At 43.4% G+C, this 144,179-nt stretch overlaps 5 protein-coding genes across 5 annotated transcripts; 3 read left to right on the top strand and 2 right to left on the bottom strand.

Annotated features, from left to right (window-relative positions):
- Positions 1-38,688: 38,688 nt before the first annotated feature.
- Positions 38,689-89,111, top strand: LOC137903507 (retinoic acid receptor beta-like). Its single transcript, XM_068747656.1, has 8 exons — positions 38,689-38,872; positions 52,691-52,839; positions 68,678-68,819; positions 74,919-75,079; positions 83,679-83,855; positions 84,551-84,755; positions 86,425-86,583; positions 88,861-89,111. The coding sequence occupies exons 1-8, from the start codon at positions 38,689-38,691 to the stop codon at positions 89,109-89,111; spliced, it is 1,428 nt and encodes a 475-aa protein (XP_068603757.1).
- A 7,450-nt stretch (positions 89,112-96,561) lies between these two features.
- top2b (DNA topoisomerase II beta) lies at positions 96,562-121,416 on the bottom strand. Its single transcript, XM_068747053.1, has 37 exons — positions 121,387-121,416; positions 121,240-121,302; positions 120,029-120,193; positions 118,740-118,830; positions 117,466-117,529; positions 116,807-116,952; positions 116,609-116,706; positions 115,788-116,000; positions 115,036-115,209; positions 114,833-114,934; positions 113,658-113,795; positions 113,435-113,573; positions 113,006-113,163; positions 112,488-112,613; positions 112,295-112,405; positions 111,770-111,875; positions 111,561-111,670; positions 109,974-110,066; positions 109,154-109,268; positions 106,216-106,337; positions 105,797-105,945; positions 105,476-105,707; positions 103,919-104,053; positions 103,225-103,425; positions 102,951-103,146; positions 102,770-102,861; positions 102,339-102,494; positions 102,091-102,174; positions 101,698-101,892; positions 101,509-101,635; positions 101,175-101,333; positions 99,762-99,963; positions 99,526-99,608; positions 98,791-98,886; positions 97,323-97,454; positions 97,145-97,230; positions 96,562-96,989 (listed from the first exon to the last, which is right to left on the bottom strand). The coding sequence occupies exons 1-37, from the start codon at positions 121,399-121,401 to the stop codon at positions 96,840-96,842; spliced, it is 4,824 nt and encodes a 1,607-aa protein (XP_068603154.1). The 5' UTR covers positions 121,402-121,416; the 3' UTR covers positions 96,562-96,839.
- Positions 121,417-121,929: 513 nt separating this feature from the next.
- ngly1 (N-glycanase 1) lies at positions 121,930-131,585 on the bottom strand. The gene is made up of 12 exons (XM_068747340.1): positions 131,485-131,585; positions 131,008-131,122; positions 130,720-130,932; positions 129,455-129,617; positions 129,154-129,373; positions 127,447-127,568; positions 126,360-126,505; positions 125,070-125,180; positions 124,798-124,983; positions 123,273-123,458; positions 122,600-122,777; positions 121,930-122,514 (listed from the first exon to the last, which is right to left on the bottom strand). The coding sequence occupies exons 1-12, from the start codon at positions 131,583-131,585 to the stop codon at positions 122,339-122,341; spliced, it is 1,917 nt and encodes a 638-aa protein (XP_068603441.1). The 3' UTR covers positions 121,930-122,338.
- Positions 131,586-131,951: 366 nt separating this feature from the next.
- On the top strand, positions 131,952-133,691 carry oxsm (3-oxoacyl-ACP synthase, mitochondrial). The gene is made up of 2 exons (XM_068747631.1): positions 131,952-132,922; positions 133,282-133,691. The coding sequence occupies exons 1-2, from the start codon at positions 131,952-131,954 to the stop codon at positions 133,682-133,684; spliced, it is 1,374 nt and encodes a 457-aa protein (XP_068603732.1). The 3' UTR covers positions 133,685-133,691.
- Positions 133,692-140,155: 6,464 nt separating this feature from the next.
- lrrc3b (leucine rich repeat containing 3B) lies at positions 140,156-140,938 on the top strand. Its single transcript, XM_068747425.1, has one exon. It carries the CDS (start codon positions 140,156-140,158, stop codon positions 140,936-140,938), a length of 783 nt encoding a protein of 260 aa, XP_068603526.1.
- Positions 140,939-144,179: the final 3,241 nt, after the last annotated feature.

The raw sequence follows: 144,179 nt of genomic DNA, 5'->3' as shown, positions 1-144,179 counted from the left end.
ATGTGATGGGATAGAGCAAAAAGACCTTCTCATACATTGGTAGAATAACTTGGTCAGCATGTCAAGATCCATCATCTGATATAAAAAGATACAAGTTTCTATTTTTTCCAACAATTATAAACCTGAAAATATTTTTACCTGGACCAACAGCTGGCGGTATGAAAAGAAATGCATATATTAGTGATCAGTGAGTGCTACCAGAGGACGCGTCATAGAATGCAACAATGTATCTGGTTCAAGAGTAAAATTCATATAAATGTTGCCCATAGACTTTCAGAAAAATCTAATTAAAAGTTTGATGAAAGCTGGTCAAAAGCTGTATGGTAATTCTATAGTACAAATATATTCCTAAAAAAAAAGCATTTTACTTCTGGAACCAAAGGTAGATAAAGAGATACAAGAAGACACAAGAAGAAAGTGAGCAGGATACATGCAAATAAATCCATTAGAGAAATATCCATTATTAGATTTTTTTTTCAAAAGTATCCATCAGGTTATCTCACTGGGAAAATTACTACTACAATGTCTTGTGGTGGTTCAACTGAACACTAAACAAAAGGTAAAGATCCTGACACCAATAACAATATATAAAACATGCATGTGGCTCCATAAGAAGAATGGAGGGGAAATGAATGAATTGTTTTAATTTGCATGTGGATGACTGTAAACCCTAATTGTAACATAACATGCCTCTACAAAGCCACAACAGTCTTTGATTTGCTGTTGTTTCAGAGGCTTTAGTATCCGCCACTCGCCCCCCCCCCCCCCCCCCCCCACGAGTAAATTCATTCAACCAGGAGCTGGGCGAGCTTGGATCACATCCTGGATATCCTTCCAATTCTCTCCAGCTGATATGAAATGACATCAGAATCTGATTCGATTAAAAAATAAATCAAATGTAGTTGGTAAGAATCGGAATGTATTCAATCAGTGTCGATGTTATAGTGGATTAACCACAGCTATAAATGTTAACACACATTTATTAGTAGAACTCAAATATTAGCTGATTAATGTCGTAAAACTAATCTTTTAATACGTCTAATTACTTACATTTAAAATGTATTATTCCTATAGATCAGTGTGTCTGACATTTCTATTCATTCAGTAGCTTCAAACGTGTCCACCATCCTCCTGCCTCTTAATTCAGTCTTGCTTATATCAGCAAATAGTTATCTAAATTTAGTTCACTGCCATCATCACCCTACTTGAAGAACTCACTCATTCACCGATTCTGCGAATGCAGAGAGAGTTGTCAGTTGGATACAGTGGAGCCTATAAGCCTTGCAGAAATCTGTGCGCTGCGTCAGTATGAAATGTTAATGATGGCGGGTGGTTGGGCATGATTGCTAAAATGTCTGTATTAGGAGCTGCAGCTCTTGGCAGGCTGAAAGTCCCCGGAGAGACAGATGAGGAGCTCATCCAGGAGAGCAGAGCTTTGATCAGCTCCTCTTATTTCCATATCGCAAAAAGCCAACTGCTCTTCCCGCTAAATGAAAGATGACATGATTATGAGTTACTAGGAGCAAGCAGTAGAACTGTATGCGCTTGTTTCCTGAGAATCATGATCCATTCGTCCGTGTAGTTCATCCTGTTCCATTGCAGCTTTATTTCTGCAGCATTGTCACGCTTCACCTTCCCTGTGCTGTGCATCCATTGGACACTTAGAGTTTACCTACGTATTTGTGCCTGGAGGTAGCAGTTTATAATCTTATTAAAATGAAATTGGACATCTGTGTTGTCTAATGTGATCACATAATCTAATCTCTACATTAAAAGAGGTAGGAATATGTTTTCGGAAGAAATCCGACATTCATTTGTGACTTTTCATTTGTTTCTGAGACTTTTAAAATCAAATTTAGGCTATAAAAAACAAAAATACAGTATCACACTTTGGAAGCACCAGGAAAATGTTTAATACCAACCAGGTGATGACGGTTCATCCATCCATCCATCTTCATCCGCTTTATCCGGGGCCGGGTCGCGGGGGCAGCAGCTTAAGCAGGGAAGCCCAGACTTCCCTCTGCCCTCTTCTTCCAGCTCATCCGGGGGGATCCCGAGTAGTTCCCAGGCCAGCCTGTCCTGGGTCTTCCCCGTGGTCTCCTCCCAGTGGGACATGCCCTGAACACCTCACCAGGGAGGCATCCTGAATAGGTGCCCGAGCCACCTCATCTGGCTCCTCTCAACGCGGAGGAGCAGCGGCTCTACTCCGAGCTCCTCCCGGATGACTGAGCTTCTCACCCGATCTCTAAGTGAGAGCCCAACCCCCCCACGGAGGAAGCTCATTTCAGCCGCATGTACCCGCGACCTTGTTCTTTCGGTCACTACCCAAAGCTCGTGACCATAGGTGAGGGTAGGAACGAAGATTGACCGGTAAATCGAGAGCTTCTCCTTTCGGCTCAGCTCTCTCTTCACCATGACGGATCTGTGCAGAGTCCGCATCACTGCAGACGCTGCACCGATCCGTCTGTCAATCTCCCGCTCCATCCTTCCCTCACTCGTGAACAAGACCCCGAGGTACTTGAACTCCTCCACTTGGGGCAGGATCTCTTCCCCGAACTGGAGGGTGCACTCCACCCTTTTCCGGGTGAGAACCATGGCCTCGGATTTAGAAGTTATGAACAGAATCGGTGACAAAGGGCAGCTCTGGCGGAGTCCAACCCGCACTGGAAATAGGTCCGACTTATTGCCGGCAATGCGGACCAAGCTCTGGCACCGGGAATATAGGGAACGGACGGCCCATATCAGGAGTCCGACACCCCGTACTCCCGGAGAACTCCCCACAGGACTCCCAGAGGGACACGGTCGAATGCCTTCTCCAAGTCCACAAAACACATGTGGACTGGTTGGGCAAACTCACGTGCACCTTCAAGGACCCTGGGTTTAGAGCTGGTCCACAGTTCCACAGTACGGCCAGGAAGAAAGGCACTTCCCCCAATGTCCATGCGATGTTGCAGAGTCGTGTGAACCACGACAGCCCTACAACATCCTGGGGGCTTGCCACCAAGGAGCTTTTTAACTACCTCGGCAACCTCAGACCCAGAGATGGAAGAGCAGACTCCAGAGCTCCCAGGTCTGCTTCCTCACTGGAAGGCATGTTTGTGGGATTGAGGAGGTCTTTGAAGTAGTTCCTCAACCCATCTACGACGTCTCGAGTCGAGGTCAGCAGCGCACCACCCCAACCATATACAGTGTTGACCGTGCACTGCTTCCCCCTCCTGAGATGCCGGATGGTGGTCCAGAACCTCTTTAATGAAGGTTGTACCCATCAATATAATTTAGCAGGACAATTTATGATTATCACTCCAATTTTAAACAGAGACTTTCTGAAATTAACTAATTCAGTACCAGCCGTTGTTAGCTCAGCCACATCCTTGGTTCCGGCGGTTTTCGCACATGTTGCCCTATATTTCAAGACCCACAGAATATTATATACAGTGGTATGCCAAAGTTTGGGCACCCCATAGGAAAATCAATGTATCAGTTTGTAATTTGCTGAGCTTTTGAAGCAGCAACTGCATTTTAATATATGTTATACCTTATGAAAACAAACACATTTAAGTCATGAAATAATTTTAGTTGGTCCAACAGAAACATTTTCTTGTGCATTTAAACTGAAATAGCCATGTGCATAAATTTGGGCACCCCAAATAAATAATGACATTAATATTTCGTAGAGCCTTCTTTTGTCGTAAGAGCACTTTGGTGTTTAAATTGTATGCAGTGTCCTCCTGCCTGTACAGTGTGCTGAGCTCGTCTCCTTCTGGAGTGTGTGTTTGATGAATGGAGTTCCGTTCGCTCTGCTGTGTTGTATGCTAATCTCCTTCCGACTGCCTGGTTTGTTGTTTTGTTGTCTTTTCTCTTTGGCACTGAGCCGCTGCGTTATTCCTCTGAGCTCCAGCATGCATTATGTGCTTCTGGCATTGCAGGTTTGGGGAGAATAAACACACATAAAAGACAGAGAGCGGTGGGAGGCAGCGGGAGCCGTGAGTTAAGTGGAGGCGTTTCCAAGCAGTTCATTCGTTCTGCTTTGATCATTGTTATCGTTCCTACATGTGCAACGTTAATCTGCATCACCTCTTATTATTTATTTATTATTAGTATTTTTTCTCCAAATAGAATCAGATGGGATTGAGTTGCCTTCCTTTCTAATTTGTCCATGCTCTGACACATTTCAAGGATCTCTTGAATAAAGAGATCTTAGAATAAAGCATCCGATCGACGAGAATGGTGATTTGCTGTGGCGACCCCTGACGGGGTAAGACAAAAGTAGTAGATGAAAAAAACAGCATATCATGATGACTTGCTGATGACAATAGTTTGTGATCGACAAAAATATAAACAAATAAAATGAACAACTGGAGAAAAGCTAATGTTCCTCTTAAATCCTCAGATTAGCTTCTGCTGTCACCCAAACCGACACGCTTCACTTGCATAATCGCTGTCTGTATCACTGAGTGAGCTCTTGGTCTAAATTAGTAACTGGTAAAGGTCATTTAGTCCTTATATGTATGAGAACTGCTTAAAAATGCATCATATTGCAGACAAGTTCCAAGGAGCTCAGCAAAGAATAGAATAACAGTGTGAATTGGTGACATATTTGCATGGAAGTACTGAAGAATGACAACAAACTCCTAAAGAAGAAAAAGCAAAAGGACAAAGAAGCCAAAAAGACACAGATGCTATCCCAAAGGCAGGAAAATAAAATAAATATACAGTAGTCCCTCATTTTCCGCGGGGGTTACGTTCCAAAAACAACCCGCAATAAGTGAAACCCGCAATGTAGTAATTTTTTTTTTTTTTTACAATTATTATACATGTACATATATGTTTTAAGGCTGTAAAACCCCTCACCACACACTTTATACACGTTTAACAGTCAGGCATTAATCTAAATAGATTGTTTCAGTATTATAGAATGAAACCAAAGATCAAAACCTTTTCAGAACTAAACATTTGCTTAAGGAATAAAAATATATAGTACGTATATGGCATGCCGTTCAGGAACTTATTATATATATATATCAAAAGTGCTGGAATATATATATGAAAAGTCTGAGAATATGGACCGAACTATGAAAAGTCTGAGAATATGGACCGAACTCTGGAATATATATATGAAAAGTCTGAGAATATGGACCGAACTATGAAAAGTCTGAGAATATGGACCGAACTCTGGAATATATATACGAAAAGTCTGAGAATATGGACCGAACTATGAAAAGTCTGAGAATATGGACCGAACTCTGGAATATATATTTTGATATATATATTCGGATATTTTCAAATATATATTCAGACATTTTCATATATATATTCAGACTTTTTCATATATATATTCAGACATTTTCATATATATATTCAGACTTTTTTCGGTGCACGGGAATATATTTATGAAAGCCGCGGTGTAGTGGTTAGGGTTCCGCGCTCACACCCCAGTTGCGCCCGTTCGGTTCCCGGTCGGGGCGCCAGATCGATCTTGTGTCATAAATGGAGTCAGCTTGAAATCTAGTGCCGGATATCCTCAATGCGGAGATGATGAACGCCCTGAAACGAATCCGCAAGGGCTTTTTTTGAAACGCTCCTCTTAGACAGGATGTTTGACTGTATTTGTGATGTAATGCATGCTGTGGGTGTCCGTCTGACGCGCGACAAGTCACGTGATGGCTGGCGTTCCGACAGCTGTTCGCCACGCCCCCTCGCTGGCCAAACTGTTCTGGCCTGACACGCACTTGACAGGTCACGTGACGGGGTCGAAGCTGCCTGCCCCGGAACATGCATAGCGCCGTTCTGGCTTTATACGGCACTTGACAGGTCACGTGACGGGGTTGAAGCTGCCTGCCCTGGCTTTATACGGAGAATTGCATGTTCCGGGGCAGGCAGCCCCGACCCCATCACGTGACTTGTCAAGTGCCGTATCAGGCCAGAACGGCCTGATACGGCACATATGAAAATGTCTGAATATATATATGAAAAAGTCTGAATATATATATGAAAATGTCTGAATATATATATGAAAATGTCTGAATATATATATGAAAATATCCGAATATATATATATCAAAATATATATTCCAGAGTTCAGTCCATATTCTCAGACTTTTCATATATATATTCCAGACTTCGGTCCATATTCTCAGACTTCGGTCCATATTCTCAGACTTTGGTCCATATTCTCAGACTTCGGTCCATATTCTCAGACTTCGGTCCATATTCTCAGACTTTTCATATATATATTCCAGAGTTCGGTCCATATTCTCAGACTTTTCATAGTTCGGTCCATATATTCCAGCACTTTTGATATATATATATAATAAGTTCCTGAACGGCATGCCATAGTCTGACAACCAACTAAAGTTCAACGAAATGTAATGAAATGAAACATTTTAAACAAAAGCTGAAATATAACCCACTCTGGAAATGAACTCAAACTAATTGAGCACGAGATTCACAACTGCCTTCAGTCCAACAAGGCATCGGGCTTGTTTCACTGCTACTCTGTGACCGTGGATGGGAGGGACTTTAAAGGCAACATATTTTGCTTGGCTTCTTCCCTTATTCTCCTGCTGCTGGTGTCTGACTGTCTAAGATCCTTAATGAGCATCATTATGTCACGAACAATGATCCGGCTGAGTTGAAGGATCTAAACTACCTCGCTGACTGTCAAAAACTCGTTCACGTCAAGCGGCAGTTTGTGTTATTAGAGCCGTTTTTCACAAGGTCCAGAGAGATGAATAATGACACGCACATATAAATAGAAATGTAGCACAGAGGATTTGCAGTTGTGCCGCTTTATAGCTGTCATAAACAGCCATCAAACTATTCGTCAGATAAATTCAATAAACATTTTGCTCAGCGTTATGATTGACGAGTGTCTCTATTTTGACTTACTGTCATAAATGTTTTAGCCTGAAAAAACTGTTCAAAGTTAATAGCTTTTCGTTTCTTCGACCTCGTCTCGAACCCGGGACCTTCTTGCTGTGAGGCAGCAGTGCTAGCCAATGCACCACCATGTTGCCATTTATCACATTTCCTAAAATTGGATTTAAAAAATGCTATTCCATAAAACATTTACTGTTAAATTCATTACAATTTACATGAATAATTTTTGCATCTGAATGTTACTGCTGTTCACCAACATCGGGGACATGTCTGAGTCAGACAGACAGAAATCATCCAAAAGAATAATGCAGAAGAAAAGTGAACACAAAGATGGAATAAACAAGGATGTTTGTGGATTTATGTGTAGAACCTGCGGGGGATGAATAGCAGAAACAAATGATAGCTCAGGTTTGTGAAAGGGGAAGATGAAAATATTTAATGATCATTACTAAAATCGTTGTTACTAAAATGGAAATACACCTGTTTGCCCTTTGCCCACATTCATTAATGCTGTCCTTGCTATTCCTGCTTGTTATACTTCAGTATATTTTCATTTTAGGTAGTTGGTGTGAGGGAGAGAATGACCCGCAAATCCCTCACATTGATCTACAGCAGGGGTGGGCAAACTTTTTGACTCACGGGCCACAATGGGTTCTAAAATGGCGCCTGGCCAGGAACAGATGGATGGAGTGTTTGTGTGAACTAATATAAATGACATGTAAAAGCCATTACATGAAAGGATTTGGCCTTTTACAGGTAGCATTACAGAGAAAAGAGAAAAGGAATGAGGTTTAATTATAACAACATTTACTTTAATTATATAATTTGGACAAGTTCGGCGGGCCGGATCAAAAAGCCCAAAGGGCCGTATATGGCCCCCGGGCCAGAGTTTGCCCATGCCTGTGAATCTAGTTGGTCACTATCTTTAAATCCTACATTTCCCACGGGCCAAAAGGTCTAAAACACCTCAAGGTAATTCGTGACTCTGTGTTAGAGACCTATGATCCATTTTAATACGTCAGGTGGATCAATGCCTTTCTGGTCACCGCCATGCTGTAGTTTTGAGTTGTGTGAACTATATTGCTGAGCAACCTGGATCTGAGCAATAAAGAATATTTGAAACAAAACCACTGCTGTTTCAATTAATTCAAATGTAATGTTTCTTCATGTATTTCATCTTCTCAGAAATAAATTAGCCGCATATTCATTCATTCATTCATTTTCCAACCGCTTTGTCCGTTATCGGGTTGCGGGCCAAGCTGGAGCCTATCTCAGCAGTCAATGGGCGAGAGGCGGGGTACACCCTGGACAAGCCGCCAGTTCATCACAGGGCAACACAGAGACAGACAATCAGCACACACACTCACACCTATGGACAATTTAGTGTCACCAATCCACCTAAGCTGCATGTTTTTGGTGGTGGGAGGAAGCCGGAGAACCCGGAGAGAACCCACGCAGACACGGGGAGAACATGCAAACTCCTCACAAGCCAAAGTCAGATTCAAACACGATCTCCTTGCTGTGATGCAACAGTGCTTACCACTGCGCCACCGGGCCACCTCTAGCCACATATTATTGTTTGATATTGTTGGTGTACGCTTTCACGAAGGTTATGTAATCGCCGGTATCTGCCTGTCTGTCTGTCCATCCATTAGCAAGATAACTCAAAAGGTTCTGGAGGGATCATGATGACATCATACCAGGAACAGATTATTAAATTTCTGTCCTGATCCAGAAGAGATCCTGGATTCTGGAGCAGTTGCATTCTAACATTGAAAACCCCATTTACGGATTCAAAGATCTGTTAAAAATTACACAAACTCCGAGTCACTTTTACTTCAATGGTTGGTGTATAAAGACACCAAGAACAATTTTTAACCTTTTGGTGACTAATTATAAGGAATGAGCTGATCGGCAGTATGCGCTCTCTGAGCACGATCACATAACCCCCACCTCTCAGTGGAAGTAAATATCTGCAAGGCAAATATCACTCATAAACCTAACACTGTGACTTCAAAGCAATTTAAAGATCAAACACATGTGTAATGACATTTGTAATGGGAATTCAAAGTGGATACAAATGTCTGATCTTGAAATTGTTTTGAACATCAAAGGATTTTAACATCAAAACAATTAAGATGAGAAAACATAAATATGAAGAAATCAAAGCCGACGATGACGATGAACTTGTCAACACAAAGGAAACCTTCCGTACAGGAACTGTTGGACAACATTCCAACAACATTCAGGAAAAGAAATGTAATGAGACAGAAACAAATTAAGGCTTGGATTGCCGCCCAAGTGCCACCAAACCCTAAAGAGCAGACACCAAAGGGGGTGTTGTCACCTGAGGAAGTAGCGAGGTTTGATGCCAAGACAATGAAAAAACTATTACAAAATCCAGATGCAAGGGAAATCAACCAGATGCTTTTGGGTCGGCACATACGCCGCGTGAATGAGAAACTACAGGAGGCAAAGCAAAGGACCATGGATGAAGAATGTATCCAGCACCTTCCTTCATGAGTTTTAAAACTCCAGCTTGAGACAACATTGAATTTTAATTCAGTGTGAGTTCAAGCTCCAGCAATGGTCCTAAAATAAGCTGGCGACTCATCCGTGGTGTACCACACGCCCATAAACTGCTGGAGTAGGCTCCAACAGACCCAGTAGTCGACTGGGTTGAGAAGGAGAGAGAGAGGGAGGGGGGGGCAGAGAGGGAGAGAGAGGGAGGGATGAAGAGGGGGGGGCGGGAGGGAGAGTGAGAGGGAGGGGGTTGGAGGGCGAGCGAGCAGGAGCAGACAAAAACAAAATTGTAGGGTATTTCCATATTAGATGTGATTCCACAACGTGATTACGCCAACATCACAACAGGGAGGGCATCACATTTTGTTTGGTGTTGTTATGACTGATTTCTAATGAACGTCTCACAGCACAGATAAACATGGGCTTAGATTGGCTGGGGCAAAGTCCGGCCTTCAGGGGGGAAGGCCGGACACGAAGCGCGGGCACGAGAGCTATGTTGGAATCCAGCGCTGATAAATCCGAACTAACTGATCTGTTAATGATATAAATGTCTGAATCTAAACCCACATTCTCCTCATCGACACGCACCCACTAAGGAGAACAAAGAACCGGAAGAGGGTTTGGTGAAACCCTACAGAAACGTAACATAGAGGCTGCTGAACAAGATACTGCGAAAGAGCTGCTGTATAAAACTACAAATGCTAATGCTAGCGATGTGGACATCAGTGTTGAGGGCCACAGGTCCAGGTTCTGCATCACCGCGGACAGAAGGACCTGCAGACAGAGAGACAGAAAGAGGGACAGACAGACTATCAGTGTAATCCTCGTACGAGCGTGAGACAACATTGATACTGGTGCTGGTGAGGAGGATTACACTGATAGTCTGTCTGTCCCTCTTTCTGTCTCTCTGTCTGCAGGTCCTTCTCGCTGGACCTGTGGCCCTCAACACTGATGCCCACATCGCTAGCATTAGCATTTGTAGTTTTATACAGCAGCTCTTTAGCAGTATCTTGTTCAGCAGCCTCTATGTTACGTTTCTGTAGGGTTTCACCAAACCCTCTTCTGGTTCTTTGTTCTCCTTAGTGAGGAGAATGTGGGTTTAGATTAAGACATTTATATCATTAACAGATCAGTTAGTTTAGATATCAGATATCTGATATGGACATCACACTGATGTCCATATCAGTGTTGAGGGTCACAGGTCCAGGTTCTGCATCACCACGGACAGAACCTGGACCCTCAACACTGATGTCCACATCGCTAGCATTAGCATTTGTAGTTTTATATAGCAGTCAGTGTTACATTTTGTTTTTGTCTGCTCCTGTTCTCGCTCGCTCTCTCTCTCTCTCTCTCTCAATCAAGCCGGTCCAGACAGATGGCCGTCCACCACGAGTCTTAGGTCCGAGGTTTCTGCCTGTTAAAGGGAAGTTTTTCCTTGCCTCCGTTGCCAAACTGCTTGCTCTCTTGTGGGTCAAGTTGGGTTCTGTCTTCCAGCATTTTGTGTTCTAAAATTTAATATGAAATAGCTAAATTGTAAAAGCAAATCCTGATGCAGAATAAATATATTTTTAAGTATAAATTGATTATCAGCCCATTTTTTTGTCCATGTTGGCTACTGTTTGTTATTTACAGCCATTTATGACTACGTGTTTGTATATTCAGTCCAGTCTTTTTGTAATGCACCCCCGTGTTCCGCAAGTATAGTGTCCCAGAAACAGTTTTTTAGACCTGAGAACATTTTGCCAGCGCTCAGGAGCGACCAGAGCTAATTGGACAACGCTCTATTGAGGACAAGGCTTCTCCAAGCAAAGCAGACAACAAGATGCTGAGAGGAACCAGGAAACAAAAGGCAGAGCCTGGCGACCGTTACCAGCACAGCGCAAACACAAACAAGGTGATGAGGAGAAATGGTTGAGTGCCTCAGGACGTGGATGTGGTTCTCTAACTTGAACTCAATGATGAGAGAAAACAGGCCAAGCCCAACATGGATGATGTGAATTCATTTTGGGGTTTTTAGTTGGGTCTGCAAAATGTTGAGATGAAGAGCTGAGTTTGTAGAAATGTGAGGCAGGAGGAGAAAAGGCCTTCCTCCTCTGGAGCATCGGTGAGAAAAGAAACAACATTGTGCCTGGCTCGGCTCCAGGCTCAGCGAGACGTCTTGGGGTGGCTGTGAGTTTACGAATAACCGTGATGGCTGGTCTTTAAGTGTTTCTCTTCAACTATAAAAGGGGGCTTATGTCCCTCAGTGAGGGTGTTAACATGCTGCAGCCCCCCTCTTCGGTGCCATCTTATCGGGCACTGTGCTTCTCTGAGCCTGTCTTTATACCAAACTCCATTAATTACAGCATTATGTAAGGATCCTCTCCTTTGGCCCTGATGAAATGAGAATTATAATTCTCAGCATATTGGATGTCAGAGTTGGATGGAACCACGATTTGTCTGTCAGCTGCTTCATGCTTTAGAGAATTAGCGTATTTTTCTAGTTCAGTTGACACTGAAGTTAAAATTACATTGGACATGTTTTCTTTTGCGCTAAAGTTTGAAAATATATGTCATAATTAGCAATTGGATTTGCATATTCTTGATTACTGATTTTAATGCCTCAAAACCGAGCAGTGATAAAGGCTGACAAGCTGCATGGAAGAAGAATGCCAAAAACTGAGATCCGAATTTGATGCCCTGAATTCATTGAAGTTTGGACTGAACTCTTGTTTCTTCGGATGTGATCCGAGTTGATTGATGTAACTGAGAGACTTGCAGGCAGAATAAATAGGCTACTTCACGTGTAAAAAGTCAACTTCATCTTATAAAGGTTAAATGAAAAACTTACTTTTCCCATGTTTCTACACTATTATGGTGGTTTTGGATCATTACCAACCCAGAAACAGCAAAATAAACCATCAAGTGAATCCTGCGTAGTTCTGTAATCACCTACTGAAACGCGTCTGGCAGAAATCTCTCCCCTTGTGATGTCACAGAGGGGGGACGTGCACATGCATTGCGTGCACGCAATGAACTTGCTTTTCTGACAGCTGTTTGAGACAGAAATGAGGGACGCTGTCCTGCAGCATCTGTTTGAGACAGGAATGAGGGACGCTGTCCTGCAGCATCTGTTTGAGACAGAAAAGAGGGACGCTGTCCTGCAGCAGCTGTTTGAGACAGAAATGAGGGACGCTGTCCTGCTGCATCTGTTTGAGACAGAAATGAGGGACGCTGTCCTGCAGCATCTGTTTGAGACAGAAATGAGGGACGCTGTCCTGCAGCATCTGTTTGAGACAGGAATGAGGGACGCTGTCCTGCAGCATCTGTTTGAGACAGAAATGAGGGACGTTGTCCTGCAGCATCTGTTTGAGACAGAAATGAGGGACGCTGTTCTGCAGCATCTGTTTGAGACAGGAATGAGGGACGCTGTCCTGCAGCATCTGTTTGAGACAGAAATGAGGGACGTTGTCCTGCAGCATCTGTTTGAGACAGAAATGAGGGACGCTGTCCTGCTGCATCTGTTTGAGACAGAAATGAGGGACGCTGTCCTGCAGCATCTGTTTGAGACAGAAATGAGGGACGCTGTCCTGCTGCATCTGTTTGCTATTTTTACCAAAGACTGGCTCAGATATTTCAGATAAGTGCCTGAGAACTGCGTTAACTTGTGGACAAATGGTAGAATATGTGACCTTTAGAACTATTGCAGCAGTTCAAAAACTTGGTCAGATGTAAAGTTTTCAATGAAATGTTGTGCTAATCAGAACCAGAACCAGAATTTTGCCTGCGTTTATTTATCTGCCTTTTTATTAGCAAGATGACTGAAAAAGTTACAGATGGATGCTCATGAAATTTGGGATATGTTGAGAATGTTACCAGGAACAGTTGATTATATTTTGGTGATGATCACCTTTCAGGGGGACAGAAACTCCCCCCTCCCCCCTTTTTTTTGTCCACCTACGTTGTACATATTATGTGTCTTTTTAATTTATTGTTATTTTGCATCAATTGAGTAATTTAATATTTGTTTAATTGGTATTGTTAAATGTCGATGATTTATGTACTCAGGACTTTCAACGGAAACAAGACCGCAAGGGCTTTTTTGAAATGCTCCTCTTAGACAGGATGTTTGACTGTATTTGTACTGTAATACATGCTACTGTGTAACTGTACCTGTACTGTAACATTCTATCTAATAAATATATTCATCATCATCATCATCATGGGCCACAAGAGTCCCTGGATTCTGGTTTGAAATTTTTGTTAACATTGGCATCAATGAAGCTTAAAAATGTGTTCCTCAATATCTCGGTTGATTAATTACCAATGTTTATGGAATTTGACCCAGTTATGTAGGGTTTTTATCTCACCATTGAATTTGATCCAGATTGGATCCAGAATGGAGTCAGTTCATCCAGAATGAATTATGTACGAAGGACTTTCAAAGGAAACAAGACCGCAAGGGCTCTTATGAAATCTTCTTTGACAGGATGTTTGACTGTACTTGTACTGTAATACATGCTACTGTTTGACTGTACTTGTACTGCAATACATGATATTGTTTAACCTTGAAAATTCCATTTATGGATTCAAAAATCAGTTAAAAATACACATCAACTCCGATTCACTTTTTCTTTTCATGGTGTATAAAGATACCAAGAACAATCTAGAACCTTTTTGGTGCTGATCCAGATCACCATGTGCGAAAATTGCACATGAAGAAATGGGAATTTATTTCAATACCCAAGTTTCCGAGATGAGATAACCTTTGACCTTTCAAAATGGTGGCGAGCGTACAAGGAGTTGTGAAGGGTAAGAAATTATAAAAAAAATTAAAAACGATTTCTGGTCCATTTGCCTGTGGTTTTGAGGCATGCATAAGTGTACACGGTTGGAACAATAACAATGCTAATTTATTGATAATTGTAACAAAAACTTTTTATTTGCATTTTGATGCATCCTCTTCTTGTTGTAGCAGATGAAGTAATAACTCTTAAAAAAGTTTTACCCACGCAACAGACCGAAATGAAGTCCGTGTCTGCCATGTTCTTTTTTACGACGACAACAAAGGCACATGAAAAGGATCGTCTTTCCCCGAGAACCTGAAGGCAGCATAACATCACAAATTCTCCGTGGTAATGTCTTGCTGCTTGGTCATCGTATGCCAGGAGTCATCATCCCTTCAATGACCCCAACATCATCTGCAAATAACTTCAGCTGTGTTTTGTCTGCATGCATAAAACATTGCACACACAAAAAGCCATTGTGCTTCTTCGGCCTCCTCCTTAATGTAATTTGCAACAATCACAGAATCCATGTCTGGCAGCGTTTGTGGTTTAAAGCATGCTGCTAATCAGCGGCCTGCTGGAGTCGATACGTCCACATCACGCCAGTCGCAGAAGACGGAGTGGCTGCTTGTAACGCTGCACACTTCTCACGTTATCGCCGCAGCCGTGCGTCTGTGTCCCTGGGAAACCGCGGCCGAGGATGGTTCGTCACGCGTAACGTGATTATGAGCAGCTTTCACACATTTTTCCTGTGTGTCGATAATAACGCCCAGAGGAAACACCCGTCAGAATCTGTCAATTTGTGGGTGTGAATTCATTGCGAGTTCAACACTTAAAGGGCCGTGCCAAATATTGCTATCGGCTATCTATAGCTACGTCTCACTTGCGTGTCGTTACTCCAGAGCCTGCGATGCCGATCCGTCCTCTGCTTCAAGGATCCTTCTCCTTTCATCCCTTTTCGGCCTTTGTTTATTATTAATGGTGATCCTCCTTTCCTTGTTTTGGCTGAGTATTTTGGTTGATTATTATTATTAAAGAACTGCAGACTGATTCTTCACGCCTCCGTCTCACCCAAGTTCAGTAGTAATAAGTTCCTTTCTCTCTCAGTGTTTATAGAGCGTTTTACTAACCTGCTTGTTTCTGTAAAAGCACATTAACAGATAATGAGTATGTTCAAAATATTTTCTGCAGTACGTATGCAGTAGTGTGTGTGTGAACGGTTTCAATAGCACAGCGTCTTTGTGCTTCTGAGACTGTGGGTACATGTGTATTAATGAATCGAGCTGCATTGTCTTCATCACAACCGACTCTCCCAGTGGGTTTCCCAAGACTCCCAGCAGGTACAGCTTCATGTCCAACATGAAACACCCAGCTCCCCCCACAGCTGGGTGTTTCAGCTCCCCCAACATGTCTAGCATACTGAAAAAGGCCCCTTCGTAGGGAATAATGAATAATGCACATGGAGTAAGGATGCAAAAAAGCCTTCATGGTTCCTGTATGTATAATGAAGGTAAAATGTTAGTGCAGTCTGTCTGATTAGTTGAGAGCCTGCTACATATCTTGTACTTTCACGGTACAGAGGCTGATCACTTTGATTTCCCTGCGCCTGAAAATGATGCAGAAATGATTTTGCTATTGATTCAGGAGTCACTGATCTACAGTCAATTGTTGTCATGCCATTGTTGCGCCCTTCCACCTTCTGATTGACGGTGTTATTATTAATCTCAGATCCACGTTCGCACCGCTTGGCCCGGTAATTATGGCTGTGATCCAGATGCATCAGGGGAACCTTCATGGAACACTGTGAGAGCTGTGACCTGAGTGGGCAGAGAGATGCAAGAGGACGGTGCAGATACATTTTAGCGGGCGCTCTCGGTGATGCTAACGCATGCAGCTAATTTTCAGTAGTGAAAAAATGAATGCAGTTCTCCTCACAGACTTTCTTTCCTTGAATACAATAAAAACGTTTGAATAATATCAAACATTCAACGTCTCAGAGATCTGGTCTGTAGACTGGTAGATTGAATTTCACATCCATTTCTATATTGTTTACATTAAACTGGGTGGAAGAGCAGTGCATAGCTCATAAAATAAAAGAAAAAACATTATTTGAATTTCTTATTTCTTATTTCTTTTTGGATGATTGGAAGATCATCTGAACCCCCAACTACCGGTATAACTTCCTGTTTATGCTGCTGGCGACGCAGCCAGGCCTTCGGGTTACTGAAAACTAGATGAAATGAATGCTATGCAAACCTGTCACGGCACAGCCGTCAATCTCAACCATCTCTCTTCATCCTCTTCTCACCTATGAAGAAGTGGCCTGTCTATGTGTGTGTGTGTGTGTGTGTGTGAGACGGGGGTATGTGTGTTTAACAGGATTGCTCCAAAAAGTTCTGAATACATTTTGATGAAATTCTGGTGGTGGAGCGAAACGTTTGCTTCAGCCTACTTGGACACTGCATACAATAGTAAAAAAATAAAAAATACATTCAAGCACCATACACCGTCTTTTCTCACCCGAAAAGAGTAAGTCACACAATCTTTTTATGCACGATAACCAGACACAAGCCTCGCAATTCCACCACTGTGGCACTCCTGATTCTCTCTCTCTCCACCCTCTTTAACGGTGATCAGCTGATTAGCTGAGAGGGAACAGGGGGATCAGGGGAGGGGCGATCACCTAGAGGAGGAGGGTAGGGAGAAAGGCACACAGACACAACAAGCGGCCCTTGGGCCGTAACAATGCATTACAAATCATAAGATCAGAACTTGACTCAAGGCGTATTCCGAATGTGGTGATGCTTCTGGTATGTTTACATTTACAGATCTCATAGTGGGATTACAGATATTGCGGTTACAGACTTAAGCTAAGATGAACCTAAAGCTGAGCTTTGTAAGGTATAAATATATGATTCCAAATGCAAGGAAAAGGTTTGCATTGTCAAGGTGGCAATATGGCACAGGACAAATCAATGCATAAAGCAAGTCATAACTTGTGGGTTGGTGGAGCTTTGTGCAGTTTTTAGGTAAAAAATAATATGAATTTACTGTTAGAGCCATTTGGTGATTTCCTAAGAAGCACTCTTTTATTGTACTTAATACTAAATCCTGATAGAAGCATGAGGGGCCAAAACAATTCAATAGTTTACAAGAAATAAAAATCATACCTTCAATTTTGCATACCTTCAATTTTGTTTTAATTGAACTTTGGAGTCTTTGATCATTTTGTGATCCATTAGTGGCCCTATTCAAGTTTCTAGGTTTGAAGTTTTTATTCACGCCTTTCATTCAGGTTCAGTTGATTTGTCATTTTGAAAGATCATTACTTTATATTATATTGCAAGTAAACCTCTAGTCAAACAACATAACAAATTGTGTGATGTTTAAGAATCTCCCTCAGTGTAAGGGAAGAAGTCAGTATATTACTGATGTTGCTTTTCTGACTGGGGCAGGACATGAACATGAAATATGAACTGCCATGCATATAAAACCTAAAAGCAACAACACAAAGTCAATACGGGAACAGATTCTGTCTTCTCTGTGATCATTCGTTCAGACTCAAGCAGACATTTCAGACAAAAGAATGCCTGTGATATCCAGAGATGCATATATGAACCTTTGATGAAAGATGAAACAGACGAAACAAACAGTAAAGGTAATGAGAGCTGATTCCACAACGATCCGGTCCACGGCAGCATCTCTAAGGGAAACTCAAACGCTCACTGCTGTTGGGTCAGCAGTCCGGGTCGCCTTGTCTGCTGCCTCCTGCTGTCGCCGGGGGATTCCCAAAGGAAACTGAGCTCTATTGCAAACAACATCCTCCTCCTGGGAATGCAAGTGAGCCAGTCGACATCACTAAGGCATCCGAATGTGAGGATGTATCAGTATGAGAGAGAGAGAAACTAAACAGATAAAATTATAATATATTAACACAATATTCATTCTGAATTTTGTATTCTCATTAAATCTATTTACATCCATCCTTTCAGGCAACAATTCAACCACTTTTCTGTGGGATTGCGTTACATTATACATATAAAAGGCTTCAAACAACAACAAATTTAAAGTGTTATTTTCCTTAACTTTTAGCAAAAACCAACAACATGCTGATTACATGTTAATATGCATCCAAATTATTTTATTTATTACACACAATCTTTCCCTATGAACATTTTAGGGTGTCCGCTTTTATATTTAAGTACTATTAAAGTGTGATCTTCATTTACGAGACAGACACCATGTCTATCTTCAAGAGGAGACTAAAGACTTTCCTTTTTAACAAAGCTTATAGTTAATCAATACAATAATCAATATGCTGTCATAGCATGGCATAACCTTCTATGACACACTGAGCTCCTCCCTCTCTATCTGGTTATTCGTGTTATAAATATATGTGAGTAATCTCTCTCTCGTCCCCGTAGTCTTGTGCTCTCTCTCCCTCTGTTTGTCCCTCTTTCTGTCTCTCTCTTTCAGGTCCTTCTGTCCGTGGTGCTGCAGAACCTCGACCTGTGGCTGTCCAATCACATACCCTTATTGCTAGCATTAGCATTTATAACTTTATATAGCAGCTCTTTAGTCAGTATCTTGTTCAGCAGCCTTGCAGCCTCTATGTTATATTATGTTCTCTCTCTCTCTCTCTCTTCCCCCCCCCAGCCGATCAGACAGATGGCCGTCCACCATAAGCCTTAGGTTCTGTTCAAGGTTTCTGCCTGTTAAAGGGAAGTTTTTCCTTGCCTCCGTTGCCAGAGTGCTTGCTCTTGTGGGTCAAGTTGGGTTCTGTGTTTCCCTGCTAATCCTCTAAAGTGCCTTGAGATAACTTTCTGTTGTGATCTGGTGCTACAGAAATAGAAATAAAAATGAATTGAATTGAATCTAACCTTCCACTGCAAAGGCAAAACTTTGTAATTCACAGTTCATTGATTCTGCACAACCAGATTATTTTCCAATTCGCTTCTCTCCACTCCATGGAGAACAGTGACTTGGGTTCACTTCTGTGGTGGCTTGTTCCAGCCCCACAGCAGAAAGAGTCAGAGTGATGGGCGGAGGCCGTGGTTAACAGCATGGACTCAACCATCCGCACATCGGACCCGGGGGGGGTGGACAACACGTTTGGACAATACGCGCTTCCTAGGGGCACTCTGATGTGCCCATATGTTTGTCGCTGTGACTGTCTCCGAGCTATGTTTGTTTTCCTGTGAGCACGTCAAGTGCTGGGTTCTCAAGGCTGATTTACTTTGGGAATGTTGATTGGGTCATGCCCCCTGCTTATCACGTGGGTTACTCCACCCCTACTTAAGGAGTTGTTTGGGTTTCACAGGGCTCTTGTGACTCTGACCTCATTAAAGGAGAACAATCACACCTTTTCAAACACCCTCGTCCTTGCCTTCCTGTAAGGGTCCACGACAATTTCCATTTCCATATTTCCATTTCTGATCTATTCAGAAATAGTAGCAGCTGGAGAGCATAGATCAAGTCCTTTTGGATAGAATGATACATACCAGAAAACACAGCTGGTGACTGTAAATGTTTAGCTAATGCTTCTGTAAATGCCCTGTAAGAACCCTTGCCGGATGATTAACTTCTCCCATCATGCCCTCAAATAGCTCCTGCCGGCCAAGAAGGGAAGTCACCGTTTCATTATGTTTTACCACACCATGTTTTAATGCGACAGTAATTTAGGAGCAGTTATCAAATTCAAGTCGGCTGACGTGTGATAAGTAGCTGATTCTGAACAAACTCATCTGAGAGATGAGCATGTTCAAATGAATTTATAATCAATGGTAGATAATTAATCATTTATTTTTTGACAGTTTATTTATTGCCTCTGCAATAAATCTTCTGTTGTCATTCAACACACTTTACCCGGTTACTCTGTCCATTCTGTTCTCTAAAGTACAGACATCGAAACAAAACACTTCCTGCACGAAAGACCTCCAGCTGCTTAAAGTCAAACTAATCCCTCTCTTTTCTGGTGGGCTCTTAATGTGAAACGTCAGCAGGACGTGTTGCTTTTCATTGGCAAATTTAAACTGAATGAATAATCAGAAAATGTATAAAATAAATTCAGGACTAAACGTAGAATTTCTGGTAAAAGGTGAAACTTTTAAAGCATTGTGCTTTAACATATGATCCCATTTAATTTCCCCATGCAGCATTTCAGATCCACTTTACACAGCATTTATGCCTCCCTTCTTTATCCTTCACATTACATCATAATGTTTTTTAAATGTGTTTACTATGCTTTAGTAATGTCTGCTGTCATTGTGGATATCACGCTGTAAATAAGAATAAATAATGACTAATCACTGTCTCTGACTGACTGCAGATGGTTCTTCATTGGGTCTTATTTAGCACAGTGTTTGGGGTCTTTATTCTAGATGGCCATATCCTAGTACGCTTTACAATGAACAACCAATCAGACTGATTGGTCTCTCACAGACATGCCTCTAATGTTAACACAACCAAAGTACCTAAAGCTACATCTTTATGTCATACAGTCTAATGCAAAAATTAAACATTAGATTTAATTAATAGTAAATTAAAGTATTTATAATGCAATAAATAAAAAATAAATATAACATAAGAGTAGAAATATATTCTAAAAATTACTATAACAAACACCTTTACAGCAGCAGACATGCATGAGCTGAGGGAGATTCTGCAAGAATATTGAAGATACATTGGTGCAAGATGTCTGCAGCATGTCTGCATAGCAACTAAACTTCAAAGAGACTCGGCTGTAAGTTTTCTCTCAGACTATGCACACACACAACTCTCTACTTACATTTTAGTCCATTTTTTGAATTGGCTAGTTTTCTATTGTTTCTTAGCATAAATCCTCATTTTTGCACCGAGGATCTTAGAGAAAAGGCATTTCAACCCTCTGTATGTCCAGTATATGCCACAGAATTGACCATAAATGAAACGCTGACATTCACGTCCACACACCTGCACATTCATCCTCCTCCTGTCGCTAGATTCTTCTGCCTGCCTCATCCATTATGAGTCTGTCTGGCTGTCTGGCAGTGGTTCGCTGTTATTTTAGAATCCATCACAGGGTATTTAGGTTGCCTGTGGTTTCCAGGGCAAAGTATAAATAAAGCAAACTTCTCTCATTACATCATGTGTTAACCCTCTGGATTGAAAATCAATGTGCTCTCAAGTGGTTGACTAATGAATGGCGCTAGCTGACCAGCCTCTTCACCAAGAGAAATAAAGAGAGTGAGGGCGATACCTCATCATGGACCTGAAAGGTAGAGAATAGAATAGAACAGAATAGAATAAAATAAAATATAATATATTAGAACAGGAATACTTCTTTTTATCCCAGACCTGGGAAATGATTTAAGTTTAGCGACATCTCACATTTTTCGACCAACAACGTTGAATATTTTTACAAAATATGTTTCATTTACAGTAAAAATATTCAACATTGTTGAATATTATAATAATTTTTTTGAATATTTTTTTTTACAATATATGTTTCAAGACAGGGGGCGGAGCTAGAAGTGGAGGAGATGAAGATGCTGAGGTTCTCCTTGGGAGTGACCAGGTTGGACAGGATTAGAAATGAGACAATAAGAGGGACAGTGAAGGTTAGACGTTTTGGAGACAAGGTCAGAGAGACCAGATGGTTTGGACATGTCCAGAGGAGAGACAGGGACTATATCGGTAGAAGGATGCTGAGGATGGAACTGCCAGGGAACAGGACTAGAGGACAACCCAGGAGAAGATACATGGACGTAGTGAGGGAGGACATGAGAGTGGCTGGTGTTGGGGAGGACGATGCAAAGGACAGGGTGAAGTGGAGAACGTTGATTTACTGTGGTGACGCCTCATGAGACAAGCCGAAAGTGCAGTAGGTAGATGTTTCATCTACTCCACCTTGAACTGCCACCTTGTCGTGGTGGGGGAGACCCAAAAGATTCCAGGGGCAATGTTGTCGGGAACTTATGCTCCTGGTAGGGTGTCCCATGACAGACAGGTCCTGGGTGACGGGTCAGACCGTCCACCACCTCAGGAGGGGAAAGGGTTGTGCCGCCAACACAGTTTACAGTGAAGGTGACAAACTACTAACCTTGACTGGGGATATTGATGGGCAGTGGAAATAATACTTCAATGATCTCCTCAATCCCGCTACCAGGTGGTTGGTGGGCTGTCCTATGATCGAGAGGTACACGTGTACACTGTTGTCGTACCCTTGGGCATGACACTTCACCCACACTTCCTGTGTGAATGTAGTGAGCGAGTGAATGTCGGTGCTGGTCAGGAGGTCCGATGGTGCAAATCAGCAGCCTCGCTTCTGTCAGTCTGCCCCAGGGCAGCTGTATCTGCCCTGTGCATCTTAAGTCTCTGGATGTGAAGGGACTGTCTTTGTTGACACATCTCTAACATTGCATGGCAGTCGGGGACAGTACCTCTGGACTGGTAGACCGGGGCGGTGGTTCCTATTTTTTAGAAGGGGGCCGGGAGGATGTGCTGGAACTACAGGAGCTCACGCTCCTTAGCCTCCTGGGGAAAGTCTATTCCAAGGTGCTGGAGAGGAGGATCAGACTGATAGTCGAACCTCGGATGCAGGAAGAGCAATGTGGTTTTCGTCCCGGCTGTAGAACACAACCAACACTACACCCTCCATCGGGTGTTCGAGGGTTTGTGGGAGTTTGCCCAAACAGTTCACATGGGTTTTGAGGATGTGGAGAAGGCGTTTGACTGCATCCCTTGGAGTATTTTTGGGGGGCTGCTACGGGAGTATGGGGTTCGGGGCCATTTGCTGAAGGCTGTCCGGTCCCTGTGTGATCGAAGTCAGAGCATGGTTCCCATTGCTGGCAATAAGTTAAACCTGTTTCAGGTGCATGTTGGACTCCGGCAGGGCTGCTTTTCATCCCCAGGCCTGTTAACTCATTCAGTACCAGACGTTGCGGCTCACTCGGTGAATCCTTTGCATACCTGCTGCTGAACATTTCAGACGCTGTTTAAACATGATCAACTGTTTAGAAAGGTGCCTGAACAGCTGCAAGTAACTCTGGTTATTCTCCATAATCATACTGGACATGGGGTTTTAATAGCAAGGGATTTTTACATGAGAGAAACCCAGATCTGGCGATGGTAATGAAAGACTTCCTCAAGTCCATCATCAAGCCACTTCATTCTCAGGTTGTCAAAAGACTTCAAACCTCATTGACTTTTTGTCAAGAGTCAACCAATGTGTATACATAAATGTTAATAGTCTGCAATCAACTATGAGAGAAACATTTAAAAACGCAGCAAAACTAAGGGAAGGAAAATTGGAAATACATATTTTGGTGTTCACTCTCCAAAACAATAAACAGCCTGTTATCACAGCGGTTTTGATTACAGAGCATAGAGTATTTTATTGATGTGATTTTATTGCACCTGTAGGCTGGTTTTAGTGTTTATCTACTCTGAGACATGAGAATCTGCATGATAACAGAAAGAAATGGTTTCTGGGATAAAATCCAAGCGAGTTCTCTCTTGGGAAATAAATTGGCTCCTTAGTCAGACAACAAACAGGTACCATTAATGGCAGAGCTGGTGCATATCTTAACATGGAGTCTCCTCTCCATGTGCTCATAGTGCATTCACCATTGTAGCTGTCCATAATTAAAGAACATGGCTCCTTTTATACGTTCATTAATAGGCACAGCATGCAACTATTCCTTGAATGGACTTCAATTAAAAGCTGGCCTTTTTAACGGCATCATTCTTATTCTTGCCCTGTAGCAGCTTGTCTAGCTGTCCAGGCTCTTATTTATTACCCTTAGACGATGAGGCAATGGAAAAGCAGTTCTGAGAGCTCTGTTTTCATCGAGAGGTCCGCAGCACAAAGCAGCCAGAGAGCATCTCAATGTTTGACAGGGCCAGCAGAGATGCGGCTCGCTTCAGAGATTGCTTCTTTTTTTGGTGGAGGTGGGTGGTGAGAGAGTGGAGGAGGGGTTCTAAAATGAGCCATGAGGGGTAGATTTCATCACAGTAAGGGATGTGCAGGGGGCAGGGATAATGAGCTGGAGCTCAAGATCTGGAAGGCAAACACAGGCCAACATGAACTTTCCAGTGCTAAATTTGGCTCCCATCTATAGGACGCTTTGCTGTACTCAGGTTTGTGCCCTGCAGATGATGCAAACTCTTTGAAATATAGTCAAGGCCTGAGATAAAGATGACTAATCACAGGAAATATATCTTGCTGTTATTCCTGAGGTTTTTCTAAGCGTCTTAAGTGGCAACGCAAATAGTGCCTGGTAGTTGCAGCAAAGCACAGAGCAAGGGTTCAGTTTTTACACTGATATTCTCTCTCTCTCTGTGTCGCCCCTTCTCAACCCAGCCGGTCCAGACAGATGGCTGTCCACGATGAGCCTTAGGTTCTGTCCAAGGTTCCTGCCTGTTAAAGGGAAGTTGTTCCTTGTCTCCGTTGCCATTGTGGATCAACGGCAAAATGTGGATCAAGTTGGGTTCTGTCTTTCCCTGCTACTCCGGTAAAGTGCCTTGAAATAACTTTCTGTTGTGATCTGGCGCTATAGAAATACAATTGAATTGAATTGAATAACACCACAAGATTTATCAAACAAATTTGTTCCAATATATTTGTCTTACTTTATTCCATCATTGTGAAGTGTCGATAATATAGAATACACTTTTCTATCTCAAAATACTCTAAATGGCTAAAATAATCGACTTTTCCTTGATTGGCGGCAAACAGGTCTGCACCCACCCTCATCACGGAACTATGAAGCATGAAGAAATGCACATGATGCAGCTTTCAGGTTAAAGACGATCGATCTGGCTACTGAAGAAGGAAGCAGCTGCTGATTGTCAGCTTGTCATCATTGAATCGATGGTGAGACATTGGAGACGACAGCGTGAAAAACTGAAAAGTGACATGAAGAGTGACAAAAGAGAGATTGAGTTCTTGTGAACTAATTTTGAGGCTGTTCAGTTCCGACACTGAAGAAGACGTGTTTATTGGATTTAGTGCACAGCAGGAAGATGAAGATAGCGATCAATGACTTCTGGTAGGCTGCTGTATTTGTCGTTTTACAGGCACTATTTGGAAAAAAAGCTTTTATTTCATTAAAAGTAAAAATCTTTGTAAAAATATCTCATGTTACAATGTGAAAACATCTGGCTTATAGATGGGTGCGGCCTATATGAGTACAAAATCGTTTTTTCTTCTTTCATTTAGTGGGCACGCTTAATAGTACGGAAAATACGGGAGCTACCACCACCAAGAATGGTGTGAATGAAAGATGCAAAATTAAACGTATTTGAGTGTCCAGAAAAGTACTACATAAAACCAATGCATTATTATTACTTAAGGACTAGGGATACTCCACATCGTGCAGACTAACTTCAAAATGCACACAGAGATGAAAATCATGGCATTATCATGGAAAGGTACAGGGAAATACATTACTTCTTAGTTGTTTGCTAAAATCCTAAAGATTAATGAGTTTGTCAATGTTGTTGTACTCGATTTACTTTACCCAGTTTTTCTGCAGACAAGTTGAGTCGAGACTCTCAGCCTGACTAAGGAAGCTGGTCTGTAGCCAGTTCGTACAGAGACCTCGGTACCATACAGCAGGGAGGCCAAGTCATGTCATGAGTCTCTAAGCTAGAGCTCAAGTCAAGGCTCCACATAGGAACTTTCTGGTGTTTAGTTCTAGAGCTGATGATCAACAAAAAGATCAAGAGACTGCCTGAACCAAACATTAACCCTGCACTGTTCATCATCCACTCAAAGCTCCAGAGCCCTCTGATAGCACTCTGCAAAAGTGCATCTCTAAACATAAACACACAGAGGGAGAGAGACAGTCGATAATACAGTAGTCTTGAGCATAGAAGAGATTACCTATTTGGGCTGTGTTCTTGACAAATACCTTTCTGGTGATACTATGGCAACTAGGGTGATCAACAAAGTCAATCAGAGAACAAGATGTTTGAGCAGAATGTCTACTTTTGTTAACAAAAGTGCTCTCCGGACGCTTGCTGGAGCCCTCGTTCAGCCCCTCTTTGACTATGCTTGCACCTCCTGGTATTCAAACATCAACATGTCCCTGAAAACCAGGCTCCAAACTTCCCAAAACAAACTGATTTGGCTACTCCTCAATCTGGGGCCCATGACCCACCTTCTTCCTGGACATTTTGCTGGCCTAAAATGGCTCAGGGTCGAAGACAGGGTTAAACAGCTCAAAATGGGATTGACATTTAAAATACTCGACGCTGCTCTGCCCTCAGTCCCCTCAATCCCTGCATACCTGAATAAACACCTCCACAGATTTAGTGACACCCACAGCCACAACACTAGAGGGAGCTCAAACAACAACCTGATTACCCCCTCCTACAGGACTAACATGGGTAAATCATCTTTTTACAATACTGCCCCCCAATGGTGGAACTGTTTGATTCCTGCCCTCAAAACATGCACCTCTTTGGCCTCCTTCAAAACGGCCCTAAAAATACACCTTTCAGGGGGACAGAAACGGAGATAGTCATCACGACTCTCTCCGGATCAACTCCCTACCCCCTTTTTGTCCACCTACGTTGTACATATTATGTGTATTTCTATTTTATTGTTATTTTGCATCTGTGGAGTAATTTATTTTAATTTTATTTGTATTGTTAAATGTCGATGATTTATGTACGAAGGACTTTCAAGGGGAACAAGACCGCAAGGGCTTTTTAGAAATGCTCCTCTTAGACAGGATGTTTGACTGTACTTGTACTGTAATACATGCTACTGTGTGACTGTACTTGTACTCTAACATTCTATCTAATAAATATATTCATCATCATCAGAGAGAGAGTGAGTGGAGAGAGGGGAAGAGGGAGGGAGGGAGCAGGGGGCAGCAAGCACGAAGAAGGTGAACACTGAACAGACTCGGTCCGGCTGCATGCTTTGGGTTCGATTGGACCGTGTTGTGTCTCAGCCAAGTATGAGATTTACATCAGTGAAGAAGAGTGTTGGTGAGTTTTCTGTACTGTGGAGATTCCAGATAAGCATCAATGCATCAAGCACAAACCTGTCAGAGGAGTATATAAAAATACTTCTCAGCGTAACTTGAAGAAAATATATGCAGTAACATTTGATGAAGACCTGCTGGGACCCCTAGCCCTGCTAAATGCCCTCTATGGGGCTTTTATGTTGGCCTGTGCATCCTGCTGCACATTCTCTTGTCCTTGCCAGTGACTGTAGCAGGAGGAGAGCGTCCCTTCAGGAAAATGAAAATCATCTAAGACTGCCTGCGGTCCACCATGTCACAGGGCAGGCTAACAGTTTAGCCATGCTGACCATTGAGAGGGAGCTCGCTCAAAGACTCGATTTCATTGTTGGTGTATAAAGACACAAAGAACAATTTAGAACCTTTTGATGATGATCCAGATCGCTATGTGCACAGTGTAAATCCAATTTGGAGGCAAATGAGCTGATTGGCAGAGGTCTGCGCTCTCTGAGTGCTTTTCTACTTAATTATTTGAAGATGATCAAAAATTAACAAGGCAACCATTGATGCAGTACATTGTTACTGGTGGGAAACCCTGACATCTTTATCTGACTACCTGTGCAACAGAGGAGTGTATTGTGATATTGGGAGTTCTTTTCTCCATACTCACAGGGACAAAAGAGCAAAAAAGGAGTATGGCTGAAGAGTATTGATCTTCTGGTGTTGCCCTGCTTAGATTAAGAAATGCCTATATGAGGATTCCACTCTTACTCTGGTTCATGTTGAGTTCACTTGTCATTTTCTATAATTCTGACAAAATCAAGATGCTTAACGGTGATGTAGTTAGCCATGCCGAGCCGCCCTAGGGCATTCTGATTGAATTAGTCGTCAATGTTCTGCTATTTGGTACCAGCCTTCAGTATTCCCAGTGGTTAATGAGGGCGGCAGTTATTTACTGCATTACTGTGTGAAGTATTGAGCGAGTGAATGTCGGTGGTGGTCAGGAGGAGTGATGGCACAAATTGGCAGCCTCGCCCCTGTCATATTACCAAGTATGGAGTGAATGAATAATGCACATACAATGTAAAGCGTCTTTGAGTATCTAGAATAGCACAAAATAAAATCAATGCATTATTATTATTCAAAGAGGGGATTTGGAAATATTAATAAATAATGCTAAATTTTAAACAGCCAATGTAACTGTTTTGGCTGCCTATACCAGTGTATCCCAACCGGTGTGCCGTGATAAATTTTCTAATATCACCGAATTTTCTTTTTTCTTTTTTAAATATCACCTAATTAACCCTTGTCGGGTGTCCGTGCTGTAATAAAGTGTGTGTGCCGCCCGTAGATCGCTCTTCAGACCTGAGCACGGTGTCGCTGCGTTCCTCTCTGCCGCTAACTCGAGTACAGCAACTTCTCCTTGCACTTCAAAATAAGAGCGCACACTTCAAAATAAATGTCACTCAACTGCGCTGCATTTAGAGTGTGAAAATAAATAAAAAAGCATTTATTAAAAAACAGAAAAGAAATATTTCCCAAAAAAACTGGTCTTCGTGCTTTGGCTTTTGCCTACTACACACTTTGTGAGTGCTTCGGTTCCCCTTAAAGGAGGGTCATCCTTGTCGTGACACGTGACAGTTTGGGATCACAGCAAGACGAGTAGTGACAGTGATGGAGAGGTTTTTGAGAAGAGAAAATGCAAATGCCGAACAGGGCCTTGGACAAAATTCAGACCCAGATGAAGGCCTAGTATGAGTGGTCGACAAAAGAAAAAAGAAAAGACGGTGAGCTCGAGGCAATACAGCGAAAGCTATCTTTCATTTGGATTTACTTTCACCGGGGATGCAACGGCACCGACTCCGCTGGGCTTGGTGTGTGGTGAGAAGCTATCCAATAACTCCATGGTGCCAATCAAGCTCAAACGCCGTCTCCAAACGGAACACCCTTCCGTTCAAAACAAGCCGATGGACTATTTTGTACGCTTACGTACAAACAATGACAAACAGGCAACTCTTTTTAGAAAAACCACAAAGGTAAACGAGAGAGCCCTCAAAGCTAGCTACCGTGTTGCTGAACTTGTAGCTCAATCAAAAAAGTCCCACACTGTGGCAGAAACATTAATACTGCCAGCTTGTAAAGGTAAACAAGATGCTCGGCCCTGATGCCGCCAAAGAGATAGCTAAAGTGGGAGCGGAGCATAAAGTGTTATTGTTCCACACGCAGGTCCGGTGGCTGTCGCGGTGCAAAGTGCTGGTCCGTGTGTACGAGCTTGTTTTTCTGACAAACGAGAGGTCTGATTACTCAAAGCTGCTTGCAAGTGATGAGTGCTGTGCAAAGCTGGCGTACCTGCCTGATATATTTCATCATCTGAATGAACTGAACACACGGATGCAAGGCCGAAATGAAAACCTGCTTCCAAGCACTGATAAAATGAACGGATTCCGTTTAAAGGTGCAGCTCTGGCAGCAACATATGCAGCGAGAAACTGCGTGATGGCAACACTGATGCAATGTGCGAGGTGATTTGCACACGTTTGAAAACTCTTGAGGAGAAGTTCATTTTATTTCTATTCAGCCTCCACAGAATGCCTTGCCTGCGTTACGAACCCACACAGCTCAGCATCCGGTGCTGGGAAGGACCTGACTTTAAAGGAGCAAGAGGAACTCACTGATCTGAAACAAGATCGGGGTTTAAAGCTCAACTTTGCTGATCTCCCTTTAGACAGTTTTTGGTTATCTGTTGCCAAGGAGTTCCACATTCTCGCCAACAAAACCATTTTCAACCTCATATCTGTGTGAGCTGAGCTTCTCAAGCTCGACTGCGATAAAAACTAAAAACAGAGAGAGACTGAGAGCTGATGAGGAAGAGCTTCGTGTGTGTCTTTATACCATTACTGCCAGGATATCCATTTTGTATTCATCAAATCAGCCCCAGGTTTCCCAGTAAGTATAAATACATTAAAAACTATATTATTAACTATATGTATTATAATAAAGGTCATCTAATCGAATATGTACTGATAGAGTGTCATTTTGTGTCATTTTGGTTGGTGGTGTGCCGCAGGATTTTGTAAATGTAAAAAATGTGCCGCGGCTCAAAAAAGGTTGGGAAACACTGGCCTATACACATTGACCTCTACACACCTGCATTTAGATTGCTCAAAACTTTCCTTACTATTTCAGACAGACAGACAGTCGGGCGGACAAACAAACAGACAGACAGATACAGGAAATTACTCTTCAGTGAGCTGTTGCTGCCTCTGGCAATGGATAGGACCAATACCCTCATCCGAAGTAACTCAAGTCAATAGCTTAATGGTAAATGGGCTTTTATTGGGACTGTATGTAACCCATTTTAGCCTGACTGACCACTAAAAAGTGCTTCACGAAGCAAACCAGCTTCCACATTCCCACAGTGATGGCAGAGATGGCCTTTCAAGGTGCCACCTGCTCATCAGGATCCATAACCACTGACAGTATTTTGCTGAAGGATATGTTCACATGGAGACTCACATTGGCTTGGTATCAAACCACTGAACTTCTGATTAGTCATCAACTGCGCTACCAATGAGCCACAGCAAAGATCTTCACGAATTCGGACATCAAAACTGATTAAAAAGCTTTTATCACACTGACTCTAGAATAGATAAACCATCTTGAATCTCAAAGAAGTGCAAACCGCCATATTAACACATGACAGGGCATCACAAAATCCATGATCTCATGAAGGGTCTTGTGCCAGAGGGAGCAACGAAAGCACAATTTAGCATGATCTCTTGAGAAGCAACGCGACCACATAAAGCCTGGTGAAGTCAATGCTGTGGTGATTTTGTCTAATTCATTTACCGGTAATATTTTGAGGGAAACCCGCCCACCAACTAATTTTGAAGCTCCTTTGACTGCAATGTTACAGAAAAATTCAAAGTGATCCATAATATCAGCAAATAGATTTAATCACATATTCCTGCTAGGATATCCAACATTCCCTGCATATTTCATAAAGATCTGTCTGTAACATTTTGAGTTATGTTGCTAACAGACAGACAGTCAGACGAACACGCAAACCAACACCAGCAAAAACATAACCTAGTGCATTTTGGACTTCTGATTAAAAGCTCCAATGTGTTCTCTGTAGCTTCACTGGCTCTTTTACAGCTCTTTTCATTCTACCTACAGAGGAGGAAAAACAATTCCAAAAGAGATTAAAGTAGCACTTTATGTTCTTTTTGAATATTTTTTCCTCACCTGATATTACAAAACCTCCATGCATTGTTTAAGAATGTTTCTATTGTATCAGGATTTTGCTGGAAGCCACTGAGGTCTGGTTCATCATACAGCTTTAAATCTGACCTTGTAGCTGTTGATCTTACTCCTTACACCTAATATTCATTTTTAAACAGTTATCCATGTGCAACTCGCCTTTTATAAGATTAAAAATGTCTTAAATAAGAGCGTGTTTATATGCATACCCCTTTACACTTTGAATATAAATAATTTATGCTAATGATGCAGATTAAAATTAATCCGTAGCTTCAGTGTCACACTGCGTATCACGTTGCTTCACAAAGGCATAATTCTGATGAAGCTTTCAGCAACAAGAATGGAAAATATATTTGCTTCTGCCATGCAGCTTCAATTAAATTTCCAATAGACTTAGTACAAGAGTAACTAAATATAGCTGCTTAAACGTGCTTTGACCCATGGATGAATTGTGAGCATTAAAATTCATAGCTCCTCATGAATATGATATAAAATATGGGTTTCGTTTGGAGAACAAATGGGAATTAAAAGGGTACTTTTAAGGAACACATTAAGAGGATAAGTTATCCACTTACTGGTAGTATATAGAGTGAATATAGCAGCCGCTGCCTGCGTGTCGTTGTCAAAGATGTTAGGCTTTGCCCGGCCTTATTAAATGATCAGCTACTCTGTGTATTGTCACAGTCTACTGAGTTTTGGCAATGGTGGCCAAGAGCTGCTGAGCATTGATGCCAAAAAGTGGCTTATCTTGATGGATTGGCTCATTATCACCTTCTAATTACAGGTGGATTTTCAGGTGTATTCATTACGTGCTCTGACCGGGCTGTGTGTGTGTGGGAGAGTCCCGGGGTTACTGTTACACAGGCTGAACTGCAGGGGGTCAGCTGGTGTGTGTCAAGGGGGACCAGGGTTTCCCGTTACAGCTGTAGGCTGGCTGTAATATTCATGAACTCTTTCGGGGGGGGGGGGGGGGGGGGGGGGGGGTGTTGTGGAACTTTCAGCCTGCCTCTCTTTCTCAAACTGCCTTTGCTCTATCGAATACTATCACAGTGTGCTTCTGGAGTTCAGCATGCTAAGAGTGTTGTGTTTACCTTATGATACTATAACTCTATCATCATTTATCAATGTTTTTCATTACATTACATTTTTGGGTGGGATGTCATGTCATATTTGAAGCTTAGGACGATATTTCTCGGCTGAAGCTTTCAGTATTGGGACCCTTCAGTCAGTCCTGATTCACTTTTAAAACCCTCAACAGCCAGGCCCCTCCTTACCTCACAGAGCTGATTGTGCCATGTTGCCCCACTAGAACCCTGCGGTCCCAAAATGCTGGGCTGCTGTTGGTTCCAAAAATTTCCTTAAGCAGACTGGGGGGCGGAACTTTCATTTATCAAGCTCCTTTATTGTGGAATCAGCTCCCTGATTGGTTCGTGAGACAGACACCATCTCTATGTTCAAGAGTAGACTAAAGCGTTTCCTTTTTAACAAAGCTTACAGTTAATCAATACAATAATCAATCTGCTGTCATAGGCCAGCACTGGTGGCTTAACATCATGACACACTGAGCTCTTCCCTCTTTATCTGATTATTCGTGTTATAAATACCGTATTTTCCGGATTATAAGTCGCGGTTTTTTTCATAGTTTGGTCGGGGGTGCGACTTATAAATCGGAGCGACTTATATATGCTTTTTTTTACAAAATCTGTGAGCGCAGAGACAGTAGCCTACACATTTCTATAACAGGTGTTACAGGGAACTCTGTGACCCGTCAGAATCTGTCGCGGTTTCTGGAGGTTCAGAGTTATCTGTCACACCTGTTATCTAAAAACACAAATTAGAAGGGCTGAATGAAAATGGCGCCGAAAAGAAAGTCATATTCCGCGGCTTACAAGCTTCAGATAGTGAAATATGGAGCCGAAAACGGCAATCGAGCAGCAGAAAGAAAGTTTGGAGTGAGCGAAAAACTTGTAAGGGACTGGCGAAAAGCGGAGGTTACGCTTACTGAAATGAAGAAAACAAAGAAAGCTAATCGCGGGCGACAAGCTAGGTGGCCGCAGTTGGAGGAACGAGTTCACGCATGGGTGCTTGAACAACGTGCTTCTGGGAGAGGTTTGTCAACGGTGCAGTTGCGTCTCCACGCCCAAGTGGTTGCCAAGGAGGTGAATATAAACGGCTTTGCGGGAGGACCTTCTTGGTGTTACCGCTTCATGCAGCGCAAACGCCTCTCTATCAGAGCAAGGACGACACTGTCCCAAAAACTGCCAGCGGGCTTCCAAGCCAAGGTTGACAGTTTCCGCGCGTTCATTGAAAAGCATGTAAGTGATCGCAACGTGACACCGGATCATATTATTAACATGGACGAGGTCCCCCTCACTTTTGACATCCCCATGGGCCGAAGTGTTGCAGAGAAAGGGCAAAAAAGTGTGAATATCGTTACAACTGGTCATGAGAGATCACACTTCACAGTGGTGCTGGCATGTTGTGGAGACGGATCAAAACTGCCACCGATGGTCATTTTCAAACGAAAAACCATGCCAAAAATCCAATCCTCCTCAGTTGCAGTCGCCGTGAACGAGAAAGGGTGGATTGATCAAGAAATGATGAACTTGTGGCTTACAAAGTGCTACAATAAGCGACCGGATGGCTTCTTTAGAGCACGTAAAGCTCTGCTTGTGATGGATAGCATGAGAGCGCACATCACACCACAGTTGAAAAATAAATTAAAAGTTTTAAACTCCATACCTGCCATCATCCCTGGAGGCTTAACCAAAATACTCCAGCCACTTGATATCTCCGTGAATAGGAGCTTTAAGGCAGTTTTGCGTAACCTGTGGGAGCAGTGGATGACGGATGGAGAGCACAGCTTCACGGCAACCGGTAGAATGCACCATGCAACTTTCCTGGAAGTCATTGAATGGATCGACAAAGCATGGGCTTCAGTGACAACCGCAACCATCCTGTCGGGATTCAGAAAGGCTGGAATAATTGGAACTGCAACTGACGACGAGTCTGATGTAAGCGACGTAGAAGAGGAAGCGGCGTCTTGTCTACCTGCCGAGTTGGGGGAGTTGTTCAAAAGTGACACCGAGGATGAAGATTTCCTTGGATTTCGTGATTCGGAATAAAACCTGATATTTTGGTAAACGTGTTAGCATGTTCTTTGTGCTATATGTTGTTTGGTGTTGGATTTTATCAAATAAATTTTCCTCCAGTGCGACCTATATATGGTTTTTTCTGCATTTTTTGGCTGGTGCGACCTACAATCCGGAGCGACGTATAATCCAAAAAATACGGTATATGTGAGTCATCTCTCTCTCTCTTCCCGTAGTCTTGTGCTCTCTCTCTCTCTGTTTGTCCCTCTTTCTCTTTCAGGTCCTTCTGTCCGTGGTGCTGCAGAACCTGGACCTGTGGCCCTCAGCACTGATGCCCATATCGCTAGCATTAGCATTTACAGCTTTATACATTTTGTTTTTGACTTCCCTATTCATCTCCTTGTTTTTGACTCTCCTCCTACCTGTCATTCATTCTCTCTCTCTCTCTCTCTCTCAACCCAGCTGGTCAGACAGATGGCCGTCCACCATGAGCCTTAGGTTCTGTCGAAGGTTTCTGACTGTTATAGGCAAGTTTTTCTTTGCCTCCGTTGCCAAAGTTCTTGCTCTTTGTGGGACAAGTTGGGTTCTGTCTTTCCCTGCTAATCCTGTAAAGTGCCTTGAGATAACTTTATGTTGTGATCTGGCGCTGTAGAAATAGAATAGAATTGAATTGAATTGATTTGAATTCAAAGCATAAAGTACATCTCACTGTTATATTTTTTAGATGACGAGACATTAACAATCATATAAATACCCCTATTTCAAATTTACTAAGGAAACTGTATGATAGCAAGTAGCAAGAGTTCAATTCATTAAAATTCAATTATAATAATGACAAGGCGAACGGGCGGTGACGTCATCTTAGCATGCCAGGGTGAAGAGAAGATGCGATTCTTTTTAGCTGGAGCGCAAACAGAAGAAGAAACGGCGAGGCTGGGGCAGATGTTTTCTTGTTCGAGCAACGCTTGTTTTCCGGAGGATGAAGGAGGAGTCGTCTGTTTTTGACGTCGAGGCACTGAGCTCTGAGTGTGGAGCAGCAGACATTGCTGCTCTGGCAGAGAAGTGTGAGGCTTTTCTGCAGAACCCAAATTCTGGTGGTCATTACTAGTGAATGTGTTGAATTCAAGTCCATAATGAGGCTAAGGGTGCTTTCACACTGCACCAAGAGGACTCGGTTCCTTTGGGAGGTCTGCGTTCACACTGTGATTTCATCGTGAAAAGAACTTTCGGAGCAGCGTCGCGTGGCTGAAAGCGGCGCTCGTCGATTGGACAACGTTTTTTTTGGTTTGCTGTGCGCTAGTTACGGCTGCTGCTCGTTCATGGAGGGAATCTCATTTAGTTCTGGCCTACATCATAAATGTTACACAACGCTAGTCGTTTTTAACAAACACAAAGTCGCTGTGGATCCGTAAAGTCTCCGGCTCAGTTCACAACAACGGAATGAAACGCTTGTAAAATGCTTCGGGGTTTTATGCTTTGCTGTCAATCAAAATCACTGCCGCAGACAGATCATCCAATCATCATGCCCCAGAGACGCTGATGGGCGGGACAAAGCCCAACATTTATCCAATGACCATCCAGTTTCGACGCCTGTGCTCCGTGGCGCTGGGGGGAGAAGTCGTGTCAGTTACCGGTGATAAGTATCTGGTTCTGAACAAAAGATTAAAGTATTATAACGCATATTTAGTTAATTAAATCTACACACAGCGGTACATATTTCACCACTTTTAGTTTTTCTGGTAACTGAGCTTCCCCTGCAGAGCAGCTTGAAGTACTCGCTGTACTTCCTCTACCGGAGACGCACCGCGTAGCGTCACTACGTACAGCTGATCCAGCCTTTGCTCCGCCGAAAGGAACCGAGACCCTCCTTTTCAGGTGGACTTTTTGGATCCTCTCCAGAGTCCGGATGCGCGTTCACACTGGCCCAAACAGAGCGGATTATCCAATGAAAGGAACTCTGGTCAGTTTAAAAGGGAGCAAACAGCGGCAGTGTGAAAGCACCCTAAAACTTAAACGTGGGTCAATCAGCAGCTTTTCAGACGTGGTGCTGCAGCACTAAAATCTAGAAGCTAAACATCTCAGCTGTTTGTGCTACATCTCAAGCATCCAGAGCAGAATGTGAAAGAGAACTTAGTTTAATGAACTAAACGTGTTAATGAACGTGTCCAACCATTGGAGACATGAGAGGGACACAGGACAAATGAGGTTATATCCTGTATTTTGCAGACGAGGAGTTCCAGGACTCTCTCCCGACCACAGTGCACACATGAATTAATTAATTTTATTTTATACTTACATGTATAAAAATATGTAAGTATTTGTACATACAGAACAAACAGAACAAAACACAGCACAGTTCAAAAAAGGAGTAAGAAGAAGTGGAATACTTGAGAAAAAAAATTCCTACCCCTTTCTGATTATTATTCAGTTTATAGCAAAATATTCAACATAAATACTTGGAATAATAAACCATAAAATACATATAGAAATAAATATATATACTCCTCATCATCCACAGTTAACACCTTTCCTCTTCCTTACTTGTTTAGAAAAAACATGTTGTACCTCCCTTGCTTGTTAATTTTATGTTTTATTTGTTGATTTTATTTTATGGTTTTTTTGATACTATTGAGGTTTGCTTTCAAATATAAAGTGCGTTCAACATAAAATGTATTGTTATGATGTTGCTCACATTTGTCTGAGGGTCTGCTCAGAGACTTTGTGGGTTTGCTCAGACACATGAAACATCAGAGGGAACATTGATTACAGTGTATTACAGTCACTCGGCTTTACTTGTTATTGTCCTTTTTGTTTTGCTGCTCACCATTCTTTTCACAACTTGAGAGTTGCGTCGTGGTCGCCAGTGTTAACCTTTCCAGTTCTTGTCTCCTGACCGTGGTTGGGGGACACCGGGGACACCTGCTTTCCCCCCGGGGTTAACTCCCTTACTTCACGCTGGTGAACAAAGGAAGTGTGTAGCAATGCGAAAGGGAAACGCCAGCCTTCCCAGAGATTCATGAGGCTTTATTACCCAACTTGCACACAGTTAATAACGCCGTCTCTCTGCCTCGTTGTCTCTCACACATACAGCATATGTCCGCTCCACGGCTTCACTCTTCACCCACACACGGTGCACCTAAGCCACGCGCACACACACACTCGCATTCACACACTGAGCTGTATATCTTAATGCAGGAGCAACACACATCTCACAACACTACCGTAACATGAATGTATTTTTGTGGAGAGATGTGTCATGGCCAGGAAACATAAGCAAGTTTACAAATGTCAAAATGAGGTTTCCGCCATGGATCATTGATGTTTCCTATAAATGTTTCTCTGCACTGAGCTGTCCATCATCTCTCACTGCTGCAGTTTGTCAACACAAATGTGTTATAAATGGGGTTTGTTCGCCACTATAACAAATATATACTATATATACTATAAACTATAGTATATGTGCAACCAGGAAAGCACACTGGCATTTCTCTTTGTAAAAACAAAACAAAACTATTTTTCTGAAATTGTGACACCTCAGAGCGTTCAGAGTTCAAGCTTAGGTAGAACTTAGTCCAAATACTTCGTCTCATCATCGTGTAATTTTTATTTCCCAGAGAGAGTAGATCTATTCCCCCCCTTGCGCTTCTTCTCTCCGCCTTGCTCCGCCTGCCGAGCTGCAGTGAAGGTCATTTGAAGGTCAGAAGCCTCAAAAGGGTTCAAACAAAGTTCACTCGCATATATTAGTCAATTCAATCTTTCATTCTCTCTCCCCAAACTAGTTGGATATGAGCTGGGGGGGGGGGGGGGTAATCCATCCGTCATCGGAGAGCAGAACGCGGACTTTCTAGCACCGTCCCTGTTACGCGTCGCCGCTGCGCTCTGCGCCGTCAGTAACGGGGACGGAGACGACGCGGCGGGATGCTGCTTGTATCAGCATGGAGGACTCCTGCTTGGACCTCCGTGCCAAAGCGCAGACCGAACGCGGAGCGAGAACATGGCAAGTAAGCTTTTAGAAAAAGTCGTGGGGCATTTTGGTCCGAAATAATTCATGATTCCGCTGCAGGACGACGGAGAAAAGCGAAATCTGCCTCACCTAGACGAGGGGGGGGGGGGGGGGGGTTGGATGGAGTTGTGTGCGCTTACGCTGCTGTTCTTTGTTTTTGTTTTTGTTTTCTCTGTTCGTAACGACCAGGACTAGTTGAGCGGCACCATGTTTGACTGCGTGGACGTGCTGGCCGTGGGTCCGGGGCAGATGCTGGCCGTGGGTCCGGGGCAGGTGCTGGACTTCTACACGTCCAGCCCGTCCTCCTCCTGCATGCTGCGGGACACGGCGCTCAAAGCCTGCCTCAGCGGACTGACGCGCAGACAGTGGCAGCCACGCCGGATCGCGCACTGTAGGTTCAACCTCTCGTTATTGTGTTTGCGTGTTTTAATACGTGCACGAGCTGCGTGAGTCAGGAAGGAGCGCCAGATAATAGAACGGATCCTCATGCACGTGATTTATATCAGGGAAAACAGGCAAATGTCCTGATTCAAAGTGTGAAGGGAGGAAAAGTTCTTCCCTGTTTCTCCTTCTGGCGCTGAGTCGGATCAATGGCACTTCCCACGAGATTAGCGGGCTGCTATCGGAACATGTCAGCCTCTCGTGCTGAAGGCTGATGGATGGGCTGCAGGAGATTAAATGTCTGAGGGATGGCTGCATTCCCAAGAATGTTGCGTTAGAAGCGATTCCTCCTGTGGAAGGAAGAAATGTCAGCGTTCAGATTGAGATAACATTATAGGCGTGTGAGAATAAAATAAAATAAACATTTATCATTTCTAATAGGAATCGGGTCGCATATACTGGTAATATAATATCTATAAAAATGTTACCTGTGCTAGTTAATTGTAGAAAAGAGGCATCATTTTGAGATCTGGGTCACCGTCTTCCAGGAACCGCATCATCATCAGCCCGGTGTTTGCTTTTCCTCGTCACCTCCGCGATGCATCCTCTCCAGCTTCCTGCTGCCATTCCTCTGGAAGCAGTTGAGTGGAGGGGAAAAGCAAAAATTACGCCCGTCACCTTTAACCTTTGTTTAACAGCAAACTTCATTCACTGCCCAGTTCTTATTGGTGTATCTATATATATATTATTTTCAATTTCATCATGTGTGTAATGAAGAGAGCTAAGCTAGAAACAAAAAATAATCAATAATCAATTAGCAGAAATGGGCGTCTACAAAGTTTCAAACTGCTTATGCCTGAAGCAAGAACCAAAAATAAAGTTCTTCAGTTATTTCTGTAAAGCCTTATATTTAAGTATATATATTATGGTGTGGTTTCAAATTCCACTTTTTAATGGTAAAATTCTCCCCCTCCACACTGGTTTTCCCAGTCATGAATGTCATGACTGGGAATGAGAGTTTTACTGAAGTTCACTTGTTTTTTTTATTCCATAAATAAATAAACCTTTGTATTTATATACTAAGTTAGTTTTAGAGAAAATTGTAAACCTTGAAATCAAGTTTAAGAGCTTAAACAGGTCTGTGGCCGCGATTCAAACAATGAAGAAGCATTTTTTTTAAAGCATGAAAATAGTGCTATTGTCCTTTCCACTCTGAAAGGAGTCAAGAGAGCAGAAAGACATTTTTGTAAAGGCCAAAAGGAAGCATAATTAGTTTAAGAAGTTGCCGTCCTTGTCACAAGAATTTTAAGGGTTTGTCTTTGGCCCCTGCACAGAATTTAATAACATTTGGTTTAGAACTTTTCTCCTGACAAAAAACAAACAAACATACAGACACTGGCAAAGACATAACTAAGAATGGCAGAGGTTAAAATAAAGGAATGAGCGGAATGGTAAACATCAGCAGATTGGAAAAGCCCATCCTTGTTGGTACCGACACCAGTGTGCTGATCGTCATTATTATTACAGAATTTGTTTCATTGCCCGATGAAGTACCGTAATTCACTTTAGTTGGCACAGACTTCATTAAAATAGAGATCCTGCATTGTGTCTCAGTTAAACATAATGTTAAGTTAAAATCAAATAAGTGAACAGTGCCACGTGAAGCAGGGAAATATTAGGAATAAGAATTTGTGTTGCAAATGGACAGTGATTGTCCCACAGTGCAGATTTTCCCACTGCTTTTTGAGAAAATGTTTTTTGATACTCATCCTTGACCCATAAAGCTGCACGCCAGCCATTTGTGCCCCGGCCCCTGCCCGTTTCCTGTTTGAATGTGGCAGTGTTTGATTTGAGAATTCCTCTTGCAGGTAATAGAAACGTTGTTTTATTAATTTCTTTGTTCGTGAAAACCTCCTGGGTGCTAATTAGCTGCATTGACGACAAGCCGGCCGTTAATGCACTTCCTCTTCCAGCTTAGATGTCATTAAGAATGATCAAGGACGTTCTTTACACTGACAAAATGGGCTTTGCCACTAAGGGAAGGATTCACAGTGCTGTATGAAGTAACAAACGAATTTCACATTTCATGTCGTCAAACGTAATCCAAGAATTAGGTGACATAAAAAGCCCGAGTGTGACGTTGGACTGAACCGATTTCCCTGTTGGATGTGTGTTGCTCAGCTGAGGTGTGTCTCCAGAGGCATCTCTGATATGGACATGGAGGAACATTCAGACAGCTTCCACACCAAGCTTATTTAGTGGGCATTTGAAATGAATAGCAGGGGGTGGGGGGGGGGGGGGGATAAAAGGCAATGTACAACCGCTAATGAAAGGATCGCTCTGTGATGCCACGATTAGGACAGTGTTCGTGTCCCACCGGGGTTAAAGCGCTACTGTGTATTGGCAGTAATACTGGCCCTTTAATAAATATCAAATACCAGGACTACTATAGCCTCCTGAGACCCAGCCCGCTAGCATGTCCTCTGTAGTGGACATTCTCAGGAGGATATACGCCTGCTCAATCACAGCTGCAGAAAAAAAAAAGAGTTCTCTTTTAATGAATAAATGAATGAATGATTAATAGTCATGTTTCATTACTGCAACCTTTAAAATACTGCTTAACCCTTAAATATATATATTTTTAATTTGGTTCCTGTTCAGATTCATGATTGCTGGAATGCGGCGGCCCGGTGGCACAGTGGTAAGCGCTGTTGCCTCACAGCAAGGAGGTCATGGTTCAAATCCAACTTGTAGTCTTTCTGTGAGGAGCTTGCATGTTTCTGTGTGGGTTCTCCAGTAGTTCTCCAGCTTCCCATCACCAAAAATATGCAGCTTAGGTGGATCGGTGACACAAAATAGGTGTCTGTCTGCAATGAACTGGCAGCTTGTCCAGTTTTACAGTAGTTTGGCATTCATGTACAGTAATATGACTTTATGCACAGCATCTCTCTGAGGAATGGGCTTTACATATCCCATAAAGGGCATTAAGACCAAGACTATATACATTAATTAAAACAAAAGATTTTAAATGATAAATATCAATTTAATAATTATAGAAGTAAACAGGAGAATACATGATTTATTACAAATGCCTCACTCACTCATTGAATACTAAAATAAGTCTATGTATAAATATTTTACATGATAATTTCTCCTATGAAGATTTTATATTGTTACAACTGTCATGCATATGTTATGTTATTTAAAATAAGCAGTATATATCTGTCTGCATTACAGCTTTACACTATTATTCATTAAGGGTTTATATTCTTCTTGCAAATGAGCAGGATGGTTGAAGTAAAGTATTGTCGCCGTTGAAAGGCAAACTTTGCTTTAAAATGAAGATTAGAATCTTGGTTTTTCAGGTTTGTTCCAGAGATTGAAATTAAATTGAGACGGCACAGAACATCTGAGAGGTCTAGAAACACGGCAGTAAGCAGGAAGTCAGCACACCGATGTGACAAAGGGACATGCTGGTCTCAGCGGCAGCTGAGAGATCTATGGTACACACATTAATCACACCTGTACAGGAAAGCATGTGTAACAATCACGGTTTCTGAAACTGATTTCATAATTGTAAAAGAGTATGGATATACTTTTCTGTGGTCTCTAAAATGACACATTACATTCTCTTCATGTTGCCCCCTGCTTGTCTTAGGCAGCATCATTTTCCCTTGATAAAGGATTAATAATAGTTTCATGTACTTTAACATACAATGTTTGAGGATTATTGTAAAATGTAAAGACCTAACGGACATGTTATGTTTTTTTCCAGTTGAATTTATACATAGAATTATAAACCTTTAAGATTGTGAATGGTACAAAGAATTATGTCCAAATTGTGACATTTACATACATTTCTGTATTTAAAAATGGCGTACAGTTATCAGTTTTTCTCTGGTCCTTCCGATAAATTCTAATTGTTTGGTTTTTTTCATACCAGAACTCCAAACTTTAATTGTTTTGTTTAGAGCTGACAGCAGAATCCACTCTACAAATGCCTGCTAGAGGAGAACACAATTACACAATTAATGTGCTTCAAATACCTGTGGATGAAAAATAAACCTCTCACATTCCATTTCATTGTTGCCTGCTTTTATGGTGGAAGATTTGGTCACATGACTGCTCGGGGATCCCTAAACATCAGAAGATGTCAGAATACTGATGGGAACATTCAAATCACATGAAGATTTTATTGCACTCTTGAAAAGCAGGCTTTACCTCTCCTCCCACCAGACACGGGTCAAATGTTTGCTCTTCAGTTTTACTTTCTATTCCTTGAGCATTCAAAGCCGTTATAAATGTCCTTCTTTATATAATGCTCTGGGGCGCAGCACAAAGCTTGTTCTAATTCGGTGTACTTTGGGTGAACTTTGGCCATTTCCTCTCACCAGGCCTGCTCTATGTGAGCTATTTACTTTGTGCTCCTGCAGAGAAAACGTGCTGGAAAAACACTTCCTGATTGGATGTGTCAACTGGGTGGAGCAGGAAGATGGGAGGATGACTGGGAGTCTTCTAATCCTCCCAGGCCCACCACACCAAACCAGCAGGGCTCGCTTTAAAGGGCCCATGTTCTACTCTTTTTCCACAAGTTTACGCAGTTCTCAGACACTTTTATGAAATATCTGAGCCAGTCTTTGGTCAAAATAGCAAACAGGTGCTGCAGGACAGCGTCCCTCAGTTCTGTCTCAAACAGGTGCTGCAGGACAGCGTCCCTCATTTCTGTCACAAACAGATGCTGCAGGACAGCGTCCCTCATTTCTGTCTCAAACAGATGCTGCAGGACAGCGTCCCTCATTTCTGTATCAAACAGGTGCTGCAGGACAGCGTCCCTCATTTCTGTCTCAAACAGATGCTGCAGGACAGCGTCCCTTATTTCTGTCTCAAACAGATGCTGCAGGACAGCGTCCCTCATTTCTGTCTCAAACAGATGCTGCAGGACAGCGTCCCTCATTTCTGTCACAAAACAGGTGCTGCAGGACAGCGTCTCTCTTTTCTGTCTCAAACAGATGCTGCAGGACAGCGTCCCTCATTTCTGTCTCAAACGGACGCTGCAGGACAGCGTCCCTCATTTCTGTCTCAAACAGATGCTGCTGGACAGCGTCCCTCATTTCTGTCTCAAACAGACGCTGCAGGACAGTGTCCCTCATTTCTGTCTCAAACAGATGCTGCAGGACAGCGTCCCTCATTTCTGTCTGAAACAGACGCTGCAGGACAGCGTCCCTCTTTTCTGTCTCAAACAGATGCTGCAGGACAGCGTCCCTCATTTCTGTCTCAAACAGATGCTGCAGGACAGCGTCCCTCATTTCTGTCTCAAACAGACGCTGCTGGACAGCGTCCCTTATTTCTGTCTCAAACAGACGCTGCAGGACAGCGTCCCTCATTTCTGTCTCAAACAGATGCGGCAGGACAGCGTCCCTCATTTCTGTCTCAAACAGATGCTGCAGGACAGCGTCCCTTATTTCTGTCTCAAACAGACGCTGCAGGACAGCGTCCCTCATTTCTGTCTCAAACAGATGCGGCAGGACAGCGTCCCTCATTTCTGTCTCAAACAGACGCTGCAGGACAACGTCCCTCTTTTCTGTATCAAACCGCTCTGCCAGAAAATCCTCTGAAATTGAAACCCAAACTAAATTCATAGAGGCCACGCGCTGCGATGACGGTAATATTATTAGGATTCAGGACAGAATAAAAATGCTTTGAATCATCCATCCATCTTCAAACCGCTTATCCAGGGTCGGGTTGCGGGGGGCAGCAGCCTAAGTGGAGCAGACGCAGCACTGATGTCGCTGTCTGTCTGTCTGTCTGTCTGTCTCTGTCTGTCTGTCTCCCGCTCCATAAAGCGTCTTGTTCAGTGTTTACCACACACTAAAACATTTTTGCTCATTTTCCCCGGAACATTACCACCAAAAATAAACTTCATGCAGGGAAAATGCCATAGAGCGTGGACGGGCAGAACGCAGACACGGGGACGCACGTCAGCTGGCGGCTCTCAGTCGCGGCTCGACTCGGCGCTTCTCGCCGATGACGTGGCGTCTCAGGGAGAGCCAGCCCCCCTACGGAGGAAGCTCGTTTCAGCCGCTTGTTCTTTTGTTCACTACCCAAAGCTCGTGACAACAGGTGAGGGTAGGAATGGAGATCGACCGGAGACGGTGAAGAGAGCGCAGATACAGGGACACACGCACGCATGTGCACGCACATTTTGTGCACGTTTCCCCCTCCTGACGTCATGAAGGGGAGGGATTTCTTCCAGACGTGTTTCAGGAGGTGATTTCAGACCTACCAAACTACGAAGGATTCACTGGACGCTTTATTTTGCTGCTTTGGGTTGATAAGGAACCAAAATCACCAGAATAGTGTAGAAACATGGGAAAAGGGAGTTTTTCAAAATATGTGCCCTTTAAATTAAAATTAAAGGTTAGATTTTAAGTGCACCTTTTGCCTCCTGAAAGCGACATTATTGTGTGAAACTGCCTGTGTGCGGCGACGGACTTTGCTTCAGGTTCTTTGCCATCTGATGGTCATGTGGATTATGAGCAGGGACTTTTGCACGTCTCTCGTTTACAGACTGGAGGATCTGCATATCAGGATGTAGAGCGAACAGACAGATGCTTTAGTTTGGTATATAATTATGAGTCTCACATTCTGCCTCACATGTCATGTTGGACTGAACCGGGTTCCCTGTTTGTTTTCAGGCTGTGGAGGGGGGGGGGGGGGGTGTATATTATTTGCTGGCATTCTGAGCATTCAGTGGCACACTTTGCAAATAGATTGTTTGTACATGTGAATACTGGATTGCAGAGACACTCACTGAAATAATGCCTTTTTGTTTTTTTTAAAGAAAGACTTTGCTACTTTCCGGAGTACATATTGTCAAAATAAAAATGTCTCACTGTGTGATGATGCTCACCTTATCAGGTTGATTACTGTCGCCTTTCAATACTGGTATCAGTCTGGGAGTAATGGGACAGAATTTTGCAGTATTATAAACTAACCAAAATAATAATAATAATAATATTAATAATAGCAGCTACTAATTAGAAAAAGAAAAAACTCTGGCTTCACGTTTTAGTTGTGTCATTATTGTCACTGCTTACTGTTATATTTAAATAAATACTATACAACTCATATGTGGATCATGAGATGTTTCTCTTCATTACCCTCGCCGAAGGGGAGGCGAGGGTATTGCAATTGGGTCCGTTTGTTTGTATGTTTGTTTGTTTGCTTGTATGTCCGAGCGCATGACTCAAAAACTAGGAACCCAATCGACTTGAAAATTTTACACAAGCAAGGTTCTGTCCGTGGCTCGGTCCTCCCCGAGAATGGCGTTGATCCGGATCTGGATCCAGATTCTAGAATTATTTTTACATCTGGAATCGTGCCTGTGCTGTATACTGCCACTTTAAGAGGGAGGGACACGAATGGCATGATGGGAAAAAGAGTCCAGAAGGAGTCTTGTAGTACGTTCCGGAGCAGCAAGCTAGAGCAGGTTTGGCCCCTCTGATCCGGAAGCCCTGTTTACTGTCTCACAAGATCCAATAGTCTATTGGAGGCGGGGTCTGCAATCTCTGATTGTCTTTCTAGTTTAATTTTGTTTTTCATGCTGACTGCAATGAATATCGGTTTCCATCGTGTGTGAATATCATCCTATCACAAAGACTGAAAGACTCTACTTGATGCACTTTGAAGACACGCCAGAACTGCTTAAAATTACATGTTATAGTGATCTCATATTAGCACTTGAGTTGTTTGATACTGCCGGGCCCCCAGTTAAAAACAACACAGCAATAAACAGTTTTTTCGAACAAAAAAATATAATGCATTTGTAGCTGTATACACTTAGTTGTAATTGAGAGACACAGATGGATTTAGAGTGTTTGTGTTTGTAGACTTCTGTCATTCCAGTTGTTGAATCTTTTGCCTTGGGATCCAGCTGTGGCTCATCATAAAGGAATTATAAGCAGAGAGGACCCAGAATGAAATTGGAGGGTTGTGGACAGACTTGGAGGAGCACTCATAATCTGCCAGCCCACTGCTGATGCATGAAGCATTTTACAGCAGAATAACACCCTACGTGAAGAAGATGAAGACTTGAAATGTTAAAATGGTTTGCAGACCTTTCATTTTGCAGAGTGCCTTCAATGTCCCTCAGAGCATGTATCCAACAATGGACCAAAATGTAACTCTATCAAAGTCAGTCATGCAATGAGCAACAAGTTTATGTAGCTCAAAAGTCATGAATAAATCTGTCTGAAATGTAGATTACATATAATTTTCCTCAGATGTATAATAATAATAATAATAATAGCCATCCACCACTCTTATCTGGGGGTTGGTCCTACTGGCAGCAGAGGCCAAGCAGGCTATTTCTACCGTCTGCCTATCCAGAGACTCGTTCCAGTATGTCCTGGGAGGTCCCAGAGCACGCTCGGGCTCGGTGAAGGACGTAATCCCTCCGGTGATCTCTTGGTTGTCCTTCTATTGTAACATTCCTTAAAAGTCTCCAAAAGGGCATTTCCAGTAACATGGATATCCTGATCCACCTGAACCGCCTCTACTTGGTTCTTTCCACTAGAAAACTTGGTTCGGACTTTTATCATCTCAGTGTTGAGTGTTGTAATAATAAACTTGCTATTTGTGTAGACAGTACCGTTTGTTTCTGAGATCATCCCTCAGACTGATGAAAAAAGTCAATCCTGGACCTGCACATTCGTCCCAGTTGGCGGACCAGTCAGAGGAACGGTTTGCTCTCGTGTCCCCCCTCTTTCTGCCTGCAGCCCCCAGCAGGGCGAGTGGGCTTTCTTGTTTGACCCCAGCAGAAGGTACAGCCAGAGGCTAAGGGCTCAGCAGCCACAGGTTTTCTCTGGCTGCTCTTGAACCAGACTGTGTGTTCACTTGTCTGTCATCAGCCTTTATTTCTCTGTGTATGTTAACATGCAGGGAAGTCGACTCAAAGTTTAATCACGCAGAAAATGGAAAAAGGCTCCCCTGCACCTGATAGGGCCTGCACACCACCAGACAGGTGCCCATTGACCACCCCCCCTTCCATCTCCTGAAACGCACATAATCACACACACACACACACGCCGAGGGGTGTAATGAATCTATATTTATGCATCCCATCTGTCTGCAGGTGGTCACACTACCTCCCAGACTGAGCCACGAGTTTCAAATAGGCTGCTTCTCCTCAGTGTGGGACTACCCATCCGTCACGAGGCTCCGAAGGCATATCAGAAGCGTTTCTCCTTTCGATGTTTGGGTGTGCCGCACCACATGGGAAGGGATACTACAGATTGTTTTTGTGCTCCAGTAGTCATACATCCTCATCATCAGGCGAAAGCATCGTTTCACTTTCATTGTGGGAAATGCTGGGATGGCCGTGGTTAATGCGTCGAGAGAAGGGGAAGTGACTCACTGCTTCTTTCACCTCTGCAACCAGAAACGGTCACTTGGATTGTGCTCGTATTTTAGTTAACAGCTGATGAGCAGCGGTACAAAGGCATTGGCCGGCTGTGCATTTCACACCTGGGCCTTCAGCGAGGTCCTACGCAGTCCCACCTGAATTCATCCCCCTCTTATTACCGTTATTATGATGCTACGGCTAGTCTAGACACTATACGCTTAGGGAGAAATGCAGTACAACCGCTCGTTGAGTCATTGTCGTGGACCCTTACAGGAAGGCAAGGGCGAGTCACCTTAAACGTAGTCAAGTGCAACATAGTTATATTAATATTTCCAAAGCATTTAAAATCAATACATTTGCATCATTAAGAGGGTTAAACTACCTGTCATGTTTGTGTTTTTTTTCCTTGTATTTTATGCTTTCATGCCGTCCCTTTATGTGTTGCATGATAAATTGAGAGCTTTGCCTTTCGGCTCAGCCTCCTCGCCATGACGGATCTGTGCCGAATCCGCATTACTGCAGACGCTGCACCGACTCGTCTGTCGATCTCCGGTTCCATCCTTCCCTCACTCGTGAACAAGACCCCGAGGGGTGAATTTTTATAATCTTTTAACATTTAATGAGTTTTGCTACAGGTATCTACTGTTTTATGAAATAATTATTTAAATCATTGGTTAGATTTATTTGCCACTCTGTCATGTCACGATGATTGACGATATAGTTTGGTAAAGTTAGAAAGATATTCACAGATTTGGACTTCCGGCATCAATAACTCATTGGTGGTACTTTGATAAAAATGATGCCTCTTTCCCCATCATTGTAAACTAGACGATGTGCAAGTTCAGTTTTATCAAAAGTATCTGTCTTTCAAACTGCAGAAATAACATAGGTGTCTACACCTGTGAGACGAGTGCCAAGGGACCGTCTGCAAATTGCAACACCGCTGGAACAACGAAGAGAGAAACTAGAGTACACAGATATTCAATAACTTTTGTTCACTGTAGTGTCACCAAAATCACTTGAAGACAGCGACTTTTGAACTTTTGCGCAACATGAGCGGGATCAAAGTTTTCCCTTCAAAATGAGTCATGGCATACATGACGGTCAGTTCTGTTTTTGGCTTAGCTTGGCTAGCTTTCATTGTGCAGCGCTGTTGCCCTGTGCGCTTGTCCGTTGAGCTGTAGATCCACTCAGGTGTCCCCACAAGTTTTCAAAAGCACCATTGCTTGTAAGTGCCCAGGTGGGCTTTTGCATCTATTCGCTGCCTTGGTGGTCATACAGGTGGTTGAGAGGGTGGTCCTATGATCGAAAGGTTGACGGTTCAAATCCCAGCTCCTGCACTTGTGTACACTGTCCTTGTGTCTTTAGGGAAGACAGTTCACCCACGTTGCCTGTGTGAATATTGTGAGCAAGTGAACGTTGATTTGTACGGTTTTTGAGTGTTATTAGTACGGTGGCCAGTGAAAGGGGGTTGACGGGTATGTTATTAAATTTGCAAAGCCAGTGAGGCTCCAAACACCAAATCGATCAATCGCAAATAATAGGCATTCCCATTTTTAATGCTCAATTAAAATATATCCATCCATATCCAAACATCTCAACAAAATTGCACTTAGCTCACTTGTTTATTAAGATGACAAAGTGAAATTTTGCATTATCAATCCCACAAGGACAGGTTTGATCCTGCCTGAAATTTCACCCAGTTAAATCTGTGTGGGCAAATACATTTTATAGGAAAAAAACATTATATTTATTAAATATCTTTGTTTTAGTCCAGAAAGCCCGGGCCAATGTGTACTTGCACTTGTACGGCCAACTCCAGTTCGCTCCCCCATCAGATGGCTTTGTTTGCCAGACCACTGGCTTCCTTCCAGCGTGATGTCTCCCATGCATCTGCTTTATGTGCAAGCTGCTTCTGACTTTTCCCTGCCAGCCACAGAGCAAAAGCATTTGGAGCAATGAGATGACTTGTCTTAATCAAAAACGAATGACTGTCTGTCTGTCTGTCCTCACTAATGAAACCAGGTCGCTCTGCATTTGTTAAAAGGTTTGAGAAACTGAAATCTGAAATCCCCTAAAGAAGTTGTTTACTCAGTGGAAATTTAGACACACGTTTGCCAAACGTTTCTAAATCTTGAAGCAGCACCATTATGCCAGCGTTATGCTAAATTCTACTTAAAGATTCTGCAGAACTTTATGTGGGTGATGCTGTCACTGTTTCATAACAAATCACAGATACTTTGCCTCATTGCTGAAACCGCTCCTCAAACCGAGATAAGATAATGAATAGTTTTGTAAACGATCTCACTCTAATTAACCTTCATTGAGTTTTCTCATCTGTCATTACTTTGCTAATATTTATCCTCATGTATGGGCATGTCTTGTGTCTTCCTTAGCACCACTGGGGTTACTAAAGGCAATGCTGTGAACTCAACATGCTCAACAAAGTCACATCAGGTATATGTAGCGCAAGATTAAATTATACCACCAGGGAATTCCATGCAACAACGCGGGTCCAGTAATTATAAGAGCTTGTCTCTTACAAACAGTTATTGAGTTTAGTCTAATGCAGACATGGGCAAACCACGGCCCGCGGGCCGTATACGGCCCGTTATGCTTTTCAATACGGCCCGCCGAACTTGTCCAATTACCAAAAAATTCAAAATCATAACTTTCATTTTGTCCCTGCAATACCCGTGTTTCACCAGCAGATGGCGCACTGACAACCGCGGTGGCGTGTAGCGAATTACTCTTTGCATTAGTTTCTTTTTCCCCATTACTCTCTGACCCCGTCTGTAGAAATGAGCGGACCAAAGAAAAGCAAAGTAGACGGTGAGGGCCGAGTGTTTAATAAAGAGCGCGCAACAAGATTTCTTTTCACCGAAATCCGATCTACGGCTGCATGTCTGATATGCCAAGAAGCCGTTGCGGGTTTTAAAGAATATAATATCAGCCGTCACTTTGCCACAAAGCATGCAAACTACGCCAGCAAGCAATCAATGCAAGAACGGGAGTTCTGCCGTCGCTTCTCTGATTTAAAGAAAATTGACGCATCACTTCAGCTGGTGTCCCGTCCCGTCACAAGACCCTGAAACCGCACCGCAGGAGCTGCAGTTGGAACTGATCGATCTTCAGTCCGACTCCGCCTCAAAGGATAAGTTCAAGTCTCTTAACCTGAATGACTTTTATGTCTCACTTAACGAAGCAACGTTTCCAAACGTCCGGAGGACGGCACAGAAGATGCTGGTGTTGTTTGGCTCGACCTACGTGTGTGAGCAGACGTTCAGCGCCATGATGAATAAATCCCGTTCTTTTAATGAAGTGCGCATTTATGCACAGCAGTGGAACAACAATGAGTGCAGCAGAAATGATTGAGATTTAGTATTTCGTGTTTTGATATGTTTTGAATGTTGAAAGTGATCATCTTTTTTCAATAAATGTTGATTTATTTACGTGTTCAAGTGAAATTTATTAAAAACAGATGCAATCACCAGGTTTGACAGATCAGTGTCATTGCTATTTTAATCTATTTACATTTCTCCTCACACTGTTGTGCCAAAATATGTGTAAAAGCTGCATCTTGCATATTCATTGAGACAAACGTACTACCTGCATTAGGGCTATTTTGCACATTTGAAAGACGCAGTCCTTCGTACACACTGTTAGTAAAGCGGGTTGTACATTTATCTGTGTGTTTACTGTGCTATGAGGTTTGCACACTACACGCAGCGCTTTAGTATATCTGGGCCAAACACTCATCCAAATGCTCCTGGCCCGGCTCCTCTGTCAAAATTTCAAACCCAATGTGGCCCGCACGTCAAAAAGTTTGCCCCCCCCTGGTCTAATGACATGTGGGGACAAAGTCATCTAATCAGCTGAGATCAGAGAGACTCTTCTTTATTTTCTAGAGTTCATACACACAGTGGTTTATTGTCACGTCAGCGTCCTCTCTATTCTGATTGCTCATTATCCGGAAGTCATGAGCCCATCATATACCCACAGCTGCATAATGGTAACTACTGCTGCATTATGGTGTGTGTGGTTTTTAACCAAATCATTAAAAAAAGGTTTTCTCACCTTTGACTTTTAATGGCTTTACTTATCTTTGTGAAAGAGCTTTATCTGACTGTAACATAACACAGTCTTTATTTTCCCAAAACTTCAGAGTCAAAATGTCAAAGACAACTAATATCAATGTCACAACCCAGCATCAAATCACACACACACACAAAACAAATCGCCATTTCGTGCAGAGGCAGTTACTGCACTGTTACTAATACCATCAATGAGTAAATAAGATTTGGAAAAATACATTTTTTGTGCCACGCTTTTAAATATGAATGTTATTTTCTAGTTTCGGATATTTGAATGACACTCAACCAAATGAAAACAAGCCTCCTCCTTCTTTCTTCTGTTGTCTGGCAGCGATTGAAACACAGAGCAGCAGTTCTGAGGAGATTGTCCCCAGCCCGCCGTCCCCGCCGCCCCCTCCCAGAGTCTACAAGCCCTGCTTTGTTTGCCAGGATAAATCTTCTGGATATCACTATGGTGTCAGTGCTTGTGAGGGCTGCAAGGTAGGACTCGTGGCTCTATATATATATATATATATATATATGGCATGTTTCAGAGTATAGTTGCAGAGTAAAACTGAGCTTTGTTTACATCAAGGTTTTCTTCAACATAGTCTGTATGATTGGATTACACATACAGTATATATGTGTATTGTATGTGTAACCATTAAGTGTTTTTTTTTCTGTTTGAATTTTTTCTGAAGAAAATTCAGACATAACTATGAAATGAATAACGGGCCTGTGAGCACAATTTGACTTCAAAGCTTCCTGAATTGCATACAAAGCGATAATTCCTCCTCTTTATATTTGAATCCTAATGTTTAGCTCCAACAAGGAGGTCTTGTTTTTGCCGGGGTTCATCTGTCTGTCTGTCTGTCAGCAACATAAATGGATTGCACTTATATAGCACTTTCTACACCTTTAGTGCCCACTTTACAATTAAGACTCACATTCACCCATTCACACACACATTCAGACTCCTGTGGGCGACTGCTGCCATACAAAAAGCTGTCGGACCCACTGGGAGCAATTTGGGTTTCAACATAACCCAAAAGGTTACAGATGGACCTTGATGAAATCTTCAGGAAATATTGGAAATGTTACCATGAACAGATTATATTTTGGGGATGATCCAGAAAAGATCCTGGATTCTGGATCACTTTGAAATGTTCATTAGTATTGCAGTAAATGTAGCTTCAAAATGTGTTCCTCAATATCTCGGTTGATCACTGACCAATATTTATGCCATTTGACAGTTATGTATGTCACGACCTCTACCTCACTACCGAATTTCATCTGGATCTGACCCAGAAAGAGGAAAATGTCAGGAAAAAGATTTACATTTTAACATTGAAAACCCCATTTACAGATTCAAAAATCAGATACAAACACACATTGTCAGGTCACAGACAGGGAGAACCCAAAAGCACAACAGGAGAAGGGAATCCAGAAAGGTAACTTTAACGTAGTGACCTTACGAGATGTGCCGAGGCTTCGAAGCGTGCGTCGAGTAATGAAGGGGGCGCTTCCGGGAAGCGCGTATCGAGGCCGGCTTCGCTTAGGGGAGGAGCCACAAATGATGACGTCCGAAGCCTCGCTGCCCGGCTCTACCACGTGATTGCTTCGGGAAGTGGTTCAGATTGTGCCGCGTGGTTTGACAGCTTGTGTCCATTCAAAATGTGGGTTGTTGAAGGAGAGTTGTGGTCAGTTGAGAGATTGGATAGAGCTTGGAGAGTTTGTAGAGTTTAGGGTTAGAGGTTAGTTTATATTTAGGAGAGGTGACAGGATGTCCACTGTCCTGTACATCATTGTCCAAGTTACACAAGCATCATCTGTGCCCTGTTCCTCGTTCCACAAGCACTTCCCCTGTCCTCTGCCTGATTATGCCGATGCCATTTTCAGACAAACATTACACAACCTGCCATATTATATTACCATTTTGGGAAAATATAAACGCACAGAAAACATTCAAAAATGTATTACACATATCTCTCTTATTATATTTTTGCTGGCTTTTACCAAGAGACTAGATCCACCAATAATAGACTCTCAACGGCCAACATAAACTTGATACGTTAACTTCAACATTGTCGCGGCAAAAAATTAGGGTAACATAAAATATACATTTAGTACATTTTTATGCATAGTCTAGATTTTGTTTATTAGTTCATGTAATATAAGTATTGTTTAAAAAATCTAATTTCATTTAAAAGAAAAATCTGGTAATTCATTAAAGATCACCTAACAATCATTGATATAATTTACCTTGAAATAGGCAACAGTAAGTTTTTTGTTGGAAAAGTGAAGTGTGTTACTGTAAGAGAAACAGGGCTCTCCAACTTGTTGAGGTGAGTTTGCCAGTTGAAATAATAACACAATAAGCATTAGGTGGATAATACTAACAACGGTGATGAAAATAACTTTTTTAGAAAACGTGTAAAAAGTTACAAAGTTTGTTGCAATAAAAACAAAGTGCAAAGTGCAATTAAAGCCGCAAGCGGCGTCAAACAGCCCGCACGGGCCACTGGGCTGACCTGCCGCTTTAAACACATTTTTTGACTCTCTGTACAATTTCCTTTCTCAGTCTGTGAGGCCCATTGTCAAAGTTTAAGCTTCCAGCTAGGAAGGGTCAATAAGTGTTTAATATTGGGTTTTGATTGGATTCTGTATGTGCGAACAGGATCCATTTTTAGTGTACAAAAAATCTCAAAATTCTACCAGCTTCGCCGCACGAAAATCGTAAAATGTATTCAAATTTATTTTCTAACTTTTGATGCCCCATTTCACTAGATGGTGTACACTGAATTTCAGCTTATTTTGTGAAATGCCCTAGGTCTCTCTAGGACGAGTTTGCTAAAATGCAACGTCAGCGCTAACCATGACTCAGTATTTTCTAAATTTCAATCCAATGTGGCCAGCTTCCTGTTTATCTGGAGGCGTGGTCATAATATATTTTTTCTTTTTGCCGTGGCATGACTCATGTCTGTACCGATTTTTTGTCCCTAGGACCTTACTTTTAGGAGGTAAAATTAATTCTGCTTGTTTCCTGTTCGACCCCTCCACAAAGTTTTTTTCAATAGTTATTTTGCAATGCTACGATAAAGGTTATAGAAATGAAGACTAGCAGGAGACCAAAGCAACGTTGAAAAACAGCATGAATCAGCCTGTCTTCTACCAGTTTGTCACTTGTTCGCTGTGTGGACAGAGCTGATTTGAATTGTTAAACCAGGATACAGACATTTGTTCCTCCAGAAGCACATGCATATGCAACATATGAAAACAGTTTCATCTTTCTTGACCAGGAGTAAAAAAAAAAACTTCCAAAGTCATGGCATCCTTCACTTTCAGTCACCCCGAAACTCTCTGCTCCTTTGACAACTTTACCCATGTCCTGCTTTTAGGAAACAAGTTCCTCTAGCTCTGCACCGTCCTGGCGCTGACATTGGCACATGTTCTACAGAGAAACAGATAGGCAGCGGTGTTCTATTAAAATCCTCCTACAAATGCACTAATTGTGGTCTGACCTCTCCTGATTAAAGTTGCCCAACTTATAACAGTTAAGCATATTAGTGCTTGTAATTGTGATGTCATTTGATGAATGAATGTTGACTGTTGTTTTTATCATTCATGGAAACCTTCCTCCACACATAAATCACCAGGTGATAGGAATCATGGGTGAAAAACGATGAATATCTTTCTTCTTTTTCTCTCGGCTTGTCCCCTGAGGGGTCGCCACAGTAAATCAACATTCTCCACTTCACCCTGTCCTTTGCATCGTCCTCCCCAACACCAGCCACGCTTATGTCCTCCCTCACCACGTCCACGTATCTTCTCCTGTACTGTACTGTACTGTAATCCTATCCAATCGGGTCACTCACACATCCTACCTGTGGAGCGTACCTACTAACAGTTTTAAATATGACACCCTCAATCTCCAGCTTCGTACTCATCAGTCTATCCGGCACTCGATTCTCCTCTAGAACACTCTGCACCAACTCTTCCTTCAAGATAACTCCTACTCCATTCCTCTTTCCATCTCCTCTTTTATAACAGTGGTCCCCAACCACCGGGCCGCGGCCCGGTACCGGTCTTGCCTTCGTGTGTTCGAATTCCGAAAATTGGTTAGACTTACGAGCCATTTTAAACTCAATTTTTTTGTTCGAAAACCGAGGTTCCACTATTGTTCTGAAGCGACCAAAACAAAAGAGCAGATATCTACATTTCTGCACAAAACTATATTATTGTCTATATGAAGAAGTGCCTCTAGAGGTCAGGCTAGAGGACAAATTAGTTGCAAAAGAGTTTAGAAAATGACATAAGCTGTGAAATGTCCTTTAATGGAAAGACAGTTCCAGTGTGTACACGTGTCATCTGTGCTGACAGGCCTTTAGGGACGAAGACAAAACTCTGGACCGTGAACAATCCTCCCACTCTCTCGTTTAGTTGTTGGGGACTGAGGCACTGATACAGTGGGATTAGTTTGATGGAACTGGTTTGACAAGTGGGTGATCATAACCTCTTTGAATGCAGCACAATCCAGAATGCCCTGATTGTTGGAGAAATAATCCTCTATTTGAACTCAGTCTCTGCTGTTGGATGGAATAGATGAGTAATCTGACCTAGTTTCACCTACAAATCAAATTCATAACAACCAGAACTTTGATTAGTAACAGGAACAGGTGGAAATAATGGGCATGCACACAAACAATGCATGCTGCAGCTCCAGCAGCCACATGGACAACGATTTTTGATGTACAGTATACGGTACTATAAAGTTTGAACCTCCACAGCTGCTTTAAAACAGATATACTGCATGTAGACTTTAAGACAAAAAAAGCCGCAAAGACAATGAAATCACTAATGAGAGAATTTACGAGACATTTAAAAAAAATATTTTACAACATTCATGCATTCATACTCTTTTCCTTTCTATTGACATCTAGTTTAGATTTGCAGTGAGATGAAAATATTTTTCGGCCAAACCTGCGACAGTGTGAAACAGCCTGTCTCAACTCAATGTACGGTTTAGAGTAAGTTTGTCACTAAAACATTACCACCAAAAATAAACTGTATCCAGTCTGTTCTTCTGGCCGCTGATGCTGGTAGCTGGAGTAAAGATTGTTGATCAGTGCTCCTCTCTCTCCTGCAGAACTATTGATGCGGCGGCCCTTGCACAACTCATAGGTAGAGCGTGGACCTGCAGAGTACAGAGACAGGGACATCAATTTGACACTCTCATTACATTTAGTGTAACTATATATATTAAAGACATTCGGCCTGGTAACCCCTTCCTGAAACACGCCACTGTGACACTGACATTGCAGCAACATGTCTCAGTCTGTGTGGTGTGTGCTAATGTGTGGATGGAGACATCCAGAGCTTAAAGAAGACATTCAGGGGCACCGCCAGGTTTAGGGCCAAAAGACGAGCGCTGAATGGTGAGCACAACATGAAGAAATGGGCCACAGTGGGGTGCCTGTGGCGGACTGTGTGATCTGAAACCTGCTTTTCTCCTCTGTTGTCTTTTATGCCTGTCGCTGGCTCTGGTTCTCTGTCTCTGCAGCTATTCAGAAAAGGTTAGCTGAGTCACACACATCCTCTGTTCAGGCCTCTCACTAGTGATTGCCCTTTTTCTTCTCATATTTTCTCTTCAGTATTGTCCTTTCCCTTCCACTTTGCCTTTATTCACTTTTCAGTCTTTACTGTATCTCTCTGTCCATCTGGGTACTTCGGGTTCTCGGATGGACCGATAGAGACTGATTGAGTTTCGGGGGAGTGTTGTGTAGAAGAGGAACAGAAGTGGGAGTTTGCTTTCCACATTGTTACTGTTTCTGTGTTTGTGCCTTATCTGTTGAGGTTTCACATTTGCCACTGTGCATGTCTTTGAGTAGTTTGAGTTGCTTTTCATCATGTTGTTCTGCTTCTGTAGTTGATTTAGCTGGTGAAATAGACCTGATGCCTATTTTGTAGTTCACAGCACATTGTGTTATATATAGTACGTCTTCAAAAATACTTGATTTTGGTCTTGATATCTGTGTGTTGTGCAGATCCAGACAATAATCTAATATTTTATCAGGTAATTTTGTTGTAATATGGATATTGATTACTTCCTGAAAAATAAGAAACAACAATTTTAGAAATGTGAAGGAAAGTCCTGGAAATCTAGTCAGAAGTTTTTATATAATAAACATAGCCATCCAAACAAATAAGAAACAAGAAATAAAGAAAGAAAAATGCTGTATAAAAACACTATTAATTGACTTACTTGCCAACTGAAAACATTTGTCTAAAATAATGATGTTGCATATCTATGAATTTACACACTTTATTATTCAAATGAAACAATGACAAAACTTTATCTGGTTGAGACTTACTCACAATAAAAAGATTGATGCATCCTAATGACAATGGAAGTATTCTTTAAAACTGAACTGCTACTTTTTTGGGCAAAACTTTGAGAAGCTGCACGGACGACATCCCCAGCCTTCTTCTAACAGCGCCATGTACATCTCAACTGCTGAAAAGGCTGGATGTGTTGATATCATGGGCTAGAATGAAGACCAAGCCCTCCAAGTAGCGTAGCTTGTCACTCAGGAAGGGAGTCCGAAACAACAACACCGGCTTTGTCGTCGGGGGAAAGAACATTCCTCTCGTGTTGAAACAAGCTATCAGAAGCCTGGGGAGGCAGGACCCTGCAGAACTGTCTGAGAAACAGACGGGGCGGACTGTCATGAAACAGTTCATGGATGGATTGGCAAGAATCGACCGAAGCCAGCTCCCTGGGAAGTATAAGATCTGGTGCCACCAGTTCACACTCTATAGGAGAATGATGTGGCCCTTGAAAATGAGTGAGATCCCACTGTGAGGAAGATGGATGGAAAAGCAAACTCTTTCTTCAGAAAGTAGGACTGCAATGGTGCTTCTCTGAGTCAGGTCTCTTCGGAAAGAATGCACTGCAAAGTTCTGCCACTGCAGTCTGTCAGCATGGGCTACATGCAAGAGAAGGCCAGGTTGGTGCTTAAGCTAAGAGAGTTCACCAACCCTTTAATAAGGAACGTCAACACCAAGGTTCCCACGGGTTGTAAGTGCAACGCTCAAGCTGAGGTTGGCCAGGCCATTTGTAGACTGGAACATCAACAGATTGTGGGCAGAGTCCAGGCAGGAAGAGCATGACTAGGATGGGGAGACTATAGATGCCATCATGATCAAGTCCTGAAGAAGCTGGCTGAGGTGCTGGAAGGGTGTTGACAGGGCTGTAAGCAACTGCCATCAGCAGAGAACCACAAACTTTGGTAAGGAAGGGGGAAGGAAATGCATCAGGTCCAGAAAGGTCCTCCCCCCCCAGGTCAGGAGTGGGGCATGGGGGTGGAGCTTAACACGAAGCTCTGGTTTCTCACTGAGATTACAATTACATCTATCCGCCCTGACATTGTTGTGTGGTCTACGCTAGCAAGAGTGGTGCGCCTCATCAAACTGACTGTTCCATCAGAGGAGGAGATCGAGCCTGCCTCGGAGCGTAAGAGGTCTTGGTACTCCGACCTCGCTGCCGAGTGCAGGGAGGCTGGCTGGAAGATAACCATTTACCATGCGGAGATTGGCTGTCGAGGCGTTGTGGGTCTGTCAATGATACGAGTGGTCCAGTATTATGAAAAACTCTCTTTTCCCATGTTTCTAGACTCTTATGGTGGGTTTGGGTCATTATCAACCCCAAAACAGCAAAATAAACCATCCAGTCAATCCTTCGTAGTTTGTGTAGTTCTGTAATCACCTTCTGAAAAACGTCTGGAAGAAATCTCTCCCAGTTTGACGTCAAGCCGGGGGAACGTGCGACCCTGGGTCTGTGCTCCGCGGGTCGACGCTCTACCTGCAGCATTTTCCCAGCAGAAAGTTTATTTTTGGTGTTATGTTCCGGCAAAAATTGACGGAATTGTTTTAGTGTGTGGTAAACACTTGAGCCAGATGCTTCATGGAGCGGGAGATCGACAGGCGGATCGGTGCAGCGTCTGCAGTGATGCGGACTCTGCACAGATCCGTCATGGTGAAGAGAGAGCTGAGCCGAACGGCGAAGCTCTCGATTCGCCGGTCGATCTTCGTTCCTACCCTCACCTATGGTCACGAGCTTTGGGTAGTGACCGAAAGAACAAGATCGTGGGTACAAGCAGCTGAAATGAGCTTCCTCCGTAGGGTGGCTGGGCTCTCCCTTAGAGATAGGGTGAGAAGCTCAGTCATCCGGGAGGAGCTCGGAGTAGAGCCGCTGCTCCTCCGCGTTGAGAGGAGCCAGATGAGGTGGCTGAGACAGACAAGATGGAAGCTGTTCTGCAGCATCTTTTTGATATTTTGACCATAGACTGCCACGTATATTTCATACAGGTGAACCAAAGAGCTTTCAGAGGATGCTCAGAATGGCAGCTTTTGGCTTTGGCTGAGGAGGAAAGACAGGAGCTGGGGAAAGAACACCTAACCCCAACAACAGCTGCCCAGGTAACATCTGTCAGGGTGACAGGGAGGCGTCCCAGTCACTGCTCCGACACCAGGAAGCGTTTCAGGATAAAGGGGTGAAACGTTGGTGAATGGTGGTTGCTGGCTGATGACCCTATAGCTGACCCAGCAGAGCTATCCCATGGGCACCTGAGGAGGTGCGACGAGCAGTGATGCCTAGCAGGAAGTTCCACCTACCTGTACAACTAACTGTGGACACTTTTTTTATATATATAAATGTAAATTGCTACTAAGAAGAGGGGACCCAATAATGGAGAGATGGAAATAAGAAATCAAAAATATATTTTAATAATTCCAATGAGCTATAATCAAAAACAAGGACAAGAACCCTATTGACGGAAAGACATCACAAATAAATATGAACTCAGAAACTCTGAGTGACAGAAAATCTAGTAATAATGCAGAAAATTAGGATGGGCTGGATGTCTGGGACAAAGTAAACAGAGAAACACAGCCAAACAAGAAAAAACAGAGAATGGAGCAAGGCAAAGGAAGACACAGTGGGAAGAGGAAGCTGGACTTTGCAGAGACAAACCTGAAAGCAAAATCTCCTAAAGGTCAGGCAGGTGACGGTGTATAAGTAACGAGCAGGTGATGAGAGGAATTGGAGTCAGGTGCTCCATTCAATCAGCTCTCCCGCAGCTCTGTGGAGAGAAGAAGACAAGGTAAACAAATACACAAGAACATACAACTCTCACAGTAAATAATATTGTATTTTCTCAGTACAAGTCTCCGGTGAGTGGCAGAAACATTGTTGTCTATACAGCAGCAATTTGCCGACCCCCAACAGCAACCACTTCCGGCGACGTGGCAGCCAATGAACGTCAAGCAGCAAGTCAGCAGAATTTTGCTCGCATTGGGATCCGTCAACTCAGGTCGTGAGGGAATTGCTCATTTGCAGAGACTTTATACATAAACTTAAACATGGAGGCAAAAAAATGTTCTATTGTGAATGTGGCTTGAGTCGTTGATGACATATCTTTGATAAGAGGCTTGGTTTGGAAACTAATTCCTAAATTAAGATAAATTTAATTCACCAAGGTTTTGACAGAGCTGTGCACGAGTAATTTCTATCTTATACCCCCCCCACAGAGCAAAAACTAATCCGCTGCTGTATCTCGCTCCTCAGTGCTGAATTGGCAACACAAAATGCTGTAGCCAAGCCTTCAGCGTTGGACAGCAAGTTGACGTCAGGAACAGAAAGACGAGGAGGCCAGGTGGACAAGGGGCTGGATTTAGCTAAATTATTCATGTGAAGCACTTTCGTTTTTAATCTGTAAATGAGAAGGCCCGCGATGGTGGGTCTGTAGACCTGATACCCTATCCCTGGCCCATTAAGATAACAAGATGTTGGATAATGTTCTCTGTTAAGATGTAGTTTATCAGTCAAGGAGAAGTGGCCTCATCCCCCAGGTGGTTAGACCAGGTTTCTTAATGGCCTGACATTAGAAGATGGAAGAACCATGGACCAGGTTCTGGAATCAAAAGCACTGAATTAGCATAAACATACAGATAATTAACTTCCAAACGTATCCAATCATAGGACTATTATAAAGTTCAGTATTAAAATATAGAGATTAAAAAGTGCACAGGTTTCACACATAAATAATGTATTAGATTGAGAAGTGGCTTTGCTGACCAACCATTCTGTGTGTGTCTCTAATGGAAAGTTTTGGTGTCATTTGTTTGGGGTAATTGATTTAGATATAAACTGAACGACGTGTAGTCGTGACTGGAGATCGTATATCGCATTTTTTGTGTTCTGCCCATGTGCTTGAAAATGGTGCAAAAATCAGCTGATTGCATTGTCCAATTTTGGACACATTTACTCATTCCATTGCAATGTTAGTGAGATTTTATTCACAGAGAGGTGTACAAGAAGGATTAACGGAGACATGTAATGAGTAAAGCATTGTCTTTGCCAGATTACTGGGGTTTCACAATATGAAGAAACTGTTAGAAATATGAAGACTATTGCCTGCATAAAGTTATTAACCCGGAGCTAAAACATCTGCACAGAGGTACCGATCTGCCTGTCGATCTCCCGCTCCAAAATTCATCTGGCTCAAGTGTTTACTTCGTTTGATCTTGATGATGAGTCTAAAACATGAAGTATCCGACGCATATTATCAGAGGCCTAACCCTAACCCTGATAAAGGAAAGGCTATTATATCAGTTTTGCAAATTAATTCAAATATACGTTTAGAGATAAATATGTAGTCAATCCTAGAAAAAGTTATATATGTCGTGCTGAATAGTCAGATAATTCTCTAGAGCACGGGTAGGCAGTCTTTTTTATGATGTGTGCCACTTTACGATATAGTCTACTCACTTCCAGAGTGCCAACATACCCACCCGGTTCTTCAGAGACGCAGCTGTCTCTATCGCCCCCGTAGTAACCCATCTTATAAATTTATCCATCAATCAGTGCCACGTCCCACAGGAATTCAAGACGGCGTGGGTTATCCCTCTGTATAAAAAAGGAAACAAATTAGAACCGGGCAACTACCGCCCTGTTTCCATCCTTTGCTCCATCTCAAAGGTTATGGAGAGATTATTCCAGGAGCAAATCAACCGCTACCTCGCCGAGCATAGCCTGCTCTTTGAATTCCAATCGGGCTTCAGAACATCCCACTCCACTGACACGTGCCTCATATATCTGACCGACTACATCAAGCGTGAAGTAGACTCGGGCAAATACTGAGGCATGGTCATGCTGGACCTCCAGAAGGCCTTTGACACCGTTAACCATTCAATCCTATTGAATAAACTAAGGGCGATTGGTTTTGATAGCACATCAACAAACTGGATGAAATCGTACCTTGAGGGACGAGAACAAGTGGTGGACATAAACGGAACCTTGTCCTCGTCCCTCCTGGTGAGCTGTGAGGTTCCTCAAGGCAGCATTCTGTAACTGCAAATTGTTCCCGTTTGCCGATGACTCAGCACTCCTGATTTCGGGAGAGTACAAAGTGCAGGTTGAGGAAGCTCTGAGGTCACCAAAATCCACAATTGGCTTACCAATAACAAATTGTCACTACACCTTGGTAATACAGAATCTATTATTTTTGGGTCAAGACACTCTCTAAGTGAGATAAATGTTGATGATTTCAAGGTTGCAGTCGATAATACAGTCATCTCCAGCAAAGAAGAGATTACCTATTTGGGCTGTGTCTGGCGATAGTATGGCAACTAAGGTGATCAAAAAAGTCAATCAGAGAACAAGATCTTTGGGCAGAATGTGTACTTTTGTCAACAAAAGTGATCTCCAGACTCTTGCTGGAGCCCTTGTTCAGCCCCTTTTTGACTACGCTAGCACCTCCTGGTACTCCAACATCAAAATGTCCCTGAAAACCAGGCTCCAAACCTCCCAAAACAAACTCATTCGGCTACTCCTCAATCTGGGGCCCATGACCCACCTTCTTCCTGGACATTTTGCTAGCCTAAAATGGCTCAGGGTAGAAGACAGGGTTAAACAACTCAAAATGGGATTGGCATTTAAAATAGTCAATGCAGCTCTGCCCTCAGTCCCCTCAATCCCTGCATACCTGAATAAACACCTCCACATATTTAGTGACACCCACAGCCACAACACTAGAGGGAGCTCAAACAACAACCTGGTTACACCCTCCTATAGGACTAACATGGGTAAATCCTCTTTTGATAATACTGCCACCCAAGTGTGGCAGTTTTGTAAAAATGGAGATAGTCATCACTACTCTCTCCGGAACAACCCCCCCCCCCCCCCCCCCCACCCCCTTTTTTGTCCACCTACGTTGCAAATATTAAATGTCTTTGTAATTTATTATTATTATAATTTATTGTCATTTATTGTCATTCATTGCCATTTTGCATCTGTGGTGTAATTTATTTTAAATTTATTGTTAGTTTGCATCTGTGGTGTAAAATTATTTTTATTTTTCTATTGTTATTTTGCATCAATTGAGCAATTTAATATTGGTTTTATTTTTATTTGTATTGTTAAATGTCGATGATTTATCTACGAAGGACTTTCAACGGAAACAAGACTGCAAGGGCTTTTTTGAAATGCTCCACTTAGACAGGATGTTTGACTTTATTTGTACTGTAATACATGCTACTGTGTGACTGTACTTGTACTCTAACATTCTATCTAATAAATATATTCATTCATTCATTCATGCAACACTTACTTTTTTAATAAAACGGTACCGGGCTGTACAAAACTAATAACTGTAAGGGATTTCCAAACCGTGGGTGCGTAGTCAATGAGGAGAATGTGGGTTAAGGCGTTCCTGTTGTGGTGTCGGCATGTAATCACATTGTGGAATCCCATCTAATACGGAAATTCCCTACATAATTAATTTACATAATTTCTGTTATATCGAAGGTGTTTTGTTCTGGAAAACGACTGGATCTTCTCCAATGTAACGTTTGCCAGTGAATTTTCTTGGTCACGTGATACGTTACTACAAATAACAGCTGTAACTGGCAAAAATGAGTAAAAAACAATTGTCTTTTAGATCTTTTTTGCAAAAGGGAAAAGGCCAACTGAGGAGAAAGAAGAGGAGCCAACAACCTCCAAGACAAACCAGGAGTGACTTGAATCCAAATCCTCTCTTCCTTTCAACATCACATTTCTGCTGCTCCATGATGCTGAGCTCACAACGATTAAAATAGGTCAGAACAGTCACCGTTAAGTTCCAGAAAAAACCCCAGGACATACTGTACATGGTGAAAAGAACATACTGCAATTTTGAAACAGAGATATTAAAAATTAAAATTAGAAGAGGTTTTCCCCCCTCAACTCCGAGAACCATGAAAAGACATAATTTGTTGATTACGATCACACGCAAAACATAACAGATTGTTCCTTTGATCCTACACAACTTCTTCCCCTAAATAATCTGATTAGTCTGAAAAATCTTGCTAACAGACAAACAAGAGAGAGGGAGCGGTAAATTAACCATTACACAACGTGTTACTTTCTCATACCAGACAACTCTGTTTTCTTCCCCAAATCTGTGTATATATTTATGAAAATGCAACCATGATGTGCTTAAAGCAAAGTTTAAATGAGGGTCAGGCCTTGAACTGCTAACAAACCTTCCTCTAATAGCTGAAAATGCAAGTCTACAGTATCTGCATTTCCAGCTCCACCACCGAGCACACTGTTCACCACTTATCACACACAGATTTCCAAGGCTAAGTGACCTGCATGCTCTCAGCTTTATAGGTAGCCTTGGGCTCTGCACTCAACCTGAACACACTTATATGGCAGCAAATGGCAACATAGGCCACTTCCATTGCCATCTATCAGAGCCCACTGGTAATGTCTATCAACACACTTGACTTACATCAGCCAGGATAAAAGCCTTTATTAATAAAATGAATAATGCCAACTGAGGGGTGGCGACCTCGGACCAGTCACATGCCATTGAGGCTGAGATACCATTGGCTCTTTCGATGAGTGTAGATCCTGCTGAGGGTGCGGTCTAAAGTTTGACTGACGCTCAAGGCCGAGGCAAGATGGGCTCAGTCGCTTCAGTCCTGTGATCTAATCTGTTACCCATCATGCATCCTGCTTCACTAATGAAAAGGCGAGGCACCATCCATCATAAGCAGCAGTGGTAAATGGAATTTTAATAAAGCTCCTGAGACAAAAACGCCTGCAAACACATGCAAGACCTGGATGATGGACGGTCATTGAAAAGACCCCAGAGCAATGACAAATTAATATCAAGATGAAGATAGTCAGTGAAGATGCTTGCTTCCTATAGATGCTCATCAGCATTTGTCACTTTGCTCAGCATCAAACAGAGCTGAGCCTTCCTCAGCGTGTGGTTTTGACTTACAAGGACAGTCCACATTGTCTTCATTATTGTGCTCCTTCAAGCATGGGGCCTTGAATGTGAAGTTTCACACCATCTGGTATTAGATGAAGAGGGAGCCAAACAATCATTTTGTCATCATGCAAGCATAACAACAGTCACAGGAATTTAAAATGTGCATATATGCAAATTGCATATATTTGATGGGGGCACCATATTGAGAAGTACTCTCTGCAATATGATGAATCCTTTCCATAGGTAAAACTTATTTTCTGCTGTGAGAACATTTGGTTTACAACCTTTACAACCATAGTCTCAGAATCCTATGTCCTATCAGCGACTCCTTTTTACTGCATATCCACCAATATGTCACTGAATGTGCAATAGGTGCAGCAAAGTGACAAAACCATTATGACCCTAATTAACAATTAAATGTTAATATATGTTATGGTTATTATAATTTTAAGAATTGTAAGTTGTGAAACATTTTAATTTTATTGTACCTTTTTTTTCAAATAGGTGGTTCTAATAGATAAAATCAGTGATGAGCTTCTTTTGAAAATGAATTGGGACTTGTATTATCATTGGTGTCTCTGTGGTTGTTCCTGGAAACCAGAGTTACAGAATTCCACTATAGCATTCCATTAGTTTACTGTATTTCCACTGAACAAAAGAAGACAATGAATAGGCTTCTGTCAGGACCCAAACTAGGATCCGATCCTAAATGCACGACCCAAAAGATACATTCAATGAATGTTTATAACAAAGTATCAACAAAAAATCATCCTCACAGAGGAAGACAACCAGGGGCGGGATGGGGTTGAAATTCAGCCCTGGAGCTCGGCTTGCAGATGCCTTTTATCTGATCGCACAAAGGACACAAGTGGAACTGTAATTTTAACACATATGGACATATGAAAAGCAAACATAAAGGGTCTATAGACAAAACCACTGCAAACCCAAGAAAAAAGAGCAAAACACAAGGTCTATATGCAAAATACTCTATAAACTTTGGTCAAAACGAAAGTAATAAAAGAAAATATGCAAACAAACTAGGCAGTTCCACCACCATAACCACTTGAATAACTCTATATATATACACCAAAGACCTTGAATACACAGCTAAGAGATTATATTTATGCAGCGAGGCTCTGTAGGTGAGCTAAGGCAAGGCAATGGACTGACGCTGGCAGGCAAACCGAAATGGAACCTCATACCCAGCAGTTAGGGACATTATATCTGCACCATACACAACATAGCACTAAACTACCAGTGGCTTGGGTTACCTGCAGGTTAGCTGTAGCCTGTACAGACCGGAAAGGGGTCTATCCTTAACCCAAGCACTCACATACACCATCCCAGGCCCAACACACCAGCCTACAAGAACAAGCCTTCAACCTATGGTACCTCATGGCTCATATATGTCATATAGCTGCACCACATACCAAAAATGAGATTATCATAGCTTCATTCCTGGAGTTTTCTTGTCCTTCTAAAAGAGTAAAAACTTATGTTTGGACCATTAAGCCTTAATTGCAATGATCCCTCATCTCAATGCAAAGCTCTTCGGTGTTTATGATTGCTTATATTTCTTTAATACATTGAATTAGAATTTGACTTAAGTTAGGAACACAAAACTACATTTGAAGGGAAAAGTGATTTTGGTCTTTCATTGACTCAATGTCACCTTGTACATTTCAGACATGGCGCCCCCAGCTGTCAGCTCAAGCAAAGTCCTCAGTTGTTTGTCTGTACTGCACTTAGCAACCTTCGTCTTTGATACCCTGAGGTTCTTCATTCTGTGTTCCCATTAGTAGTCTGGTTCTCAAAATAAATCTACCATTTGAATCTCCACAGAGCTCCCTGGAATAACTTCAACTCTTTTGCTTCAGGGGCAATATGAAGATGACTCCTATAGCATTCTGTTACAGACTTTCATGACATGAGCTGTGTTGATGTTTTAGAGAATACCAAAATAAAGGGAATATCCTATTTTCATGACCCACATCACACTCTGTGTGCTCTCTCCTCAGGGTTTTTTCCGCCGAAGCATCCAGAAAAACATGGTCTACACATGTCATCGGGACAAGAACTGCATTATCAATAAGGTGACGAGGAACCGCTGTCAGTACTGTCGCCTGCAGAAGTGCTTTGGAGTGGGGATGTCCAAAGAGTGTGAGTGCTCCCTAAAATATGCATGCTATAAGACAGGGGTCAGGAACCTGTGGCTCGCAGACAAATCTTTAATTATAAAACAAATGGTCTCGTTATACTCCTTTGCGCATGTGCGAACCAGCCGGTTCGCTATGAGGCAGCGATCAGAGGAAGTCCGGCTTATATACGGCGTTCTGCTCACTGGGAAAGGGACAAACGACGATTGATAGCGGGTCGATCTGCATTCAGAAACAGTGTCAAACCAGTCATTTCAGTGGGAAAGTGGTAAACATACATGTCGTTCTGTCTATATCTATCTATCTATCTATCTATCATCTATCAAATGTGTCGGCACCGCAGATGAGGCAGAGACACTGTATTTTGCTGACGAAAATAGCGGTCGATGTGCGCACGTGCGAAAGGGTCCGCACAACGGCCTGTTGTGAGATCAGGAAGTAAACTTCCCTCGTTTTAATTGCGTTACTTTAAAGGTAATAAATAGCATGTTTGAGCTCTGGCAGCACTGCTTAACATGTGTTCCATTTGAACTTATGCCTGTTTTGTATGCACATATACAATGGCTACAAATAGAACTCCTATATTGGCACATAAAAAATAGAATACAGTAGTCCCTCATTTTCCGCGGGGGTTACGTTCTAAAAATAACCCGCAATAAGTGAAATCCGCAGTGTAGTAATCTTTATTTTTTTTTATTATTATACATGTACATAAATGTTTTAAGGCTGTAAAACCCCTCACCACACACTTTATACACGTTTAACAGTCAGGCATTAATCTAAATAGATTGTTTCAGTATTATAGAATGAAACCAAAGATCAGAACCTTTTCAGAACTAAACACTTGTTTGATGAATATAAATATATAGTACGTACAGTAAACGTTTTCCTGTTAATAATGTTAAGGCGTGCAGGTCGAGGAAAGAGCCGCTTGGAGTGCAGAAGAACAAATATTCTACTCGTGCTGTCTTTAGCCTCTCATGCTGCTTTATTGGATAGCTTAGCACAGCGGAACGGCAGCGGCTACATGTATCAACAGGAAGAAACAAAACCCAAAAGGGACACGACGTTTATGCTCCTACAAAATAAAAGCCTCTTTTTACACAGAATATAAAAACAAACGCTTAACAAATAAACTTGATAGCTTTTAGAAATAACGAATTCAATTTTAATGATCAACCTACGAGGATGAACAAATGAGAAATGATTAATAGCGACTCACGCGTATTTCACAGTTCCTCCGACCGCGCCCCTTTGTCCTTGCGCCGCTACAAGGCGCGTTCAAGTGCAAAAACAAAAACCTGAAAAATTGCATTAAAACTCCGCGAAGCAGCGAAGTTGCGGAAGATGAACCGCATTATATCGATGGATTACTGTAATTCAGAAATTGGATGATATGATCATCACATGTGTCTTTGATATTCCTATTTATAATCAGATCTTGGTATTATGTCCCACTTCAAATGCATTTTCTATGCATGCCATGACATACACTCAACAAAAATATAAATGCAACACTTGTTTTTTGCTCCAATTTTCCATGAGTTGAAATCAAAGCTCAAAGCTTTTTCCTTGTACACAAAAGCGCTATTTCTCTCAAATCGTCTTCACAAACTTGTTTAAATCTCTGTTAGTGAGCACTTCTCCTTTGCCGAGATAATCCATCCGTGTGGCATATCAAGATGTTTTCATCGAAGCACGGCAATCCCGGGGGCCAGCCTACCCAGAAAGGACCTTTGCGACACACTCCACCCAGCCTGGGAACAAGTGGAGGGTTGTCTGTCTTGTGGTCCAGTCTGTGGAGAACATGGATATTAGGCTATTTGGCTTATTGGGGCATTTGCAAATTGGGCTGGGAGTTGCCCTGGCGTACCGGAGCGTCTCCAAGACGGCGGCTTTCACAGTTCTTGATCAATTGACCATGGATCTAAAAGTGCTTTTCAAGGCTTTGGTGGACCAGGTGTTGGTACAGATCTGTCGGGACTGTCCCGTGAGCTCATCCACATCAGCTCACGGTCCGATCCGTGGAAGAACGGCAGAGACTGGATCCCATCTTGTGCCAGCAGGCAGGACTGTTTCGACAGTAGAGGAACAGAAGTCTCTCCTTGATGAACTGCAGTCAGGTCAAGGCCCTGGTGAGGACAACGAGCATGCAGTGAGCTTCTCTGAGACGGTTTCTGACAGTTTGTGCAGAAATTATTTGGTTACGTAGACCAATTGTTGCATCACCTGTCCGGGAGGCTGGTCTCAGATGACCTTGCATGGGAAGATGCCGGATGTGGAGGTCCTGGGCTGGCGTGGTTACAGGTGGTCTGCGGTTGTGAGGCCGGTTGGATGTACTGCCAATTCTCTGAAACAAATTTGGAAACGGCTTATTGGAGGGAAATGAACATTCAATTCACGGGCAACAGCTCTGGTGGACATTCCTGCAGTCAGCATGCCAATTGCACACTCCCTCAAAACTTGCACCATCTGTGGCTTTGTGCTGTGTGATGAAACTGCACATGTTAGAGTGGCCTTTTATTGTGACCAGCCTAAGGCACACCTGTGCAATAATCCTGCTGTCTAATCAGCATCTTGAGATGGCACACCTGTCAGGTGGATGGATTATCTCGGCAAAGGAGAAGTGCTCACTAACACAGATCCAAACAAGTTTGTGAGGAGAATTTGAGAGAAATATACCTTTTGTGTACACAGAAGAAGTCTTAGATCTTTGATTTCAACTCGTGAAAAGGTGTTGCATTTATATTTTTGTTCAGTGTAGAACAGCACCCTCTTCTATAGATTTTCATACGGTGCTTTACTTCACATTTCAACACAGTGATAACTGTAGAGTCAGCTCAGGAATGTGTTCACAGTCTGTCTATTGTTTCCAGGATTTCACAAAAAGATCACTTCTGTCCACCTCTGGCTGTGAGATGCACTCTTTCTTTGGGGTTTACACAGAGACTGAAACCATAGGATCACCTTTAACTTGATAAAAGCAGTAGCTTTGGACAGGATCTGGTGCTTAGAACTGCTGTTTGTTGACCTTTTCATCTCCATAGCTATAATCCATTCACTTGAATGAGAACTAATTTCCTTACTTTTTCTTGGTCCTCTACTGAGACAATTACAGGTTCATTGGTACATTCAAAGCAATGCAGCCCAATAATATTAATGATTCTATTAATTCCCAGTATTAAAGAACTAGCGGTAGAATAATTGTTATAGTTGATCTGACTATCACTCCATCTTATACATGTTGTCTGTAGGAGTCAGGATTATCTAACTGTAAATCTTAGTGACTGTGCTCAGTGACCTCAAATTCCCTCTGCTCCATTGTCATCCCCAGGATTTATATGTATTTCACAGGTTGTTGGCATCCTTTGATTGCATCAGCATTTATACCTCAAGTCCAATTCATGCCTCATGGGGGACAATTCCTTTCTCTTATGGCATTTAACACCTCAGCAGAGGAGTCATGGAAATGATGATGCCCTAATGTCTTCTGGCTAAACCCCCCACAGGGCAAATTGATGGGAAAAGGCCATTTTCCATTTTTTTCTACCGTACTTATTCCTGGATAAAGGAAATGTGGTTTTCATACTTCTGCTCTGAACATCATCTTGAGAATGCCCATGCCAACTGGACATTATTTTTTACCAACAAGGAATATAGTGTCCCACAGACAAAATATGATGAAACAGAACAGTGCAGCCTCAAACCCACGACCATTGGGTTGCAAGACAACTGAAAGAGAATGCCATCTGCCCTGAATCCTATTTTGAAGCCTTTTCCCATCAATTTGCCCTGTGGGGGGTTTAGCCATGTGTAGAAACCATGTCAGCCTTTATTGTCCCTACTGCCATAGACATAATCGTGAATGTTACTCTACGTCTTATATTTGTTGACCTGACAAATACCCACTACAAATCTAAAAGGTTTTGACACACAAAAGCACTTATTTTGTGTGTCAAAACCTTATTTTATTGTGAATTTCATCATCCATATCAGCAACCTCAGCAAGAGTTGTCTCAACAACAACAGACCAGAATATGAGATGCTAGGTATGATCACACTGCCTTAACTGAATACATGTAAAATCTTTGTTGAGCAAAGTAAGGAGGAGAACAAGAGTTTGTGAGTCTGCGTTTGAATCTTTTATTGATACATTTTGCAGGTTTCACAACTTTGTGCAGATTACTGGTCTGATGTGAAATTGTTTTCAGCCAGGTATTTCAATGTCACAGGTGTAGTTTCTCTGATATTTAAATCTGAGTCTATGATTATGTATTTTTTATTGTTCCTTGACACCCACCTGGTGAGTATTAGGGAGCTGCCATGTTAAGTGCTGTGGAAAACAGCCCAGCCTCCAGATAGATGGTGTTTATTTACCAGTGCATCTGTTTGCTCAAAGAGACGCTGCGGAGCTTGGCAGTACACAGATGGCTGGCCGGTGGCTTCTCTAGTCCACGTCTCTTGTTGCGGTCGAGGCAGCTGTGGGGAAAAAAAAGCAATAAAGAGCAGCACTGAGACACAGGGTGGAGCATCGCTCATGCAGTCATTGATTACTTTAAGAATGACGTATTTGAAGTATGACAAAAGGAAAGTGAAATGAGTGGGGTGTAAGTGGATGTGAGTGATGATGAGAATCATTGGGGAGAGTATCTGAACTTCCTTCAGTGACCCTTCATCCCCTGGTCTCTGGAGAGCACTTCAGAAACACTCTCACAGTGCCTGATGAAGACGCTGAGTAGAGGCGTGACACAGACGTTTCTGTTCTTAGTTTGTGATATATATATATTTCTGTTGCTGTACGTTTGCATGTAGATAAGAAACATCACCTCCTTGAAGCATGTAGTGACGACAGACTGCAGCAGTGACATGTTCAAAATGTCTGTCAAGACATCTTCCAGCTGATCTGTACACACCTTAATAAGAGGCCGGCTGGGGACGCCATCAGGGCCAGGTTTCTTGTGTGTTTTGATCCTTTCGTATGACCTAACACATCTGCCCAGGATATCATAGGTGAGCAAGAGCTCCATTGGACCTTTGTTTGTGCCTCCATGGCAGGCTGAGATGTAGATTCTAATGAGCGTTGCACAGTCGCATACATCTGCCTGAAAGGGAAGGGCTTTACTGTGAACAGAACAGAGGATGTGACTCTTTAAATAGGTCCATTTCTTAAATGGACTTACACTCTTACACACAGTATGTACCAAGGACTTTCAACGGAAACAAGACCGCAAGGGCTTTTTAGAAATGCTCCTCTTAGACAGGATGTTTGACTTTATTTGTACTGTAATACATGCTACTGTGTGACTGTACTTGTACTCTAACATTCTATCTAATAAATATATTCATCATCATCATCACTAGGTGATACACCATGTTGATAGACACTGATTCAACTGGTAGAGCAGAGACGACAAACTTCCTGCCCTCAGTTTGCAATGTTTCGTAAAAGGAAAAAGAAAAATGCTTGCTTGTAGTGAAATTCTATTTTTTCTTCAATTGTATTGGTTGCTACACAACCCGGACCTGTGAATATCCAATGATTACCATCAATGCTAGCATTAGCATTTATAGAATTTAGATATACTATAGGCTCCAGCAACTCCCGTGGCCCGCAAAGCGGAAAGTGGAAATCGTCTCATCTACAACTAAATAGATGGATAGTATTAAGAATTATAGAATTAAGAATAATAATATAATTACAGAATTTCCCTGAGGATTAGTAAGGTATCTATCACCCTCTACCTATCTATCTATCTATCTATCTATCTATCTATCATCTTATCTATTGTATTGTAGGTTCATTATGTTTCTGTCTGCTCCTGTTCTCTCTCTCTGTCTCTGTCTCTCTCGCTCTCTCTCTCTATCTCTCTCTCAACCCAACAGGTCAAGATAGTTGCCCCCCACTATGCCTGAAGTATTTCTTTTCCTCCGTCTCCAAAGTTCTTGCTCTTGTGGTTCAAGTTGGGTTCTATCTTTCCCTGCAACACCCGTGAAGTGCCTTGAGATCATATTATCTTATCCGCTGGTGTTATATAAATAAAAATGAATTGAATTGAATTGAAAATGAATTGTATTTTGCTTTTACTTTTCTTTGGTTCTTTAGCTGTTCGAAATGATCGTAATAAGAAGAAGAAGGACAGTCCAAAACCAGAACTGGAAGAGAGCTATGAGCTCACAACAGAGCTGGAGACCATCATTGAAAAGATTCGCAAGGCACATCAAGAGACCTTTCCCTCCCTCTGCCAGCTTGGCAAATACACCACGGTGAGCTCACTGTCTTGTGTACCTGAACAAACATGCTTTCTGCACATCTGTACAGCCAACGGCATCATGAAATTGTATTGACTCAAAGACCCTGTTTGGTCAATAGCACCGTACGCCTGTTCGATCTGGTCCTCAAACTGGTTGTTAGTGCAGAGCTCATAACGATAATCTCTTGTACTGTACTCTAAATCCCCTGCAAGGCAGCTTTAGAGCTTTGTACACGACCAAGTGTTGGGGCAAATCTTTGCCAGCAGTATCACTCTGTCAGCAGCTATTGATTGGACATTAACTGTGATGGAAATACAATAAAAAAAATCATGCATCATAATAGCATGGTAGAGTTACCTCAATCATGACTTCCAGCTGAGATTGATGTGAGATAGTAGCAGAGTTTGTTTACCTGCGTTATTTTATATATTGCTACAGCGAGAGGAGAAAGTAAAAGAAAAAGATAATTCAGCTGATCAAACACTCGTCAGGGAAACTTGTCAGGCAGGCAGTCTGGTCATCAGTCTGGTTGAGGCAAATATCAGCGTACAGTTCTCGACTTGTCTGTGAAATAAATGCAACAAACAAACAAACATGCCTCCTCATTTGCTAAAGTACCGTAAATGAAAACATGTCCGAGAGTCGTGTTCAGATTCACACGTTGGTGTGCGACAGTGCTAAGCCAGTTATCAATAATGGTTGGTATGGTTTGGGGGGCTTTATCCCCCCCCCCACTCTCATCATTAACATTGAGAGTTCTGTGCTGTACATCAGCGGTCTCCAACCTTCTTCCTGCCACGGACCGGTTTCATGCCGGTGATGTGTAATTAAATAAAACAAGAGGAATATAATCTTTCCAATAAACATTATATTATGCACTTGCAATAACTATTGCATAATAACAATTATTACACCAATATCTACTCACCATTAGTTGTGGTCTCAATCATTGTTTCTGTCCTTCATGGTCATGTTTGTTTCATAAATTCCACATTCTTGTCTTTTACTTCAGGGTTCTTGGTCTCTGTGTGCCGAAGACGTTTTGACCCCTTCATTGCTCGTTAACGAAGCGAATCAGCTGTTGATAAACCGTGTTTTAAGTCTGACTCTTTTCTTGGAGGTCGTCGCCTCCTCTTCCTCCTCCTCTCCTTCCTCCTCAGTTGGACTTTCCCATTAGCAAAAAAGCTCTCCAAAGATGTTTGTTTTTTCATTTAATTTTCGCTAGTACACGTCTGTTTTTAGTAACGTATCACGTATCCAAGAAAATTCACCGGTGAATGTTACGTTGGAGAAAATCCTGTCATTTTTCTAAATAAAACACCTTTTAGACGCTAATAATCAATACAACGGAAATTGTAAACATTAGTTATTCTTTCCGTACGGCCCGGTAACAAATGCCTCACGGACCGGTACCGGGCCGCAGCCCGGTGGTTGGGGACCACTGTTGTACATGAACTTCCCTCAAATGCACCATGAAGGGCCAGATAGCATGGGGGGGGGGGGGCTGCTATTCCATTCAAGACCTCGAAGGGGAATTCTGTTAGTTTGACAACGTCAGGCCTTTGCTTGTCCAGCCTCAAAGCAGCGGATCCTTTGAAGGACAGTTGCCTCAACTGAGTGACAGCGAGCTTCTCTTACGCCTAAGGGACGGTTCTGCACTTGTCATGACTCCGTGCAAAAGCTGTAGGTCACACAAATGACGCCGAATCCTCCAGAGCGGGGGCGTCATGCTGCAAGTCCTTGAGTTTTATGACGGATGAACGGATGGAGCTGCAGGACTGCTGATAGCTGGATAGCTAGCAGAGAATGCTGCACTTTGATTGGCACACAGGCGTGGCAGCATTGTACAGGCAGCGGCAGCTTTTAAAGTGCTTGTTTTTAAGCTTACTTATATTTAGATTATAGACAGCGGGAGAGAGCTGTCTCTCGCCCATAGCAGGCTGGGATAGGCGCCAGCAACTCCAGTGAACCGCAAAGCGGATGGATGGGTGGATGGATGGATGGGTGGATGGGTGGATGGGTGGATGGATGGATGGATGGATGGATGGATGGATGGATGGATGGGTGGGTGGATGGATGGATGGATGGGTGGATGGATGAATGGATGGATGGATGGGTGAATGGATGGATGGATGGATGGGTGGATGGATGAATGGATGGATGGATGGGTGAATGGATGGATGGATGGATGGATGGATGGGTGGGTGGATGGATGGGTGGATGGATGGGTGGATGGATGGGTGGATGGATGAATGGATGGATGGATGGATGGGTGGATGGATGAATGGATGGGTGGATGGATGGATGGGTGGGAGAGAGCTGTGACTGACACTGGTGCTTTGCGAACAGTCTTCTGTGGGGATTATTTGACAGCAGGAGAGTGTGACGTGGTTTGGAAAGCTTGTGATACCTGTCAATCAGGTAAAATATTATTATACTATCACAAATACACGTGGCTGTTTGTACAGTAATGTCATGTTTGAGGCGGTGGTGAATGTCTTGATGATGAGGGATGCTAAAATGGAGCACATTGTGTTTGTTTTCTGGTTTATCCTCCTGAGAGCCAGCGCATTGACATGTCCTCTGTGGCGGTCGTTTCAGTGAGCAGTCAGCTTCCATCTCCATAACTCCCCCTTCCATTTGGAAGCCAAAACTCCTAATCATTGTAGCACCTCTGTACTCCTCCCTCTCCCATCATACGCTCCCTGTTTAGTGCTGAAATAAACAATCTGCATTGAGGTAAAATCCACAGTGCAGGAAAGAATAGAAAAACTCTTGCTCCCTGCTTGCGATATAAGCCAGTGTTGCTCTTGTTTGTTGTTGGAGTGGCATTTGGGCCTTGGTAAAGCCTTAATCCGGATCAGTGTTAAGGATACTTGCTCACAGACTGTGAGAAGTTCCTCATTATTACCGGCGATTGAATCCTGACGTGCCTCTTGAGCTCTCCTCGTCAGAAACAGAGAAGGACCTTCAGCGCATCCAGATTTGGTTAAAACTGCAATTATGTGGTGAAATATTTAAATCCTAGTCTGCAGTGATTTAGGAGTTCATTGTTGGGTTAGCAGAGATAGCTTCCCGAATGAGGGGACTGAGGTAGACAATGAATAACGCTTCATTGACAGTGATGGTGATTGAAAACGAGACGGGCAGTTTCATCGACAACGTAAAACATTAGCGCTTGGCGGTATCCGCTGGCTGCAGGCGAAGGCTGCTCCTGCCCTACAGCACACTAGTCAATCTGAAGATATTAGCCACATTATGTTTTGTGCTATTCATCATCGATGCTGGCTGCTTTGACAGTCTTTCTCTTCCTTCACCAGAAATTTCTAGAGCGCAATTTCTAGAGTAGAGTGCACGCTCTTTTCTAATGGTGCAACTTGTTTAATTTGATTCGATAAACGTTCCCAAATTAAATTAGGATTCCCCAAAAACGTCCTTGTTAGGATCTATTGAATTATGAGACTTGTGTACGTGATTGATATTACAAGGGAGAGTTTTAAAAACATCATTTCTGCAAATTATCTCCCCCCCCCCCCACACCTCCCACTATTTCCCACCCAGAGGGAAGAGCATGATAAGTTGCTTTAATATCAGCCATCGCCACCCGCTAACATGTGTAAACACATTCTCTCTTTCTGTCTCACACACTCTGCACTCTCTCCTTCCCATCAAATCAGACGTCAATCAGTGGAATGTGAGTCCATATTACTGTTGTGTGGACTACAGCTCGTTCCCTGTGATTTAAGCACGCCTATAATGTGCCTCTCCAAATCACATTTAAAGATCTTTTTCTGCTGTTTATCTCTCTCTCTCTCAGATGGTAACACAATCCAGTAATACCTCGACATACGAGTGTTCTGAGCATAAATGTTTGATGCACGGAACTTCCTGATGTTGGCGCTAAATGGTTGAGCGCTCCGGGCGTTTTACTTTTTCTGGTAATGTTCCGGCAAAAATTGCCAAAAAAGTTTTTGTGTCTGCTAAAAAACGTCCCTTAATGTTTCAGGAGTTTGCCGACATTTTTAATGGATAATTTTCCGGAGCGCCGCATCGCCATTCGCCTTTATCCACACTGCGAGTGCAGGCGGCGTGTCCCTCCAGGTGACACCGGGAAGGCAGCACAGCTGCTGCGTTCTGCGTTTCTCACTTATCTATTTATTTATTTATTTATTTTAAGCTGCAAAATTATGATTCACAGTACTTAAGGACTTTCTACAGCAAATACTTCTTTACTTTTACTTAAGTAAATTTTTGATTTGGCAACTTTTACTTTTATTGGAGTAGTATTTCACTAGTAGTAGCTGTACTTTTACTCAAGTAATGAAATTAAGTACTTCAACCACCACTGGTGCCACTCTTTGGTAACAAAGACGCTTTCAGACGAATCTTCACACATCCAGCTTTTTGCCTTGTGGATTTTCTTTTTAGCTTTATGTCGCCACCATCTGGCTGGTTTTTCTGCTCCCACTGAACTGGTGTTATCCTGCACATTTCCCCGAAGCTGTGATGACAGGACTGATGAACCGCCTGACATAGCCCCACTGTGGTTATCACCAGCATTCACTCGCTTTTGCTCTTCATTCATTAATGCTTGCTGAACAAACTGCAGTGTCAGATCTCCAATCTTTGTTTCTAGTTGAGTGACAATGGTAGCATAACTTGGTGTTACTATTTGGTCTTCTTCAATAAGAGCTCCTCTTGCTGATAGCCTTCATTTGTTTCAAATGCTATGTTAAACGAGTTCCTTCCAGCCACATCCACTTGTGGAAAAGGGGGTTGGATAGCCTAACCTCATTTGTATGTGAAGCCACCGGAAAACACAGGTGTTCTATGGCCTGAGGCAGGCATAAAGGCATTCAATAATATATGATCGGAATGGTTTTTTGGGGCAAAAATTTCAAAGGCATATTTTGGGACTTCAGGGACATATATAAAATTCTTCTTAAGAGTATAATGTTGGAAGTTTAAATCTGGATGTCCATCTGAACATCTGTCTCTCTGACAGAAAAATGAATTGTCATTCTCTTCTGTAGCAATCCTTTGAGATTAGCTTCATACAGAAGCAGCATTTTTATAAACAAGTTGGAGGAATGTATTTAATATACACCCACATTTCAATATTTGTCTCAAATCTATCTCAATAAAGTTTCCAATTTCATTTTTTTTAAATACATTTTTGTGCAGGGATAGATTTTGACTAAATGTAAATTTGGGTACATTTGGGTATGGATGTGATTGTGTAAATTCAAATGGATTTCATGTGTCTGTGAACAATCTAGTTAAAAGTGGATCAAAAATAGAACCGCAACAATGATCAATGGAAAATAGTAAGCCCATATTTTGTACATTTACAAGCAGACCCATTTCTTCTTTGAACAGAAACAGAATTGCTTTAAGGGTGTGATTCCGGAATAAAAACCTGTTGTGAAAGCTAGATTGTTGACTTGAGTATCTGATGAATTTTCCTTTGTACAGGTGTATGCAGGGAATTTCAGCTGTTATCACCAAGAAACCACTGAGGGCCAAAGCTTCAGCATTGTGCTTGTTCTATTGACTTTATTATTAGAATGCAGACAAAATAATGTTTTGTTCTATGATTATCTTGTGAAGATGGTAAAGTCTGGTAAAGATGTTCAGGTTTTGAAGGCCAAAACTAAGTTGGTCCTGTCTTGTCTTGTCTTTTAAGGTATGCACAGTGAATTTTGTAAAAGCCTCTCCTCAATGTGTGTGTGTGTGTGTGCGTGTGTGTGCGTGTGCGTGTGCGTGTGTGATAGAACAGATGGGCTATTACATGTGAACTATCAGTAAAACAAACAAATGATCATCAGATGCTGCATCGCCACCATCAGCCTGCACTCTGCAGCTTTCCCCTCGCTGCACCCAAACAATTCTCCAACTGCTCCTCGTTCTCTTTGAATCTGTCCATCACAATATCTTCTGCTGTGATGGCCTTTTCTTTCTCTCATATTTCCTTTCCCTCCTGGCGATTTAATGTGATTTGAAACTTTCTGTTTAGTGTTCACTCAAAGAGGCTTTGTTGGAAAAAATACTGTAAAAAGAAAGAAAGATTTGATTTGATTTTCTTTAACAAACAAATCACAATTTACGTGATGATGGATAATAATTAGTAATGGTGATAATAACGGAGGAAAATAAATGAAAAATAGAACTAATCAAATAAACTAAACCAACCAACAACAAAACGCAAGCTTATCATTGATCACAGAACATATAACATCTTTTGCACACCACCAGCTCTTAAATGTTTCCATATCATTCATTTCTCTGTAGTTAAAGGTCCCATATTATGAAAAACTCACTTTTCCCATGTTTCTACACTATTCTGGTGATTTTGGTTCCTTATCAACCTAAAAACAGCAAAATAAACCATCCATCCATCCTTCGTAGTTTGCGTAGTTCTGTAATCACCTCCTGAAAGAAATCCCTCTCGGCTTGACGCCAAGCTGGGGGAACTTGCTCAAGATGCACATGCGTGCGTGCGTCCGTGCACCTGCGCTCTCTTCACCGTCATGGTGACGAGGAAGCTGAGCCGAAAGCCTTATTTGCTAAACACGCTACCACTGTTTACCATGATAGGCTATACCCCAGTCTATTTATACCTGCGAGGAGCCTTAACCGCTACTCTACTCAGGAGCACAGCGGCTCAACTCAGATATCAGCCCTCCGTTTCAATCCATCCATCCATCTCCAAACCGCTTATCCGGGGCCGGGTGGCGGGGGCAGCAGCCGAAGCAGAGAAGCCCAGACTTCCCTCTCCCCGGCCACTTGCTCAGCCCTCCGTTTCAATAAGGTTAACTGATCTAATCCGGGGAGTTTACCCGGTGACCAAGGTCGTGTAGGAATCAATTTAGGCTGAGATTTAGTGAAGCATTAGCCCGACTCTATTCACTACATTTTATCTGACCTCTGCCCTGCTAACCTCTGTGGCACTGTGGTCCTCGAAGAGACCCAGCAATTAACAAGACCACATGCTTACGGGTCAGGTCAGAGGTTAGCCCTTTATCCGTGGTCGTAGCGCCGGCACTATTGTCGTCTGCCCGGTGTTACGGTAATAATGCACCACCATTACCGGTAACCAACCACTTTGACCAGCAGGTGGCGCGCTTGCTACGCCCATAATGGCAGCCGGGTGCGCCCTCACCATCCTGAGGTAAAGGGTTAAAATACTCACATTGGCTGCCTCGTCTCCACTTCTGTCCCGGACAGTTGGTAGATTCAAGATTCAAGATTCAAGATACTTTATTATCATTATGCGAACATAATAAAATCGGAGTGCTCCTTGTTAGAGAGAAAGTTTCTCAACTAGTCCAGCGTTATATTGGCCGGGGTTCTTAAAGCAGTCAGGCTCAAAGTCTTCAGCACACACTAAAATATTTTTGCCAATTCTCACCGGAACAATACCACCAAAAATAAACTTGATCCACCCTGAAGCTGGTAGGTGGTGCAAACATCTGTGTTTACACCACCTACTCTAGAACTCTGCAGGATTGACTGGATGGTTGAATTTAGCAGTTTTTGGTTTGTTTGGTTTGGACCCAAAACCACCAAAATATTATTGTAGAAACAGGGGAAAAGTAACTTTTTCATAATATGTCCCCTTTAAATAACATCGGATGGTGTCTAAAAGCATGTTATGGTGTGGAAATCAATCAATCAATCAATCAATCTTAATAATTTATCTTGGCAGTTGAAGCCAGTAGTGTAAAGGGCGGAAGCAGTAACCAATGGAAAGGCCTGAGACCACCTAGTGACAAAGTGTCAGAGACTTATGACAAATCCTCCGAAGGAGTTCAGCGGATTGGTCGTCAAGTTGACTTTACTGTAAACCATGTAACAAAGACAAGCGGTGCAAGTTCAGGCATTTTACAAAGGAAAAAGCAAAAATTGAAAGGCAGAACATTTGATAGAAAAGTATTCTGTTATTTTTATGATTAGGAAAAAGGTGGGGGGGGGAAATGTCCTTTTCCGGTTTCACCAGATGAAAACTGATTTGGCAGTTAACAAAGGCCATAAGATAGAAACAAAAATCAATACTTTGGAATTATCCTCAGACAAAAAATATAAGTCATTGAGCTTTCATCAAAAGCGATTAGTGATGCAGCAATCTCACCTTATCTTACAGATCACCTCCCCTCTCCTACAAAGCCTGCCTGCTCTCACATACTTCCCTCCCCTTCATCTGCCATTTTCTCTTTTTCTTTCCTCTCTCTGCACAATGCTATCTGTCGCTACGTTTTCATTGCTCCCTAGCTTCATCCCATCTCCCCACCCCTTCAGTGCTTGAGTAGGCACATGGGCTGTATAGCTGTTTTAATGACGCCGTTGGCTTCAAACTACTCAGTGCTCACTGTCAGAGCTCTGTTTTCGCACCCCATCACTGTCCTAGCAGGGCCTGGCTGCCTCGCTCAGCTCAGCATATTCACAGCAAGTGTTCCGTCAGTGTTTGTGAGAGCTCAGGACTCATGGAGCCTTTTGACACCATGTAAGTGTGGCACATAGAGAAGAATGAAGAGGATGCACGGAGGAGGTCATTAGCAGCAGTCTGCAGTGGCAAATATATTCCTGTCTGTTTGTGTATTTCGTGTTGCAGAACTCGAGTGCGGACCACCGTGTGAGGCTGGACCTCGGCCTGTGGGACAAGTTCAGTGAGCTGGCCACTAAGTGCATTATCAAGATCGTGGAATTTGCCAAACGAGTGCCTGGCTTCACAGGGCTGACCATCGCGGATCAGATCACGCTGCTGAAAGCTGCTTGCCTGGACATTCTGGTGGGTGTTGGTGCGATTTCATGTTGAAAGGAACACACTTTGTTAGGTTTCATCTGCTACATTACTCCAGCCCGTGAAGTCTTACTATTATTCCACTATTGTTATTATATAATACATGTGAATGATATCATACGTGAGAAAAACAAAACAAAATACGTGGAATACCTCACCTCACCCAGACTTTACCTCCTGTGGCCCGCAGGTAATTTGAGTTTGAGACCCCGGGCGTAGAGCCTTCAACCTCCCAGTCCTCTGCTAGATGACCTGAGCTTTATGAAGACACACAAAAAGAAATGCCACCCCATTACTTCTCAACTACATGCAGGGCATTATAGAACTGGTCTATGAAGCATCATTACTCGATTCATTTACTCTGAATAAAGCCAAAAATTAAAGCTGATTCTGTTTATATAAAGTAAAATAAAATGGAAAACGGAGCACGTACCAAAAAATATTACATTCTTGAGTAGATCTGAATTAAACGTGGGTCCGTTAATATTCTTCACGACCTATACTTTTGTTATTTGTCATTTTTGCACATTTTTATCAAGTATGCCTCAGTTACTTGTTGTTTGGGTAAATTATTGGAATTCTGTCTTTCATTTTAATTGAAGTGAATTAAAAGGGACTCTGTCTCCTGTCCATTGAATCCCTGCTGATTATTTCTCTCCTTGCCTTCCTGTCCTCCCTGCCAGATCCTGCGTATCTGCACGAGGTACACCCCTGACCGCGACACCATGACTTTTTCTGATGGACTGACCCTTAACCGGACACAGATGCACAATGCTGGCTTTGGCCCACTCACAGACTTAGTGTTCACTTTTGCCAAGCAACTGCTGCCCATTGAGATGGACGACACGGAAACGGGCCTCCTGAGCGCCATTTGTCTCATCTCTGGAGGTTTGTGAGATGGGGAGAATGCTGGGAATTAAGAAAGAGGAGGAGACAAGGTCATAAAATAATTTAGAAATACTGTATGTGCAGAGAACGAAGCAGCGAGAATAAGATCGAATTATCTCGTCAACTCTGACTTGCTCCGATCGTTACACTCGCACATGTCTGCTCCCTTCAGCTGTTATTAGTAGCTGATCTCAAGTGATCAGCTCTATGTGTGAATGCACACAAAGCACATTTGGGTTCTAGTCAATCAGACCACATTCAGAGATGATCAAAGTCACACATGACCACAGTCAAAAACAGTAACCCAAACCCAGTAAGCCGGAATCCTACGAACAAACAACTCACAACTAAAATAATAACACTGTTGGATTTCCACTTGGTTACACACATAATTCAAGACATGCAGAAATGTTTCATTGACAGTAATCTTGTCATATTTTACTAATAACAATAAACAGTGTGCTTTTTTTAAAATGTTTCCTCCTTGTGTTGGTGACCTGGTTTCACGGAACACAAAGTAAAGGACATTTAAATAAAATCCAGGAGCTGATCCTATTCCTAGATCAGGACGGAGCCCTCATTAGTCGCTAAGCGTTCTTACTGTGTGTGCGTGTGTGTGTGTGTGTGGGTGCGTTTCATGAGCAGTGTGAAAGCTCACCGGAGCAAACGCAGGACTAAACGTACGTAGTGACGCTACGCGGTGCGTCTCCAGTAGAGGAAGTAGAGCGAGCACTCCAAGCTGCTCTGCAGGGGAAGCTCAGTTACCGAAAAAACCGAAATATGTACGGCTGTGTGTAGATTTCATTAACTAAATATGCGTTATAATACTTTCACCTTTTGTTCAGAACTAGCTACTTATCACCAGTAACTGACACGACTTCTCCCCACAGCGCCACGGAGCACAGGCGTCGAAACTGGACGGTCATTGGATAAATGCTGGGCTTTGTCCCACCCATCAGCGTCTCTAGGGCATGATGATTGGATGATCTGTGTAAAAAAATGACCAGTTGGATTATGCTTCCAACAATAGTGACGATGACATTTCAGTGCGCTGCCAAAGTGCTTTCAAATGAATAAATTACACCTACAGGTCGGAATAAAGCATTCCTGAATGCTGCACCCTTTACTTTTAATTAGAGTTGCATATTCTGCTGGGCTCAAGTGGTAGAGACATTATAATATCGTGAAAATAAAATCGACACTGGTGTTTTTCACATTGCTAGTGGAGTAATATATAATGTATAAAAAGACAAATAAAAGACGTAACCATAATAAATGCACTCCGAGGTGAAAGGAAGCGATCTAGTAAAAGGGCCATCGTGTTCTGAGATGGTGAATTTGAGATGTTGCATCTCAATAATTGCTGCGTGCATAAAAGTGTTTTCTGATTAGATGTATAGCTTTGGAAAATGTGTCTGCTTCTTTAAGACTTGTTTTCAGAGCTCAGCACTCAAAGGAAGGATTTGGCCGAGTGGCTTCCTAAATTATCTCATTTGCCCATTTCAGCAAAACGTCCTCTGCAGAAAATGAGTTGTTATGAGGAGATAGCATCTTAATCCTATTTATCAAACCAGGTTTCACACCAGAGCTCATCTGAATCAGATAAAGCTGAAACTTGGATTTGTCATTTTGAAGACAGTAAAATCCGATTTGTGGGTGTTTGTGTTAGATCGTCAGGACTTGGAGGAGCCCTCCAAGGTGGATCAGCTGCAGGAACCACTCCTGGAAGCTCTGAAGATTTACGTGAGGAAGCGCCGGCCCAGCAAGCCGCACATGTTCCCGAAAACCCTGATGAAAATCACAGACCTGCGCAGCATTAGCGCTAAAGGTAGGAAAGACAGACAGACAGTTTATAGAAAGTGATTGCCATGAAAAACTAGAATGGAACGCAGCTCCGCTCCCTCTTCATCTTATCAACTCCACCTGCAGCAGCAGCCTCTGGTCATCAATCAGCCACCTTCTTCTACCCCACAGCCAGATTATTTCTTGCTTCTTATGCCTGACTTTCCAGCAGGAAGTTTAGTCTTTAACAGGTGAAACAGGTGCTCACTTGGGCAGAGATCAGGTATTGATTCTGCAATCATCCACCACTATTATCTTCGTCCCCCAGTCTTTCTCAGGATGTCCCAACCCTTACATTTTATCACTCCTAATATTTTGGTCATTTTGTGGTTGGTCTTTTTCCTGTTTTTACTGCTGGAGGTATTTTTGACCGGACGTTGTCTTCACAGCAAAATCTTCCAAATTCCTCAGATCAATTCCAGGCCTTTTATACGCTTACCGTATTTTTTGGATTATACGTCGCTCCGGATTGTAGGTCGCACCAGCCAAAAAATGCATAATTAAGAAGAAAAAAACATATATAGGTCGCACTGGAGGATAAGTCGCATTTTTGGGGAAAATTTATTTGATAAAATCCAACACCAAACAACATACATGTCATCTCGCGGGCGGACGCCGGCGAAGGCGCCGCACCGCGCTCGTGCGGACGGAGGATGAGGGGCACGGGGGCAAGGGGACGGGGAAACCCCGCCAGGCGGGCGCGCGCGCCGCGCGGCCTCCGGTGGGCGGGGAGGGGAGGGCGACGGGGCGACTGCTCCCCCAGCCGCGGCTCGAGCCCGGCCCCGCTTCGCACCCCAGCCCGACCGACCCAGCCCTTAGAGCCAATCCTTATCCCGAAGTTACGGATCTGATTTGCCGACTTCCCTTACAGCTACCTTGATCTAACATGCCAGAGGCTGTTCACCTTGGAGACCTGCTGCGGATATGGGTACGGTAATAAAAAAAAGCATATATAAGTCGCTCCGATTTATAAGTCGCACCCCCGACCAAACTATGAAAAAAACTGCGACTTATAATCCGAAAAATACGGTAATTGCTAATTACATAACGGAGTAATTGCCCACACTTGTCCGTGAATTGGCCTTTAAGTTAATTGTCCAATTACTTGTGTCATTGTCCAAATATAATCAAGTATTACATTATTTGATTCAGACAAATCTGCAGCTGCACCCTCTAAATAAAGCATTGCAGCGTGCTGCTTTCTGAAGTTTATTCCACTGCTCTGAATTTCATTTGGTTTTTGAATTGAATCCGAGTCTCTCGGACAATGTGAATGATTTTATTCTGTGTTCTCAGTTTGTTGCTTTAGAGTCGCTCTGATAAGAGAGATAAGATTTGTCTCCATATTTAGCAGGAATCTGGAAGAAGATAGTGAATACCTGTACAACCCTATTACTGTAAATGCACATTTATTTTGATGCACATTCTTTACTGGGTAATCTGTGGATGTATTTGCAATAGGGAAAAGTCTTCTCAGTTGCCATTCAGATGAATCAATACCGTAATTCCCGGTGTACAAGCCGCTACTTTTTTCCAATATTTTGAACCTTGCGGTTTATGCAACGACGCGGCAAATTTACGTATATTTTCCCACTTTCGTTACGAGCCGTGTTTCGTTAAAGCCTATTTATTTTCGTTACAAAATTAACGCCCGCCCGCCCGGAGGGAAAGCCCCGCTTGCGCGTAGCTGGGGAGATCCGCGAGAAGCGCCCGGCGCTCGTCCAGAGTCGCCGCCGCCGGACCGCCGTACCCGGTCCCCGCCGCCTGTCCGCCATCCGCTACGCGGCGTCGGACGCGCCGCGTAGCGGGGAAGGAACCCACCCCCTCGACCTCCCGGGCGTCCCCACCCCTGCCGCACCACGCTCCCGCGGACGGAGGATGAGGGGCACGGGGGCAAGGGGGACGGGGACACCCCGCCAGGCGGGCGCGCGCGCCGCGCAGCCTCCGACGGGCGGAGAGGGGAGGGCGACTGCTCCCCCAGCCGCGGCTCGAGCCCAGCCCCGCTTCGCACCCCAGCCCGACCGACCCAGCCCTTAGAGCCAATCCTTATCCCGAAGTTACGGATCTGATTGCACTTGTGGCTTACGAATATGTGCGGCTTATTTTAGTACAAAATATATATATTTTTTAATTCAGTGGGTGCGGCTTTTTCACAGGTGCGCATAATAGTTCAGCAATTACGGTACTTGAAACTGATTTATATAAGATACATCAAGACTTTCTAATTTTAACCCTTATTTTTGCCCTCTTCGTGGTCTTGCAGGAGCCGAACGGGTCATTTCTCTGAAGATGGAGATCCCAGGTTCTATGCCGCCTCTCATTCAAGAAATGCTGGAGAATTCAGAAGGCCAAGATGGCCAGAGCAGCAGTAAGGTTAACAGTAGCACTTCGAATGAGGCGGGGGTGAGTCCCAGCACTAAGGACATCCCCAAGAAGGACGTCACTGCCGTGGATTCCCCGAACTCCGTGCCCAACGAGGGGCCTATGGCCATGTTGTCTGTTGACGAGCCGTAAGAGCAAACTCTATGACATGCGTTTGCACAACCAAGGAACAGACAAGCAAGGGAATGACCCCCCCCCCCCCATGACCGCTCTACCCCAAATCCTTTGCTTGGTATTACAAGAATCTTTGTATCATTGCCCTTTTCCCCCCTCCCTTTCCCTAAAATGTCCTCCCAAAAAGAAGGTAAACATGGAGGCCCCAAAGGATCAGTTCTTCGTGTATAATTCTGAATCCAGCTCTGATTTTTCATGGTGCTCTGGAAAAGGGCAGCAGCAGGAAACCTCCAGAAATGATTCTCCTCGGATCTCCTGTGTAAATTCGGATCTGCATGCCAGGAGTCTGATGAATAAATTAGCTTCTCTCGCTCTTCTTGCTCGCCATCTCGTATTGTCGGCACATGGACATTGCACAGACCATTGTATGATGAGATCTCTGTTTCTACCATGAATTTGTGGTCTTGAATATTATCTTTGAGGCGATACATCCAGATTTTGAGCTGGATTAATTCTACGTCCTTCAAATTGTCTAGAATGTTATTGCATAGAGACATTATGGAAGTCTAATATATGACATCTGTTCCTGTATTTAAATTTGTTTTCGTCTTATAACACTCTTTTGTCTGGGTCCCTACATGAATGAGTCTCTCCAGATCAACCGCCGAGTCTGTTCAGCTGTTTCCTCAACGGAGGGAAGCACAGCAGCAGAAGCCTTTGACACACACTCGTCTGTTTATATCTCTGTCTCAACAAGAGCTGCTGAGACTCAACACATGAGATCAAACGTAGAACAAGGCGGTCAATGGAATCTACTCATTTGGTGTCCGTGTCTCCTGCTGAATCAGTTCACCTCTCTGTCGAAGCGACTTGTGAGACTGAGGTTGCTGATCGAGGCCAGAGGTTTTCTTGCAGCAGGCTGTGATCTCATAGAAAGCTTGTGCGCCTTTTTCCTTGTTACCCGATACTTCAACTTAAACTGAGTCGCACTTTATGAACATCATCTCGTATTTTACAAGGCTGAAGTGTCACAAGCCAAAATTTGATTTCTCCCTTTAAAAGGTATTTTAAAAGGTATTTTAAAGGGAGAATTTTAAAGAACCTGGGAAATTCAGACCCAGTAATAAAAAATAAAAAAAAGAGCTAGTGTTAGCGAACTAAGCCAGCAGAAGCTATTGGAAATGAGCTTTCGGTATGATCATGGCCTACATACAGTACTGTGTATAATGCTTTTCCTAAACTGACCGAGCATCAGCCTAATGCATGTGTGCCTACGTTAGCGTCATGTGCTATTAGCCGGGCTCTGTTATGGCCTTATCAACAGAGCTCCTCAACCCGCTTTTCTTTCAGAAGTGTCTTCTTTGAACGGGTGGGACTCACTGATGGGCCGTACCGTATAGGTCAGTACACGTTTGTGTACAGCAAACAGTGGGACACTGTCCACATATCCAGAGTGAGTTACATTTAGTGGGCTGACAGAGATTCCAGATGACATGCCAGCCTGACTGAAAAGAAATCGAAGTTCAGTCAAGTGAAGTTGGGACAGCTGAGCTCTGCAACTCAACTTTCCAACGTCATGTGAGCTATCCCAGAAAGTTGCAGTCACACCTGGTTCTGAACTACAAGAAATGAACTCCTGTTAGGATCCAGATCCGTCAGCACGCCACGCCCCCGACCAGCTGAAAAACAGCCCCATTCGTTCAGATATCAAGCTGCGCACTTAGAGCACAACAAAAGGAAGCACAATAAACCTTAGCAACAGGTTTATTGATGACGTCCAGATTATTGAATACAAAAAGCTCCTTTTAAACCTAAATAAGTAAGTATACTGCCTGGCCTTGTTAAGGTCGTCCTTGAACTTCAATCGTACACGTAACTGTTACAGCGGCTTGATGAGTCATACGGATTTGATCTGAAATGGGAAAGCGAAAGGTGTTTGGGTCGCTGCAGCATGTGATCGAAGCCGATCTGCATTCCATCCCGACTCACAAATACACAGACGGGATACCAGAGCTGTTCTTTTTTGTTTTTTCTTTGTTGTTTTTTAATTTGAGTGCATTTGAATTTGAATGGCATCGTTCTTCAGGATTATTTCCTTTAATCTCAATGTATCATAGGGAACTGCTTCTTTCTCTCTTGCTCTCCTGGGGGGAGATGAGAGGAGGTATTTTGGTGTCTCATGAAGCTGGAAAACCTTTGCAGCTTAAAGAATGTCCCCCTTGACCGCTGACGCGTCAGGGCAGCCTTCAGGCACTTGACACGGACTATTGTCTGTCCCTTTAGGACACAACTACACAACGCTGAATTACTCTTGCTCATTTCTGTTGAATGTTGCTTTTCTATCTAGCTCACTGCAGAGATGTTATATAAATGGCGTGCGATTTGCATTCCAACTGGCAGCTCTGTGGAAAAGATGTTCTGTTTCGTGTCCTTGGGAACATCAACTCGTGTTCAAGTATCACAAGGAAGAGAAGACTGAGAGTCAGCGGGCCGAGCTCTGCACTCACAGATTAATATTATATTATTTGGGACTTTCAGAAAGAGAATTCAACAAATGAGAGAAACGGACAACCAAGACACCTGATATGTTCGGCTCCATGTCCAACAACAGAGCTGCTTCACTTCTCCTCAGCCAAGAAGCCAACCTGCCGTCATCAATCAATCAAAGCCAACCACTTGACAGCCGTTTGGTTAGCAGGTCAGCTCATGAACGAGGGTTTGATCAATATGGAGCAGAAAAACCTGATTACAGTAGTTGATATTTTGAGCCGGCAACAGATCCTCACATATCATATTATAAAAAGGTTCGATATCAACCTTTTTACTGGAGCCAGAAATGTCAAATATGTCCCCTGAATATTTGAGAGCTAGACATGTCAATATTTTATGTGTTTATTTATTTGATGTATTTTTATTACAGACAACCAAATAAAATGCGTTATTAGATTAGGTAAAATTGCACTGGGGTTGAGAGAGTGTCATCATTGTAATATAATTCAAATACATACAAGTTAAAGTTATAAAGTAATTGCTGAGGTGAAATCTGTGAATTGCATAAAATGAACCGGATTGTCTAGAAAGAAATTCCATTGAGACAGAAAAAACAACATTTACTATTGATGCCTAGTTTGGATAAGGAGAATAATAATCTGTTCTTATTCCTCAGAGTTTTTCTAGTTAATTTTATTGCATTACCCAGAAACACAAATCCTAAAGTCTCAGTTGAGCTTTAAAACCTTTACAATCTGCACAATCTGTCCGACCGATCCCTTGATCTGTTTAGGGAATACCAGCAAATTAAATGGAGGTAACCATTATTCCATTAATCCATCTTCCTGTCCTTGTTATGCCATCACACACCCAATAAGACATTTTTATTAATTATCTCATACTTTTTTCTCCCATTTGGCCTGATCATTTCACTTATCTGTGACTCAGAATGATGATCAGAAGGCTGCTCGGACCAGCATTAGTTTACCAGATAACTTGCCATGCAACAAAACACAGAACTCAATATCAGCTCCACATCTTGCTGCAACCCGAGCTAAAACACCTTTGGAGCGCGACTGACTGAGCCGAGCTCTGTTGCTGCCTGTCCTCGAGGCGTTCTTGGTAGAGAAACTGTCCACACTCGTCTTTTTTTCCATCTGTGTCAGAGGAACCCGTTAGCGGTCGTCTGCAGTGTTGTATGGTTGTGTTAACAAGATGGGTTCATCTTACTGGGCGTGAGGAAAGGGAAGGGGCTTGTTGGAGCTGCTGCACGGTGTCTGCAGGAGCTGCTCTTAGGTTTGACCTTTGATCTGTGTCGACTCTCCTTACTTGTTTTTTATATTGTGCTGTAGTTGTTTGTTAATTAACAATGCTTTTATGGTCATATTTGGTTTCTCTTTACCATGAGCTGTCCTGGCAAAGTAATAAAATATATTTATTTTAAAATACTGGCATCTGTAACATAACTTCACTGCTAGGTTTGTATCAGAAACAACAGGAAACACAATGGGACACCAAGTCACTTTAAGAAACCACTACCTGCATATTTATATTATAAAAAATATTTTAACTTCTGAGTTTAAATTAAGAACTGTTAGATCTCCACTTTTTTATACACACACACACACACACAGTGGTCATATCATCTGGAATGGATTGTGGAGGTTTAATCCATTTTTACCTTTATGTTTTTGACAGCATTTATTTGTTTGTCTGTCTGTTTGTTCTCATTAAATATTGAGAATGATCCGGATGCCGGAAATCTGGATTTTCCCATTTACTTATCTTTAAATATTAATAAAACTAAAGTAATTATGTTTAGTCGTCTAAAAATGGATTCAGAACTGCAAATAACTATTGAAGGTTTCCCGATTGAAAGGGTAAATGAGATCAAATTTTGGGTGTTATTATTGATAACAAATTGTCATGGAAACCTCACGTCAGACATATAAAAACTAAGATCTACAAAAGTCTCTCAATAATGAACAAAGTAAAACCATACCTAGATGAGAATGCTCTCCGTACCTTATATTGCACTTTGGTACTTCCATACTTTACATACTGCATTGAAGTGTGGGGGAATACTTATCAGAACACAATAAATCCATTGTGCATATTACAGAAACGAGCAGTACGGATCATTCACAAGGTTGGATTTCGGGATCATACTCATAACTTATTTATTCAGTCAAAGTTGCTTAAATTGATGGATCTTGTGAAATACAACACTCTGGTAGTTCTGTTCAAGGCATTTAACAAATCATTACCAATTAACCTACAACGTTTTTTTTACTGTTCGAGCAGCTGCTCATGATCTGAGAGGATTTGGAGTTTTTAATACTACCTCAAGTTCGAACCACGCTCAAAAGCTTTTGTTTGTCTGTACGTGGGGTTAAACTTTGGAACAGTCTGGATACACACCACAAGCAATGTCAAAGTATTCATCAATTTAAGCTAGTATGGACATCTGGTTTACTCACAATATTCAAATAGAGGGTCTTGAAGGTAAATCTGTTAGTTGTATCAGTGTTTATTGTTTCCATTACCATTGTTGGTATATGTTTATTATTAATGCTGGCATGACTGTTTAAACAGTCATCTGTTACCTGTGGTAACACCATAATGAAAATATATATATATATATATATTATTTTGTAATTTAACTAGTTTCATCCAATGTTTTGTTGTATTTTTCTAAATCATACAGTGCATATAGTTGTTGTTTATATAATTTGAAGTTTGAAATAGAGGAACTTGTTATGTTTATATATTATGATAAATAGGGGTGGGATTAAATAAGTTTTCTTCTTCCCACTCCCTTTCAGGCTGAAATGACATATTACTTATTGTTTAAATTTGTTTTGTTTTGTTTGCTTTTGTCATTGCCTGAAATAAATAAATACCTAACCTAACCTAACGTAATGGGGGCATTTTCAAAAAAAAAAAAAAAAAGCACAATCTGGTGAGTCGTTGCCCTTTTTTAAAAGACAAAGAAAAGTTAACCGATTTCTGTTTGTTTTTTTGCGTTCTTTTTATTGCCTGGAATGCAAACCATCTTGTGTAGCATTTGTACATTGAAAAACTGATTTGTAAATCCACTACTAGCATGCGAGAGGTAGTGGGCTCGATGCCCACATTCACCAGAGATCGTTTGATGCTCTATTTAGACCGAATCATGAATCTTTTGAACAGGGTGACCTGACCGGAATGATCCTACATGACCAAGTACTTGGGAGACTGGAGCGAAAGAACCGCTCTTTTGGCCACCCTGCGAATATCAGTGGATGAATTCAGTACCACATGTTAACAGCTAAAGGCATTTACGGCGAGGGTGCTTGATGAACTTGTTGCAAGATGAAGTTTCCAGGTGGGTGGTTTCGTCACATGTGAATGTTTTTGTGTCACCGATGGGGCAGTACGCATCTCACCGAAAGGGGGATTAGCTCGAGTGGTAGAGCGCTTGCTTCGCATGCGAGAGGTAGTGGGATCGGTACCCACATCCTCCAGGGATCCTTTGATGCTTTGTTTAAACCAAATCATGAATCTTTTGAACAGGGTGACCTGATCGGAATCATCCCACATGACCAAGTACTTGGGAGACTTTTGCCAAACAACTGCTGATTTGGCCACACTGCAATTGTCAGTGGATGAATTCATTACCACAGCTAAAGGCATTTACAGTGAGGGTGCTTGATGAACTTGTTGCAAGATGAAGTTTCCAGGTGGGTGGTTTCATCTCATGTGAATGTTTTTGTGTGACCGATGGGGCTTCTGATGCTGTCTTCAGGCCTGAGCTGCTTAGCGGAGGTCTGCGTTTACAAAATCTGAATTTGTCGGTTGTTGCCAATAGACTTTATGTAGTGTTCTGACTGGCATTCCTGTCATTATTTATTTTTTAAAGTGTAAAATATTTGAAACGTGTTAGCTTGTACGTCAGCAGCTACCAAACCCAAGTGAAATGTCAGCTTTTAGTCATAAGCACTTTGAGCACTTCACCAGGAGGTTTCTCCACCAGAAACAGTCAAAAACTCACTTTAGTTGTCCAATACAGTAGTCCCTCATTTTCCGCGGGGGTTACGTTCCAAAAACAACCCGCAATAAGTGAAATCCGCAATGTAGTAATTTTTATTTTTTTACAATTATTATACATGAACATAAATGTTTTAAGGCTGTAAAACCCCTCACCACACACTTTATACACGTTTAACAGTCAGGAATTAATCTAAATAGATTGTTTTCATTCTATAATACTGAAACAAAGATCAAAACCTTGTCAGAACAAAACATTTGTTTGAGAAATAAAAATATATAGTACGTACAGTAAACGTTTTCCTGTTAATAATGTTAAGGCGTGCAGGTCGAGGAAAGAGCCGCTTGGAGTGCAGAAGAACAAATATTCTACTCGTGCTGTCTTTAGCCTCTCATGCTGCTTTATTGGATAGCTTAGCACAGCGGAACGGCAGCGGCTACATATATCAATAGGAAGAAACAAAACCCAAAAGGGATGTGACGTTTATGCTCCTACAAAATAAAAGCCTCTTTTTACACAGAGAATAAGAGCGCTATAAAACAAACGCTCAACAAATAAACGCGATAGCTTTTAGAAATAACGAATTTAATTTTAATGATCAACCTACGAGGTTGAACACATAAGAAGTTATTAACAGCAACTCGCGCGTATTTCACAGTTCCTCCGACCATGCCCCTTCGTCCTTATGCCGTTTCAAGGCGCGTTCAAGTGCAAAAAAAAATCTAAAATTGCACTAAAAAACTCAGCGAAGCAGCGAAGTCGCGGAAAATGAACCGCATTATATCGATGGACTACTGTAAATAGGTCTAACGTAACTTTGTCCTGTGTTCGATGAAATCCACCTGTGGTAGGGATCCTGAGTATTTTATGTTTGGATGAAATTGGTCTTAGTGCACGATTACTCATGAAAGAATCAGCCAAGCAGAAATGTTTCATTGTTTACTTTCAACTTTTTCATTTCATTTCATTTTCATAAAGTCACATCATATTTTAACAATTAAAATGGGCTAAATAGCATTCTAAACGTCTAAAAGTTGCTTTGGACAAATACAGAACATCTGAATGAGCATTTTAAAAAAAAAGAAAAAAACCTGTGTGTAATAAAAGTTGTAAAACACTGATACATTAAAATTCAGACATCACCAGTCATGAAAAGAAAAGAAAAACAGGAAATGTACAAGTCTGTGGGAACACAGGACGAGGAAGGACCTTCCATACAAGAAGAGTTAAAAAAGAAACATGTCATCGTCGTCATCTTCATTGTCCGACTCCACAAAGTACTTCACCTCCTTCTTGGCCCGGCCGGGTCGGTCACGGCTCAGAGCTTTAGTGCTCAGGTTGTTGCTACCATCTTCCTCATCATCAGAAGGAGGTTTCTGCACAAGAAAGTCAAAAACTCAGTTAAGTAAACTGTTTCAAAGGTCGCTGTCTGCACTATCATCAAGAAGTACAAAAAGCAACCTATGGTTGACCATAAGCAGAGTGATCGTGAATACTGAAGCTTTTCAAGGCTAGGGAAACTAATACTCACTCTGGCAACAGGTTTGGGCACTTTCTTCATTGGGCTGTAATCCTCTTCAGAGCCTGACCCCTTTCTTTTCCTCCCGCCGCATTTACCTATACATCAAGAGAAAGTGATGAAAATATTTTCACTCAGCCTTGGGAAGTACATATGGACTTTTTTTTAAACATCAGAATCTGTGCTGGACCTTTGAGAACTGCCGCTGGCTTCTTGGACTCGGTGTCAGAGTCGGAATCCCAGATGGATTTATCTGGTTTCTTTGCCCTCGGTGTGGCTTGCTTTTTGGGTTTGGGGGCTTCATTGGAGGGCTTCTTAGCTGCTACACATCACACAGAAAGACTTAACCAAGAAGTACTGCTTATGCCATAAGACTATCACGGATAAGTTACACAGCATCTTTATAATATGCACATGAGACTGTGAGTTGTGTGTCGCTGAATTCATGAACATTTCTTAGTCATCTCCCCCCCCCCCCCCTGTTTTCAAATTGCTGCATTAGAGCTCCCTCTAGTGATGAAAAGCAAAGCTGAAAACACCCAGTCCCAGCAATGTCTCCAAACAATTCCACCTTCTAAAAATAAAGATGTCTTAAGGACAAAGAAATGCATTACTTTCTTTAAAACCCGGATTTACAATTTACAACACATTTATTTAACTGAATTTGGCACGGACTGAGGAATTTGTTAGCGGTCCGCACAGAAAGAATAACTAATTTATACAATTTCCGTTGTATCGATTATTAGCATCTAAAGGCTGTTTTATTTTGAAAAACGACCATTTTCTCCAATGTTACATTCGCCTGTGAATTTTCTTGGACACGTGATACGTTACTAAAAAACAGCCGTAAACTATTTTAACAGACAAACAAGGAGTCAGACTTAAAACTCGGGTTTATCTCCAGCTGCCTTGTTAACGAGGTAACGAAGGGGTCAAAGTTGCTTCAGCACATAGAGACCAAGAACCCTGAAGTAAAAGACAAGAATGTGGAATTTATGAAAGAAAAAAAAGTGAACATGAAGGACAGAAGCAATTATTGAGACCACAACTAATGGTGAGCATTCACTCCGGTACGGAGGGCTGCATTCACTCCGGTACGGAGGGCTGCATTCACTCCGGTACGGAGGGCTGCATTCACTCTGGTACGGAGGGCTGCATTCACTGGTACGGAGGGCTGCATTCACTCTGGTACGGAGGGCTGCATTCACTGGTACGGAGGGCTGCATTCACTCCGGTACGGAGGGCTGCATTCACTCCGGTACAGAGGGCTGCATTCACTCCGGTACAGAGGGCTGCATTCACTCCGGTACGGAGGGCTGCATTCACTCCGGTACGGAGGGCTGCATTCACACCGGTACGGAGGGCTGCATTCACTCCGGTACGGAGGGCTGCATTCACTCCGGTACGGAGGGCTGCATTCACTCCGGTAGGGAGGGCTGCATTCACTCCGGTAGGGAGGGCTGCATTCACTCCGGTACGGAGGGCTGCATTCACTCCGGTACGGAGGGCTGCATTCACTCTGGTACGGAGGGCTGCATTCACTCCGGTACGGAGGGCTGCATTCACTGGTACGGAGGGCTGCATTCACTCCGGTACGGAGGGCTGCATTCACTCCGGTACGGAGGGCTGCATTCACTCTGGTACGGAGGGCTGCCTACCTTTCTTTGCCTGCGATAGCTTGTCGAACACAGAGCTGCTGGAGTAGGTAGAGAACACCGGGCCGTTGTCATCATCACTGCAGGACTTGGATACGTCTGCAGGGCAAACAGACCAACAGCTTGTTCTCTGCACATAAACCATCGAGACTGGCGCCACCATTTTGAAAATATATCCTTCATATTTTCACAAATAATCCTGCTCCACGCTGCTCCGCAAATTTAATAAAAGTAAGATATTAATTTTATTCGTCCCACACTGGGACATTTTGAAACCAAGTGAAATGCCTCTTTGATACCGTGTAAGAAGAGTCTCGTGTTCTGAGTTTACTGTTCAGTGCTTTCCTTGAGAAGAGACCAAATGATTGTCTCTGTGAGGTCAGCGTCTCCGTCCTAAACTGACGTTCACCGCCGGTCCAGCATACGTCTACCTGTTTGTCAGCGAATTAGTGATCAGATCATGTTCACCACTGCTTTCACTGACATTTGGAGGAGAGTCGTTCCTTGAACGGGGAGGAGCTGATGTGATTCAAATCTGGATTTACATCAAGCATGGACTAATAGCAAGCCTAATGTCAACGTGTCGACCGTTTTAGAATTAGGATTTCATTGACACTCACCCTGACTACGGCATAAACAGTTTTAAAAGACAGTACTCAGCTGCTAAGTACTACTTCATCTGAACCGGAGTAATACAGGACAAGGAATATGTACTTTTGGGAGTGCGCTTGTACTCACTGCTGTCATTGCTCTTGTCAGAGAACGTCGACTGAGATGAGAAGATGCTGGGAGTCTCTTTCTTTTTAACTACGGGTACGGACCTGCAAAAGGGCAGAGCCAAACAGGATGCTAGGTGGGAGCATCTAGTACCAAAACCACATAAAGATATCCAAATGTTTGAGTGCAATCTAATCTCCGCCACTGTCCCGCTCAACACAACATCCCTCCCTACAGATATTCTTATCCAATCTTACATGGGCACTTTGGGGGGGGGAGAGTAAGGAACTTCATTTTCCTCATCGTCTTCATCATCGTTATGGCTTTCTTTGATCTCAGAGGAAGGAAAGTCATCTTTGAAAGGTCGCATAGGAGAAGAGGCCATGTCCTCCTCATCACCATTCTCCTCTTCGGCCTCCTCTTCCTCTGAGAAGTCAAACGTGTATTTTGGCTTCGAAGCTGAAAGACAAGAACAGAGTCTGTGTCAAGCCACGCGTCTGTTACTCTGATTACTGCTGTCTTTTGCAATAATTACTGGTGTTGCCGGTAGATTGCGTCAGACTGCACCGTCAAAAGGAGGAAATGTAGACACTGTTGACGAGTTAGTTTTGCCCAAGGCTGCTTGAAGCAGATTGAGGTGATGTGCTGCATCCTATAGCATCCTGTAACAACTAAAGGTGCTGCCGACAATGCTACGTGTTAGCATCAAATGACTGGGAAATGAATGTTTTTCTCGTTTGTTCAAATAGTTCCGTCCTTGTGGACACAGTCAAAGACAAACCACAACAAAAGTTATCTTGCTGTACTTTCAAAAAGAAAAGCACGCCCTTCATTCTGCAGAGACTTTGTGATGATCATCCAACCAGACTGCTCAAAGAAGAAAAGGACAGAAAATGAGACACGCCTGCACAGGTCGGACCCGAGGCTGCTCCCGTCCAAGGGCGAGCAAGGTAAAATAACGCTGCCCTGCCCCGCCCTCTACAGAGGCCCGTCTCGACCACAGCACGCTGGATTATGCTGCTGCTCTGAACAGAAGTAGAGGATGCAGGAATCCAGCAGGACGACTGTGTTCCCGACATGCAAACATCCCGACCATGTTGTTGCTGCTGCCGGTGATTACATTCATCCGTTTCTATCAAGATTCTAGGGAAAACAGAAATCTCTGGAGGCACAGCCATCATGGGTAATTTATGCCGTTTTGTGATATAAATGATGAAAACATTTTAACGGTCCTTTTTATTGAGACGAGATGGTGTTTGTAACGGTATAGGTTGCATTCGTTTGTTTTTATCCTGATTTATTCTAAAGTTTATATCATACGCACATGGCATGAAACTGGAATAGTGCTGCAAAGGACAAATAAATGACCTTCAAAGATACTTTAGTTGCCGTTAATACACAGACAGAATTGTTTAATGGACACACTGGCTGGGTTGGGTTTTAATTAGGTCTGGTCGCAACACAAAAAATCATTCCTACACTCATGCTTTACTTTACTGTTTCGCGCTGACGTGGCTCGACTCTAACCTCCATCACAGGTGAATGTGACCAAACTCAAATAAAAACAGAATAGCACATGCAACTTATGAGATGCATTTTGTTACACCCCCCCGACAAAGCATGTGGGAAATGTGATTGAATCGGGGGCAAAAACAAAGTGCCAAGTTTACTTGATGCTCTCTGAGACTTGTTCTCTCTGGGGATGACAGACTCGCTGTTTTCCACATCGCTGTCCGACTTGGACTCGTCATCAGACCAGGGGTTTCTCTTCTTGATCTTCTTGGCAGGGGTCCCTCTGGGTCCTGGAGGCTTTCTCACTCTGGGAGCACCTGCAACACGGCACACAGAATCACTGTCTGCGGAGGAGCTCCTGCTTGTTGCATCAGAGAGGCATGGACTAACAGCAAGTCCAGTTCTGTTGGTTCTCATCGCCTTCCACACTCAGAGAGCTACAAAGCACCTCTTTCACTTCAGCCCTTTTGTTTTGGACAGAAAGAAACTAACCCGGCTCTTTCTTCTCCTTCTTGACACGTGGAGTCTTTGGTTTCGCTGCAGCGTTCTCTCCCGTCACTCCCTCGCCAACAAGACCATCCTCGTCAAACTCCATCTTCGAGACTGGATCTGCGTCACTCTGGTAGAGAAACGCATCCTGTAGCAATCGGCATCCTGACACATCCCATTTGAATCTGTTACCTTCTTCTTCTTGGTCAGTTTCTTGGCAGCGTCAGATTTGATTGGCTGCGTTGGAGGATCCACTCTGCGACCAAATGGAGAGGGCATGGTCTCCTCCAGGTTGATCTTCTTGCTTTTAGGTTTGCCCACTTTCCCCTTCACCAGTTTGATGACCTTGCCAGAATTCAGTTCCTCACGCTCCTGGGCTTCCAATTTCTGACAGACAAAATATGCCAATAATCACTTTACCTAAATTAAAGAATGTAAAAATATTCAAAAGAATAATAATTAAATAAAACAGAAATTCCATATTAGACCAAAATCAGATATGAACTTAATTAGTAACACAAATTGACCCTTGAACACCTCCACATTTGTGCTGAGAACAATCAATGGCCAAAACTCAAAACTTACATCCAGCTCCTCAATGAATACTGCCAGGTTCTCCTTCCACAGGTCCTCTGGCTGCTTCATCTGGATATTACTGAGTTCTCCTTTCTGTAGAGCAGCATACACATTTGTGATTTCACACTAATTCGGATCTGTTGGTTCTGCTGTGTTAACCTCCGAACCCTGATACACCACTATATGAAGCACAGAGGTCTGATGAGTGTCTGCTGGAAACAACGGGATTCAAACACACTAATATTTAATGGCAGAACCTTTTGGTCCCTCTGTTTCAGCAGCTCTTCGACCTTCTCTTTCGTTAGGCACCACAGAGGCATGTTGAGGATGTAGTTGAAGTTTGGCCCCGACAAATGGCTCGAGTCTACCGAGCCGTCGCTCTCGTTTCCTTCTCTGTCGTCTTCATCCTGAGACTACGAAAAGAAATCATGCCTTAAAAAAAAGAAGACACCTGCTGCTTTCTCCGTATTTTGCTATTGAAAACATGCGTCTCCTGAACCACGCTAAAGTACATTCAAAAAGCAGCTCCAGAGCAGCGCTACCTACTGGGATTACTGGAAAACTCAAAAGTGAAGCCATTTCTTTGGTCAGATAATTATCAGCACTTGTTATCGGGCTCATGAGCCGATAAATTGGGCATGTTAGAGCCACGTTAATGTCTCTGCATATTCAGCCATTTGTTAAGTACCTTTTCCTGAGCCTTGACCCAGGCAACCACCGGATCCGACTCAAAGCCTTTCTGGACCAGCATTCGGATCAATTCACGCTTGGATTTGTTTTCTGGAAGAAAAAAAAAAAAGTATCGCTTCATGAAGTAAACATTCAACCACTCGGTTGAGAATCTGACCTTTTGGCATTATTATTATTACCGATTGAAATCTTTCCATCAATCTTCTCCAGTACAAAGCGAGCCTGGTTGGACAATTTGGCGGCCTCAGCGCCCAGGCTGCCCATCAACCAATCCTTCCTCAATTTGTAGTAGTGCAGCCGGAGCTCAAAGAACTCCCGAAGGATGTCTTGGACTGAATCGTACCTCTTCAGACAACCCATATGGTCGAACAACACCTGACGAGCAGAAGTCAGTTACGACAACTTGACAAAGATTTCATTCCTTCACTTCAGGTTGAACTGCAGGCCGGTTACCATGGAGTTGCAGGTTAGACTGGACTGCAGCTTGAAGACTTTGTGAAGCCCAGCTGCTTCGGCCTGCGCCAGTTTCTCCTCAGACATGCGTACCACGAACTTGACGGTGGTGTCGGTGTGGTACTCCTTATAGTCACTGATGAGGGCGGGGGTTTTGTCAGTGCCCTGCAGCATGGGCTCCAGCACAGACTCCTTGTAGGCCTGCATGCCAGAGGGGAAGAAAACGCCGCAATGCAAAGTGTCCCACGTAAAAAGATGAGTTCAGTCATTTTCATCACAGGAACACGTCAACTGTGACAGACAGAATGTGTGTGTGTGGGGGGGGGGGGGGTCATCCAGATGGTCACTGGCAAACTTCAGACGGGCCCGGACACGTGCAGGCGCAAGCAGGGGGGTCTCTCGGTACCATTAATATGAATACAGGTAACGAGTGGAGGATAGAAGAGTTTCTTAAGGAGGTCTGAAGACCAGAATTCTTGCTGGTGCCAAATACTTTACGCAAGAATTTACAAATAAATTGTTACAAAATTACACGACGTGGATTCCTGGATTCTCTCCACCACATTCCGTCTCTCACAGTTTGAAGTGTACCGACGACGAGAGTTACAGACCTCTCTCATCTTTTTACGATGACATCACTTGCACACATATTTTCTCGCCCCATTATGTCTGATATGCGAATAAATAGTTGTACCTGTGTCCATGTCCGAACTGGAAGCTCCGTGATCTCAATGGTGTTTCTGTCTATGACAGAGACCTCTCCACTGACCAGGAACTGGTTCTGACCCAGTTCATGAATTACGCCTTTGAAGTTTTTGTAACTGGGAAGCTGTTTGGGGACAATTGGTGGGACAAAAGGGGAGAATAGTCTCATTTAATAAAAGAACATAAAAACATCACATTTTGATATAAAGACCGTCCCGCTGACGATAAAGACCGTCCCGCTGTCGATAAAGACCGTCCCGCTGTCGATAAAGACCGTCCCGCTGTCGATAAAGACCGTCCCGCTGACGATAAAGACCGTCCCGCTGTCGATAAAGACCGTCCCGCTGACGATAAAGACCGTCCCGCTGTCGATAAAGACCGTCCCGCTGACGATAAGGACCGTCCCGCTGTCGATAAAGACCGTCCCGCTGTCGATAAAGACCGTCCCGCTGTCGATAAAGACCGTCCCGCTGACGATAAAGACCGTCCCGCTGACGATAAAGACCGTCCCGCTGACGATAAAGACCGTCCCGCTGTCGATAAAGACCGTCCCGCTGTCGATAAAGACCGTCCCGCTGTCGAAAAAGACCGTCCCGCTGTCGATAAAGACCGTCCCGCTGTCGATAAAGACCGTCCCGCTGTCGAAAAAGACCGTCCCGCTGACGATAAAGACCGTCCCGCTGACAATAAAGACCGTCCCGCTGTCGATAAAGACCGTCCCGCTGTCGAAAAAGACCGTCCCGCTGACGATAAAGACCGTCCCGCTGACAATAAAGACCGTCCCGCTGTCGATAAAGACCGAGACGATAAAGATCAGTACCGTCAAATGTTTTTCTTTGCTCTGCTTCCACAACAGTGTGATTAAATTAGCTTGCGAGATGCTGCAGGACAGCGTCCCTCATTTCTGTCTCAAGCAGATGCTGCAGGACAGCGTCCCTCATTTCTGTCTCAAACAGATGCTGCAGGACAGCGTCCCTCATTTCTGTCTCCAACAGCTCCATCAGAAAAGCTCTAAACCCGGAAGCCAAAGTACGTTCATAGCGAGCACGCTACCATGGTAACCGTTAGGGACGTTCTTTGGGTCACTCCCCAAAGCTCGTGACCACAGGCGAGGGTAGGAACGGAGATCGACCGGTAAATGGAGAGCTTCGCCTTTCGGGTGGCGGATCGGCAGTATAATAGTCACCATAATAGTGTAGAATCAGGGGGAAAGCTCAGCGGCTACGCTGCAGAGTTCAGCTTGAGACAGGGCGTCGATAAACTTCTGCCCTTGTGAAATATTTTGAGCTCTTTTTGAGGCTTGATCACATCTTATGAGCTCTTTTGTTTATCTGATTTTTCACATTTTATACAGGATATTTTGACATTTACATCTTTACAGACTAAACTATTCCACCCAACCAGGGTGAGTGCCAATGACAAAACGATTTGACTTATGGTCCAGCGAGACCGAGTTACGAGTCAAGGGGAGCCCAACAACAAAGCCGCTTCATGTGTGAACAATGGAAGTGAAACTGGTGAAGGTTTGAGTCCTGAGGCGGTTTACCAGCTGCATGGGGTCCTGGTGGTTGAGCATACGGTTGATATTGTTGACAATCTCTCGCAGGTCATAGTTGGGAATCTTACATGCCCAGCCTGTCCCGATGCCCTCTGCACCGTTCACCAGCACCAATGGAATGATGGGAATGTACCACTCTGGTTCCACCTTCTGGTTGTCATCGTTCAGGAACTTGAGCAGATTCGAATCCACAGCTGGGAACAATAGCTTGGCAAGCGGACTGCGGTCAAACAGCCCACCAGGATCAAATGAGTTCACTCGAACTGCGACCGGCATCAACAGCATAACGAAGCCTCGCTGATATTTTACCTGAGCATGGTGAAGATGTAACGAGGGCTGGCAGCGTCTTTGCCTCCATTGATCCGGGTGCCGAACTGGCCCAGGGGCTGCAGGATGTTCAAGTTGTTGCTGCCAACGAAGTTCTGAGCCAAGTTCACGATGGTCATCATGAGAGCTTGCTGCAGTGAGAAATGGAAAAATCCCAACACAATAGAGCTCGAAGCCGTGGATTCAGTCATTTCTTACCCGACTAAAAGACACACCCACTCCTATTTGTTTTAATAAGTCTCCTTCTTAAGCTGCCAACAGGGTGTAAATAACGTTTCGTTGTGGGCCGTGTGCTTGCAGTGTAACAATGACATAAATAAAGCTTTCTTTCTTACTATCAGTGTAAATTAAATACACTAAAGCACACATTACGAGTACCGGTACATTATTGGGACTTGTACCTCTCCATGATGGTAGGCAGACATCTCTGCTACTGAACCAGCCAGCTGTGCTACCTTCACTTCCCTCTTGTCATTCCTTTTTAGGCAAGTGAACATCACCTTCCTCTGACCCGGCTTTAAACCTGAAAAAACATTCACAAGCCATCATCAACTTGACATCTTTTAAAAGGTCCCATATTATGAAACACTCACTTTTCCCATGTTTCTACACTATTCTGGTGATTTTGGGTCCTTATCAATCTTATCACAAGATGTGCACGCACATGCGTGTGTCTGCGTTCTGCCCGTCCACGCTCTGCGGCAGCGGTGTCAAAGTCAAATGGACGGAGGGCCAAATAAAAAATATAGCTCCAAGCCGAGGGCCGGACTGATCGATTGCTCATTGATAAATGTTAAAATGGCCGCATATAATCAAGCTGCTCTTTTAGATTGATGGACAGCTGGTCTATTCGCTCTGAACGGTGTTTCTGCTCACATTTAAAGAGTTGCTTTTTTTCAGGGTAAACTTCGTCACAAACTTTAAGCATTCAGTCTTTGATGAAATCCCCATCTGTAAATGGCCGGGCTGATTTAGAGATCTAAAACTGCCCTTGACAACAGCCTGGCTTTGTGATTTGGCTTTTTTTGAACAGAGCCTGTTGAGATTTGAGGCCTCGTTTTAATTCCTCAACCTTCTGTAGCCTTTGTTCCGTGTCCATATTCTTGTTTTTGTCCGCGTGTTTCGTTTCATAAGGTCTCAGATTACACTCTTTCAGTCCCGCCACACAGAAGACACACCGGTTCTCCAGCTACCTCCATGAACATGGACTCCGACTCCCATCTTGTTTGAAACCCCCGGTTCTCAGTGTCCACCTTCCGTTCTGCCATTTTTGATGGGTATCTGAAAGCTAACTTTACTGTTATGCTAACGACTGCTGCGCTAACAAATATTGAAATGAATGAATGAGAGCAGCCTGATGAGGAGGCTCGGGCATCTCCCGGGCACCTCCCTGGTGCGGTGCTCAGGGCACGTCCCACCGGGAGGAGAACACGGGGAAGCCCAGGATACGCTGAGAGACGATGTCTCTCGGCTGCCCTGGGAACGCGGAAGAGCTGGAAGAAGCGGGAAGAGGGAAGTCTGGGCTTCCCTGCTTAGGCTGCTGCCCCCGCGACCCGACCCCGGATCAGGGGTTGAAGATGGATGGATGGATGATACAAATCATTTTTATTCCATCCTGAGATTAATTAATATTCCAGAAAAAAATAGGAAGAAAATTTTTATTGTGTGCTTAAAATGCTACCATAGTAAAGTGCATGGTAGCGTGCTCGCTATGAACGTACTTTGGCTTCCGGGTTTAGAGCGTTTCTGGCAGAGCTGTTTGAGACAGAAATGAGGGACGCTGTCCTGCAGCATCTGTTTGAGACAGAAATGAGGGACGCTGTCCCGCAGCATCTGTTTGAGACAGAAATGAGGGACGCTGTCCTGCAGCATCTGTTTGAGACAGAAATGAGGGACACTGTCCTGCAGCATCTGTTTGAGACAGAAATGAGGGACGCTGTCCTGCAGCATCTGTTTGAGACAGAAATGAGGGACGCTGTCCTGCAGCATCTGTTTGAGACAGAAATGAGGGACGCTGTCCTGCAGCATCTGTTTGAGACAGAAATGAGGGACGCTGTCCTGCAGCATCTGTTTGAGACAGAAATGAGGGACGCTGTCCTGCAACATCTGTTTGAGACAGAAAAGAGGGACGCTGTCCTGCAGCATCTGTTTGAGACAGAAATGAGGGACGCTGTCCTGCAGCATCTGTTTGAGACAGAAAAGAGGGACGCTGTCCTGCAGCATCTGTTTGAGACAGAAATGAGGGACGCTGTCCTGCAGCATCTGTTTGAGACAGAAATGAGGGACGCTGTCCTGCAGCATCTGTTTGAGACAGGAATGAGGGACGCTGTCCTGCAGCATCTGTTTGAGACAGAAATTAGGGACGCTGTCCTGCAGCATCTGTTTGAGACAGAAATGAGGGACGCTGTCCTGCAGCATCTGTTTGAGACAGGAATGAGGGACGCTGTCCTGCAGCATCTGTTTGAGACAGAAATGAGGGACGCTGTCCTGCAGCATCTGTTTGAGACAGAAATGAGGGACGCTGTCCTGCAGCATCTGTTTGAGACAAATGAGGGACGCTGTCCTGCAGCATCTGTTTGAGACAGAAATGAGGGACGCTGTCCTGCAGCATCTGTTTGAGACAGAAATGAGGGACGCTGTCCTGCAGCATCTGTTTGAGACAGAAATGAGGGACGCTGTCCTGCAGCATCTGTTTGAGACAGGAATGAGGGACGCTGTCCTGCAGCATCTGTTTGAGACAGAAATGAGGGACGCTGTCCTGCAGCATCTGTTTGAGACAGAAATGAGGGACGCTGTCCTGCAGCATCTGTTTGAGACAGAAATGAGGGACGCTGTCCTGCAGCATCTGTTTGAGACAGAAATGAGGGACGCTGTCCTGCAGCATCTGTTTGAGACAGAAATGAAGGACGCTGTCCTGCAGCATCTGTTTGAGACAGAAATGAGGGACGCTGTCCTGCAGCATCTGTTTGAGGCAGAAATGAGGGACGCTGTCCTGCAGCATCTGTTTGAGACAGAAATGAGGGACGCTGTCCTGCAGCATCTGTTTGAGACAGAAATGAGGGACGCTGTCCTGCAGCACCCATTTGCTATTTTGACCAAAGACTGGATCAGATATTTCATATAAGTGTTTTGGAACTGCGCTAACTTGTGGAAAAAGGGCATAACATGGGACCGTTAACATTGTTTTCTTCATGTTATGTAATCACATGAGACAGGGTGGTTATAAACATATCAGGGCTACAAAGTTATTACATTTTCGTTTGATGAGCTTTTCAAAATGGGATAAACCCTCAAGAAGTGGAATGACAGACATCACAAAGTTGAAATGCGAGTACAAACCATCAACTGAAGAGGGAATGGACCGCTCATTGTCAGAGTTGGAGAACAAAATCAGCTCTTTGTTGATGAAGTCGTTGTAAGAGAGGTGCCTGGCCTGATTCCCATACAGGTATTGCTGAAAAGAAATACACAGACATTTAAAATGAAAAATAATATACATGCTCCAATCAGCATTCAGTGGAGGCTCGTTTTCAAACAGTGATTGAAAATGTGCTTTCAATTACTAGAACAGGAAACTTGTACAAAATAACTAACAAAGTCTTGAGCAAATCCGAATACCTTCCTCAAAGTAATGAAAAAAAATTAAAAATGTAAGAAACTTGTATGATAAAAACTTCAATATATTTAGATGGGAAGTTTATTTTTGACTGCTCAATATTTTCAAAGAAGTATTGATCAGTTTTTCAAAAGTTTTTAGTAATGTTATTTAGTCATTACATGGAAACGGTTTCTCAACCTGTGTTTTGAACTATTTTGAACAAAATTATAATAATGCATTGGTTTTATATGGCGCTTTTCAAGGCACCCAAAGACGCTTTACATTGTTAGTCAGGCAATGTGGGTTAAGTGTCTTGCCCAAGGATACAACAGCAGCAAACACACACATGTGCCGGAGCCGGGAATCGAACCACCAACCTCTCAATCATAGAGGTTAAAGTAAGTGTCTCATCACAATGAATATCGTTTCCTTCATAATGACAGAACTGGCCTTCCTGAGCAGTCTAATGCTCCTAGAGCACAAGAATAAGCCAATCAGAGCCTGTCCAGATGTACTTAAGCACACACAAATATTCCATTCCCGTTACTGCCTCTCACAAACCTCTGGCAGACCATGCATCCTCCTCTGGCGTCTGTCCTCCATGAAGTTGGTTAGCCACTCCTTCCTGTCATCGGTCTTCTTCTTGCTAAAGGCCTGGAGGAAACAACCGTACAGCAGATCAGCCTCCATTTGATGCTTCATGCTGCAGATATCATTATATACTCAAAGTAGGGCTGCACGATATGGCCTAAAACCAATATCACGATATTTCCAGGCTTTATCGCAATACACGATATATATATCTCGATATCACTGTATAAATGTTAAGTTCAACAATTTGATCAATCATTGATGCGAGTGTAATGATTGAAGCAGACGCTTCAGCTGGATTGGAGATTTGCTTGCAAAAAAAAAGGTGAAGTTTCAGCGAAGCTTTAATTTCAGACCGGGCAGCTGAATGCAGAGTGTTGCGGCAGGAATGGCATCCGGTTTAAAACTTTGCCGGAATGAAGCAGATGCAATCGACTAGAAGGTTGATTTGTGGTGACGTGACGGGAGGAGACGAAGGAGGTAGACGACTGCTGCACTCCCCAGCTTTAAAGAATAAAAAGAAATAATGGCAGGGTAGCAATTTGCGTCTGCGTATTTCCTGGTTTATTTGACGTTTTACGTGGTGTAGGAGGAAACGTGGACAAGCGTAGTTTGAGACATTCTTTGTCTTGAAGTGGACACTTCAGGTGGTGAAACACTTTTTTTGGTACTGCTACGGTTTTGTAGCATATTTTGCAGATATCGGCGGGACGTCCCACCGGGAGGAGACCACGGGAAAGACCGAGGACACGCTGGAGAGACGATGTCTCTCAGCTGGCCTGAGAACGCCTCGGGATCCCCCCGGAAGAGCTGGAAGAGGTAGCCGGGGAGAGGGAAGTCTGGGCTTCCCTGCTTAGGCTGCCGCTCCCCGCGACCCGGCCCCGGATAAGCGGAAGAAGATGGATGGATTTTGCAGATAACTATACTTTGTTCCACGTCTTCCTCGTGAAACCCGAACCACTGCCAGATGATGGAGCCTGTCCCGTGTTTGATCCCATCTCCATCTTCTATGAACGCCTTAGTAAATCGTAAACTCGCCTGGGGGTCATAACCTTTTTCTCGCTAACATGTGTCTCAAAAACACGCATGCGCGCAGGCAATATTTCCAGATGGAGTGTGCCGGTTGTCCTGAGAAGTGCGCCAGGACAAAGTGAGGGAGTGACACTCCAACAAGAATGACGTACCAATGCGTTAAAACATTTACGTTAACAATTTATACTCGATACTCGCGATACGATCATTTCATATATCGCACGCGGAACAACCCGCGATATATCGCCCAGCTCTGGTTCAAAGCACATCAAACGTAAACTGTCTGCCATCAGCAGTTTAGCTACAATTATTCCTTTAATTATAATTCTTTATCATAGAATCCCCGTTTACACTGTGAAGGGCTAAAGGGGGCTCGGGCCAAATCCAAGCGTCACAGCATTGCTCAGCTTAATTCATTACGGAGCGCAGTTACATGTGAGAAAGCCCTTTTCATTCCCCAAACGTCTGCTGAGAAGGTATGGTATTAAAAAAAAAGGTGTTTTTCACAATCTCCTGTGAGCTCACCAAAGTGATGGCGGCATCATCTTCTGCACCGCTGTATCTGAATGTGATGCGATGCTTCTCCATATCAGAAAAGTATTCCTTTGCCTCTTTGCCTGTACTTGTACCCAAACCTATTTGAATTTAAATATCACAAGAGAGGATGGTCAGACTTTACACAAACAATAATAGACAGAGGTTCCATTGATATATTAAATACTGGAGGAGCAAACCTTTGTAGTACTTTATATGCCAGGTTTTACAATTCTCTGTCCGTCTCTTCCACTCATCGAACTCCGGAATGCTGTAGAAGGCCAGTTCCTGCTTGGCTTTGGTCACCTGAAAACAAGAAATTAAAAATAGCTGGGCTAAATCTGTGTTGGATGCTCCGGCAGGATCTGAGCGATACAGTTGGAGACGAGATCCTGCCTTGCTTGTCACAAATCTACAAATCTGCAGAAACAATTTATGTTATAATCTGTCAGTGGGATTTGTGCTCTGAAATGATGAAATGAGTAAAAACTGCAATGACAGAAAGAAAGAACAAAGTTGGCTTATCCACTTGCTTTTCACTGTTCTGAGGAGGACGTTCCCCCACGGATCACGCCGCCTCACTCGACACACAGCAGAATATAACAGATGATACCAGATATTTGTGAACGTTAAACTGGCTTAGATAGCAACGTGTGATATTTGTATTAGTACTGCTGGTCATCAGGCGCAGCAACAAAGTCCAAATGTGCGTCTGATTCTCTTACTTTGACAATGGGTGTGATAAACTCCTCAAGGAATGTGTGTTTGAGCAGTGACGGCCAGTTGTGGTGGAAGAAGTTGATAAGAAGGCCTTTGATATGGGAGCCATCTTGATCCTAAGAGAAGATGTGAAACGTCAGGAGCGCTGCTTTAATGCTATTAAACTAACAGGCGACTACTACCCATGATGCCCGTCACCTGATCGGTCATGATCATGATCTTTCCATAGCGAAGGCTCCTCAGTGACTCGGGGTCATCGTAGCTCTTTTTGTATTGGAGGCCAACAATCTTAATGATGTTGTTAATCTCAGCATTTTCCATGATCTGTGGACAAAAAAACAAGATGAAAAACAGAATAGAACTCGATGAAGCAATGATTCCATTCGCCGATTTGAATCATTTAATTACATGGAAAATACTGGCTCATATCAAGTGTGAGAAGATGGAGGAGAAAAGCCAACAGAGTACAACAGCTCCTCAGGAGGAAGGCAGAGTAACGGTGTCGACGGTTAGAGGAGCACAACATTGAACAGTCAATTCTGAAGGGGAAGATCAGCCATCCGAATTAAAACTCATTCTATAATGAATAACCTGAGCAGCAGTAGAGAAAACATTTCTCCACACGGTGTTTCTCTCATTTCGTCCACAGTCTGCAGGTGATCTACTCATTACTACGTCCACAGACCCACTTTAGCCCCAGTTATCCGGTCTCATACCTGCTTGTGCGTGGCCTCTCGCACATTTAGAATCTTTCCTCTCAATGGGAACACTCCATATCGATCGCGCCCAATGACTCCGAGTCCAGAGACAGCCAGAGACTTGGCTGAGTCTCCCTCGGTGAGGATCAGTGTGCAGTCGGAGGAGTGTTTACCACCTAGGTCATGGAAATGGGGAAAAAATGGTTTCTGGGTGGCAGTGGTCCAAATTTATAGTCAAGTCTCAGATGAGAAAAAGCAATTTGTAATGACAGCTAAATCCAGAATCTCTTTTGGATCATCACCAAATTTTAAACGACTGTTCCAGGTAAGATTCCCAACGTTACCTGAAACTTTCAGCAAGATCCATCCATAACATGTCGAGTCATCTTGCTAACAGACCGAGAACACAGCCTCCTCGGCGGAGGTAGAATCACACGGTTAACATACCAGCGTCGTTGGCATCATCTAGCTTGGGGATGCCCTTGATCTTGCTGTACTTCACAGAGGAGCACTTCTTATTCAGCTGTGTCTGAGCTTTGAACTTCACCCAGTTGAGTATGCTTTCAATGATGCCGCAGTTGGTTGCCTGCAGGCCACAAAACAAACTCATTTCATGAGTGATGCCTAAAAATAAGAGTAAGAAGTTAGAGTAAATGAAAGGAGTCCTTACCGCCCGAATGAATTTGTCGGACAAAGGGCACTTGGACCCAAAGCTCTTTGTCTGGAGCGTCATATTCTCCTTGGTCTGAGAGTCGAAGGAGGGGTTCTCGATCAGTGCGTTCACAAACACCCAGATGTGGTTTTTCACCTGGAACACAAATGTGGCAAAGGTCAATTCATTTCCAATGTGTGACTACAATAGAACAAACAGCCAATGGTAGAGCAGGGGTCTGAAAACAGAGGCCCCCAGGACGATACGAAAGCTTAATGCCCGTCAGTTTAATATTAGTTAATTGTTTTTATTTAAAAAGGTCCCATATTCTACCCTTTGTTCACAAGTTAATGCACTTTTATGAAATATCTGATCCAGTCTTTGGTCCAAATAGCAAACAGATGCTATTTGGATGCTAGAAACGTCCCTCATTTCTGTCTCAAACAGATGCTGCAGGACAGCGTCCCTCATTTCTGTCTCAAACAGATGCTGCAGGACAGCGTCCCTCATTTCTGTCTCAAACAGATGCTGCAGGACAGCGTCCCTCATTTCTGTCTCAAACAGATGCTGCAGGACAGCGTCCCTCATTTCTGTCTCAAACAGATGCTGCAGGACAGCGTCCCTCATTTCTGTCTCAAACAGATGCTGCAGGACAGCGTCCCTCATTTCTGTCTCAAACAGATGCTGCAGGACAGCGTCCCTCATTTCTGTCTCAAACAGATGCTGCAGGACAGCGTCCCTCATTTCTGTCTCAAACAGATGCTGCAGGACAGCGTCCCTCATTTCTGTCTCAAACAGAGACTGGCCAGGAGACAGAGGGAGAGCTGGACAGCGCCGTCCACGCAGAGATCGACGGGAAAAAATAGCTAAAAAGAATATATTCATTCCTTTCCCTCCGCTTTCCCGGAGGCTATGGGACAGCGGCGGGGTACACACCGAATCGCCAGTGCGTCGCGGGGCCACACAGAGACAGACAACCACTCACGCACACACTACGAACAATTTATGTATATTATATGTAATATACATTAGTATTGCAATACCACTTCATCAGTCGGGTAAAACTAACTAAAGAACTGTTAGAAATGACGCTTCAGAAGATTAGGTTTTTTTTGTGGCCCAATCTCACCCAGACTCTGCCTCCTGCGGCCCCCAGCTACTCTGACTTTGAGACGCTGCACCGGTAAACCCACCTGGAAGGGCTTGACTGACACGCCTGCCTTGTTCTTCTTCTTCACCACCTCAATCAGTTTGGCCACAATCTGGTCGACCACATAATCGACATGCCTCCCACCCTGAAACGTACGAAGCAGCCATTGCTGAAAGCGGCCGAGCTAACCACCAACGCAAACACAAGCGCGGTTTCCGGCACGCCGTTCCTGCTGGGATCGGATACCTTGGTGGTGGCGATGCTGTTGACAAAGCCGATTTGCTGGAATCCTTTCTCGCTCATGGTGAGGCAAACTTCCCAGCGATCATTCACGGTCTCGTTCACCACCTTCAGTGCCACACCCGTCTCATCCAGTTTGTCCTTCACGTACAGGTCTACATAGCTGCGGAATCCATTTATCTGACGAGATGGACAGACCAACGTTGGGTTCAACAACTTATATTCAATATGAAAAAATAGAGAGAAATCGGAAATCAAAGCCGGTGAAAATATATTGGTATCCACATGATTATATTTCTGAACAAAAAAAATCTAACAATTCCGTTACTGCCATCTTTGTCATATGTGGCGGTAAAACGGTCAGAAGACCCAAACTAAATTCTCACTGTTAAAGAGGAAAGTAAACTGTTAAAATGTATTTTTCTAACCTGCTTCTGTGTCGAGTTGATTTGTTTTGTATGTGAAACACTCGACAGTAAAAAGGAGTTATTCAGCATGAAATGCAGTAAGTTCATCTTAACCGATTAATAAAAACTCTAAAAATCTCAAAGGGCACATCCCCATTACACAAGAAATTTAATTTAATGAAAATCAAATCGCTTTGGGGTTTCTCATTTGAGTCTGGAACACAACGTAGCAGACAGTACCACAGCTTACACATGAAAAACACACCAAACCCATAAAGTTATTTAAATCTTCAGGATGACTGAAGTGTAAAGCTAGTAAAACACAAGCGTGACTAAAAACACGAGACTTACAGGTAATTTTTTCCCGTTCAGCGTGACCTTAACCCCCTTGCAGGAGCCAGCTACATCATAAGCTCTGCGCGTCAGCAGCGCGACAATGTCCTTGTCCAAACTGTCCATCTTGAACTTGGCCAGGTCAGGTTGGAACGTCACACAGGTGAAATCGTCACCATCAAAGAACTTGACCTTGGGCTCTGAAGTCTTGCCCATGTTATTCTGCCACGTCTGAGGATGAAGAAGCACGTGTTAACACGCACACTCCTGCTGCTAGCATGATTTTCCCTTGGTTTAACACATGTATCATCATTCCTCTTATAGCAAACACCTTGTGACTTTAATGTTTGTGCCCTGACAACCATGGAAGGTGATAATATGATAATAAACACAACCTTACCTCTGATGCGACCACAAAACAAAACCTACGAAAAGGAGCAATTACTTCATTGTGACACTGGTGAGTGTTTTGTATTAAATTTACCATCAGGTTGAATCAGTTATGAATGTTTGATCTCTGTTGAGCCCATCGATACACTGGGACTGTAGTCCGTAAACACTATGGACCCAAAAAGCACACTGGAAGCGTCACAGCGAGACTCCGTGCAGGAAGGCTGCCCTTTTCTTATCTATCCTCCACACTGGAGCCCATCTGGGCACCAATGACTCGCCATCTCAAGGCAGCAGAACAAGCACGTGGCACTGCCCAACGTAAACCTGGTCCTAAGGCACCGGTGCAGTCTGAAGACAAACATAAAATGTGATTTGGGCAGACCGACCGGACGCCTAAGCAGGGGCCCTGACCATCAAAGCCCTTTAGACGGGCGCCACGCCTTCACCTGTCTGAAACTGCGTCTGTATTCCTTGCAGGCCGTCTCCACGGTGAACTTAGTGCTGAAGATGTTGCACAGCTTGGCACCGTACCCATTCCTCCCACCTGACGCCAAACAGAAGCGGCATTAAAGACAGCAATGCCACAACAGCCACTTCCCAGCGTCAGCAGCCACCGAGGCCGGCGGCAAGGAGGCGCGTCTCACCTGTGACCTTCTTCTCATCGTCATCGTAGTTGCTTGAGGTGAGCAGGTGGCCAAAAATGAGCGCAGGAACGTACATCTTTTCATCTTTGTGCTCAACCACGGGGATTCCTTTACCGTTGTTCCAGATAGAAATGGTGTTGGACTCTCTGAGGAAGCCGGAATAAAATAACATTTAAAAAACCTCGCCCCAGCTCCCGCGTCAAATATGCTATGATGCTGCTAAGATAATGACGCAAGTGCTTAATAAGCTCATCCATAAACTTGCTGTGGGAGCAGCAAGAGGAGCAGGAACATGCCGAAACCACATGAGCAGCAGGGCTAATGGCACCATTTATCCAGCAGCAGCTCTGCTGTTTATGCATTCAGCTGCGGTCGCAGCTACATATGAAATGAGAGCTCAGTGAACTCCAGGACTAGCTGTAGGTTTGACTGAAAACGTGTCTCCACCACTTCACCAAATCCTGGCTGCATTCATCAACAAGCAGAGCTCCGCACACGGAGAAACGATCAACATCGCTGCTAACTAAAGAAGACAAGGCTGGCAGAAGAAAACGCGTTTCCTCAAAGACAAAAATAATCTGAATACATTCACATCGGTTCATCCGGGGGGGGGGTCAATGTTCAATCAGAATGCAACATGTGAAAAGCAATATAGTTACGGATCAATGGTGATCTTGATGGCAGTCATGTTCTTGTCTCTTTGTTTGTTGTCAGCTGCATTTACTGTGGACAAATGAAAATAAACTGATTTTTGAATCCATATATGAGGTTTTCAATCTTAAAATATGATATAGTTTCCTAAAGTCTTTCTGGATCCGATCCAGATGAAAGTCGGTGGTGAGATAGAGACCCTACACGACTGTGTCAAATTCCAGAAAACATCGATCAATAATCAACCGAGACATTGAGGAACACATTTTGAAGCTCTATTGACTGGAATGTGACTGAAAATGTCAAACTGATTCAGAATCCAGGATCTCTTCTGGATCACGACCAACATCATCTGTTCCTGGTAGCATTCCCAACATTTCATCGAGATCCATCTAGAACGTTTTGAGTCATCAGGCAGACGGACGGACGGACGGACAAACGGCAGTGATCACACCAACAGCTTCGACACACACATTCAGAAAGTGCACGCCATTATCAGAAGGACCCCGGGCAAAGCGCACAGTAAGGCGACGCCACCGTCACCCCCAGCGTTTGGAATCATCTGCTTAACCTCGGTAGATTATGAGTTAACAATAAATATCATTTCCTATGATGCAGAATCCATTTTTTAATCGATCTAATTACTAATTACTAATCTTTATAATATTAGGAAACCGTTACGAAACAGGCCCTACATAAATGTAAAAATAAAATCCAGAATCCCCATCCATACCTGGATCTGAAATTAAGGAATTTCTAAGGAATGCAACGCCAGTAGCTGCTAACAGCGATTAACTTCCCACAATCAACTTCCAACTGGAAATTACTGACATGAGGGAAAATAAAACTTTAAAATGTCACAATCATACAGATTTCTACCTGTTAGGCTAATCCAGGGGTGGGCAAACCTTTTGACTCGCGGGCCACAATCGGTTCTAAAATTTGACAGGAAGGCCGGACCAAGAACAGATGGATGGAGTATTTGTGTGAGCTAATATAAATGACACATGAAAGCTATTGCATTAAAGGATTTGGCCTTTTACAGGTAGCATTACAGAGAAAAGGTCAAATTAATGAGGTTTAATTATATAACAATTTTATTTAATGATATAATTTGTACAAGTTCGGCGGGCCGGATTAAAAAGACCAACGGGCCGCATATGGCCCCCGGGCCTGGGCTAATCAGTGGGGTAGGGCTACGGCGTTTTAGTTTCTGCTGCAGGGGTTAATCATCCATCAGCCACACACACAGAAACACTCGCACCAGTGCCAGTCCACTAACCGAGAATTTCATCAAAGATCTTATAAAGTCCCGGAACATATGTGATTTCCCTCTGGTTCATTCCCAGGTCTTCATCAAACACCCACATTTGCTGAAAAAAAAGGGAAAACAATGATATTAATGGTCAAAATGCACAAAACCTGAGAAGCAGCGTGATAAAGAATGATTCCCCTGCGGATCGAGCAAAGCGTAAAGTCATGTCCGTCTCATTAGTGCAGATTTGAATAGAACAAGTTCAAAGTAAATAAATATGAGCAATCCAAATATTATCACGTTACGTCAAGAGTTGTTGAAAAAACCGCAGGAAGGAATTCATTTCAGAAGAACTGATGATTTAAGGCGATCCAGATCAGCACAGCAACAAGGTGACTCGTTCAGACCTGAATCTCATTATGAAACCTCCTCCTGATTCCTGCCCTCACCTTCATGGAACAGATATTTGGAAATGCTTTCAGCCAGAAAGCTTTGGTAGCACGCTAGTTGCTAGCATCGGCCCTATAATGCTAGCCAGGTTTGTGTTGCGTCAACGGGCTGCAGCTCCCAAACGTATTCAACTCCATGTAGAAATGCGTGTCTCTGCGAGACACGATGGTGGCGCCGTGTTCCATGTTTCTAGTCAATCATTTCATTACCAAAGTTTTCCCCTGAGAGTTTCAGTCATATTCTAGGAAGGTTCTGGTCCTGTATTCTGCCCAGCGGACCTTCACATGATTCAATATGTAATTTATCACAGAAATGTCTTCTTTTTTTCCCCACTTATAGTATTTAAAAATCCACAATCATCATCAAGGTACAATCTGAGAAAAACGTTTCCCCCCCCCCCCCCCCATTCTGAAACTGGTCACAGCTGGTCCAACGCAGATGGGACGGAGTCGCTGCGTCCTGAAGGTGCTTCTAGAGGACAGGGCTGGGCCCCCACCCAAGCCCCCACTAATCTCTCACTGGTTGGTGAGAGACTGTGGCAGCAATTACAAAATCCAAAATGGGTCACCTCAGAAAATGATAGTGCTCATTGCTTTTGGTGAATTCTGCCTCTTTATGAAGATAAAGAACAACATACAGGACACAACGCATCATTGAGTGTTGCTTTGGCATTTATTGGGTTAAACCATACATTAACTACACCAACATCCGTCTCTGTGCAGTAATAATATTTGCAATAAATAAGGCGAGTACGAAGTCCTGAGCAGAAGGCCTGCCAGTCTCTATCTCACAGAGAAACTAACGTTCGTCTGAACGGGACCGTCGCCTGACCCTGAAGGCATGCCCCCCCCCCCCCCCCCACTCACCTGAGTGATGGGCTCCACGGAGCCGATGTACGTGTCGGGACGCAGGAGGATGTGCTCCAGCTGGGTTTTCTTCTGGTACACTCTCTCCACAGACAGCTTGGAGCTGGCTTTGTCCTTCTTGGCCGCTTCCACCTTGCCAGCGTCACCCCGGCAGTTTGCAGCCTCCTGTTTCGAGACAATTGCTTTTGTTTCTAAAAAAAAAACACACACCTCACTCAAATAAACCCACAGAAGCCGAGTGAGGCCAGCTTCCTGCTCGCCGTCATCGGGTCCGGTGACGGTCAATCAGCGACGATTAGCTAGAGGAGAATTTAATGTTCATTTTCCTTATGGAATGCGAATGAAAATGCGTCAGAAGTAAAATAAGAGTTCAGCTGAACCCGCAACACGTAGTTTTAGAATGAAAGCAAACCATTTGTAATCAGGAAATGTATCCAGTGACAGAAATGAAAGGAGAAACAGAATTTCCACAAATAAAGGAATGTCTTATCGTAGTTTATATGGCATTTGTGGAAAGAAACCTTCATCATATCTGCATGTAAGAAAATTACTGTCAAATGTAACAGCAAGCAAACTGCAGAAATCAATTGGAGATCCACAATTTAAGCGACACTGTTTCCTCCAACAAGCTGCTGGAACCGGCTCAGATCTGTGACTGGAGTTAATCTCCTCAGGCAGTCGCATTCCTGCAACTTCAGGATTCTAAATCCGGAACAGATCATTCATAAGTGTGCCGGAACGGTTTCGCCTGTCCTCCACCTAATTTTGGGAAAAGGCCCAAATGTCTTCTGATGAGCAGCATCCATGGCCTGAGAGCCAGAGGGATTCGGGATCCATTGACTTGTGTCCATCTGTTTACTGTTTACTTCAGTATTGATCTCTGCTCCCTGCCAATGTCTGTTACGCCCACAGAGTCCCATCCCGAGACGGGATTTAACTTTAATTAAAGGCTATTTCTGGCAGATCAGGTGCTATCTTAGTCAAATAAAAAAATAATATAAAATAAAAACTCTGCAACAAAGCCTGACCCCCCCCCCCCCCCCCCCCTTTAACTCGCCTTCACACATCCTTGTTTGCGTCGCCGGTCAGAATTTAAACGGGGAGAAACAGACCGAGCCTGAACGCGGCTGTTTCTCTGTGCGGGATGTAAACATCGAACCTTTTAGGAAGCAGAGCTACAAGTTACCGAGCTGTGTGTTAAACCAACTCACCATCCAAGCCAGCACTCCGCTGCCCGCTGCGCCGTTGGACATCTTCCTTTGAGATCCTAAAATCTAGTTTCAAAATGTCGCAAATTGTGCCGAGATCAAAAGGCCGCCTGCATAACGAACGTCTCAGTGACTAGAAGGCGCCCACACCTGCCTACCGCCCATGTTTTCCGCTTTAGTAGTCCTCAAACGTCGCAAACCAGCCTGAGAAGGGGGGTGTATCGCGGCTTTTGTTAAAATCGACAGGCGGCGGCGCACCGGGCCTAAAGTCCCAACAAAGACGCTAACCGGACGACTTGATGCGCAATAAAATACTGTACAAAACGCATGCATAAATATGCTTACAATTTCATGGTTAAACCCGAAGCGACTACGGTGTAACGGGAGCGCTGCAAAAACGATATATTTAAATACTTTTCATTTAAGAGCAGAACGAATGCTAGCTAGCAATAGCATCCGCTGTCCGGCAGCTCCATCTGCAAGATAGACGGCCAATCGCCTCGCAGATAGAACAACCAATCATATGGCTGCTTTTCAAAGGCGCCGGCACTGCGACCAATAGGAATCGTCAATTTATTCCGTACACTTCTATCAACGCCAGATGGCGACAAACCCCACTCAAACGCCGTCGTTCCAGGGAAACAGAGAAATGTAATGAAGACGTTCACGTAGCTTCACTCAAGACGCGGCGAATAGACTGAAAATACCTTTATTCCCTCATCATATACTTTCTACGTTGTGTCCTTTCAAACACACAATAATAATGCACATCGATACAAGTGGGCACGGTTTCGTATAAAAGCCACAACCATGGGGATCGTTTCCACCAATCACAAATTCACAGTGGAGTCAAATGTTACAAATCTATTTAAACCCCTTCAAAGGATTTTGAAGAGGACACATTTTAAAAAGTGAATCGGGCCTGAGTTAAATCAGTGAGAGCTGTACTCTGCAATACATGCAAAATGCTCATGTCAGAATTTAAATAATCTCTGATTAGGCCATGCACATTTAGGTTTTTTTTTTAAAAAATATTGCTCAGATCTGTCTTAGCAGCCAACAGATGAAAGGAATCCTGGGTGCTGCAGAGAAAAAGCCAACATTAAGCATTCTCTAAGTGGATGAGGATTTCAAACGAAGACTCTTCCGTCTGCTTCAGGCTTTGTCTGAAGAGCTGTGCGTGCTGCCAGGACGTGTCCCCTTCTCCACCGCTGAGTACGGCCACAACACTGAACCCCGACGAGCCAGACAGACTCGGGAGCGGCTGCATCTTCCCATCTGGGGGTTCAAACACAGGAGGAAAGTAACACTCATGTATTATATAAATACCATTTCAATGAGATGATCTGTTACACATCCATACCTCCAGGGAACTCTGTCGTAATCTGGCCTGCCTGCAAGTGCCAACAGACTTTTCCAGAGTGAAAGGTCTGGCTAATAGCCATGACGGACACACACTTTATCTTCAGTCCAACTGGAGCGAAGTCAAACTTCCAGCTGATCCTTCCCACGCAGGAGTTTTCTGTTCGAGCGACGTACACCTGAAGAAAGAAGAACAGCCTGGTCTTAACCTACTGCATGTCGCTCCAGAATTTAGACATCTTATTCTTATTCCGGACATTTCCTTATAATCAAGTCACCCTGACGATGTTTATTTTTAATGGCGCATTGACTGGAACGTGAAAAATAAAGGGCGCGTTCTCCTAAAATGCAGTCATTCTTTTCTCAAAATGTATTTTATTAATTTATATGAAGCGGTCAATACAAGTAAAGATTGTTACACCTTATTTTAAATACAGTAAAGAACGATTAAGTGGCGATTAGATGAATAAAATGATATTTAAAACTGTGTCAGGGCTGTCTCACAGCCAGATTGTCCTGGGTTCAAATGAACCCTCACTCACAAATGTGAGTCTTTGTCTTTGTGGGACAGCAATAAACTGGGAACCTATCCAGGACGTGGACGTCTCTCTGTAACAGATGCAGTAATCAGTGGGGGGGGGAACACTAATGTAATGGAACGACATGGAACATACCATCTGCCAGTCATTCTCCACCTTCCTGAGGACGGACTCCTTTGCCCACACACACTTATCCCAGCCCTGAATGAGCTCAGAGTTGTTGGACACTCGACGGTACTGGTCTTTGGAGGCATTGTAGCACACATGCAGCAACCGGTCAGTCCTCTCGTTCTCAGTCGGAATGAACACGAAGCCTTCAGCCTGAGGAGAAACACACATTTCAGACAAATATTAAAACTAATCGGACTCAGCTTTTCATCATAACTTGGATGTGATGTGACACGAGGGAGTTTATATGTGAATTAAGTCATTTAACGTACTTTCTTAAATTAATAACTCTTCAATAGCTTATATTCATTTTTCTAACGTTTTCTCAGCTTTCAGGGACTGTTACGTCCATAGTCAAAGGCCTCTCAATTAATCAGCCAACCCAAAGGAAGGACGCCTCCTGAAGGTTGAGTGGAGCAGTGCAGGTGAGAGAGACTCCTGGCTGAACTGATTTAACTAAGTGAGAGCACCTGCCTGCAGCCCTTCAGCAGATCACTCTGCAGTTCAGAGTGTGAAGAGCCAAGGAGAACACTGTTCAGCTTGAGGCAAACCACAAAGAAGCCGCTGGTTTACAACCTGACAATCCTCCAATGCACAAATAAAATTGGAGAGAAGAAAGGAGTTGTTCCGAGCGTGTTTGTGGGTGGCCAGGCCCGTTTTCAGGTTGGGGCAGAAGCTGAACGAAGAGGATAACTTGACAGGAACGTTGCCGGAGTCTCTCAGCTGGCTGCGGGCGAGAGGCATAGCTCTTTACACCATCTCTCTCTCTCTGTCGGCATGGTGACGCAAAGGCCACAGAGACACAGAACACAACGAACCAAACTAGAGTTCTCCCGTCAATCTTCATCTCTGGATTGCTGACGCCGTGGTTCAGACTGTAAAGGCTGATCGCTGCTAGCTGATCGCTGCTAACAGATCGCTGCCATACTAATCAATAGCAGTGAGCTGGGTGCTGCAGCCGTTTCACGTCACACCCAGAATGCCTTGCGACGTAAACAGCATTGGCGGTGCCCAAACAACAGAAGAAATAATTCTCCATTTTTGTCTATGTATTTACGTAGATGTATATTCTTGTGTTTTTAGACCGATTGGTCAAAGCAGTCGGAGATTGCTTTAAGCCATAAAGCTATGATACATCCATCCATTTATATATTTATGCAATTCGTTTGTAGCAGCTGTGACGACATATTTATTACACAAATCCAAGGGAAGGACACAACGGGTGAGGTGATACGTTACTAAAAACAGACGTGTACTAGCGAAAATTAATAAAAACAAACGTCTTTGGAGAGCTTCTTCGCAGAGAGGGAAAGTCCAACTGAGGAGGACGAAAATAAATATAATAATATAAACTTTATTAGTTCGATTATATTACTTTTTTAAAATTGAATTAGCCGCCGGTCCGCGAAAAATTGCCCGGCAAGAAACCGGTCCGCGGCAGGAAAAAGGCTGGGGGCCGCTGACTCAGAACACCGTACTCAATATACCGTACCTGTGTGGAGGACCCTGTACAAGGTGTTCTCGTCTCCCCCCGTGCTAGCCGCCATGCCAGAGAGCCAGAGCTGCGTCCACCCAGCTCTCCAGCTTTCGGCTTCTTGGGAGAAATGAACTCCACCAGCTCAACGATTAGCCTCTCAGTCAGCTCATTCTTCCTGCCTGGACTCAGAGACTGCTGCCTCTTTGGTGTAGGAACAGAGAGAAGGGGCTTCAACGTACACGTAAAACACAAATGAGTCTTTTTGAGGTTTAGAGGTTTAAACTGACCGATGCATTGAGTCCATTGATGGTGTGCAGCAGCCAGGCCTCCTGGACCCTGGTTCTCCTCAATAAAACCTCTGGATGCTTGTAGGAATACCTCCATGTGACATCAACCACCTGCATCACATAGAAATACAGTCAACCTCTGACCTCGAACAAAAAACGGAGTTTAAAATGAGACGAGGCGAACCGAAGACACGCGACTACGAGTGGAGACGAGGTGAACCGAAGACACGCGACTACGAATGGAGACGAGGCAAACCGAAGACACGCGACTACGAGTGGAGACGAGGCGAACCAAAGACACGCGACTACGAGTGGAGACGAGGCGAACCAAAGACACGTGACTACGAGTGGAGACGAGGTGAACCGAAGACACGCGACTACGAATGGAGACGAGGTGAACCAAAGACACGCGACTACGAGTGGAGACGAGGCGAACCGAAGACACACGACTACGAGTGGAGACGAGGTGAACCAAAGACACGCGACTACGAGTGGAGACGATGTGAACCAAAGACACGCGACTACGAGTGGAGACGAGGTGAACCGAAGAGACTACGAATGGAGACGAGGTGAACCGAAGAGACTACGAATGGAGACGAGGCGAACCGAAGACACGCGACTACGAGTGGAGACGAGGTGAACCGAAGACACGCGACTACGAGGAGAGACGAGGCGAACCGAAGACACGCAAACGAAGGCGGCGTCTACCCGAGTAGGTTCAGTTTGAGTCGACCTGCCAGAGAAAGACCGTGCAGATTTTGCGCTTGGTGTGCGTGTTTTCTCTCTCCGTTATCTTTAGCTCTTATAGTAAGGGCATTTAATCCGATCTGCAAACTAAATTCATACCAATCAATTTCTTCACTAATGTGTTTGTGTAGTATTAATGTATTAAAAAGTTGAAGTTCAAATCCTTTCATGTTTTTTCGTAACAACTGCTCAAAGTTGAGAGACCGAATACCGAATTTTGAAAAATCTAAAATGTTCTGTTTGTAACTTGTGAGGGGTCAAACTCGGGGGTTTTCATGATTGGATGACTGTGCATTGTTTGATGACAGTCACAGTACTAGAAAATGGTGTCATAATCAATGCCAGTTCCTTACAATACCATGTGTACTAACAGCTGAAAATAGTACCCAATAAATGCACTAAATAGCTTAAGTGGCCTTTTAAAATTTAGCTTGATGTAACCATGAGCGCTTTTGCGTTATCTGCCCCCACAATGCTAAAGAAAAAACAAAGTGGACTGATCACAACACAAATAAGAACCGATGTCACGTCAGCTCCTCTGACCTGGTCTTTGGAGAAAGCCAGAATATAAGCGAGTTTCTTCCCCCAGCCGACTTCATAGAGGAGAGGCTTATCACAGACGTTCTCACAAGAGTCACAATGCAGCCAACGGCGCTGAGACACCGAGTAGACCTCGGTCCAAACGTGATCTGAAACAAGACACAACAGCACCACAAATGTTTTCACCAACCCTTCACGTGCTTTACCTTCCATACAAACTCTTCTCGTGTCAGAGGAACAGTTCCTCGCACTTTAAGGACCAAAGTGTGTCTCTTAACCTTAAAATCGTACGATTGTATTGTTGCATCAGATGATGCTCTCTTCATTTTGTCTTATTTTAATCAATCCGACCAATATGGATGCGTTTCTGTTTCCATTCACCATCAAACATAATTTGATCCAGCAGATCAGGATCTTTATTCGGATCTGCAACACACTATACTATGTATACTAGTATAGAATATATACAGTATGCACATATTCCTATTCCAAAAGCATAAATATGTGACGGTTTATGGATTACATTCTGAGAAAGGTGTAAAATGCTTGTACTAATAAAGGTTATAGAACATTTCAGGATTCACTGTCTCTAAACCAATAATTTATGGCTTTGTGTCTCATACACGATCCAATATTCTATCAGGTTCAATGGAAATCAGTTCAGTAGATTTGAAATCTAGAGGACAGTTCAATCAAAACTCAAAACATTCACAAAATGTAACAAAGTTGAGTAATCCTTTTGACAGAGAAACAAACAACTAATAGAAGCAAATGAGAATATAACCTCTAAAGGTTGGAGGTGAAAATGTGTGTGCAGTGAATGTGTCCCTGAATGATGGCTAAAAAAAACCAGAGCAAAATAAATAGTATCCACTGAAGCTAACAGATAAGAACAAAATTCTGTTCGTGTCTTGTATCCTCCAACAACCTAATGAGGTAATTCTACAGATGTTTGTACATTCTAACACCAGCCGATGACGACTTGTCAAGCTGAATCGCAGGTAATCAGAGAAGTCGAGTTGGTCTCGGCAGCACTCTGAATCAGCATCCTCTCATTGTGAATCTTTGGACTGAGTTGAAATGTCCAAACCTGTGCTGTCCCAAACGTATCTCGCCTCAAGGCCCATGGCTCTGCAGCACAGCGTGAAACAGTTCGCCCATTCCCCACAACGCCCCGTCCTGGTTTCAAGAAGCTTCTCGGGATTGTTGTATCTGTTATTCACAACACAGAAAATGAGTCTGTAACCTGCATTCTCCACGTACTTGGCACTTCAAGTGCGATTGATCTGCAGGGAAAACTCGGTTACCAAAAGTGGTTACCAAAGTGGTGAAATGTGTACCGCTGTGTGTAGATCTCATTGACTAAATATGCGTTATAATACTTTCATCTTTTGTTCAGAACCAGCTACTTATCACCGGTAACACAGTGATAACACAGCCGGCCTCTGAGCGTAGAGTGGGTTGTTCCACTGTGCAAAACCGGACGGTCATTGGATAAATGCTGGGCTTTGTCCTGCCCATCAGCGTCTCTGGGGCATGATGATTGGATGATCTGTCTAAGTCATAATCCCTTTTTAAGTGACAGTGAAGTACAGTAGTCCCTCGATATAATGCGGTTCATCTTCTGCGACGTCGCTGCTTCGCGGAGTTTTAATGCAATTCTTCAGATTTTATTTTATGCACTTGAACGCGCCTTGAAACGGTGCAAGGACGAAGGCGCGGTCGGAGGAACTGTGAAATACGCGCGAGTCGCTATTAATAACTTCTCATGTGTTCAACCTCGTAGGTTGATCATTAAAATTAAATTCATTATTTCTAAAAGCTATCATATTTATTTGTTAAGCGTTTGTTTAATAGCGCTCTTATTCTCTGTGTAAAAAGAGGCTTTTATTTTGTAGGAGCATAAACGTCACGTCCCTTTTGGGTTTTGTTTCTTCCTGTTGATACATGTAGCCGCTGCCGTTCCGCTGTGCTAAGCTATCCAATAAAGCAGCCCATGAGAGGCTAAAGACAGCACGAGTAGAATATTTGTTCTTCTGCACTCCAAGCGGCTCTTTCCTCGACCTGCACGCCTTAACATTATTAACAGGAAAACGTTTACTGTACGTACTATATATTTATATTTCTCAAACAAATGTTTAGTTCTGAAAAGGTTTTGATCTTTGGTTTCATTCTATAATACTGAAACAATCTATTTAGATTAATTCCTGACTGTTAAACGTGTATAAAGTGTGTGGTGAGGGGTTTTACAGCATTAAAACATTTATGTACATGTATAATAATTGTAAAAAAAAACTAAAATTACTACATTGCGGATTTCACTTATTGCGGGTTATTTTTAGAACGTAACCCCCGCGGAAAATGAGGGACTACTGTAAAACGTTTTTCATTCCGTTGTTGTGACTTTGTCTTTGTTAAAAACGACTAGCGTTGTGTAACATTTATGATGTAGAAAAATTTGCTTCCCCTCCTTGAATGACCAGCAGCCAGTGGCGCACTCCAAACCAAAACAAACATGGGAGAGGGCGGGACTTCCTCTTCTACTTTGCCCAATCAACGAGCGCCGCTCTCAACCATGTGATGCTGCTCAGAAAGTTCGGCTCGCGTTAGGAATCGCGGTGTGAAAAGCAAAAGCTAAACGCATTAGCGTACCAAACACCGAGTCAGTCGGCTCGTTGTGTTTGCTAGCTGACTGGGTGTTCATGCACAAGCAGGACGAAACTTAAATTCCCTGACTTAATCCAAATGCAAACCTTCGTTTAAAGAGTACCCAAACATCACACAGACTCAAACCAACCTGGGGAATCTGGTGGAGAGCCGGCAGCTCTGACAGAAGTGGTTTTCTACCCTCTGGGCTCCCCAGCGCAGGTCGTCCGTGGTCGGACTGAGGGGGCTGGCGTTCTGAGTCGCGCCTTCACAGTGGCTGCAGGGCAGAGACCCCACCCAGGAAAAGAAGTCTTGTTTGAACCACCTGAGCAACTCCATCACCAGGAAGTCCTCTACACCAAGTTGGCATTCTGCAAACGCAGGATCCATTTAGTTGAACTCTCTGCATGTTAGACAGCCGATTGTGAGTACAGGATATGACAGGACTTCACCTGTATCGGCCTTTAGAGTCTCCGTTAACTTCCGTTGAGCAGCGGCGAGGAGTTGCTGGTGAGGGATGCAGCTCCTGGCTTTCTGCTGCAGGTCGAGGTTCTCGTACGTCATGACATGATGGAAGTTTGACTGGAGGGTCACAAAGAAGCTCATGCTGCTCTCCTGACAGGAGGAAGAGAAAACAGACCCCGATCCAGATCGCGTAAATGCTCTTCATTTAACGCTCACACATTTCTTGTTCGGACAGTACGTAGACACTTTATACTGTAATTGCAATTCACACCGACACGTTCATAAGTTTAGACACAAGTTCTGCCTTTGGAAGGCTTTGTGTTCTTGATAGCATCCTCCTGTTTGAGGACGTCACACTTATCGATAACTTAATGCTTCATCTCCATCGTCATCATTTCTTCTCACTCCCATCCTTACAAGTCGCTTTCTTTGGACCCCACTTATTACACAGAATATTCACAGATACAGCGAAAACCAACGAATGAGTGAAGCGCTCGGCCATTTAGCGGCAACATCTGGAATTTATACTCGCATTTCAAAACAAAATATTGCTCGTATCTCGGAACACTTGTATGTCAAAGCACTCGTATGTCGACGTATTACTGTACTATAAATTTATTTATAGCTATTTCAGTGAAAAGTAGCAGAACAGCAAACTCAGTTGCCAAATGTTTTTTCCAGCCATTTAATAAAATGGATTAAATACAACCTGTGTACGTATGTAATTAAGTTTTCAATACTTTTCCTTGATGCTGCATGTCAAGCATCTGATGAGTAATACTGCTATTTTGAATTTGTTACTGGTAACTCGCTTGTTGGATTTACGGGTTTGTTAAGCTAATTCTGCCTTTTCAGCCCCCCCCCCCCCCCATGTAGGTTCTCTACCCTATCGTGTAGCTGAATTCCTCTTAATGTGTTCCGTTAACATAACGTGTACCTATCCAGCTTCTTGTGTACGCTACGCGAAGCATTCATTGGCTAATGCGATTTATACTCCGGAGCGACGTATAGTCCGGAAAATATGCCATTTAATCCCACGACCACTTGTTTGTAGGTTAATTGATTTGCTTTTGCCATCTGGATTTTCTGGATTCCTTAAAAGAGATCACTGAAGCTTGGTTTAGATCTGCATAAAGGGATGGATCCCAGTTTCCTTGGCATTATGGACATGAGTAGTAGTGTGACCATCACACTACTACTCATGTCCAATAATGATTCCTGGCATTTAAAACAGGGATAAACTCCTCTTTACCAAGGACGATGGATGTGGTGGCTCTGACGTCACTGGCTGGCTGGAAGCAGCAGCAGCAGAGCTCCCCGACGCCGCGTCCACAGAGGCCTGAGCAGCAGATGTGACGGGCTGCCCTCCATGGAGCCGTAGATACCGCTCTGCAGCGATGGATTCCCTAACGAGCTTCAGCTGCTCCACTGACGCAGATTTAGAGAAAACCAGGTGGGTCTCCGCCTGGAGAGGTGATGGAAATGTCAGCAATAGACAGGCCGAGGGCAAAAAGCAGTGCGGCTTTAATATTATTATTACCTCCTCAAAACCCATCTCAAAGAGGCATTCCACTGCACCTTTAATGGGCAACAGTTTCCTGGAAAAAGTAGGATTGCCTAGGCGGATCGATCTGTACTTTTCCTCATTTGGATACCTGTTGACACGTGACGTCATTAGAGGATGCAGAGTTTCAAGGCTTTCAGAAAGAACTGCTTGTTCCTCTGATGGAACGGAAAAATGTCTGCGTGCACAAATCAATGAGCTCTGTGTTCCTGAATGAGACGAACCGAAGTGCAACAACACGCCGGTGCGCAGAAATGAACGGACAATTTATCATTTAAAGCTGCTAACTGATTGATCACACATGTGCCGAACCAACAACACGGAATTCAACATATGTCATTTCTATATTGTAGTTTGAAATGTTAGCTAACATTACTAATGGCACGTTTCAACCGCAGGTTAGCTAACAACAAAACAAGCCGTCGCCGCGCTTCGTTAAGCTCGTAGTCTTGCCTTAAAATGTTATCCGCGTATGTAAGTAACAAGTTGGCGGCCTCTAGAAAGTCTTCATTACAGTTTTCACACAATGCGGTGACAGCTGGAGTCATCGCCATACTACTAAAGTCGTCCGTAAGCTAGCTAATGCTAAGACGCTCCTTGGGTCCTGGATCTAGCTGTCTTGTAGAAGCCTGAATATTTACAGCAATATAATAACGTATTTCTAAGCGTTTTACACAATACTTATTTGTCCTATAGTAGTACTGCCTGCCTTGCGCCGTCGGTTCAATAATATTTTTGTTTTAAGTGTATCAATTAATTAATTTACCTTTCACGTGGGTACAGGCACATTTAAGGATGCCGTTTGGTCCTTTCACGTGTTAAAAGTTCGTCTTGACGCTATTTCCTTGTTCCGTACGTTTATTTATCTGATATTAAGACAGAAGCCACCGAGCCTGAAAGCTAGTTATGTCGAAACAGACATGACGGCTTTATTGGTGTCCTGCCGGACTAATCTGAGCTTGAGAAACCTTCTTCTAAGGCTCGCCTGCCTCAACCAGGATGTAAGACACCGCAGCGCTGGGGGGAATAAAAAGAGGGTCGTTATTTCCGGTATAGGGTTAGTGTGTCCTCTGGGCACGGGGCTGGAGTTACCCTGGACCCGCCTGATTAAAGGCCAAAGCGGAATCGTTGCCCTCGACTCGGAGGAGTACGAGACGCTTCCTTGCAGGGTGGCAGCACTGGTACCGAGAGGCGACGGGCCGGGTGAGTTCCGGGAGGAGAGCTACGCCTCCCGCGGGGAGATCAGCAGCATGTCGGCAGCCACCGTGATGGCCCTGGGAGCTGCCCAGCTGGCTCTGGAGGACTCGGGATGGCGTCCCAGGACCTTGGAGGAGCAGCTCATGACCGGCGTGGCTGTCGGCATGGGCATGGTGCCACTGGAGGAGATCGCACGCACCTCTGCTGCCTTCGCTTCGAGGGGCTACAACAAGGTCAGCCCCTTCTTCGTGCCTCGCATCCTCGTCAACATGGCGGCTGGACACATCAGCATCAAACACAAGCTGAAGGGTCCCAACCACGCCGTGTCCACGGCGTGCACCACGGGAGCCCACGCCGTCGGCGACGCCTCCAGGTTCATAGCCAATGGGGACGCGGTCGCCATGCTTTCGGGAGGGACGGAGTCCTGCGTGGGGCCCCTCTCCATTGCTGGCTTTGCCAGGGCGCGCGCCCTCGCCACCCGGTGGAATGAGTGTCCCCGTCGGGCGTCGAGACCCTTTCACGCTGAGAGAGAGGGCTTTGTGATGGGCGAGGGAGCGGCGGTGCTCCTGCTGGAAGAGCTCGAGCACGCGTTGGAGAGGAGAGCCAGGATCTACGCAGAAGTCCTGGGCTACGGGCTCTCCGGGGACGCCAACCACATCACGTCACCCAGCGCAGATGGAGACGGAGCGTTCAGGTGACTGGCGGACACACGATCAATGCGTTCATTGATCGGTGTCATGTAAGAGCGAGGCGGGGCTTATGTGATCGCCGGCGTTTGTTTGTCCGTCCATCTGTCCAGTAGCGAGATAACTCAAAAGTTCAGGACGGAGAGATCCTGGATTCTGGATCACTTTGCAGTTTCATCATGCGTCCCTGGTGGAAACTACGAGTATTACATGAAACTACTCCCCGAGTTAATAAACCTCATTATGAGGGGGATGAGCTGCTCGGCGGCGTCTCGGTCGGATCCTAACGTTCATAAATACAGACGGCACGAAGCCGTAGTGATGAACGTTGGCTAAAATCAGACTTGTCTGACTCCTGCCTTCCCAGATGCATGTCTGCAGCCCTCAGAGACGCGAGCATCTCACCGGCGGATGTGACGTACATAAACGCTCACGCCACATCGACTCCTTTGGGTGACGCGGCGGAAAATGCCGCCATTAAAAGACTCTTTCGGCAGAATCTTGAGAACCTGGCTGTCTCCTCCACCAAAGGAGCCACGGGACATCTGCTGGGGGCCGCGGGGTCTCTGGAGGCGGCGTTCACTGCTTTGGCTTGCTACGACGGCACCCTGCCCCCGACCCTCAACCTGGACAGCACCGAGCCCGGGTTCGACCTGAACTATGTTCCCTGTGTAGCGCAGCAGTGGCAGACTCCTGGACGGCGGGTCGCCCTCACGAACTCCTTTGGGTTTGGTGGCACCAATGCCTCGCTGTGTCTCGCCAGCATCTGATCACCAATCACGAGTGTGTGCGTGAATCCAGATTCTTTTGTAAAGGGAAATTCTTAACAATTTTCAATAAATTGTTAATCAAATCAGCAAACCGCGGAACGAAACGACACCAAAATAAAGAAAGGAGCAGTCAGAATGGGAAATAACACGCTACCCTCAGCGAGATACAAAGCCCCTCTTTGACTATGCTAGCACCTCCTGGTATTCAAACATCAAAATGTCCCTGAAAACCAGGCTCCAAACCTCCCAAAACAAACTCATTCGGCTACTCCTCAATCTGGGGCCCATGACCCACCTTCTTCCTGGACATTTTGCTAGCCTAAAATGGCTCAGGGTAGAAGACAGGGTTAAACAACTCAAAATGGGATTGGCATTTAAAATAGTCAATGCAGCTCTGCCCTCAGTCCCCTCAATCCCTGCATACCTGAATAAACACCTCCACAGATTTAGTAACACCCACAGCCACAACACTAGAGGGAGCTCAAACAACAACCTGATTACCCCCTCCTACAGGACTAACATGGGTAAATCATCTTTTTATAATACGGCCACCCAAGGGTGGAACTGTTTGACTCCCGCCCTCAAAACATGCACCTCTTTGGCCTCCTTCAAAACGGCCCTAAAAATACACCTTTCAGGGGGACAGAAACGGAGATAGTCATCACGACTCTCTCCGGATCAAACCCCCCTTTTGTCCACCTACGTTGTCTTTTTAATTTATTGTTATTTTGCATCAATGGAGTAATTTATTTTTATTTTATTTGTGTTAAATGTCGATGATTTATGTATTAAGGACTTTCAAGGGAAACAAGACCGCAAGGGCTTTTTTGAAATGCTCCTCTTAGACAGGATGTTTGACTGTACTTGTACTGTAATACATGCTACTGTGTGACTGTACTTGTACTGTAATACATGCTACTGTTTGACTGTACTTGTACTCGAATATGATGAATATATTTATTAGATGGAATATTAATCAGCCCAGTTAGGACTCCACCCATCAGATTACTCTCTCACTACCGGCCTTAATGCACAACTCAGAACTTTTTTCAGATCAGATTTATTTTTGTGTAGCTGTTCACGTTTCTTATAAATGAGGTTTATGTTTTATGTTTTATGTGATGAACTGAATTTAAGTGCAAAAGAGCAATAACAAAGTCACTTGCAGTCCAGCATCAGGCTCGGCCCAGCTTGGTATTGGGCTTCTGCATTGGTTGGAAGCGGCTGCGTGTTAAATCATGTTGTCTGACTCGTTTTCCATTGTATAATATAGATTAACATCTAGATAAAAAAATTTATTGTCATGTTTCACACTTTCTACGCTGCAAACACAACAAAATTACATTTACACCAGGTTAGGGCCCCTTGATACAATCGCACACATTGTGCACAGGGGCCCCAGAGCATGCAGAGAGGGCATAGGGTGAAGACTCCGCCATGATCGGAGCAATTGGGCGGGGCGGTGCCTTGCTCAAGGGCGCCTCGGCAGTGATCTGAGGGTAAAACTGGCCCCTCTCCAGCCACCAGCTCACATTTCATCTGGGCTGGGACTCAAACCGGTGGACTTCTCCGCTGATTTGGGCTTGAGGTCATCCATCATTTCTGAACGAGGTAAACGTCAAAAAACAATCTGATCTGTGTCTAATTTAAAATCACATACAAATATAAAGACACAACGGCTGAAAGGAACAAAACAAATAACGACACCGTCGCAAAGTGACAAGTTGTGGCAGCGTTCCAAAGAGATGTTCAAGCCGCCTCGAGACGCAGATCATTTGTCGTCTCTTTATATTCTATAGACGCAGCTTCTCATTATTACGCTCGGTGTGCTTACGCACGCTTTCTGTTTTGACGTCATGTAAATGAGAAATCAATAGTTTTGTCAAACAATTGATGCAGATTTGGAAATCCCATGTTTTGCTATCCAGGATCAACTGATCCATCTTACTTTTATGCCACCAGGGGCAGACACAGACTGCAGCGCATCCGGGACCTGTGTGTCTCCAGGACTCGGATGCGTGCAGGTCGGATCACAGCCGACCCTTCCCACCCTGGACATGGATTCTTTGACCCTCTCCCCTCGGGCAGGAGGCTACGGTCCATCCGGACCAGAACCTCCCGCCACAAGCGCAGCTTCTTCCCCTCGGCTCTAAGACCCATGAACACTTTACTACCGGTAACTTGCACTGTTCTCTTTGCACTGCGTGATTACGCTAGTTTTACTGCTGCTAATACACATCTGTGTATCCACTCCTGATGCTGCTGTTTTGTGATGTGTACTTATATGTTTTTTGTATCTTATTCATTACTGTTGCATGTTGTACGACTTCACAGAGAAACATTCCTGGTCAGTGAACCCTCATTGACAATAAACTCCTTCTGATTCTGACCTTTAAATCATGTCAGTTTATTGCTGCTATAACGGTAACTGACCACTAGATGTCACCGGTAGGGTCTTTATGTGAGGCTTTGAAGCTTCGAATCTTTTTCCGGCACAATCAGCAAGAAGCTTCACAAGGTTTCATCCTCCCATCTCTAGCAGGACTGGAGATTCTAAAAGCATAATCCAAAATCAGGCTCACAATATTATAATACTAATACAAAAATACACGGAGCAACACAATAGGCATGCAGTAATGTAAACGGATTGATAATGGGAAGGGGGATGGATCGCTGTGTGTCTGATCCGCTCTGATAATCCGACTGCCACCGCCGAGAGAGGAAAACAGAACGAACAACAGGAAGTGCAAGAAAGACATTAAAATAATAAAAGAGACCAGGGATCTGTTTCCGGCTGTGCACGCGCTCATTGGTCAATACATGTGTGTTATTAATATATCATGTGTTCTAACCGGTTCTATAATTAATAAAGAACCAAAGCAGGCGAGGGGAAATGCTGTCCTATAAATACTTTTATTATATCCCCAACCCTGGAAATACATTTTGCGAATTTTAAACTAAACTAAAGCCACTTTGAGTGTGTAGAAACGCGCTATAAATAAAATGTAGACTTATTATTGCTAAAGAATGGAATCCGGATGCGGCGGCTTGCGCGTTAACCACCGGTGCCTTAACGCAGGGAGCCCCTCCCTCCCGGTGTTTCGCTCCTATGCAGTGTTTCATACCGGGAGGTGAAGCCGTGAACCGGCGCGGAGCGGAGCGGACTCCATCGCAGCCGGTCTGCGCCGCCTCATCCGACCGTCGTCGTCTCATCCCTCCAGCCTCACGGCCGCAGGTGAGACGCGCCGCCTGTTGCTCCGATCAGCGGCGCTTCCCCGCCGTGGGTCGTGTCCTCTGCCGCGGGTCCGTCTTATGCGCGCACTGCATGCGTGGCTTTTGATATGTCTGATATAATGTTGATGGAATGGATAATTACGCACATGTATGCGCTTTGCATGTTGCCGTCTTGCCATCATTATACGACGTTAACCTGATGCGTAATGTTTTCACTGGAGTATATTCCTTCCTTTTTCAGAGAATATATATAAAAAAATAATGTATATATATACATATATGTTTATTTATTTATTTTTCTGAATACTGGCACAACGTATGAAAAATATGAAAATGTATCTTCGGAATGGACAATAAACATTTATTTATGTGAATAAATCCAACTTCATTCCTGCTTCGCGTCGTTTGCACGCCGCCTCTCTCCAGCCACACACCGGAGCGAGGCGGCTGCACAATGGAGGCAGGCGCCGACCATTTGTGAAGTTCAAATACTGTTCAAATGGTTGCTGCAGTGTGTGATCAGTGCAAGCCGAATCAGAAATGCACCATCATGACTCAAACCCGCGCTCGCCCGTTCGGGTTTACGCGCTGGATCACTGGATTTAGCGTTTTGCGTGACGATCTTTCCATTTTCTGGGCGTTTCGCGGCCGCTGTTTGGGTTTGTTGGACTGGAGATGCTGCTGCTTGTTCGGATCATGGGACCGAGTTGCGCGCACGATGCCCGTTTGGGCATCGACTCGTTTTGTGCTGCTGCTTGTTCGGATCATGGGAACGACAGTCCGTGTTTTGCAGCTGTCTAATGCCTGCAGACCTTGACATGGATCACATGCAGTAATTAAACAGGTGTCTTCTACTGAAACGGTATTTAAAATCCGAATGGATGAGATTATTACATCACAAAATCACCAACAATTACATGGTCTGGAAAAAAGTTGTCAAGACAATGAAATTCTGCAGCTTTTTTAATGTATTTTTTACTTAACAATATCCCTTCCAATCTTGTGATAGGTATTAATACAGTACAATTTAAAGTTTTGATACATACTACGAGGAGTCTAAGATATTTATTTACAGAAGACCCATAGACTCTGGGGTGGGGGGCTATAGTAAACCCTTTGGACCGGCTGTCCCATCAGCTATAGCAGCGGTACCGCCATGCTTTTAGAAGTGAAGTTAACAGAATATTCTGATGATGAAGAAGAAAAAAAAGATTTATTGAAACATGGACTCCAATTCAATTTTCATGGAAAAATAAACAGATTATAAATTATTGACAGTGTATCATAACATTGTATAAACGCAAACTAAAGTGTAAAACATAATCTTTGTTGATCATAATATTCATGTCAGTGGCACAGTGGGTAGCACTGTTGAAGGATTCACACATTTGTGATACGATGTCGTCGATGCCTTGTTGTCTCTCAGACATGTTGCTTCCTACTTTGTGTGCTATCATGATAATAGAAAACTGCAGTTAATAATAATATATCTTATTTAAAGGCGCTCAAGGACACCGTACAGATATATATATGTATATATACAAATTACATATTTAAAGAAAAAAATTAAAGAGAAATCATCTGAGAAAGTGATAAGAAAATCAAAGCAATAAAAAATGTTTTGCATCAGATGGACTAGGCAGTTTTAAACAGATTTAAATTTGGCGCCATTTGAGTCCCCATGACATTCCAAATTAGATTTTGTTTAAAAAGCATGTCTGTCCCAAAAAGAACTCCGCCTTTTCTCTGTGTCCTGTAATGACCCTCTCAAACGTCTATACTTAATAAAGAGATCAATAACAATCCTCATAATAATAAAAGCCAGGTATACATTATACATTGAGTCTGCTCATGAGAATTATACAAAGATTAATACACATCACAAAATCACTTTCTACCCTGAAAGATTAACATTTCACATAATCACTCTTCACTGTAACATTTGACATTGTTGAATTCATGTTCAAGATTATAATCATAATACAGACGACGCATGATCAAACTGTTGATTAATAATGTTTCAGCCCCACACTACCAATTTGACAGAATGACTCCCATAACTTCTCTTTGCCAGGAAGGCAAACGTGTCCTTGACTGCGGGTGTTTTGAGCTGAAGGAGGTGAGCCTGGGAGAAGAGGCAAGCCCGTATTGTAATGACGAACCCTCAAGGCCGGAGGCTATCATTGTTAACTATGATGATGAACCTTATTCGGGAATCATCTGATGATGATATTAGAGTGAAATGTTTGCTTGAGAATGGAATCAATAAGTTCTACTGGCCGAGTCCAAATGAGGATATTGGCTGGTACAGGGATGACTAGGTTGTGTGCTTCATGACAGCACCACAACCTGTACACAAAAGAGCTGCCAAGTTAGACAAAAAGGTGTGGAAGTTAATAGAAAACCAAATGGGCTAACTGTCCAAATATAAAACTAACAGCTGTCCCTGATGCTAATGTGGGGGTGTGCATTATTTTTGAAGTAAAATTAGATAATACAATTGCTTCAGGGTGAGGGTGTGCTATTTTATTTTACAGTGTAATATGTCCACCCTGTTACCCTGGTAAATTTTACATAATTATCAAAAATGTAATAATATTTTTGTCTTTGTGGTTATTAACATGGTGAATGAATTGAGAAACTGAAATCAGTTAAAAACAGGGAAAATGTCCATTGAACTTTCTTTTTATTGCAAATGAAAGGTGAGTCTTATGTGACCACCAACGATGAAAGCTTCATAATGTTGCTAACAACAAAACAACAGCAAACAAGCAAAGTATCACACTAGATCAGGCGTGGGCAAACTACGGCCGGGGGCTTTTTCATCCGGCCCGCCGAACTTGTCAAAATGATATCATTAAATTACATTTTATTATAATTAACTAATCATTCATTTGACCTTTTCCCTGTAAAAGGCCAAATCCTTTCATGTAAAATGTCTTTTACATGTCACATAAACACTCCATCCATCTGTTCCTGGCCCGGCCCCTCTGTCAAATGTTAGAGCCCATTGTGGCCCGCGAGTCAAAAAGCTTGCCCCCGCCTGCACGAGATAGATCCTCATCGTTTAACCGGTCTTTCTGTTTGATCTTGTTTCAGGCTTCAAGGCAGCATGGTGACATCTTTTCCCACTCTGCTATCTCCGGAGGACAGAAAGTGAAGACCAGTTGCCACTATGCAATGTGTGTAAGGCACCAGAGGTTGTCCCAGGCGGGATGTTGCTGACGGCCAGTCAGCATGACTCTGCTGGACTTGTGGCTGTCACATTCCATCCCCATGTGCCTGCTCCTACAAAGCCTTGTCCTCATGGCCCTTTGTTTCCCCTCGGCCAGCATGTGCCCAAAGGGGTGCATTTGCCAACGTGACCCTCACCTCCATGGCCTCAACGTCACTTGCAGTCAGTCCCGTCTCAAAGAGATACCGCCCAGTCTCCCCGTCAACACTGTCTTGTTAAGGCTGGAACACAACCAAATAGGCGCCGTGCCCGACCAAGCCTTCCACGGACTCAGGCTTTTACGGGAGCTCAATCTTTCATACAATGCAGTGGAGACTTTAGGCGAAGGCGCCTTCAGTGGCATAGAAGCGACGTTACAAGTTCTGGACCTCTCCCACAACCGCATCACTAGCGTACACAAGGATGCCTTTGCTCGGCTCAAGGCCCGCATCATTGTGGATGATAACCCATGGCATTGTGACTGCGCCCTCCAGCAGGCCATCGGTGGAATGGCTCACAACCACGAGGCTGCCGCCCGTGTCCTCTGCAGGAGCTCAGAGCTTCGCGACCAAGAAGGAAGACCGTTTCTGGCAGTGGACACAGACCTCTGTAATCTGGCCAAAAGGACCACAGACTATGCTATGTTGGTGACCATGTTTGGATGGTTTGCAATGGTCATTTCATATGTGGTGTATTATGTCCGTCAGAATCAGGAGGATGCCCGTCGCCACCTGGAGTACCTCAAGTCTCTCCCCAGCAAGCCCAAGAAATCCGATGAGGCAGATGATATCAGCACTGTTGTCTGACAGTATTCCAACACAAACCTAATGAACACCAAAATGTAACAAGACCCAAATTTAGATTGTTGCCTGTTCCACATTTTCTGGTAATGTGAACATGATATTTATTTATAAAACTTTATAGTTTGAAATCTTTTCTTTTGTCCTTGACAGGCATTTATTAACGAGCTGTGATAAAATGACATAAATGAGATGAGACAAGATGAGATGATATGAGACGTAAGAGAGGGATGCGATGTCATGGCATAATAGTATAATAGTCTAACACCAACATTGTTTTTTCTACATATGAATTTAAAAAAGGTTTAATCTCAGGTTGAACTATTGACACAATATTAGATTTTTAAATGAAAATTTGAAATATTTGCTAGAAGAATACATTTATAGGAACACAGCCCTCATTTTGGTATATCAATGGCCTAAATAAAAAATATTCTGTTTTGAAAACACTTGCAAATCAAGTTGCATCATATCCCTGAGTATTATATATTAAATTATAAACCTACATTAAAAGTCTTGCACAGAAATATCAGCATTTCTGATTCCAATTCCTGCTAATTGAGCTGTATTTTGTTTTATAACCTGTCTTCAGAAGTCAGAATACTTTTCTGTCTTGAGAGTTCAGACAAGTTTGAAAAAAGTCATTGGCCACTGTCACACAACAATTGGACAATAGTGCAATTATTGAAGTATTTTTATTTATATCAAGAAATGAAAATAGGTTTGAGAAAATTAAATTAAGAAATATTAAATTGTAATTGGATCCAGTTTAACATAACATAGCTACCGGCACATCGACATTTTGTTAGAGCAGTGATCTTCACTTTTATTCATGAGAGGCACACTGGAGGTAAAGTCCATTAACATTAAACATATCACGCCTTTCATCACACCAACTTACGGCATGTAATGCAGCCAATACAGTTAACACGAAATCAGGCTTACCGGTACCTTAACACTGGGATGAGCGGAAGCAGGCATGCTTTTCCTTGACTTTCTTCATGTTGTATTTGTTGTTTGTTGTTGCAATCCTGCTGAGGGGGGGGGGGGGGGGGGTCCACTCTATGTTCAGACACCTGCATGTTGAGACAGTACAGAACATTTCAACCTACTTGCACCCCTATGTTCAGACACCCCTGTATGGTATTGTGAATTTTTTATAAACTCGGAACATTTATTGAGTATGTTTTGCTACAGGTATACTGTTTTATGAAAGGATTCTTGAAATCATTAGTTCAGATTTATTTGCCACTCATACTATGATGATTGACAATATGGGAAATATATTTTTTTCACATTAAAAATATCCATCCATACTCTTGGGAAATGGGTATGGTCTTTTAACTTGTTCAATCCTCTCCCCAGGTGATTCTGCAGGATTCTGAGAAGTGCTGGAGAGACAGAGAGCAGGAGCAGTCAAAAACAAAATGGACCTGCAGAAAGAGGGACAGACAGAGGGAGAGAGAGCACAAGACTACAGGGAAGAGAGAGAGAGATTACTGACATATATTTATAACATGAATAATCAGATAAAGAGGGAGGAGCTCAGTGTGTCATGATGTTAAGCCACCAGTGCTGGCCTATGACAGCATATTGATTATTGATTAACTATAAGCTTTGTTAAAAAGGAAAGTCTTTAATCTACTCTTGAACATAGAGATGGTGTCTGTCTCACGAACCAATCAGGGAGCTGATTCCACAATAAAGGAGCTTGATAATTGAAAGTTCCGCCCCCCAGTCTGCTTAAGGAAATCTTTGGAACCAACAGCAGGCCAGCATTTTGGGACCGCAGGGTCCTAGTGGGGCAATACGACATAATGAGCTCTGTAAGATAAGGAGGGGCCTGGCTGTTGAGGGCTTTAAAAGTGAGTAGAAGGATTTTATATTCAAATCGTGCTCTAAGAGGAAGCCAATGCAGAGACGCCAGAACAGGGGAAATGTGTTGCTGCGTTCTGGATCAGCTGAAGATGTTTCGCGTTTAATATATTTATTATTCATTTCCACACATCCTTTTTTGGAAGGAGTGTTATACAAGCTTGATTTAAAGTTTAAACTAACGGGAAGAACACCTTTGTCAAGTGAATCTGTATATAATGTAGCTAAAACAGGAGTTAATTTTTCAGCAAATGTGGCATAAAACTCACTCGGCAGGCCAAAGGGGCATCCAAGGCGGAGCTCTCATCCGCTGACAATGTCCAAATGTTTAGGTCTCTAAAAAAAAAATCAGAAAGAAGATTAGGATCATTGGCACTATCAGAGCTATACAAATTATAATAGTAATGTCGGCAAGCATCATTTATCTATCTCCTACTGGTCCGTCCCTCCATCCTGGGATGTAACCCCTTTAATAGTTTGTTTGGCCCCCGCACATTTCGCTGCCTTGCCAGAGCCTCCCCAGCTTTATCTCCATGTTCATAAGTGTCACTTTGGTTCTTTAACAGTAAATATTCTATAGAATGTGAAGTTAATCTGTCATATTCTGCACCAAGCTTCAAGCGTTCCTTATATAAGTCTTGAGAAGGGTTCTGAGAGTATACCTAATATCTAAATCTGCTATTTGTTTTTCTACATCTTTTTGTTTCAAAATAGAAACACATATCTTATTAGCTGCAAAGGATATCACCTGGGCCACGAAGATAAGCTTCCCAAACAGTTGAAACTGAAACATCTGGTGTCATATTCATTTCTAAAGATAAGGGCATTTGTTCAGAAATGAAATTTTAAAAATTTAATCGCTCAACAAAAGAGAGTTGAATCTCCAAAGTCTTCGTGGAAACGCCACACCAGGTATGTTCAACGTGAGCAACAGGGGTGCATGGTCAGATATTACAATAGGTTGATAATCACGCAACATAACATGAGAGGTTAATTTGTTGTCAGTAAAAAAATAGCTGATTCTGCTATAGGTTTGTTGAGGATTTGAAAAAAAAAAAAGAATTCCGTCTGTTCTGTGGGTGCAAGAAACGCCAGATATCTGAAATGCTGTAAGTCAAAAGAAAAGACTGTAAACAAGAAGACGATTTTGTAATTGAATATCACATTCTTACAGATGATCGATCCATCCCAGGGTCCAAACATACATTAAAATCACCCCCCGCCCCCATAATTAACAGGTGAGAATTCAGACTTGAGCCACACCCCGGATCACTAGGTGGCGGTAATGCCCCGGTGCCTGAGACGCACCCCGGATCACTAGGTGGCGGTAATGCCCCGGTGCCTGAGACGCACCCCGGAACACTAGGTGGCG

Source organism: Brachionichthys hirsutus, chromosome 13, assembly GCF_040956055.1.
Source record: "Brachionichthys hirsutus isolate HB-005 chromosome 13, CSIRO-AGI_Bhir_v1, whole genome shotgun sequence".
NCBI lineage: Eukaryota > Metazoa > Chordata > Actinopteri > Lophiiformes > Brachionichthyidae > Brachionichthys > Brachionichthys hirsutus.
This window is presented reverse-complemented; position numbering and strand designations above follow the sequence as displayed.

Excerpts from the sequence above, each read along its gene's own strand:
- LOC137903507 (XM_068747656.1), top strand. The coding sequence starts at position 38,689 with ATGTTTGACTGCGTGGACGTGCTGGCCGTGGGTCCGGGGCAGATGCTG. Across the intron at positions 38,873-52,690 it reads GCCACGCCGGATCGCGCACT|CGATTGAAACACAGAGCAGC; the intron begins GTAGGTTCAACC and ends GTTGTCTGGCAG. Across the intron at positions 52,840-68,677 it reads GTGCTTGTGAGGGCTGCAAG|GGTTTTTTCCGCCGAAGCAT; the intron begins GTAGGACTCGTG and ends CTCTCTCCTCAG.
- ngly1 (XM_068747340.1), bottom strand. The coding sequence starts at position 131,585 with ATGGCGATGACTCCAGCTGTCACCGCATTGTGTGAAAACTGTAATGAA. Across the intron at positions 131,123-131,484 it reads TACGCGGATAACATTTTAAG|GTATCCAAATGAGGAAAAGT; the intron begins GCAAGACTACGA and ends ACGTGTCAACAG. Across the intron at positions 126,506-127,446 it reads ATACGTTTGGGACAGCACAG|ATCACGTTTGGACCGAGGTC; the intron begins GTTTGGACATTT and ends GTCTTGTTTCAG.
- lrrc3b (XM_068747425.1), top strand. The coding sequence starts at position 140,156 with ATGACTCTGCTGGACTTGTGGCTGTCACATTCCATCCCCATGTGCCTG.
- oxsm (XM_068747631.1), top strand. The coding sequence starts at position 131,952 with ATGACGGCTTTATTGGTGTCCTGCCGGACTAATCTGAGCTTGAGAAAC. Across the intron at positions 132,923-133,281 it reads GATGGAGACGGAGCGTTCAG|ATGCATGTCTGCAGCCCTCA; the intron begins GTGACTGGCGGA and ends CTGCCTTCCCAG.
- top2b (XM_068747053.1), bottom strand. Across the intron at positions 105,708-105,796 it reads TACATCTTCACCATGCTCAG|TCCGCTTGCCAAGCTATTGT; the intron begins GTAAAATATCAG and ends GTTTGACCGCAG. Across the intron at positions 102,175-102,338 it reads TGAAACAGAGGGACCAAAAG|AAAGGAGAACTCAGTAATAT; the intron begins GTTCTGCCATTA and ends GCTGCTCTACAG.